This window comes from Xyrauchen texanus, chromosome 13 (assembly GCF_025860055.1).
Source record: "Xyrauchen texanus isolate HMW12.3.18 chromosome 13, RBS_HiC_50CHRs, whole genome shotgun sequence".
In the NCBI taxonomy this organism is placed as follows: domain Eukaryota; kingdom Metazoa; phylum Chordata; class Actinopteri; order Cypriniformes; family Catostomidae; genus Xyrauchen; species Xyrauchen texanus.
In genome coordinates, this window is record NC_068288.1 from 26104613 (window position 1) to 26225623 (window position 121011).

Sequence of the window (121011 nt, forward strand, 5' to 3'; positions counted from 1 at the left end):
AGAATAAAGAAAGTCATACACATGGGATGGATATGAGGGTGAGTAAATGATGAGAGAATTTAAATTTTTGGGTGAACAATCCCTTTAAGATCAAATGACAGCATTTGAGGCATGATGTTGATTTACCAAAATAATAAATTTTTGAACTTGTCCCTCCTTTCTTAAAAAAGCTGGGTTACAGTGAGCCACTTTCAATGGTAGTGAACTACTCACTGTTTTAAAAGTGTAGACACAAGACATCAACGAGATGTGTGTTAACACGATTTTAGTGTAATCAAATCGCTTGCAAAGCTTTTCTGTGTAACTTTTTTACCATGATGATGTAAATCCATTAACCATCCTGTAAAAACGGCGATGTAAACAAATTTCCAGCTCAAGTAATATGCATTATTTTTACAGGATGGTTAAAATTGATGTAAGAGCTTTTATAAAATTCTAAGTATCCCACATTCACTTCCATTGAAAGTGTCTCTCTAAATCTTGATTTCTGCATTGAAAAGAAAAAAAAAAGATGTGGGAATCAACATTATGCCAGAAATGCTGTCGATTGAGCTTAACTTTTATTGAACCGGGAATATTCCTTTAATTGTAATTTTGCAGGTGCTTTAATAAACAGTTACATTTGGGCTATAATCACAGCTCCATAACAACTGGATTACCACCACCCCACTGGTAATCCATTATAACAAAACAGGTGTGGTTATGTTACACAGAACAAGATGATAAGTCACCTAGCTCTGTTGTATTGATTGGGGTCTTGGAGACTTATCTGAAGAGGAGGCGGAGAGAGTGATTGTGCTTTACACAGAACATAATCAGTCCCTCAGTGGCGTTAGAGTCCTCTCCAAACATACAGATAAACAGAGACCACTAAGAGCAGGGCAGTACTCACTAAAGTGCTACATCCAATCTTAAAGCCAAATCTGATACGTAAATGCTTGCTGTCTGTCCAGGCCATTTTTCATTTCTATTCTTGACCACATTTGCAATTGCTATCTTGTACGTTCCCTTTGGGGAATAATGATGTGCTGTTATGTCCAATGTGTTCTCTGTCTTGTCTCAGCTGCATAAGATAAATACATCTCCTTTTTTCCCCCTATAGTGTGTGTCGGTTTTTAATCTTGTTCACCTGCTCTACATTTTTATCTGCGCAGATGAAATAGGAAAGGATGACTTTGTCAAAGAGAGCCGTGCCGAGCATTGACTGAGCACGGCAAGCCAAGAGCACCACGATGGATAAATCTGTCCATTAGGAGAATTTAAATAACTTTTACAGTTTTATCAGGGTCTATCTGTTAGGCAGGAGATTTATGGTCAGCCTATGAGGGTGTCCGTGCTTCTGATCTGTTCTGTCTCGAGATTAAATCTGGATCAGCCCAAGGAGAGACCTGCTTGACTGCCACAACCCACAATTGGAGATGATCTTATCTCTTTAAAAATTGCCTGGAGTCGACGGTAGGGATGAGTGAGAGCTATTTCTCTCTCTCTCTCTCTCCTTTTCTGTGTCACTTATATCGGCGATGATTACATGGGGAAGTCATATGTATTGCATTTTGCTTTACCCTCCCTAAACATGTCACGTAAACTCCATGTAATCACAACTGATTCCCTTCACTGATAAAACTCACATAAACCCTCTCCTATCAGCTATGTGCCATCTGAGGCACAGGTCGGTCTAACGAGGAATTAAATATTTTTTTTCATGCTACCGCCCCTACTTTAATTGATTGATGCTTAAAGTTTAGCTAATAAAAGTCTAGCAGGTGATCAAAGGCAATCCTGGGCTTGCCCTCAGAGGAGAATGGCTTGGATTGAAAGTGACAGCTTGCATTTTCAGCTTGAGCCGGTTCTGCATCTCGGGGGCTGGATGTGTGGGTCTGCCTCTTCAGACCAAGAGCCAGTCTGAAACACACATGTTGTGTGAATCAGGGAATCAATAGAACACTTAATGAACAATTAGGGGAACAGCTGTAGATCTGTCAAAGACCCATCTGCAAATAGAGGAGTGAGGAGCAGAGAGAGATAGAGAGAGAGAAAGAGAGAGAGAGAGAGAGAGAGAGAGAGAGGCAGAGGGATTCTTTGGTGTGGATTGGGGTCCTCAACACTATGAATATTGTATATGCTTGCACTGCTAACTCAAACACAAGCACATATTGTTAATAAAACAAACTTATATTAAATTAAAATGCATTCATGAATAAAAGTATTATACTGTATGAACCAGTATCTGAACAAATTCATGCAGTCTTACACAATCAAAATTCATTTTCTTTCCTCTATTTGCCTCACACTAAGTGGTTTTGCTGTAAAAAAAAAAAAAAAAAACAATTAAGAAATGGAAAGGCTTTCATCTGATCTCTCATCAAATTAACAAAATCATACATTTGCCTTAACAAAGAGGTGCATTTTTATCTCATTAAAAATGTTTACCCCATAACAAAATGTGCTTTTGCACTTTTGAAAAATGTATTTAAAATAATGCACACTCTGTGAAGACTCCAGTCATACTAGCAGCCAAAGGGGCTGTTCACACAGAACAGTATTTATGCAAGATAAGCTTGACACAGTGCCACAAATAGAGTGCAATGCAGGTGTCTTGAGATGTGGTTTAACAGTTGAAGTTCTTTTTAACTCAACACATTGTCAAACAATTTTGGCATTCCTGCATGAGATGCTAAAAAACAACCCTGTGAGATGCAACACAACAGTCAAAGACATGTGTCTAGCACATATTTATGTAGGAAAACAATTGAAAAACAGCACAGACAGATGCAAAAATGTGTTTGGTGTGAACAACACCTTATAAAAAAGTTGTATTGTACACAGGGGCGAAAAATTTCATCAAAATGTTGGGGGGGGACAATAAACAACAATTCTCAAGAGCAATTTTTGAAGGGGACACCAAGTTTTTTTTTATTGTTGCCCCGTTTGCATTTGTATTATTTTATTTCTTAAACAATTATTTTAAGAATATATCATTATATTATTTACAAAACACATATTTTAATGATATTTTGGGGGGCAACCCTCAGATAGGGGGTTAGATCACTTCAGCCTTCGCTTGCCTCCTAAAACATTATGGATTACTGGTCTATAACTGACAGATATATGCTTAACTAAGCACAAGTATCAGTAGCTGCGGAGAAGCAGATTATAATTGACCTTGGACACCCTTGGTCGTGCTTTATTAAAACTTCATTTAAAAAAGACAAAACCTTGGTGAGGAAAGGAGCCAAAGCCATAATGGATTAGATGGAAATCCATTATGCATTGCACACAAGAAAAAGTAGCGAAGGAGACCTGCTTTAAAAATATATTTTTAGTACAGAAAATTAATGCCCCCACACAGGGCCACTGAATCATTTTAAATGGCCTTTTGTAGTATATAGGTATTTGTATTGAGAAGGCCAATATTTCAGCTTCACACAGACTAATGGCTCATTAATAGATAAATGTTTTTGGGCTTTTTTTTCTTTTGGTTGTGGGATGCTATTTTAGTCCCCTTTGTGAAATGTAAAGGGTATTTTGCATTCAACTGAGTGTGTCCATCCTGTATTTACATTAAATTTAAAGCAATGATGCATGTTAATAGAATTGTTTTGTAATGTTTTCTTTGTACACATATTTTAAGCAAGGTATGAGAGGCCATGGCATATAGTGAATATAGTCATGTATATAGGGTGTTGACTACAATTTGGTGCATCCACAGTTAAGTTATAATAAAAAGTTACATTGTAATAAAAAATTAATTGTTCATTAAAACAATTTTTTTCATGAAAACACATTCATTTTAAATAATGTCATATCTTTCCACTAGAAGATATTTTCACTAACTTGCAAACAATAACATGTTATTATGTGGTAGCTGCACAGTGATATACACAGTTGCTATGCAGCAAAGACAGAATGTTTCCCTAACATTATTGTATGTTTCTCTTTTACTCAAGGAAAATTCTTTTTAGGTTTTATTTTTTGTATTATCACCAATTACTAACGTTCTCAGAATGTTCTATATAATGGCTGAAATGCTGTATTGACCAATCAGTAACCAGGACTGATACATTATGATAAATATGGCACTAAATTCTTATACCTCCAACAGGTTTTCAGCCCTTTTAGCCAATGACATTTCCATGACTTTACCAGGCATTTGTGATTACTGGATACTGGAAAATTTTGAATTAGACAGATTCACAAATAAATCAATCAGACTAATCCTTTTCACATATTCATCAAAAAGAACTGACTTAAAAGAACGATTCACTTACAAATTGGACATCATTATGGCTGGCTTGTAAGCCATATTTACTCTATATAAGCGCAATATCTAACCAGAGTATGTAAGCAGAGCGGCATGATTTTGACTGGAGCGGGTTTTAAAATAATCAGTGAATCAGTGCTCCACTAATGCTCCATCATGGGCACAGCACCTGTTAACGGCCCTTTATGCAGTAATTCACCACGTGTTAAGCAGTGTCAAACACTAATGACATGAAGGAAAGGTGAAATTTCTAATATAACCAGAACGAATGTGATAAAAAAATTAATAAAAAATTCAATCTAGTGGCACTTGGAAATGTTCGACCTCCAGCGCGAAGGTTGCTTTCACTTTCTGTGTTCACACTCCCTGTTATTGAGTTAAGCTTGCTGTAAAGCTTAACTCCATGCTCTTGTCTCATCTCTTTATTCCTACATCATCTGGCATATATTGAAAATGAAAGATGGGACGGTGAAGGAGAACACGAGTTGGGAGGTGATTGCCACGATCAAAGGTTTGCTGTGAAATCCTTAAAGACGTGTCAAGAAAATACGATGATAATCCATTCACATATGGAAAGAAAATCTAAATGTCAGTAATACATACAACCCCAATTCCGAAAAAGTTGTGACCGTATGAACATTTTTAATAAAAACAAAAAGGAGTGATTTTTTATTTATATTCACCCTTTGCTCTGTTGAAGGCACCACAACTACACATAATATTATGTGAATTTTATAGTTTTTTTTTTTATTATTATTTTTTCCAACCAGATGATTGCAGCATGCTTCAAAAAAAGTTGGGACAGGGACAATTTAAGACTAATACAAATCTGACGAGTTAAAATATAAAGGTGATGTGAAACAGGAGATATTAAGCAGATGAGGTAGTCATAGTACTGTATACTGTATAAGGAGCCTCCAAAACAGCCTACCCTTTACTATGCAAAGCAGAAGCCATACATCAACACTGTCCAGAAGCACTGCCAACTATCTGGCTCAGTCTCATCTTTGATGGAAAGTAGATCAGTAGAACAGCAATGAAGACCTATTACAATTGTGTAGGCTTCCAGACGACAGGCAGCTCTGCCCCAACCTGGGCCCAGCTCTCAGCCCTAGCGTCGAGCGCCCCGCAGGAAGCGCATGCCCCCTGTCTCCCGAACCTCCTCGAGGACCCGAAGGCTCCCACATTTTCAATAATAGAGCAATTTCCTTGGGTCACCTGGCCCGCAAATGCCGTCTCTATCTGGCCTTGACACTGACCCTTCCTACAGTTCGCGTTCGGTGGCCAGGCATATCAGTACAAGGTCCTCACCTTCGGCATGTCCCTGTCCCCTGGCGTCTTGACGAAGGTCGCAGAGGCAGCCCTTGCCCCGCTAAGGGAAGTGGGCATCAGCATACTCAATTACCTTGACGACTGGCTCATCCTAGCCCACTCTTGAGAGCACCCACAGGGACCAGGTGCTCAGGCACCTCAGCTGTCTAGGCCTTCAGGTCAACTGGGAAAAGAGCAAGCTCATCCCGGTTCAGAGCATCTCTTTTCTCGGCATGGAGTTAGACTCAATCTCAATGACAGCGCGCCTCACCAACGAACGCACGCAGTTGGTGCTAAAATGCCTCACCTTATTCAAGCCAGGCATAGCGGTTCCTCTAATACAATTCCAGAGGCTCCTGGGGTATATGGCATCCTCCGCGGCGGTCGTGCCACTGGGGTTGATGCATATGAGACCGCTTCAGCACTGGCTCCAGACTCGAGTCCCGAAATGGGCATGGGGCCACGGCACGTACCGTGTGTTTATTAACCCCGCCTGCTGCCAGACTTTCAACACCTGGACAGACCTCTGTTTTCTGCAGACAGGAGTCCCCCTAGAGCAGGTGTCCTGATGTGTTCTAGTCACCACAGATGCCTCCAAACAGGGTTGGGGCGCCACGTGCAATGGGCACGCAGCCGCCGGCTCCTGGACGGGGCCCCGGCTGGGTTGGCACATCAACTGCCTAGAGTTGCTAGTTCTAATACAGATTTCTCCCACTAATACGATTCTATCAGACAGCACCGCTACGACAGAGTACACAAATCATCAAGGCGGCGTGCACTCACATCATATGTCACAACTCGCCCGCCATCTCCTCCTTTGGAGCCAGAAACGACTCAAGTAATTGCGCGCCACTTACATCCCAGGCAACCTCAATATGGCAGCGGACACGCTGTCACAACAAGGAATGCTCAGCGGAGCGTGGAGGCTCCACCCCCAGGTGGTCCAGCTGATTTGGGAGCGGTTTGGCAAAGCACAGTTAGACCTGTTCACTTCCCAAGAGACCTCCCATTTCCTGTCGCCTTGGCACATATCTGCCTGCCCGAACCTGCATCAGCAGCGCATGTAAACGGTTCAGCGCATGGCGTGATTGAATAGGGACCCCTAGTGTCTCTTTCTTCGACACAACGTCTAAGTGAGCGACAGATGGGGAACATCTACGTTACTGTTGTAACCTCCATTCCCTGATGGAGGGAACGAGACGTTGTGTCCCCCCGGCCACGACTCTGAACCGAGCCACTGTTATGGCCGAAACCTTATTCTCAGCTCCTCAGTGCAAAACCTGAATGGACAGAAGCAAGATTCCCTCCTTTTATACCCGTATGTCTGGGGGAGGGACATGCAAAATTTGTCTGCCAATTTCTCATTGGCCTTTCTCAATTTCAGAGGTAATAGAGGCCTTCAAAGAAGTCTCCTAGTGTCGCTTCATTCGACACAACGTCTCGTTCCCTCCATCAGGGAACGGAGGTTACTTCAGTAACCTGGATGATTTGATAGTCTTATCTAGTTTTGATTAAAAAAAGTGTAGAACATTTTCTTCTAGTATTGTGTATTTATTTTTCATATAATATATCTTTTGCATGGAAGGTTGTGATATTTAAAAGCATACTGAAATAACTTTACAGTGGAGAGGTAGTTAGGTGCTAATTTTGCCATGGCGTGAACACAGATCGGGGTTTCTCTAATCCAGGAGCACAGAGCGAGCAAGGAGGGGGAAATGGACAACCCAGAATGAAGCTTAAGCAGAGTGATTACAGAATACCTTGAGTCGGAGGGAACATTTTTAGATCAATTTCCATTGTTTTTCATAATAAAAAAAATTACAAAAAAAAAAAAAAAAAAAAAATATATATATATATATATATTCATTCTAAATGAAATCACAACTTTACCACATTTAGCCTCTGTGAGAAATGTTATTTACTGGTTGGAAAATGGTTTGGGTCTATATGTGAATGTTTCGGATTTAAGCATCTCAAATTTGCTGTTTACAATCTATTTCAGCAGATTCCTAAAAGAACAATATATCCTTATCTCATTACATTTTCCCTTTATTGCAGAGGTTTCATTGTGACATCACTTGGACTTTTTAGAGCAAGTTTAAGTTTATTCACTCTTGCAATTACTGTCATTCCCCTGTTAATTAAAGGGATATTTTATCTGCACCTTGTTTCTTTATGGAGTCTATGATAACAAAAAAAGTGGCATGATTTCATCTGTGCCTCTGGAAAAACACTTTCTAAATGTCCTAGCAACAGTCCTAAGTTTGACCAAAGTGTGCTGTGTAGACCTTGGATACACTGTATTGTTATGCATGTAAACAAACACTAGACCAAAAAGTGTCTGTGAGATAGATGTTTTGCCTCTCTGTGGTGGAAGGTGTCTCCTCTCATTGGAATGAATGTCTGTGTGTGCATTCGTGATCCTCTACAACCCCCAGAAAGCCTCCATCTCAACTGTGGTGCACACATAGCTGACTCGACAGGCCCAACAGCAGGCAATATCCCCTGCTTTCCAGCCTTTTGCTCTGGATAGATTTGGTTAGTAAATCATGACAGGAGGTCGGCCATGCCTGAGAGGAGAGTGGAATGAGGAAGCAAGTGTTTGCTCCATATCACCCAAGAGATTCAAGAAACAGCTGCTGTGATGTCCTGTCACCTGAAAGGCATATGAAAACAGGCACACCCATCTGTTATCCAAATGTTAACTTCGGGTGGCCCGTGCTGTCACGGTGGAGGGGGAATGGGGTTGTGACTGTCTGAAGACAAGCACGCTTTGCCTAAGGCAGTGTTTCCAACCAATGTGCTGCGGCACACTAGTGTGCCTTGAAAGATTGTCAGGTGTGCCGTGGACAACTATCAAATTACACAAAATAAATAAGTCCTTGAAAAAATTATAATTTGAGGGATCCAAACTCTTCTCCTTTCAGAGAAATTTGCCATTTTGAAACCATAATCGGTCACTTTTGTGATTGTGAAGAGCAATGATTAATGTGCAAAAGTGACTGATATTTATAAGTGTAAGAGTCTTTCACATGACTCGAGTCAGCGCTGCAGAATTCAAAAAGTGTTTTCACACACATGTTTTTGCTTCACCAATAATGTCTTTGAGAGTACTAAGCAACAAGAAATATTTAAAAACTGTCCAAATTTGTGAAGAGACATTGAATGTCTCATAATTTATTTGAATGAAATATTACCTGAGACCCCAGTTATTTAACTAATTTCAATTCACCAAAAAAACGCTTAGACCTAAACATAAACAATTCTTTTTATTTCTTTCTGCTATCAAAACGACTGCAAGCTTTTTTTCTCTCTTCATGTTTTCAATGTTTAATGTGCACATCTCCCGCTTTTTTAATCTTAAAATCGACCCTCTGTGACGCTTTCGGCAACTGTTGTCATGTGGAGGGCAATGCGGCGATTGACGCTGGCGTTGAACAGAGCATTGACGCCTCGACTCTATTCATGTGAAATGCACTTTACAATGATGAAAGAACATGATTGAAACACAAAAATATTATTATTTGTCTATTATTGTGGTCTTTTCTGATAAAAGCCATGCTCAGAAGTTTAAATAGGCTACTGTAGGAAAATGAAACCGTAGATCTGCTTTGTGTTTATAATTCTTATACTGAAGTCAGTAGATTTGTAGCCATGCAAGTTTTAATAAAGGAGAAAGCAAGGACATTATTGAAACTCACTATTACTGGATGAAAAATAATGCTCAGACTTAAGGAAGGCTATAGATCTGCTTTTTAATGCTTAAACACTATAAAGTCTCTTGGTAGATTTTGGTCATGAACGACTCAAAATAATTCAATGACTCACTCATTGCACACAAGACGCTCATTTGTCGCCACCTAATGACATTTCCAGAAGGGGGTCACTGAATGAAATCAGTTAAGCAAGCCTCACCAAAATTCTCTTTATTTTGCAGCAAATTCTGCACAATTGTACTTGAATAAACTTGAATCACTAAAATAGCTGGAATTGGTGCTTTTAGCTTATTCTTTAAAATAAATATCCCCATAAACATTTTTTGTGGACCAGTGATTGTCTTACCTTTTTCACCCCTCATGAGTTGCATTCCTGTGGGGGATAATGAGGCCGATTTCAGGGTACATGAACATTCGGAAGCAGCATGTCGATTTCCTGTGTGATCTTGTTGTAATCTGGCTAGCTTCTACCAAGTAACAGATACATTTTCACCAAAATAAAGTTTGATTGGACAAAATGCTTTTATGTACCAAAAGAAATGTGAAGCATTTTCTCCTCCTAGCTTTTGTAATTACGCATGATTATATGGTTGCATTTAGCATTTTTTCCCCCCTCTGCTGTCGGTCCCTATCGGAACAGACCAGCGAAACATTTTTGGGTTGTGACCCACCAGTTGAGTACCACTGTTTTAAGAACTCTACTTGGTCATGTACAACTGGTACTTGTTGAAGAAATACATAATTCACTTCAGATAGAAAGAAAATAGCTCTAGACAGACAGACATGCAAACACTGACACAGTTGTCTTTAAATGTGTGAGCAGATTTAACTATGCTCCTGTATTGCCAGGATGATATTTAATGTACTTGTTTGAAGATTGCCTGCATTCCACAGATCTAGAGGGAGAATAAAGAGATGAGCACCTGCAAGATACTCAAAGCTGCCACCTGAGCTCAGAGCAATACATGTTTCTCTACACAAAGGCACATATACACCTATCTGTCAGTGTACATCCCAATGGGAATGCAAACGTGTGATTCAAGAATGCTAAGTATACACAAGTGGTGATTAGAAAATGAGTTTATCCAAATGTAGCTCTGAGAATTTTTTTTTTTTTAGGAATCAATGGGCTCACATGGGACCACACTAAACACTGATACCACACTAAAGAAACTTGCACATCAGTTACTCTGAGACCAACAAAGATTAGCTCCAGTAATCTACTGCAGGTGGCATGTTATTCCCATATATGTGTCCAAGGTAATTCATCATGTGTAGCTCCCTCTGTCCTTGTTACTGCTGGATGGAACCTTTAGTGCTACAGAAAAGAAGCACAAGATGGTCACAAGCTCCACTACACCAAAATTCTTTCTTCAGAGTTGTTAGTACTCTAGTGTGGTTATGTAAAATTTGGAATTTAAATCTACATCAATAAAAAGTTTAAACAAAAACCAGGATCAATACTAGTAAAGCTTAATCAGCCAACAGATACTCATTTTGTCTTGTCCCTTGTTATTAAAAAAAGCAAAAATCAAAGTCACAGCAAGGGTTTTTAAAAAAATAGAAATTAATGGGGCCAGTCCATAAATGTTAAAATAGGCTAAAATAAAATGTTTAAAAAATATAGGACGATACAACATACATGATTATAGTATGATAAAATCTTTTACCAGGATTACAGGTTTTACCAGCATCTTGTCATTACAGCAAATTTGTAATATTGTATATAACTTTAGACAGATTAGGTTAGTTAGTAATTTTATCACACTTAAATCATGTTAACGCATATAATGTTGAAGTCTTATGACTATACTTTTATGTTTATAATCTTGCCCCATTCACTCCCATTGTAACTGTGACCATGTTTTTTGGACAAGTTGAAAGGACTTTCTGTGGTAATCATCGTTATGCCACAAATGCTGTCAATTGAGCTTAAAGGTTGAGTAAGCGATTCCTGAGAAAGACTGTTGATAATCAACAGCCAAACAAACACACCCCTCCCTTCAGTGCTCCTTCAGAAGCTCCGTCCTCAAAATTCATGCACGCGCAATAGTATTGTATGGATCGGTCCGATCCACTTTTTTATTTTCCATAAATAACAGCTAGCGGACTATGAAAAAGTGTATTGGATTAAATTTACTTACGCAACCTTTAGTTTCACTATGTCAGTCCACTCGACGGCCATCTTGAGAACGTTACCAGGCAGCTATTTTCTTTCTATACAAATGGTATACAAATATGTACAGCTCCAGTCTACTTGAATGGGAAAACACAGAAATCTCCAAAAGGGTTTGTTAAGATTACGATCAAATAACATTTCAAATCAGCAGTAAAATCTGACAACAATTGTATAATAAATTGTGCTTCTCTTGCTCAGATCAAGAAAAACGAAACACTATTTTTCAGGCTGGTACAGCTAACACGCATGCACATACTCAAGTTAACTAACAGGCAATGACTGTATCTAAAAGGTGATTGGCTTTTTTACCTGTGACTACCTTATCTACATCTACCATATTGGCCGTTTCAGTTTCTCCCCTTAATTTGAATACAAGTGGTCCATCTTGTGCTAAACAGTCTCTGGCTTAATTTGTATTGAATTCAGAACATTCCTTTAAACACAGACTTTAAAGACACTTTAAAAGACTTTGAGTAGTATGTAGTACAGTATATATAAATGCTGCTATCTGTTTCCTGATGAAATCTGCAGAAAACAAGCAGGTGCATGGCCTCATTTTGCTTAGACTTCAACAAGAGTTGGTCTTAAAATATGAAAATAATTAAATGTAGGCAAAATGGAATAAACACTGAACTGATTGTTGTAAGTCTATTGAGCTTGAATGGCTATGCCCTCTCCCTTATAGCCTGCAGCAAACCCTTATGTCATATCCTATCTTGTCAAAATGGGTATCAAAAAGAGAAACTTTATTCAATCCAAACTGCCTACAGAAACGAAGCCTCTCATAAAATTCCACTGCTTTCATCTGTGGAATTGGCTCGGCAGAGCAGATTAGATTTGAAGGAATCTGCCGGAATCAATGCCTCTATTTGCAGCAGAGTACTGAGGTCTGCTATATAGCCGCTGCTGGGATACAGCATTCTGCACCCTGGAGAGCATGACTCATTAATCAAATATTCATACAAGCAGGATCGTAAATATACGAGCAAAACACTAAGTCTCCTTAAAGTTGCCATGCCTCCCAGCACAAGTGCCCTTTCATGTTACTGACAGAAAGGCAGGCATGTTGCCTCACCCCTGATGTCCCAAACTTTCCCCTTTTTCTCTCTCCACCGTGCCTTATTTCCTAAAAACAGCCCAGCATGGATTACTGATCACAGACACAAGCTCTGGAAAACAGTATAAAACGATGGGCTTATTGTCCTCGTCTGTTTCTGTCTTCATGACATGCACTGGTAACACAGGCAGTGGATTCTTCTGCTCTGTACCACAGAAGGGTAACTTGTTCCCCCAACCAGGGGCCATAATTGCAGGCCATGACCTTATTAATATAAGAATTTGTATTTAACATGAAAATAGCACAAGCATTGCTCAAACGGAACAGATACAGAGGAATTAACCATGGCAACATTGAGTCCAATGAGGATATTTTCTTTCCTCTGGAAAATGGCGTAATTGCCAGATACAGATTTTTTTTTCCCACTTGGTTGAATGGGTTGCAGTTAGCAAGTGCAAGTAATTTTCATGAAGTTTTGCCCATTTGTTGGAGAAAATTGGTTAATAGATTCACAATAACTCAATAGCAGGTTTGCTGTTTATTAAAGAATGTAAGAATGTAGCTACACAAGAAAAAAACTTTCATGTTGGTAATTACAGTAAACTGAGTACTGCCTGTTCAACAATTAGATTTATTGTGCATTAATAATCAACAAATTATACAACTGAAATGTTCATTGTGCAAAATGGTTTTGGCAACTGGTACTAAAATACATTGTTTTATTCAAAGTTACTATAAAATCCATATTATTAAAACAGTATAATTACTAGGTCTGCATAAATAGCAGATAACAAAACTAGGTTAGTTACATACAATATGTGAACACTGTGTGCAAGAGCTAGTGTTACATTTCTGTTTAATGACACGTGCTGTGATTCCAAGGTGTTTCTAAAAACATTTTTAAGTTACTTATAACATCTGGAAATGAAAGCACAATATCTTCTTATATGTTAACAATTTTGCTGAAATAGTCCCTACAATTAAATAACGAATAAAAAAAAAAATTATAATAATAATTTAAAAAACAAATGTAATATAAATATTTATGCATTTGATTCATACTAATTCATGTCCTGCTTTTTACCATTTGTAAATAATAAAGTGATCCCTACGTAGACTTGAGGACTCAATGACTTTAATATTTCTTAAAATGCTGGCAGCAGAGAGGCCTATTTTAATCAAGCTGCCACTGCTAAATATAATTTCAACAGGTACCATGACATGTTAATTTAGGCTCTGTATGTTGTCTTAAGGGATACAGTGTTTTCTACTCCACACTGAAGGCACATTGTCCTTCCAGTCAACAAAACCCAAGTTAGTAATAATTAACCTTCATCTGATAAATCACAATATTATGTGTACCTTTTAAAAAAGGAAAATACATCTATAATTTGATTCATTATTAAAAAAATAAGTTAGATTTACCCAGAGAGAAATGATGTGATTCTAGTTGAAAACTTGTTGTTGAATTACAAAATGCATGTATAAGCACTGAAATATTTGCAGTAAATGGATCCAAACTTCCATATAGTATTGTGTGAGAGAGGCTATGAGCTGTGATCTGTGAAGGGTTATGGAGCATTCCAGTGTCTAGACTTTAAACAAAACATCTACATTAACTTTTGCTTTCAAACACATATAGACCAGCCAAATACGGGATATTACAGCTCTAAATGTGACACCAATATTGATACATAGCTTCACTCAAGTGTTCCAACTTTGTGAAGCTAGTGCATGCACCACAACAAGTCTTTTAATTTGGCCTTTTCTGAAATGACATGCATGACCAAGGTGGCACAGGGCCCTATATTTTAGGTCCACAGTGTTGTATCAAGAAAGATCCAGATTTACAATTGTAGTCCTGATTTGTGGTGTATCACTTGGGCTTGGTTTAAAGCTTTCTCTCAGAGCAGAACAAAGCCTCCAGATGTCACCCCGGCTTTCCTTGTGTCCCTGACGAACGGCCATTCTCTCTTTTCTACAGAAACGGAAAGCTCATAATCCTTCACATGTCCTTTCATAAAGGTGAATGCAGGATATTTCTCTTTCGATGAAGGCTACAATATCTGCCATACAAAAACAGTTGGATACAAACCCAACTTAAAATGTGGATTTCAAATCATAAATTAAATTATTATTTAAATAAATCACAAAACATCTCACTCATTATAAAAGAATGACAAAGGAATATACAACATTTTCCCCAAACAGTAGTCTATACAGGATGAAGTGACCAAGTATAACAAGTATAATTACACAGTTAAATGCTGCCACCTGCTGACAGAAATCTAAAACAACTGCCTTGTTACAGCTTAAGGTAAATTGAGAAATTGGCTCAGTTATAGCAAAAGAAAATATTTAACACTTAACATGTCTTCATAAATCAAAACAACAAATATGGAACACAAGTTTTATTAAAAGCAGTGCATTCATTGCAAATATGGTTTTGGATGTACAGTTGAAATCAGAAGTTTACATACACTTAGGTTGAAGTCATTAAAACTAATTTTTTAACCTAACCACTCCACAGATTTAATTTTAGCAAAAAATATTTTTGGCAAGTTGCTTAGGACATCTACTTTGTGCATGACATAATTTTCCCAACAATTGTTTCCAGACAGATTGTTTTACTTTTAATTGACTCATGATTCCAGTGGGTCAGACGTTTACATATATAGAAGTTAATTGTGCCTTTAAGCAGATTTGAACATTCCAGAAAATTAAGTCAAGCCTTTAGACAATTAGCTTCTGATAGGAGGTGCACTCAATTGGAGGTGCACCTGAGGATGTATTTTAAGGCCTACCTTCAAACTCAGTGCCTCTTTGCTTGACATCATGGGAAAATCAAAAGAAAAAATGTTTGGACCTCCACAAGTCTGGTTCATCCTTGGGAGCAATTTCCAAATGCCTGAAGGTACCACGCTCATCTGTATAAACAATATTACACAAGTATAAACACCATAGGACCACGCGGCCATCATACTGCTCAGGAAGGAGACACATTTCGTCTCATAAAGATCAGCGTAGTTTGGTGCAAAAAGTGCAAATCAAACCCAGAACAACAGCAACAAACTTTGTGAAGATGCTGGAGGAAACAGGTAGACAAGTATCTATATCCACAGTAAAATAAGTCCTATATCGACATAACCTGAAAGGCTGCTTAGCAAGGAAGAAGCCACTGCTCCAAAACAGTCATTAAAAGCCAGACTACAGTTTTCAAGTGCACATGGGGGCAAATATCTTACTTTTTAGAGAAATGTCCTCTGGTCTAATGAAACAAATCCTGAACTGTTTGGCTATAATGACCATTGTTATGTTTGGAGGAAAAAGGGTGAGGCTTGCAAGATGAAGAACACCATCCCAACCGTGAAGCATGGGGGTGGCAGGATCATGTTGTGGGGGTGCTTTGCTGCAGGAGGGACTTGTGCACTTCATAAAATAGATGGCATCATGAGGAAAGAAAATGATGTGGATATTTTGAAGCAAAATCTCAAGACATCAACCAAGAAGTTAAAGCTCGATTGCAATTCATGGGTTTTCCATATGAACAATAACCCCAAGGATATCTCCAAAGTTGTGGCAAAATGTCTTAAGGACAACAAAGTCAAGGTATTGGAGTGGCCATCACAAAGCTCTGACCTCAATCCGCTAGAAAATATGGGCAGAACTGAAAAAGATTGTGAGAGCAAGGAGGCCTACAAACCTGACACAGATACACCAGTTCAGTCTGGAGGAATGGGCCAAAATTCCAGCCACATATTGTGAGAATCTTGTGGAAGGCTACCCAAAATGTTTGACCCAAGTTAAACAATTTGAAGGCAAAGCTACCAAATACTAAAAGTGTATGTAAACTTCTGACCCGCTGGGAATGCGATGAAAGGAATAAAAACTGAAATAAATCATTCTCTCAACTATTATTCTGACATTTCACATTTTTAAAATAAAGTAGTAATGCTAACTGACCCAAGACAGGTAATGTTTTCTATGGTTAAATGTCAGAAATGTATTTAGCTAAGGTGTATGTAAACTTCTGACTTCAACTGTATTTACCTACCTTTGACAGTTCGTTGCTAATTCTTTCATAGTGTTCGACGTTTTTTGAGTAGAATCCAATTGTACAGCTTGGGTCCATTTTATTGAAAGCCATTTTCTTCGGTGATGGGCAATGATAAGACTTTAACCAAGCAAAATGATCAAACATTTCCATTAAAATGGAATCAAAAGAAGCCATTTGTAATCCATGTACACAACTAAAGCATTACAAATGTCCATTCTTAATATCTATTTACAGTGTAATAAGTGTGTAATACAGATCAGAGCAGTTCTGTTCAAAATGAGTACTTTGTATTCGTGCCAAAAAATCCAATTTTAAAGGCTTCAATTTTTGACATATGGTTTTAGACAAATATTTGATTCTGCCTGAGATCTGAATGGCTTAGACAACTGAGAAAAAAGTATGGCACAATATTTCTGTCTTTTGTCAGGCCCCTTCTTAGAGCTCACAAAAATAAGCGTAAAAATAAGTTATGATGCTGAAATGTAAAATTGTTGGAGCTATATAAAATATGTTGGCGCTCATACAAAGTACAGAACAACGAGCAACTCTCTAGTGTTCAGTAATTGAGTGCAGAGGACTACTTTCATATTCATACCCTTAAGTACAGAAACTATTAAATTTACATCACTGTGCGGGAGTCAGCTTTTTGTAATTCCACATTACCTGCAGAGGGAAATCGCTTGTGCTGACATCCACAAAAGACTGACAGTAATGAGGGTCCATGTAAATCAAGCTGTCATCTGCAAGGACAAAACAAAAGACAAGTTATTCAAAAAAACACAGTGATTATTTTAATGCATATCCTTGCCCTATTTCTATGCAGAGCAGCTCAAAGTCACCCACCTCAGTTGGGCTTCTAACAATCAAACTCAAGTATTTTTTTCTTAGTCCTTCTTAAACTTGGATGGATTAAACTCAGTAAAATCAAATCCAGTTGTACAAGCACATTTGTTATGCCACAAAGGGAGCTGTCATTTAATTTTGGTGTGGAGAAATTACTTTTATAAACATGCAATTATATGACATAATTTGCATATGATAAATGCATGCAGCAGGCTGAGCCGGCAAGGAGAATGTATTGCTTGTCATTTAGACATCATCGTGGAGTGTATTTCAAATTGCTAAAATGTAAATAGGTAAATATTGACTACCAATATGTACAACTGAAGGTTTCCACTGGCTGCTGAAGGTGATGGAGAGTGGGGCCACTGGATAGCTCTGAAATCAATGCAAGTTGTTTATGGAAATGTAGAATGCCTGCTACTTGGGATATCCTTGCATGATGAATGGTGTAGCATTTTTATGGGTTTGGGAAAAATAAAATAAGATTCCCTGATGGTGCTGGCCTTCTATGTGTATGCATTGATTTACTTTGTCTATTTTTTAACCATCACAGAGTATTTAAAAGACTTCTGAATAAAAGACTAACCTTGAAATCCGACAAAATAGTAGGCCTGTTTAGGCTTTCCACCAATGATGCCGATACAGTACTCTACGTTTAATATGCTCTGGGAGAAAGAGAGCAGTTAAGATCACTGTTTTAGGTCAACCGCCACATCTTTAACAAATATTTCTCTCTTTGTCATCATATGGTCTGTTTTCGACAGAAAAAATAGAAAATATACATTAAGATAAAAAAACACATTTTTTTTTTTTTTTATATTTAACAAAATGAGGATTTTGTGTTTTTAGAGCAGTTCTAGACAAAAAATAAAAAAGTCTCACCTTGACAAAACTGAAGTATTCTAGGTTGATTTTCTCTCCACCCAGTCTCACGGGAATAAGGATGATGACAGCCCTACTATCAGGAGCAACTCCAGTATTGAGTCCATGAGGATCACTGTGGCTGTCCATCTGGCCTGAATGGCTATCAATAACATCATCACTGTACACTGCAGACAATCAATAACAGAGGTCAAAACCGGGTCATTTGTCTCTCTCACTGTCAAGTGATACAAAAAGAGTTCACACTAACTGTGATCTTTTAACTCCAACTATAAAATGATTCAGCTACAATTATTATAAGTTATCTTACGTAAAATTCAATTTTGTTTGTTGGTTTGGTATTGAAGAAAAAGAAAAGAAAAAAAAAATCTCACTCTAAAAAAACTAATCCAAGAACTTTAAAAGAGATATTAATGGGTATTGACCCTTAAACCTTTTTTTGTGTCCAGATCTATTAAGTTGTAAAAACATGCAATTCACACAAAACAATTACTTGAATACACCTATACTATTATGAACAGGTTTTCAATTTCTGAGTTCAAAGTCATTTTAATAGTTATCATGGGCCTTAAAGTAAACAAATAAATGAAACGTTACAACCATCCGGAGACATTAAAAAAAAAGTATTAATTCGTAAGAAAAAAATGTTCAACCAGCATTTTGGAATTATCTTCTATTACTAAAGTATTTCTAAAAAAAACATGTTGTTGTAATGTGACAAGAAAACCATAAAACAAAGAAGACCCAATTAGATCCTCATGAATGTGTGTGAAGTTTTTGATATTTTTGTTAATATACAGACTTGGTCAGGATCAAATGTAGTAACCCTAAGGAAACCTCTTGATATTAGTGACTTGATATTTGTAAAACTATTTTTACCTAGCAAAATATGCTTCAAAACAGTTTTTGAAATAAGTTGTGTACAGTCAAATGTATTAAAGTTGCAAAGAAAGTAATTTTAAATGAAGAGTTCACCTAAAAATTAAAATTCTCTCATAATTTACTAATTCTCATGCCATCACATATATGTATGACTTTCTTTTGCAGAACACAAACAAAGATTTTTTAGAAGATTATTTCAGGTCTATACAATGCATGTGAATGGTGGCCAGAACTCTGAAGGTCCAAATATCACATAAAGCCATGATAAAAGTTTAATCAATGTTTTTTGAAGCGATCCAATCAGCTATAAATCTTGACCGCAGTCTCCTTGGAGATTGTGATTTAAAGCTCGTAATTGAAGCAATGGCAAGATGTACAGTGAAAAGGAGTAACATTTTGGACTGTTCTCACCCTAAACTGATTGTAATGCTTCAGAGACATTGATTAAAATTAATTAAGACATTGATTAAGAGTCAAATGGATTACTTTTATGTTGGCTTTATGTGATATCTGGACCTTCTGAGTTCTGGCCACCATTCACTTGCATTGTGAGGAACCCAAGAGCTGAGATATTCTTCTAAAAACCTTTCTTTCTTCTACAGAATACAAATAAAGACATACACATCTGGGATGGCATTAGGGTGAGAAAATGATGAGATAATTTTCTTTTTTGGGTGAACTATCCCTTTAATACTTTGTACTTGACACCAGTAGACATTTTTTATATATATATATATATATATATATATATATAAAATTGTTTTGCAGAAAATACTATAAACATTTTTAACCAATATGAACACAATATTAAATTTCTATGAACTCAATACATGTTTCTCATTTTTTTGAACTGAGACAACCTCATTTGTCAACAAAAATCTTTTCCTCCAAACAACTTTCAACAGTAAACATTACTTAAATAATCTCATTCTTAGCAAACAAATATCATGCCTTTTTCAGGTAGGAGTCAGCCTTCTCAGCTCCTCCATGAGCAGGGCAGAGAGGCTGGGTGACCTGTGCTCTTTCTCCCTGAACAGAGGCCTCTAATGTAGCCACCAGTTTCCGTGCTGCACTGTTGGTCCATGTCTCTGTATCCAGGGGCTCCAAGGTCAGTGCCTCTGCCCAGGTCCAGTCTGGTGACAAAGAATTTTAAAGATTTATGACCATATACGGTACAGTACTGTGCAAAAGTCTTAAGCTCATAAGATGTTTCACAAAAGCATTTGTCTTAAGATGGCTATTTATATCTTCAGCTTTAGTGTGTCAATAGGAAATATAAATGTTAGACACACAAACATTACTTTTGCAAATAGAAATGATTAGAATAGAAGAACAGAGAGCCCTGCAACAAATGTCATGGCCCTCACAGAGCCCCCCACTGAACATTGTGTCAGTCTGAGATTACATAAAGAGACAGAAGCAAATGAGACAGCCTAAATAGATGAATTGTGGTGAATTTTCCAAAAAACTTGGAACATCCTATCTGCCAACAACCAAGAAAAACTGTGTCCAGATGTACTTAGGAGAATTGGTGCTGTTTTAAAGGAAAAGGTGTTCACACCAAATATTGATTTAGCTTTTTTTTTTATGTTTACTGGACTTTGTATGATATTAAGTGAAAACATTCAAACAATTTATTTTTGAAGACATCCTTCCTCACTATGCAACAGTAATATAAATATATATACATTTTATATATCTATAAAATTAACAATCCATGGTTTATTTGATCAGAGACGATCCGACAGATTTAAAATGACATGTAATTCAAGAAAAAGCTGCAACCTTGTCTCATAGAATCAACACTACTTTATATACATTTTTGCTAACCGACTTTTATGTGCCATTTTTCGCTGCAGTTTCCTGGTCAAATGAACACTAGAGGCATAACAACAACTGTGCATTTTATTAATTGTCACACAAATCACAAGTACAATTGCTGGTTATGTCTTTATAAAAACTTTTTTTTTACCACTATACTATACCACTATGCTATGTTATATCAGAACACTTTTACTTTAACGCATGATTAGAAAAACCCATACATTTTAAAACTTGTATCACAGACCCACCTACATATACACACATATTCCTACACTATTAGATTGCTTGTTAGCTCACTTGATTGAGCATTGGATTTTGGACTCAACGACCATGGATTGCGTCCAGCCAAAGACGCACAAAAGTAAAAGTGGCATATAAGTGATACGAAGTGACACGGTTACTTCAGTAAATGTGTGTTTTTTTATTAATTTCACATTTGCATTTTAAAACAACATCAGTTAAGATTAGGGGTAGTTAAGGTTAAGGATGTCAGTTTTGTAAAACTAATTTATCTTTCAGACAATATTGGTTAGGTTTAGGGTAGAGCCCGACCAATATGGGATTCAGAACTGCCTTAATTCTACGTGGCATTGATTCAACAAGGTGCTGAAAGCATTCTTTAGAAATGTTGGCCCATATTGATAGGATAGCATCTTGCAGTTGATGGAGATTTGTGGGATGCACATCCAGGGCACGAAGCTCCCGTTCCACCACATCCCAAAGATGCTCTATTGGGTTGAGATCTGGTGACTGTGGGGGCCATTTTAGTACAGTGAACTCATTGTCATGTTCAAGAAACCAATTTGAAATGATTCGAGCTTTGTGACATGGTGCATTATCCTGCTGGAAGTAGCCATCAGAGGATGGGTACATGGTGGCCATAAAGGGATGGACATGGTCAGAAACAATGCTCAGGTAGGCCGTGGCATTTAAACGATGCCCAATTGGCACTAAGGGGCCTAAAGTGTACCAAGAAAACATCCCCCACACCATTACACCACCACCACGCATGATGGATCCATGTTCTCCTTCTGTTTACGCCAAATTCTGACTCTACCATCTGAATGTCTCAACAGAAATCGAGACTCATCAGACCAGGCAACATTTTTCCAGTCTTCAACTGTCCAATTTTGGTGAGCTCTTGCAAATTGTAGCCTCTTTTTCCTATTTGTAGTGGAGATGAGTGGTACCCGGTGGGGTCTTCTGCTGTTGTAGCCCATCCGCCTCAAGGTTGTGCGTGTTGTGGCTTCACAAATGCTTTGCTGCATACCTCAGTTGTAACGAGTGGTTATTTCAGGCAAAGTTGCTCTTCTATCAGCTTGAATCAGCCGGCCCATTCTCCTCTGACCTCTAGCATCAACAAGGCATTTTCGCCCACAGGACTGCCGCATACTGGATGTTTTTCCCTTATCACACCATTCTTTGTAAACCCTAGAAATGGTTGTGCGTGAAAATCCCAGTAACTGAGCAGATTGTGAAATACTCAGACCGGCCCGTCTGGCACCAACAACCATGCCACGCTCAAAATTGCTTAAATCACCTTTCTTTCCCATTCTGACATTCAGTTTGGAGTTCAGGAGTTTGTCTTGACCAGGACACACCACTAAATGCATTGAAGCAACTGCCATGTGATTGGTTGATTAGATAATTGAACTAATGAGAAATTGAACAGGTGTTCCTAATAATCCTTTAGATGAGTGTATTTCATATATGTTGAAATTTGACACAGGGCGACGTATCCTGAAAATGGCACAGTTCGATCGGTTTCATGCTGAAGAACTGTTTAAAAATAAGTTTTTTCTATCTCTCGTAAATGTAAATGAGTGTAAATGCCAACACCATAATGTATGTTGAAATGTATGTCATGAAAAACATGAGCTCATTGATGTCATTAAATGAATATTTTTTATTCCATCAGCTACTCCTGGTCGGAGTCTGCCTTAAATATTTGGTTTATAAGAAGGGTTACATCCTACCTAAGTTTAATGGTGCAATGCTAAAAATTTTACAAGTGCGTAAATTGTGACTTAGTGCCCATTTGCGCCACAACTAGGCTAAGTTGTAACATATGTATAGCTGGTGCAACCAGCCCCAGTATGTTTAGTATCAGTAAAATACTGACTATTTTAATACTGCCAGTCAATTATTGGCAGATTGTAAAACAAGAAGCATTTACACCTGCCGAGACAAGAGTAAAACAGCGGCAGCGGTGTTACACCATATTCTGCTATACAAGTTCAGTGGAAACTTTCAACGGTGGAAAACCAGACTTTTAAATATTACATTTTATAAATGTAATGACTGGAATTGTTCAGTTGAAGGGGGTACCAAACTGTGAATCCTTAACAAAACAGTTTGGTGAATACATGTTTACAAATCAGGGCTGGATTGGTAATCTGGCATACTATTAAACCTCCATCTAAAATTCACATTAAAAACCTCATCTGATTACAACCTCATTTTGCTCGGTTTTGTGTCCCCGCTGGACATTTCACTTGGAAATTGGAAAGCAATTAAATTTCATGAGACCAGGCTGAACACAATCATTCAAAATGCACTGCAGCTTTGTGTTTGGATAAGCAAAGTTATCACATTTGTAAATGGGGCACTACTGTTACTTGATGAATTTATGGTTTTACTACCAGTAACAGCCATTTAGCTTCAAAAGTTATGAAGGGTTAGGAAATTTTCTGATAATGTTAAGATATTTTTTAAATCTTGTCAGTTGGCAATAATTTAACCGATCACACTTCAAATGTTCAAAAAACATGTTTGAGGTTAGTTTGTGCACAATATCTTTGTGCTTTAAAGGACTAACGCATATGCATATTTCTTGAGAGGTCTGTATAGTTTTGCTTATATAGTTTAAAATCAGCTTTAATTATGCACACACCAATTAGTTAAAATCTTAATTTGTTAATGAGCTCAAACATTACAGTATATTCAGTGCACTAAGAAATACTGGAACAGATGTATTTTAGAAGACCTGAAAGTTTGCCCTAAATTTCTCTGAGCTACTTCCCAGACGTATTTAAAATGGACTTTTAATGAAGCAGTGGGGCTAGTGCTCTACGAACGAAAGTTCAATTACAATATTCAATGAAGTACGTATTTCACTTTTACAACATTTTATCCTCGCAAACAGGGTGGGTGTCTGAAATGGTGGGGGCAGGAGTGCCGAGGGTCATAAAGGTGCTGGCCTGGCTGTGGGGTCCTTAGGTAATGACTTTGGAAAGTGTCAAGGCCTGTTATTGGCCAATAAGTATGTTTTATTAGCCATTTGCCTCTTTATAGACAGATATTTCTATAATGACATTTCATTATAGACATGGGCACTGGATGACGCTTCAATGTTGTTTTTGAATGATGGTATTAAATTGGCAAATGCCAGGGTCCATTCACCTTACTGCAAAAAACTGCCCTCAGTCAATCATGAGAACTCATTCTTTAGAAAGTGACAACCTATGATACTGAAATAGCCAACCTCTGCAATGGAAAAATTAAAACAGGATTATACTTTCAGTCTCTCAATGTCTTCATGGATTACCGGCCCACATGACTCCACATGCCGAAGTGTCCTTGGGCAAGAAACTGATCCCCAAGTTGCTCCCAATGGCAGGCTAGTGCCTTGCATGGCAGCTCTGCCATCGTTGGTGTGTGTGTGTGTGTGTGTGTGGGAATGGGTGAATGAGTCACAATGTAAAGCACTTTGAAAACCGCTAAGGTTAAAAAAAGGGCTATATAAGTGCAGACCATTTACCATTCATGTGCACAGCCAAAAAAATCATTCATCCCCTTCAGTTCCAAAACTGTGGCACAATACATTTAAGAAACAAACACCTCCTAATTTCCAATAACCCTGGTATATACCTCCTAATTACCAATAACCCTGGTTATTCATAACATTCTATAAATCTCCAACATGTTTTTTCATTTGATTTGACCTATTATAAATTACCCCCGCAATCTACACAGAAAAGGTGAAAAAAGTGGGTCAAAATTCAATCAATCTCACCTCTACCCAAGATGTGAAGCAAGAGACCCTGGGCTAATATCATCTGCCCTGCCCGAAGTGTACAACCCCACCCACAGTCTGAAGTGAGGGTGGAGCCAGGAAGGGCGGGAAATTCTTCTCGATAGGTCAGCCACACTCGTGAGGTGAAATCCCTTCGAAATCCATCAACGTTGCCCATGACAACATTGTCGTCTAATGCATCAGCAGTACAACTCTCCGTAGGGCTTTCGTCATCTGAGAACAACAGTTAAGAATATTGGTGTATGAGAACTTAAAACAGCAATGTTCATTTTAAAACAGCCTAAAGAAATGTAGTAAATGAAAACAGGTTATGCCATCAGAGCAAATTTTGTGTGTAAAATGACTCTCTTACCCACAGCCTTGAAATGGTAGCATTTCCCTAACAAGAAAACAGGAGAATTACGGCTGAATGCAGTTTTTGTTTTAAGAGCCCAACCTATAAGGATTAAACAAACATTCACGTTTATTGATGTGCAAGCATAACTGAACAAATTAAAGACAGGAATTTAGTGAGAAAAAAATTATAGAGATTTGCAGTGTTAAAGACTTATCAGATGAAAGAAAAACTAACATCCTAACAGTGACACACATGCGAGATATGTCATTACATACTGTATTTCACATTGTGCCATGCTGACATGAACTTGGACTTCAGCTTCTCCACCTCGTCAGTCCCTTTAGTATCCATTCCATCAGCCACGGAGCAGAACCCATCTCAGCACAAATGCTGGAGTTTCTCCGAAGTGTTTTTAATATGACCAAAACAAGTTATATTCTCCTGGAAAGATGACATTAAAAGGAATATTCCGGGGTCAATACAGGTTAAGGTCAGTCTACAGCATTTTTGGCATAATGTTTATAAACTCAAAAAATTATTTTGACTCGTCCGTACTTTTCTTTGAAAAATACAAAATCGAGGTTACAGTGTGGCACTTACAATGGAAGTGAAAGGAGCCAATTATTGGAGGTTTAAAAAGGCAGAAATTTGAAACCAATAATTTTATCAAAGCACATTAATTCATCTGTTAAAACTAGGGCTGTCAATCGCTTAAAAATTTTAATCGAATGAATTACATGGTGTCCCGATTAATTAATCACGATTTATCGCATATACAAATATTTGCTGAGAAAGCCCCTCATAAAACAATAATTCAATATATAATGATTATACATATTTATATAATATATAATTATACATAGTTATCTTTAAATATTAATTTTAATTATCTATCTATCTATCTATATATATATATATATATATATAAAAAATATTCAGATAATTAAAATGCATTACATTCTTGTGGCAGAAGAGTTAATCATTGATAAGGACAAACAAAAAGCGGCTTTAGAATACAATGTATTGTTTACTACCATATTATTGAACATGAGTCAATCATTGGCATACAGTTCACAGCAATCCATTTCACAAGTGAATTTGTCAATCAGTTGGAGATTTATTATGAGTGCTTGTTTAAGAGCCCGTCAATCTACACCTGTGACAGACATTTTTTTTTTAATGCTTACAAAACTTTTAGAGCCAAGAGGTATATTAAAACAAACAACAACAAAAAGGAAAATAAATAAACAGTTTAAAAAATATATCATATTGTTTACATATTTCAATACACTTTACAGCTTTCTTGTTACTCAAATTGGAAATTGTTCATAGGTATTTCTGAACCTCTGAATTAAAAATGTAATCTAATGGTTTATATCCACCATACTTACATTTATGAATACTAAACTTTGCCAACAAAAGCAGAACATTAATCAAATAATATTCCTTATGAAGAGACATGTCATAGCAAAAACAAAACAAAAAAAAAAAGAATAAAACATTTTCAAAACAAAGTTGAAAGCTAGGAATAATATGATCTCTAACAATCTTGCAGAAATCAGACCAAAAACATGTCGATTAGGGACACAACTAAAATAAATGAAAAAAAAAAATTCCGCCTGCAGACAACAAAATGTACAGAATATATCGACATGACAATTAAATCTCTCTACAAGAAAATAATTTGTGCGGTAGTACTTATAAATAAGTTTGAAGGAAATTTCTTTGATTTTATTCGTGATTAAATATTTATGGGTAACTTCCAAATCTCATAGCGTCTCGGGTGTGTTGCATCATAATCATAAAATGTTTAGGTCACTGTGTCAAGGTAAATATAGTTTAATACTCAGATCTCTTAATTCACATTGAAGGAGCGCCAAGTGTTTTAAACTCAAGAATGTAACACAACTTTCTGTTGTTGCTGCTGAAGGTTGTTTTCTTCACCGTATAAACTGTGTGTTGCTCATACAGCTGAAATTTCACTTACTGCCCTCTGGAGTAAACAGGTGGTACTACAAGCTTGCATTTCTCAGGACTTTTCCTAATTATGGTTTACGTTAATTTTTTTAAGCGTTATTTTTTGTAAAATGTATCGCACTGAATGAACACATTAAATAGACAACCCTAGTTAAATCTCATGTATTATTTGAGCTTTAAAGTTGTTAAAATAATCATTTTACAGTCGTTTTATGGTTTAGGGTTTGTTTGTTTGTCATGGCAACAAAGTTGCAAAATCAGCAACAAATTTTCACATAAAAGGTATTTTAAAAGTGATTTTATCATACTAAAATCAGGTTAATACGCATATTGTTTATGTCTTTGTAACAAGGTGGGCTTAGCCTGGCCATGAGGGTGCACAGCCAGAGTGAGATAGAGGGGGCAGCAGACCCTGGTTCCAGAGAGAGACACAGGGTCATGCTGCATGTGTGTTTGTAAGTTTATGTTTTATGTTGTTTTAAGTTCATTTATATTATTAAACCGTTTTGTTGACTTTTCATCCAGTTCCTGCCTCCTCCTTGCCCGTCCTTTAACTGTTACGGTCTTGTAGCTATAATTTTGAAACAGTGAGTATTTTAACGTTTATGGAAAAGTCGAAGTCAGTTTGGTGGTCATCTGTTTTATGCCACAAATGCTGTTGATCGAGCTTAACTTGAATTGAACCCGGAATATTCCTTTAATTTGCTCACTCGCTTATTTTATTATTATCTTAAATCATTCGCGTTTTTAAGTGATAGATTAAACGTTTAAATAAAATGATATCTGCATTGGTCAGAATACAGTTACATTAGCACAAACATAAATACAGCTCAGTTTGTTGTTGGCTGACTAGCATGCTAATTAATCAGTAAACTTGATCACACTTCTAAACGTTACCTATAATAAACGGAAATGAAAACAAGCGGGAAATTCTTAGTAAAATAAACAAAACAAAACACATATGTAGTTTAAAACGTACCTGCTCACATATCTTATGTTGACAAACTAGCAGTTCACTTCTGTTTACATTTTGAGGAAGTGGCGATATCTTGCAGTCTCGCGGTATTTCAGAAATGTCCTGCTGGGCGGATTATGAGACGCATGTCTTGTTGAGATTTCGACTTTAGACAGATAACTTTTACTATTATGATACCATTGTGTCCCTAGTGGATTTTCTAGTAAAAATTGTTTTGGTCAATTAAAGACCGATTTAACGAAATAATAAATACAACGAAAATAGCATTTTGAATTTTTTAAGTATTATATTATTTTCTTTACATTTATAGGCAATCTTTTGTTTTTTTTAATAGTCACATTATTATTCATAAGCAGAAGCGTTAGGTGCCGCCACCCACTATCACATAACCATGATGTGATTTTAAGTAATGGAAATGCCAATGCCTCCAGATCCCATATGGTTTATGAAAGTGGAAACGGATGCATTTCACACTTGTGGCTACACTGATAATTTCCTGTAAAAGAGCCCTCTATTGTGCACACAGGATATGAATCACGTTGGGAAGACTCCAACCCACAATCCCAACTCCAAAAGACTGTAAAGTACTGTCTGAGTTCCCATAAAACGTTTGTGTTTCTAAAAATCACAATAACTGTAACAAAATAGAGAGAAATAACACTTTAAGCATATCAGCTTTTCACTATTTTAATAATAATGGCTGAAAATTAGCAGCAGTTGTTATGTGGATGAGCGACATTAGAGGCGTAGAAGATAATATGCGTTTATTTTTCAAGTTTTACGGTACGTTCTTCTTTCATGTGCGGTTGGGTCGTTTGTTTTTGCCGTACCCATATTCCGACACGTCCCGCCCCTTTCCTGCTCACCTGTTATGGTTACTACAGCTTTATGAACGACTTCTCAACCGTCCAATCACAGACGTCTTCTCTTGCCCATTATTTTCTCCTGCCGCAGGGGGCGGGACATGTCGGAATACGGGTGCGGACGGAACATCGCTGCTGGAGCGCTGGAGTTCTTCGAGCACAGAGCGGCCGCAGTCATGGCTGAGCGCCGCGCCTTTGCCCAGAAAATCAGCAGGTAAGAAAATCTTACACATTTAAAACCAAAACTTCATTTCGCTGATACATTTGTTCACCACGAGCCGTGCACTCATTCACTGTCTGCTGCCTGATGCAGTTGGCGAGTGTGCCAGTCCTTCCCAAATAAGGCCTAGGCGTTGAGTTAGCTGGAGCAGACGTTTAGGTATACGCTCTGTCTCAATACCTAGTGAGCTGCCTACCTAAACAGCATACTTGAGCGTCAAATGTGCTTTCAAAATGCTTCCGAGGTAGGTATCTCACTAGGTTTTGAGCTCCATCCTTTGGGATGCCGGAGCGACCCACCCTAAGCTGCAAAACAGCATTATGATGCCTTTGTGCCTCTGTGCATTAAAATTAGTCTTTGTCGTTGGATTAATAAGTAATAGATGCGACATTTGTTTAGTTAATGTGGAGATTTAATGATGCAGACGCATTGAATTGGGGGATTAATTAAAATGTAGTGTTTGGGGTTTGTGAGACTGGGGATTGACATACTGACACATCGGCATGATCATGAGATGTTGTGCGGTCAAGTCGCAGAGCGTGTATATAAATATATGCGTAATGCACTCTGGCTTTGGGTTTGAAGTACAAACATTATGATTGAGACTCAAGTGTCAAGATCCTTCTTGCATGCATTTATTGTTGCGTTTTGCAGCGATTATTGTGTCAGTTTTTTTTCTACCATTTCTGACTGAGATCCCAAGTTGTGTTAAATAGAATGCATGAATAAAACACAATCACTAATTTCTTTATCACATTTGATTTACTCTAATTTTGCCTAGTGGTCCATACTATGGTAAATAGAGCCATGTGTTATAATTGACTCATAATTGACTAGTTACTGTAAGTCTCATAAATAGAAAACAAAGTATCTTTTTTTAAATGGAGATTTTTTTTTTAGGATGTGAAGTCATCCTAAAAGATCTCATATGGATCTAAAAAAGGAAATGACCTTTTAGGCTCCCCTGTGGTTGGCATGCTCTTGGCATTTCCCAGATGCTTAAGAAGAATGCCTTTGCCCTGTTGTTTTGTCAGTAATGTTTAACAGGATGATTACATCAGTAAATTAGAGATTTAGTGGCACCTGCTGCAATGATTCTCTCGCTATTTGGTACAAAACCAAATAGAAAAATGTGCTGATTGAGATGTGCTCAAGGAAATAGCAAGCTGTTTTGTTTTATGCATAGAGGTTCAAGACAGTAGAGCTGATAACACAGGACTTGATACAGAGTGCCACATACAAGTCAATTTCAAAGGGTTGTGCATAAAGTTAATTTCTGTTTTCACAGTCAAAGCACAACTGAAAGCTGTATTGAATATGCAACTAAAATTTCCCCCTCCTTTTTTTCATATCATATTTGAAAGTTCTTGTAAGTCACAGAAATTGTTTCTCACAGCTCTGTTTACTTAACTGAACATCAGTGAGAGACATTTTCAGAGGAGATGTGAAGAATGCATTGAAAGTCGTGGTGGTTACTAGTGCCTTGGCAAACAACACGTCTGTAGTCTAATCGTCTGCTAGCTCTTCAGGAATGTCCAGCATAAATAAAGGTTTCTCCAGAATCAGCAAGGGCACTATGGGTGTGTTGTTGTTTCAATATACATAATCCTACAATGATTAGAGGAGTATTCTGATTTTAGTTTTTTCCACAGCATTTTTCACCGAACGTCCATGTTGCCCCTTTGTGTTGTCCAAATCAGCACATTCTGATAATGCTGTAAATTAATGTTTTGGTGAGCTTTCCTAGCCTGACTGCACAACAGGGTTCTCGAGTTTGTTTTTGTCAACTTATTTGACTATTCCTGCTAGACATAGACTAAGTGCAAGTCCTAACACCTTATGAAATGTTTTTTATTTTTTATCCAAATTCTGTCTTATTAAAAAAAAGTTTTTTGCCAAATTTATGTTTTTTCATTAAATTTTTTTATGAACTTCAAATTAAGTGATTCTAAAATACTGATCCTCATAGCACAGTCCTAAACAAAACAGTGTTGTCATGTCAAATAAAGTGCAGTACAAAAGATAAATAAAACAGTTATTATATAGTGCAGATCCCTCTTGTTCCGCCAAAACAGCGCTAGAGGTCGACCGATATGGGTTTTTTCAGGCCGATGCCGATCTTTTGAAATCCAGGCCGGCCGATTAATGCTGCCGATTTATTTTGGCCGATATGTGCTGGTTTTTAACCTCTTATTTGAACCTTTTATTTGGAAGATAAAATGTAACACAAATAATTACTTAAGATAGACAAAATTTCTCAACAAATGCATTTATTGAACACTTGACCAATCTGCACTTGTACACTTAAATTAAAAATGTATAATGAAAAAACATATTGTATGAATAATGTATAACAAATATATTAAACAAAGCAGGTGTTACGAACTGCTCCGAGACACGAAGGTTGAGATCCAAATGCAGCTTTAATTAAGGGGCAATCCAGACTACAATCCAATATTAAGAGCATCCAAGAGAAGCACAGGCATAACTAGGGATGGGTATCCTTAAGGTTTTAATGGTATTACTACTCTTACTGATACTGCTTATTGATCCGGTACTTTAACGGTATTCTTAACGGTGTATATATATATATATATGACAATTACACAAAGATAAACGTTATATAGGCACAGTGATTTAATTTCAGGAAGGTCTACTAAAATTACTGTTCAGGTGTGGTCTAAAAAGAAATCTAATAAAGTAATCAATTGTAAAATAACACTGCATAGTTTATCATAGATAGATTAATGCTTATTAATGCAGAAGTTATTCATTCAAGAGCTGTAAGTAATTTTCTCTTTGCCTTTTGTTGTTTGATTCACAGTAATGGCTCAATCGTCAGCATGTTTATTAGACTGCTTCCCCTTTAAGACCAAGTCTAATAGGCTCCTGATGCACCCTATTTCCATAACTACGTCCATTTAAGACATAAACTGTGTTTAAGTGAATCTCCAAGCCGGTCGTTTTGACATATTTTTGTGTATAGTTGATCGTTTAGACGCGCACCTGAAACCCAAAGTAGCTTGTCTCGTTGCGGTGCGTTTCGGAGCACGTGCCGCCTTAGGAACGGTATCTCTTGCGCTCTTTTTTTATTATTAAACGCGTCCCGCAATTAAGCAACAGTAGCTAGACTGCATTTTACAACAATCACCGATCGTGCTGATTCTGACGTTAAGTTTGAGTTTTAGGGAGAAATGTCAGTGCACCGCTGTGAATGGAAGGAAGTTGTGCTAGACAGAATGCGGCTTATGTATAAATATTCATTTTATAATCTTTGGAAGGCGAAATCTAAAATAAAATCAGACTAATATCACAGATCTAAAGTGTAAACAGGCTATGTTTGAATGTTTAGTTCTGTCACTCATTAAGCAGGGCTCGTGTTGTGCTTGCTGAGGCACCGCGTGAGAGATCTCTCTCGCTCTCTCTCTCTCTCTCTCTCTCTCTCTCTCTCTCTCTCTCTCTCTCTCTCTGACTGCGAATAGCTAAATTGCATCACAGACAAATGGTTTCATATTATTATACATCGAAATGGCTGGCGAGATAAAATAACTTTCTCTTTACAGCAATAATAAATGTATTTTCTTAATTTCTCCAGTACCGACAGCAGAACTGATAACCTCCGAGCTTACCAAAGCCAGTCCTTCAATAGCCTATAGTGCGTTGGTATCTTTTTTATTACATATTTCTCTGCATTGAGTGACAACCCTCTCAAATATAAGACACAAAAACAGAACAAATAAAAGTCTCAGATTCACTGTCTGTAATTGCAAAATTCTTGCTTACTTATTGTGACATGATAGCAACCCTTCTGCTGTCATAATGCAACTTCAACTACGCTATCAATATCCAAAGTAGCGTTTGTCGCATTTTCTTGAAGTTGGCAGTAACATATCAAAAGTTTTTAATTAAATATAAACAAGTGTAATCCTTACTGTTTTCTCCAAGGAACTTAGCTCCTTCCTTAGGCACTGGATGAGGTCTGCTCACTCTGCTGGAAAATGACTCTAGGGGCAGCGTGCGTCGAACACGTGTTCCACAACAACACTAGGCTGCCCACAGATGTGCCTTCCTAATAATCGGCTTGATATACTTGGATATTGGCCGATTATGTTAAAAAATGCAAAAAATCGGTTAATTAGTCGACCTCTAAACAGCGCCAACCTGCATCTCAGAATAGCATTCTGAGCATAGGTTAAATTGGTCCGTTACAGTCCAGAACGGCGTTCCGTCACCTTCGATTCCAAAAAGTAAGAAAAAAATGCTTGTTTGTCAATCCATCCCATTTATTTTATTCTCCAATGGGGCTTTGTTTGATCCCCTTGATACATTCCGTTTCTATTTAGCAAGTGTACATGTTCAAAAGTATTATTTCCCTTACGACTTCAGTCCACTTGAAATTGCGTTTACTAACGCATATGGGAGTGCCTTCATGCACAACCTATTTGAAACCTTTCTACAATAACGGCAATATTCTTATATTGGCTATGGTGTTTGAGCCCCGCCTGTTTTGGCGCGAAACTGACCACTCGTTTCTGCGCAAACTGACCACTATAAAACAGGTGCACAGACACCATTTCCTCAGAATTTCTTCCTTCAAGACAGCGATTACCTCTTGTCTCGAAGCCCTCTACCTTCGCCTTCGATACACAGCAGTCAGCGGACAGAATCCTCACGGCAGCGAGAAGACTCTCCGCTCCCCTGCAGTGCTCTGGCGAACATCACTCCACCTCGCTGCTGTGAGCGGACCTCAGCATCCTGATTCTCTGCAGCACGTCGGCAGGTGTAGAGTATCCTTTTAAAGTAAAATTGTACTTGTGTGGTATAAATATAAGTTATATAAATCTATATTTCTATTTATATATCTAGAAGAGCCACTTATGTGTTCGGGTCTTTTTCAAGATGTCGTTCCGTAAGTGTTCCTTGTGCGAGAGACACATCCCACTGTCAGACAAGCATGAGAGCTGCATTTTCTGTCTAGGTCGCACCCACACAGAGTCAGCTCTCATGGAGACAGACTGTCCTCACTGTGAGGACTTGAATCTCAAGTTGCTTCGCTCATGAATCGACCTTGTTCTGAGGGACAATTCAGCCTCTTGCGCCCTCCCACCCGCTTCTTCTCGGTTCACACGAGGGGGCATGGCAGGGCCGCGAGGTCGAGCAGGATGAACTTGAGGCCCCACGAGCCCCTCAATCTCCACGAAGCACGTATATCCCCATATGCTATGTGCAAGATGAGCTCCGGCCCTCTGAAAGGAGCTTGTAGCCTCGTCTCATTTGGTGGATCTGATGCTGGGGATGATGACGATGTCATGTCTCTCGCCGCATAAGGCAAATGGTCAGTGGATGAAGATGCCGCCAGCAAGGGCGAGGAACGTGCACGCGCCACGGACAGGGAGATGCTCCGTGTCCTTACAAGGGCAGTCAAAGAGCTTCACCCTGACTGGTATTCCCCTGAACAGTCTCGCCTTGATGAATGGTTCCAGCAGTTCGGACGGCGTCAAACGGCAGCATCCTGCAGAATTCTTCCCCAAATTCATAACGAACTATTCAAGTTCTGGCACACGATCTTAAATGGCGTGCTCGCACAGTGACGCCATCCTCTTTATATGTGGATAATGGGAAAGAGAACGGTTATGTCCAGTTACCCTCTGTGGAGGAGGCAGTAGGGGCAAACCTCTGCCCAGCGAGTAACATGTACATCCTTCCAAACCGTGTCGGCAAATGTCCTCATTGGCAGGAAAAGCTTACTCAGCAGCAGAACAAGCTGTATCAGCACTGCACACAATGGCGGTACTCCAGGGCAGAAATGAGTGATAAGGAAATAGCCACTCTTTTGGATGCTCTAATGTCTCAAGCCGGCCTTTTGGCGGCTTTATGAATAAGTTTGCTGAGCGACAATTGGCTGTTACTGCCGCAAACAGAGGCTTTTGTTATGCCAGCACAGTTTTACTGCTTCAGCCATTTTACAGTGTCCAGCTCTGTTCAAACTGGGGAGAACATTTCCACTGAAACTTGTCTCAGAAAGCATTGGGATTTGTGGCGGCGGCATCCATCATTCCATTAGGTCTCTTGCACATGAGACCTCTTCAGTGCTGGCTGAAGTGGCGTGTGCTGCGACGTGCTTAGCGCCAATGATGCATGAGCATCACTATATCCAGCCGCTGTTCAGCACCACTGACATCTCCACCTGCATTTTACCAGCGAGGTGTCGCAATGGGCCAAGTGTCACGTAGTGCCTAAAGCCATCGGCTGTATTTCTAGCCTTAAAGGCTTTTCAGGCAGAAATATCAAACTGTCATGTCCTGGTTCGCTCAGACAACATGACAGTTGTGGCATATATAAACCGCCAAGGCGGAATTCAGGAGATTTCACCCTCAAACTATATTGAGGATTTTGGAAATATCTGGCAAAGCAGAAATCAATCTATTTGCCTCAGTGGAGAATACCCACTGTCCCCTCTGGTACTCGAAGTCCCAAGTTGTCAGGCAGAAAGTGGTGACCACTAATGCTTCCAACACATGTTGGGGGGGGCAGTGTGCAATGGACGCCCAACTTTTGGCACCTGGACAGGTGCGAGGAGGGCGTGGCACATCAGCGCTGTAATTCTAGGCTTAAAGGCTTTTCAAGTGAGCTGTCATGTCCTGGTTTGCTCTGTCAACATGACAGTTGTGGTATATATAAACAGCCAAGGCGGAATTCATTCACCACCACTGTTGAGAATGACAAGTCACCCCCTCCTATGAAGCTAGCATCATCTCTCCCTGGGAGTGACATGTCCCAGGCTGCCTGAATTACGGTGCGAGTCTACTGTCACTTTAAGGGGTGATACCGGGCAAATGAAGACTCCTCAATAGAATAGAATCCTCAAACTGTACTGAAGATTTGGGAAATATTCGGCAAAGCAGAAATCAATCTATTTGCCTCAGTGGAGACTTCGAATATCAGAGGGTACAGTGGGCATTACCCTCTGATATTCGAAGTCCCAAGCCCCGCTGGGAAGGGATGCAATGGCACACAAATGGCTGGTGAAAAACAAATATTCTTTTCCTCCGGTATGCCTGATCCACTCTGCCATATACAAAATCTCAGAGGACAAGGAAACAGTTCTATTAGTTTCACCGAAATGGCCAACCAGCTATGTTTTCCGGAAATTATGGAGATGCTGTACAGCTCACCATGGAGGGATCTCCTCTCTTCGGCGCAAGGAACAATCTGGCATCCCCAGCTGTGGAACCTGCATGTGTCGCCCCTGAATGGTGCGCACTACACGCACCAGAACTGACATGTTCAGTCATGAAAACCATTTTACAAACCAGAGGACCGTCCACTAGACGCCTCTACGCACTAAAATCGAAGGTTTTCACTGATTGGTGTCTCTCACACAGCAAGGACCCAGTAAACTGCCCCATATATGAAATTTTTATATTTCTTCAAAAGCGATTAGACGCAGGACTCACCCAGTCAACGCTCAAAGTGTATGTGTCAACTATATCTGCGTATCACGCACATGAAACTGGCACCTCTGTAGGCAAGTATGATTGAGTCATAAAGTTACTTAAAGGAGCAAGACGATTAAACCCACCTCGGCAGGCTACAGTACCGACTTGGGACTTAACTTTAGTCCTAAAAGCTCTCGCAGGGCCCCCTTCGAGCCTATTGACTCTGTTGATTTGCGTATGCTCTCTATTTAGACTGCACTACTGCTGGCTCTGGCCTCAGAAAAATAGGTTGAGACCTACATGCATTATCAGCCAACAATTCATGTCTGGAGCCACTGTCAAACCCAGGAAAGACTATGTACCCAAGGTCCTGACCACACCCTTCAAAGCGCAGGTGGTTCACTTTCAGGCCTTCTTCCCTCCTCCATTTAATTCAGATGAGGAACAATCATTGCATTTGTTATGCCCTTTGTGGGCGCTACATACATATGTTGAGCATACTTGCCGGTTCAGACTGTCTGATCAGCTCTTTATATGCTATGGAGGATGCACAAAAGGAATGTCCATCTTGAAGCAAAGACTAGACTTGCCCAATTGGTGTTAAAGCACACTCAACTATAGGCATGCCTCCTCTTGGGCATGGATGAATGGTGTGTAAGAAGACAAGACATATGTTTTGCATCCGGATGGTCCTCTCAAAACACGTTCACAAGGTTTTACAACCTAGACGTAATGTCTTTTTCTTCACAAGTCCTCTCTGTTTAGAGCATTTGCTATTCATTAGCTATATACACTCACCTAAAGGATTACTAGGAACACCTTACTAATACTGTGTTTGACCCCCTTTCGCCTTCAGAACTGCCTTAATTCTACGTGACATTGATTCAACAAGGTGCTGAAAGCATTCTTTAGAAATGTTGGCCCATATTGATAGGATAGCATCTTGCAGTTGATGGAGATTTGTGGGATGCACATCCAGGGCACGAAGCTCCCGTTCCACCACATCCCAAAGATGCTCTATTGGGTTGAGATCTGGTGACTGTGGGGGCCATTTTAGTACAGTGAACTCATTGTCATGTTCAAGAAACCAATTTGAAATGATTCGAGCTTTGTGACATGGTGCATTATCCTGCTGGAAGTAGCCATCAGAGGATGGGTACATGGTGGCCATAAAGGGATGGACATGGTCAGAAACAATGCTCAGGTAGGCCATGGCATTTAAACAATGCCCAATTGGCACTAAGGGGCCTAAAGTGTGCCAAGAAAACATCCCCCACACCATTACACCACCACCACCAGCCTGCACAGTGGTAACAAGGCATGATGGATCCATGTTCTCATTCTGTTTACGCCAAATTCTGACTCTACCATCTGAATGTCTCAACAGAAATCGAGACTCATCAGACCAGGCAACATTTTTCCAGTCTTCAACTGTCCAATTTTGGTGAGCTCTTGCAAATTGTAGCCTCTTTTTCCTATTTGTAGTGGAGATGAGTGGTACCCGGTGGGGTCTTCTGCTGTTGTAACCCATCCGCCTCAAGGTTGTGCGTGTTGTGGCTTCACAAATGCTTTGCTGCATACCTCGGTTGTAACGAGTGTTTATTTCAGGCAAAGTTGCTCTTCTATCAGCTTGAATCAGCCGGCCCATTCTCCTCTGACCTCTAGCATCAACAAGGCATTTTCACCCACAGGACTGCCGCATACTGGATGTTTTTCCCTTTTCACACCATTCTTTGTAAACCCTAGACATGGTTGTGCGTGAAAATCCCAGTAACTGAGCAGATTGTGAAATACTCAGACCGGCCCTTCTAGCACCAACAACCATGCCATGCTCAAAATTGCTTAAATCACCTTTCTTATCCATTCTGACATTCAGTTTGGAGTTCAGGAGATTGTCTTGACCAGGACCACACCCCTAAATGCATTGAAGCAACTGCCATGTGATTGGTTGATTAGATAATTGCATTAATGAGAAATTGAACAGGTGTTCCTAATAATCCTTTAGGTGAGTGTGTGTGTGTGTGTGTGTGTGATATATATATATATATATATATATATATATATATATATATATATATATATATATATATATATATACACACACACTTATGCCCCGTTTTTAAGTATGGGCTCCGCATCATTTACACAACCGCCTGCATTCATGTGGCAGCAGTGCAGTGCATAAAATCATCAGATATGGGTCAGGAGCTTCAGTTAATGTTCACATCAACAATCAGAATGCAAAAATGTGATCTCAGTGATTTTGTCCGTGGCATGATTGTTGGTGCCAGATGGGCTGTTTTGAGTATTTCTGTAACTGCTGATCACCTGGGATTTTCACACACAACAGTCTCTAGAATTTACTCTGAATGGTGCAACAAAAAAACATCCAGTGAGGGGTAGTTCTGTGGATGGAATTGCTTTGTTGATGAGAGAGGTCAACAGAGAATGGTCAGACTGGTCCCAACTGACAAAGTCTACGGTAATTCAGATAACTGCTCTGTACAATTGTGGCGAGAGGAATAGCATCTCAGAATGCTATTCTGAGATGTGGTTTGTGCTGTTTTGGCAGCTTGAAGGGGAGTTACACAATATTAGGCAGGTGGTTTTTATGTTGTGGCTTATTGGTTTAATTTAAGCCAGTTTTATAAGATGATTCCCAACCTAGGGCAAGAAGGTAACTTGTCCCAGCTGTCATCTGATTTTTATAAAATTTATAAAATACATGTGGTATCATACTACTAAACCAAAATTTCCATGTAATTCTGTATTTTTACAATTAAGTTAAATAATTACATATTTGATAATGATAGACAAATCATCAAAACATTATACATATTTAGACATCACACAGGGGATCGACATCACACGATTTTAGGGTTCCCCCACCTCCGATATCCCAATTTAACCCCTGATTCTGAGATGCTATTCTTCTTATCACAATTGTACAGAGCAGTTATCTGAGTTAACATAGACATTGTCAGTTCAAACCAGTCTGGCCATTCTCTGTTGACCTCTCTCATCAACAAGGCATTTTTGGATGTTTTTAGTTTTTGACACCATTCAGAGTAAATTCTAGAGACTGTTGTGCATGCAAATCCCAGGAGATCAGCAGTTACATACTCAAACAACCTGTCTTGCACCAACAAACATCCATGTGATTATCTAATCAGCCTAACATGTGGCAGCAGTGCAGTGCATAAAATCATGCAGATATGGGTCAGGAGCTTCAGTTAATGTTCACATCAACCATCAGAATGGGGGACAACGTTTATCTCAGTGATTTGGACAATGGAATGTTTGTTGGTGCCAGATGGATATATATATATATATATATATATATATATATATATATATACAGGTGACCAAAAGTTTGGAATAATGTACAGATTTAGCTGTTTCAGAAGGAAATTGGTACTTTAACCAAAGTGGCATTCAAAATCTGTACATTATTTAAAATGTTTGCCTGCCAGAGTGTGTGTATATATATATATATATATATATATATATATATATATATAGACACACACACACATTTTCTGTATGCATAGAATACCTGGAAGACTAACTAAATTTGCCAAAATATTATACAGCAGAGCGCACATTGTAGGATACTGTATGCCACAATACGCTCAACTTGACCCTCCATTAAAAAATGCAGAAAAGCTTAAAGGTGATTACAAGGGTGACCAGTCACAACTTCTTAAATATATACTCTCTTATAAATTACATAGGTTAAATGATGTAAATTTTTACCTAAAATCTTGATGTTGAATGACAAATGTTAATGGACATAAGTACTAGGCAGTATGCTGGTATTCCATTCTGAACATATCCTTTCTTTTGTGCTTTGCTTAATGTGAGATAACTGGCAGGCCATGAATACTTGTCTGGGCTGCCTATCCATTACACTGTCTGTGCTCTCAGACACATAAATGTGGCTTTTCCACTGCACAGTACAACTCGACTCAACTTGACTCTGCTCGCTTTTTGGGGGTTTTCCACTGTGGATAGTACCTGGTACCTGATACTTTTTTTAGTACCACCTCGGTCGCGGTTCCAAGGGAGCCGAGCCGATTCTAAATGTGACGTAAAAATCCTGCAGATCAATGATTGTTCAGGGAGAATCGTCACTACCAGCATCACTGGATTTCTGACATGCGATATCAACCCGCTAGATTTAAAGTTAGCAACAGCGATAACAGTATAATTTGTTCACGCGACTTCGAATTGTGAAAAAAGAAATGGCTGTGAGCAAAACCATGCCGTGGTCAATAAACGAGGTGCAGACGGTCCACTCGTTAGCGATGCACGAAACGATAACGTGTCTCTCAGGAAGTGTATCAGCTGTTGATCGCGCACGGCTACCACTGGACCTACCAACAGTGTAGGGAAAGGTAAAAAAATCTTAAAAGTGACTTCAGAACCATCAAGGAAATGTGGAAGTGGTTCGACAAAATGGACGCTATCTAAACCGGTGAGCAATGGGAGGGAGAGTGCCATGGACTGGTGTTGATTCACAATGGATGATGGTACATTTTGTTACGTTAACTCTATACTCTGCTTGAAAGCTTCACTTTATTTAGTTGACCAGATACTGGAAGCTTGCTTCTAAAACAACCAGGCCAATTTAACTGTTACACTCGTGTAAAATCACCATGCAACAACTGCTTTATGCAGCACAATGAGCTAGTAGATGACAGCTAGCGGTCGTGTTATTGTTTTGGTCAGTTTGTGTCGTGTTTATGATGATGTCATGTAAGTATAGGTGGCGCAACTATAATGATAAGCATATAATCCCACCCACGTTGAGGTGGCACTAAACTGCAATGGAAATGCACGCTCAGAAAAGTAAAGCGAGTAGAGTCTCACACAGACATCAGTACACTCATGCTTGACTCTCTTGCTATTCTCCAGGACTGTAGCAGCTGAGGTCAGGAAGCAGATTGCTGGTCAGTATGGAGGTTCCCCTCAGCTTCTCAAAAACCTCAGTGTGGGTGGACATGCAACTAGCAACTCTGTAAGTACTACAGTGTAAAGAGAATATACTTTTTCTCTATTATATCTGAGTGAAATGTAAATAATAGTTACAAACAAGCAATATGCAAAATTCAATATGTGCCACTATCCCTTCAGGTGACGCTTTCTTGGGAAGAATTTTCTTGCTGGTTATGCAACCTTTTTCACATTCTCTCTTGGATATCTCCCTACAGATTCCCTTGACAGAGGCAGTAGAGCCGGTAGATTTTGAAGAGTATTTGATCACACATCCACCCATTATTGAGTCAGGACCTTTGAGAGATCTGATTGAGTTTCCTCCAGATGACATTGAAGTGATTTACACTCCAAGAGAGTGCCGAACCCTTGGCCAGGCTGTACCCGAGGAGGGGTAAGTGTGTGTTCAGTATGGATTGGTTTTTAAGACTTGATTCTTCTTAAATAAAAACAATGGTTACAACAAAAGGTATTAATTAACATAATGGAGTAATTGCAAGCATTGGTTGTTTTCATTGACTGCCCTTTCTGTTTCTTAGTTGAAATCATAAAAAATACAAATCGGTGCATTTATCCTTAGCTTTATGTAATTGATATTTTCCTCTCAAGGACAATTTATTTAGATTACTACACTAGACCTTATCTTCTCACATGTAGAGGGATAGTAATTGTTTGCTAAACAAGATTTGAAGTGAAAGTTGTAAAGCAACTTGCTGTCCACTGCATTTGGGATTTTGTGTCTGAAAGTTTTTTGTTTTTGCCTTTGTTCTTATAGTTGGTTATGAATTTTTCACGATTGTTTTTCTTCTGGTCTAAATATCTATGCAACTCCCCACAGCTATCATTACTTTCTTGTCATACATTCTTTTGGTATGCAGGCATACCGATTTAGGATATTTAACTTGTTCCTCCTCTTTAATTATTTTATAGTGACAGTGACTTGCACGTCAGAGACTGCATACGATCTTACACTGAGGACTGGGCCGTTTTTAACCGCAAGTATGACATTCAAAAAGTTTAACATGCTTCAAGGAACATTTCCTCCTTATCTCTGTTTGCTCTTTTCATTCAGAATCTATTTAAGGCTTTACATTTTTCTAAGTGGTCAAGTTCCTAATTTGCTTTTTAACCTTTTACTTTATGCATTTCAGGTTTTATTATAACTAGGAGATTCAGTTAGATATAAAATACTGTAGCTGTTCACTTATTGATTGTGGGTGTGTGTGTGTGTGTGTGTGTGTGTGTGTGTGTGTGTGTGTGGGGGGCATGCAACGAGAACTACACATTAACTGGTAGCTGAAAGCATAATCAAATTACCCAAAATATTTAATAAATGAACACGAAAAGGGCAGAGAATATGTAAAACTTTGTGAAATTCAGTTTTGCATACCGCAGTGTTCTGCGGGTGACATTTCTGTCTACAGAAATCCAATTTAACTCACTTGCTACTTTTACACATTCATTTTGACTGGGGCTTTTAACTACAGGGCATGTAGGCCATAATTGAAGTATTTTGTATGCACAGGTACCATAAGTTGGGCACTGCATTTAACCCCAATACTTTGGATAAGCAGAAGGAGAGGCAGAGAGGTTTACCAAAGCAGGTTTTTGAGTCTGATGAGTTGCCAGATCACAGCAACTATCAGGACGATCAGGTAAATCTTAGGATTTTATGCTAAGCCTAGTAGAATTATTGCACAATCCCTCTGTATGCCTCAGAGTTTCTTTCTGAATATAACTGAGGACTGTATTACGTTCCGCAGGATGATCTAAAGCGAAGGTCCATGTCAATAGATGACACTCCACGTGGCAGCTGGGCCTGTAGTATATTTGACTTGAAGAACTCTCAGCCTGATGCTCTGCTGCCTCACCTTCTGGATCGAGTACCCAACGAGGAGATCGATCGACACAATGAGGACCTTCGCAAGTCAAACCGCCATCGAGAACTCTTTGCACTGCATCCTGCTCTGGATGAGGTAGAGTATGACTTTTCCTTTTATCAGTTTATGTATTTTATACATTTTTCAATAGCTAATACTTAATTGTGAGTTGGGATGTGAGGGTAACAAATTTTCATATCACGATAATTGCTGAAGCATTTATCGCGGTATACGGTATTATCACGGTATTGTGTTGAATTGCAAAACAGGTTGAAAGATAAATAACCTTAATTGTTGCTCTTAATTACAAGATTTAGTTACTTGTTTTGTACTTTTTAAATTAAAAGAAAGTAACATGTGTGGTGGTGGCATAGTGGTTAAAGCACAGGGCTGTTAATCAGAAGGTCACAGGTTCTAACCACACGGCCACCACCATTGTGTCCTTGAGCAAGGCACTTAACTCCTGGTTGCTCCGGGGGGGATTGTCCCTGTAATAATTGCACTGTAAGTCGCTTTGGATAAAAGCATCTGCCAAATGCATAAATGTAATTGTAAATGTAACATTGCACAGATCAAACCATATATGATTCAGAGAGACATGGTGGCTTTCAGAATGAGTCCAATGCTTCTATTTCGTATTTACCTAATTTATTATGGTTTATTTTCATTGCAACTGAACAAGTAACAACAATGGTAACATTTTGAGGGAAAAGTTTAATTGAAAAATAAACATGAATTTTAGAGTGTTTGGAATGTTGATTGTTTGATGGAAATGCCACAGTGCGCTCAGAAAAATCTAAATAATTTGGTTAATAGATTATCCAGATATTTTCACGGTATTTTGAAGTGCTCACGATAACAATATTGTGCATGTTAAATATTATGGTATACCTTATTATTGAATATCGCCAAATGTCTAATTGTGAGCAATGAGTATTGTGGTTCAGTCAAGTCCAGACTATTCAAGATGCCTGTAATCTTTTCACTTAATTATTTTCCAAATGTAGGAAGAGCCAATTGAGCGCCACTGTGTGCCTGATGTTCCTAAAGAGCATTTTGGCCAGAGGCTTCTTGTCAAGTGTTTGTCCTTGAAGTAAGTGGGGAAACTTTTTTGTGTACTGAAATGAAATGGTAATTGCTGCAATATTGCTGACTTGCTTCTGTCTCCTTTTTAAGGTTTGAGATAGAAATTGAGCCAATATTTGCAAGTTTGGCCTTGTATGATATCAAGGAAAAGAAAAAGGTAAGCTTGTGTGCTGTGGGAGGTTGAAAAGTTGTGTAGAAATCTAGCACAGCGCCAAATCAACCCAAAATAGTAGTTTACTTCTATAGTGAAAATGTTCTTTATAGCCTAAAGTGAGGTCTGAGTGCATGTACGTTTTCAAGTATTACTTCTCACGTTATCTGTGGCCCATATTACAGGTGGATTATGTTTTATTGAATTAAAATAGGTGTAGTATCTATAGTTGTTACTGAAAATGACAACAGAGCTATAATGCATGAAGGCATCAGAAAATGTTTTTATAGTGATTCTTTTTAATGGTTGTAATTTTAAAATTAGCTGAAATAGTATTTTTATTCTGTTATCCCACTGATTTCCAAAGCCAAAAGAAGCAAATATTTGAGTTGTTAAAGTTACATTTTACTCTCCTCGTCAAATAACATTGCCTTGACCGATCTCAACACTAGAGGGTAGTAGTCACCTATTCGGTTGCTAGACATGCCTCTCCACTATTAGATAGATAGATAGATGCACTTTGTTGTCATTCTATCAAAATACAACATTACCTATCATACCTTTCATTTTCTTGTCTTCATCCTCAGATATCAGAGAACTTTTACTTTGACTTGAACTCAGAGCAAATAAAAGCCATGCTGCGGCCACACATCCCGTCAGCTGCTATTTCTACCCTGGCCCGCTCCGCCGTATTCTCCATCACCTACCCCTCCCAAGATGTCTTCCTCGTCATCAAGGCTGGTTTCCCTATTTAACATATTTCTTATAACTTCTTATAACCTCCTGTTTAAGACGATGTCAATGTTATTTTGGTAGATGAACGTTTGATGATTACTGCAATTGCTTTAATTGTTTATTAATTGGTTGATTACAGTGTTGCTTTTTGAGTAGTGTTTCCTGAAAGTGTGCTGTAGCAGTTCATAATTAATGCTCATCTGGACTGTGTTTGCTTGCAGCTTGAGAAGGTGCTACAGCAAGGAGATATTGGAGAGTGTGCAGAGCCTTACATGGTCTTTAAAGAGTCTGATGCTGCCAAAGTAAGACCTGTTATCAACTCAAAACCATCTTGGTTGACCGAGATGGTTTTTACCTTTATTAGAGAGCTGGGCGACAGATGACAGATATATATTTTGTATGTGTATATATACTATATTAGAGAGCTGGGCGACAGATGACAGATATATATTTTGTATGTGTATATATACTATATTAGAGAGCTGGGCAACAGATGACCAATATATATTTTGTATGTGTATATATGCTGTCTGTCTGTCTGTCATATACACTGACAAGGCTGGAACTGACACAAGGTGGAATGATGACTTCTGTTAAAGGAATATTCTGGGTTCAATACAAGTTAAACTCAATCAACAGCATTTATGACATAATGTTTATAACCACAAAAAATTATTTGAACTTGTCCCTACTTTAAAAACTAAAATCTGGGTTACACTGAGGCACTTTCAATATAAAAGAATAGGGCTAATCCATAAACGTTAAAATACTCACTGTTTCAAAAGTATAGGGACAAGATGAAATCAATATGCGTGTTAACATTATTTAGGTGAGATAAAATCTCTTTTTCAGTGTAAAATTATATCCAATCCGTTGCCATATCAACAGTTTGCAGTAAACGCTGTAATCCTGCAAAAACACATTTTTTTTTTATAGCTTAACAGCTCAAGTAATACACAAGTTTTAACAGAAAAAAATAAATAAATGTAAGTGCTTTTATAAAATTATAAGCTTTACATTTCTGCCTTTTAAACACTCCCAATATATTGGCCCCATTCACTTCCATTGTCTCACTGTAATCTCGACAATTCCTTTTCAAAAGACAAATGGGGACAAGTTTAAATAATTTTTTGTAATAATCAACATTATACCACTAATGACTGAACTTAACTTGTATTGAACCTGGTATAGTCCTTTAATTGGCCAATCGGGCACAGCTATGAGCTCTGTCAGTTGGCCAAAAATTGTCTGAATAATCAGGCTTGCCGATATGGGAGTCTGTAAATACACTTGACATTCAGATTTATTATAGCTTGTAAAAAAAGTTTTTTTAAAAAATGTCACCACTTTGTCCAACTTTCTGTCTGTATTATTATAAACAACATGAGTTATATATTTTTTTCTAATACTTGTATCCTGGTTCTCATAGAATAAGGAGAAGCTTGAGAAGTTGCGCAGTCAGTCAGAACAATTCTGCCAGCGACTGGGGCGCTACCGGATGCCCTTTGCCTGGACGGCCATACACCTCATGAATATAGTGAACAGTGCAGGCAGTCTGGAGAGAGACACAGAGCTTGAGATGGGGCTGTCAGGTGAGTTATTTATACTCCTATGAGTGCAGTTGTAAATGGACACAGATGAACAAGTTTTCCTTATATTAAAATTTGCATGCATATCTTCATACCATAGCAGACCATCTGATCTAATAGTATCAAAGCATTGAAGTGTATAACTTCTGTCTCTGTACCATGATGTAGAGCGCAAAGGCTCGTGGTCAGAGCGGAGAAACTCAAGTATGGGGGGGCGCCGCTCTCTGGAGAGGACCACCAGTGGAGATGAGTCATGCAGTCTGACCAGTTTCAGACCTGCCACCCTGACAGTCACCAACTTCTTCAAACAGGTCACACAGTTATTTTTTTAAAAAGCAGACCACTATCGATTCAAATATTGATCTTATTCATAGAATGTTGACTGTCCTCCAGTTACCTGTCATTACATAATGCAGACCACCAAAGCTAACACATTCCCTGTTTTTAACAGCTTGATATCTTCTTATTTTGCATAGCCTTTGAGTTTAGTATCTGAAGAGAAATTAACTTGTTTATTTTGTATTAGGAGGGAGATCGGCTCAGCGATGAAGACCTCTACAAGTTCTTAGCTGACATGCGCCGTCCATCCTCTGTGCTGCGTAGACTGAGGCCCATCACAGGTAGACAGCTTATGACATATTTAGCAGTAGTTTAAGACTGTAGTAATTATTTATGTCCAGACTTTCTTGTGGATTAAGTAATTTATCCTTTTTTTGCTTTGCTTAAGGTTTATTAATAACTAATTTTCTTTATGATCTTAGCCCAGTTGAAGATCGACATCTCTCCAGCCCCTGAGAACCCTCACTATTGCCTGACCCCCGAGCTGCTCCAAGTTAAGCCTTATCCAGACAGCCGAGTGCGGCCAACAAAAGAGATCCTGGAGTTCCCCGCAAGGGACGTCTATGTGCCCAACACCACATACAGGTATGACCTCTGTTCTAAGTCTAGGTGAACATGGGAAAAAAAAAAAAAGATATGCAAAAAAGATATACAATAATACAATAAGTTAACTTAAGCTAACTAACCAACCAAAGTTGAAGTTCAGCTAAATGTTTTGTTGTCTCTCACATTAAAATTGTTTAAGTAAAATTAAAACTGGTCTGCCTCTATAGCAAAGTATTTAAATATATGAATATTTTACTATGTACCTGTTATTATTGGCCAGTCTTAAAATGCTACGCTCAGTTTTATACAATATGTAACATGGGTCCCTGCTCATATCTCTTCACCAAGGGTTCCTTGGTCTGAAAAATGTTGATGACCCCTTGTCTAGATCGTACACACCAACACAGGCCTTGTTTTTTTAAATATTTGAAAGAGGTCTAACTTATTTATTGCTAAAGAGCCAGACCATTTTCTTTGCAAGCATTCATCCTCACTGTATGAACAGACACTTGACCCCCCTTTTTAAGGGTTCTATTTTAGACAAGGTCAGCCAGACAAAGATGCTTATCATCTGTATACTGTATTTTGACATAACCTGTCATTCAGAAGACATGTTTGTTCTCTCTCTGCCAACATTGTTATCTTCCAGTGGACACATGCTCTGCATAGTCAGCCTTGATTTGGTTGATGCTGACTGGACAATTTAGGGAATGCCCCTATTCTGACATAGTTTACTGCCAGCAACATTTTTATACTATATTTGTTACACTTTTCAGGTCTGTTGTACAGGGAGGTCAAACAAGATTTCAATTATGAAGAGATAGTTTTCCTTGCAGATTAAGCTTCATCCTACTGCTAAACAAATATGATCTAAATTATTTTTAATAAACCTTTCAGTTATGCTCTGCTTTTGAGGGTAGTCTTAAACTGTAAAACTGTCTAGAAACTGGTTTAGTTTAGAATTGCGAATTCAAGCAGTGAAATAGTTATTCTCTGTTATTGAAATTTGGTTTCATTACACAACATTGCCATAAATTATTTTAGTCACTTATTACACTCATGGGAGACTTCAAGAAAATTGGCTGTTATTTCTGTCTAAATGTTTCGCTATAAAAATTATATACCAGACTATTACTTAGGAACATTTTGTAAACAAAACATATACAGTACAGCTGAGTATGTCTTAAGCATAACCAGGAGTCAATATGGCTCAGTAACAAAAATATACATGCAGAAGATCAAGCTTTAACCACCATAATAGCACATTTCTTGGTAACACTTTATAATAACTTCAATTAATATCATTAGAAAATATTTTATATTGCTTAAAGATGCCCTCAGTCATTTTTTTTTATGTTATGCTGTGGCATCATGCAAAAGCAAACATTTTTCCATAGTAGAAATGTCTTATTTGCAATCATCCATGATTTATTTATTTTGTGAGTTAATGTGTCCAATAGCGGAGGTTTTATTAGGCTACTGATTTAACTTGGATTACACAATTTTAAACATATTTTTCAAAAGTAAATTTTTTAAAACTTTTTTTAATCTTAACATATTTATTGAGTGCAGCATTTTAACAGATCATTAGTTCATTTGCATTTAAATATCAAGAAACTTGTAATGAAATTATTTATATTTATTCATATTTTCACATTTGTATGTAATGTACATAAACTACTGTTACTGCTGTTAAGAATTTTATGTTGGTTCAAGACTTATTGAAAGTTAGTCTATTATAAAGTGTTACCCATTGCTTTTCTAGTGTTGCACATTTTTGAACATTGCTTAAATACAATCTTTAAGTTAAAATACACTAAAAGTTAAACAAGACATTGCGAATCTCTGTAGCTGAATGAAATCTAGTTCTATAATAGTGTATATATAGTCTACAAACTTGTTAAATCTAGTACACTCTTAATAATATCATTCACCAGATATTCCATAGGTCTGTTCAGCTTTCTATTTGAATATGTTCAGTTTCATGATTTTTTTAAAACCAATTATTTTTCCTCAACAAGGTACAAGGCTGTAATCCAATGATCTATAATGATCCTGAACTAACACATGTATGTTGCAATACCCCTTTGACTTGCTTTCTACCCTCTACTAAAGTCAATGACTTGTTGCAGTTGCATCATTCTGTGGTGGAAAATCAGCCGTTTTGGACTGTCTATAAAGAAGGGGGAAAGCTTTGTTGGCTAGTGTCTTCTTCCATTGTGACCCCTCTGATTGATCTGGAATTGCCCAATGGAGAAGAAGGTCAAGGATTATTGAATCTGTGCTGATGGCCTGATGGTGATCTTTGTGGATTTGGGGGTATAGGAGCTTCCTTTGGCTGGCCTCCAGTAGATCTCTTTCCTGCGTTGTGGCCGAGCTTTTGATCTTATCCAGGCATATCTCCCATTTAAGTTGGTGTCCCCACATGCATTAAACCACCAACCACCTGAAAACAATAAATATATGATGGATACTAGGATATTTTAGACTGCCATTTAATCACATTATGTGCCTCGAGAGTTCAAGCCAAACTGTTTGACTAAACAGTTTCACATTTAATTTTTAGTTTGACCATTTGATACCTGTGTAGTTGCGGGCGCAGTTGGACTCATCAAGATTATCGTTGTCTCTGTCCTTGGTTGAGAACTTTATGCCTGTGTGGTTGCCCATGGCATCAGGCAGATTTCCAGATAAAGGTGTAAGATGAAGGGTGTAATCAGATGCAGGGCCCTCCAGGGTGAACATGTAATCTTTAAATCTCTTTTCATCTTTCAAGTCTTGCAGTTCGATGTGTAAAATGTATTCTCCTTGATGAGCAATGGAATGGATCTTCTCCAAGCCAAGCCAGAACTCGTCTGTTACACAATGACATTTCATCAGTTGATAGCTAATGTTTGATACCTTTTCTTGTCATGACACAGTACAAAATAATACTTTTCTCCTCCAACATTCATGTCCTGGTTGCGTAACAACCGTAAATTTCCACTTATTGATGCTCTACACATTAGTCAGTGTAGATGCCAAATTTAACTTGTTGCTAATGAAAATTGGGCCTTAAAGAATAGAAGTTTTCCAGAATTTTATGTCACCAAAACATTTTTTATTTGCCATTTTTTTTCTTATTTTCAGTGTTTTCTTGGCTGAGCCATCGGCACCAAGGTATAACATATTAAAACCTATTGTAAAGTATACATCTAACCCTCACAGGTTCATTTTCATTAGTGAAAGATTAAATATGCTGTCCACCTTGAATAAGATCTTTTGAATTTTATTCAAAAATGTTTGTCAATCAGGTTTTCATCATGCAGACGTTTGATTACATCAGCACCTGTACCCAACATCGGTTGGATGTGCACACTTTTCTATTAAATTTCCAGTTTGGTTAACAAACCTACATGTTTTTAATTGACCTTGAAGAATGACTGAAATCCAGTCAGACAAGAGACCTGAAATCAAAATCAGATAATAGTTTGAAGCATTTGTAGCCTCTGGCAACTGTTTGTAATGCCGTCGGACTGCTTTTGTTGGCACTAATTCAAGTGTACAGAATAGTTTCCTTTCATAATTATTTCCAGCTATAGACTTCAGAAGCACAAAGTCACAAATGGAACTTTTTCGGAAGCAACTAAACAAATGGAAGCAAAATGGATAAATGGAAGCAAAGTTTTTGATTCACTTTTAAAGATCTGTGTAAACTTAGACTTGAAATATGCCATAGATATTAAAGACTTTTAAGTCTTTAAGTAGACATTACACATTACATAAAGAGGTGTTCTTACTTTCCAGTTTGCCAAATCCATGTTCATATCTTTCCCACAACTGGTCAAAATCAACAGAACCATCCTCCCTCCTCTGGATGACTGTGGCTGCTCCATCTTCAAAATAAAGAGTGTTGTTAATCTCTGAAAGGGAGTCTTTTATTCAATAAGAATGGCTCTGGTGAAATAGGGACACCCTTCCTAGTCAATAAACCAAACCAAATAGTTGGGGTTACTTGTGCCTTTTTGTTGTAGCTATCACTGTTTTGTAGGTGAAATCACTAGGTAGAGTGGTAAATCAAGTAGATTTACATTATTTGTTTCTTACCAGAACTTATCTCGCAGTACACATTGAAAGGTTCGGATTGATTGGGTTTAATTGAGTAAACTCCACTATTCCTCTGGCCTCTTTTGAAAACATCACTGCAATCCATTGGAAAGTCTGTGCAAGAAAACACAGAGCTGATGATTTTGGAATTTTTAAAGCAACAATTTAGACATTGCTATTTGCTTTCCTTCTCTTCTTACCAGAGTCCATAGTTCCATTGGTTGAGTTTATGGTCAAGTACCCAAAAGGGTCAGGTGTCTCAGGACTTAAATCCAAAGTTTTTTCAGCTGTCTCTTGAAAAGTGTCGTCATTCAGCTGCAATAAATTAATATTAATTTACAATCAATACAAAGACAAAATGGTTATACTGATAATTAGAACTTTAATGAAACTGCATCCCTAATTTGAAAGTTAATATTTTGAAGCAAGGCATGGATTACCTTATCCTCAAGGCTTTTAATTTTGATCTTCTGGTAGTTGAGCTGTTCATGTTGCTCTTTCACAGATTTAAGCAGGTCTATGATGGTCTTTTCTTGTGTTTCAATCACATCCTACAACAGAGTATTTGCAGTACATAAATCACTGGATGCAGCTTGAATTGACTTATAGCTCAAATGTTCCAATATCATGATTTTGGAAGAAGGTGGTACAAACTAGCCTAAAATGATGAATCCATTCTGTGAAAGAACTCACTCACCTTCAAGGCAGAGATCTCCTGAAGTTGCTCTAGGGGCATCATGCTCTGAGACAAGCCCTTAAGCTTCTCCTCCAGTCCACCAACCTTGCTATGCAGCTGACTTCGCTCCTGCAGAATGTTGTTGATTTTGGAGTTTATCTCCAGTGACAAGTTCCTGATCTCCTCGTTGTTGGTCTTCAAAAATGTGGTTGTCTTCTTCAACTTCTCCTCTTCCTCTTTAATCTCACTAGTGACTACCGAGAGCTGGTAGAAGGAGCGGTCAAAGATGTTGAGCTTCTGGAAGATGTCATTAATCTGACCCTTGGTCTTGTGCACAAACTCCCGGAGACTCTGTCCGAGCTGGAGCAGTCCGTTAGCCAACAGTCGTACATCATCTAACATGGCAAAGTGGGATTTAGCCTCGATTGGTGTCAGGGTAGTTAAAATGTGTGCCTCTGTAGGCACTTTCCTGGGATTAGGGACTGCACTTGTCATGGACAAGGCAAGCAATAAAAACAGAATGACAAACTTCATTTTAGCCGGTTTGGTGGCGTTGTGACAGATTTTCTCACTGCGTCTGCTTTGTTCCCAATGCCTGCAGGCTCTTGCTTCCTTTTCTCTCTACTCCCTTCTCATCTCCTACTGTGAAAGCAATGCTAAAGGCAGCAAAAATTCCCCAAATATATACAGCTGCACTGAGAGGGGAGGGAGCATTTGGTGATTATTAAACTGATTGTGCTAGAGCTTGAGTGTCCTCCCACCAGTCTATGGAAACTTTACTCAGTGCAAACAGTTTACAGTATCGCACACACACACACACATGAACTGCCCCCCCACTCCTTGGTTACAACTGATATGCGAAGATGAACGATGCTACAGGGAGGTGGATGAATCATCCCACCGATCGATCATGTCATCAACACGGCCACTTGGTGCACTGCTGGATGGGAATTAATAATAATAGAATGGAATTTATGGTTTTGCATTTGAATCAGCGAAGCATCAATCTAGGTGTCACTGAGAGAGTCTGCGTGCACCAGCAGAATTGTCACTTGAGCTCAGGACTGCTCGTTTGAGGCAGTAATAGAAATGAGCAATGACTGAAGTTGGTGGAGTTTGGGCCATTGCACTGATATGTAAAATCGTATTATTTACTGCTTCATATTAATCTTCCTCACTGCATGGACTACAGAGTAGCTTATCTGGAAAAATAACCCTGCTTCAACTGAAAACCTCAAGATTTCCATATGATTTTCAACTCTGTTCATTCTGTTACACATAGCACCATTCCCTAACTAAGAAAAACCTACCTACCTTAAACATAAACCTAAACAATAATGTCTTAGAAAGCATGTGATATGATAGAGCATTAAATCTTTTCTATTAAACCTTATTTTTCTAGTTTTAAATAAAACTGTCCGTTAACCGATAGTGTCATGAAATCAAATGTGAGTTGAACAAAACAGACATTCTTACCATGAAACCTACACCTAAACTTTACTGAGAAAAGAACCCATAATAGGTGAAGCAACCACACCATTTCGTGGCACTTGAAAGACCCTTTTATCTCATGCATCGACTCGTGATTTGCTGGTCCCGAACCCAGGGCTTCCGTGTTCAAAGACCAACACTATATCAGTTGTGCCACTGTGCAACCAAGTCGCAGTAGAGTAAGTTTGTAAACATAGTTGGCTATGTAATGTAACATTAAAATGTGTCATCTTTGATCTGTGTTTTAATAAAAGTGTTTTGGTGTCATAAGATAATATTGTGTGGGGAACAGAGCGAAAAGTAAGTTTTTATGAAGTGTTAATCTGCCTTTTTTCTCATGATTTGATTGAAGATGAATAATACTTGTTGTTGCGCCTCTAGTGTTTATTTTACCAGAAAACTGTAGCGATACGTCGACTGAGGCACGTAAAAGTCATTCGCAAAAACGTAGCTGTAGTAACATGATTCTATGAGACCAGGTTGGAACATTTCTTCCCGAAAGTAGGACCTTTTTTGTCCTAACCAGGCGAGCAAGCAGTGAGCGACTTTTAACAATATTTGACATTTTGAAAGTTGCTTGGTTTCTATTTCTGTGGCATTACATTGTGGCCGCAGTGTAATTCCATTGCTCCAAAATCCCAATCCAAATAGCTGTAGATTTAACAACACATATGCTATGATTGGCTGTGAATGTGATGCGTTGCCCCAAATTTTTGCCTTTATTGTGGACAGACAAATTGCTTATTGCTGGAAACATCCGTGCCTGTTTACTGTTTAGTATTTATTGATGCTTTGATATCTCAGATGTTTTTAGCCAATCCTGAGTTCACGTGTTTTACTGTGTTCAGATGTACGGAAAGTTTATCAGTTCATGTTTGTGCAGTGATGAAATCTTCAAACTTAGCAACTCTTAATGGGCATGTGTCAAAGCACAGCTACCGTAGGCAGAAAATGTATCTGTCAAATATTCAGTCACTATAATTGTGGAAAAATGTTGGCCATTCAAAAGATTTACTGGGATGGTATATTGTAAAAGAAAGGCTACAAATAATTTTTCATACCAACATTTTACAATCAAAGATCTTTGGGCAGCATTTAAGTATTTTCAAAATCTTTGTAGAATTTTAAGAACATATTAATATTGTTATAGTTTTTGTATAGTATACTACTTGATACCAATATAACACGTAATTGCTAGTTGTTTTGTGACTGTTGAATGTTGCATTTTGAAACAAATATCTTAACATTAAAAAACTAATATGACTGAAATGGCAGATTTCTTAGATTTTCTTGTTATACTTAATAAACCAGCTGTTTAAATACAATAAGTAAACAATTTATTTATTCAAATGGCTGTTTGAAACTATCTGGGGAAGTCATTCACTCAGCTTTTAAAAATTAGGGTGAAAAACAACTTGATAGAATTAGCATTTGCTTGCCAGCTCACTTTTTTTTATGTCTGCTATGCTTTTGCAGTTATTTATGTGTTGCATACATTAGCACTCTGTCAGTGTTGCATTTGTGACCATATATTGTAATTTACCCATCACATGCCCATGCTAACCACTCCTGTTAAAACAGATGCGGACAGTTTGGCCTCAGTCCATGGTTGTGGACACAGTAAACATGGTCAGATTCCCTTTTTGTATCCAGAGGCCATTCAGGGTGTAGGAGTTTGGGGAGGTGGTCGATAGAAATATCCTCTCCAATGTCCATTCTTTCACCCTGCAATACATGGAAAATGATTAACCTGCGTTAATCTGTTAATCTGCTAAATGTGCTGAACCAGATAGAACTAAATGTACGAATTTTTTGGGGGGCTGGAATTGCACCACATATTTTGTTTAATTAATCTCTTGTTTGCATTCAAATGCAACATGTATGGAAATGTAAACTATTTAGTTAAACGTTTGGAATACTGATAGAATCATTGTAATGGAGACAATTTGAATTCTCTCATGAAGATTGTTGATGCTTGAGTACATCGTCAAAGCAGTTCTTCAATTTGTTGCCCCCCCTCCCCTTCTTCTTGAACAAAAGATCAAAGTATAAAAGTACTAAAGTGATTTGATCACCACATCATAGAAGATGCAGTATTGAGAGTGCATGAGATATGCATGCTCCTTGGATAGTCTGTGTGACCTTTGCGGTCTATGAAGGCTCCCGTAGGGGAGATTACACGTCACTGCAGTATTTCTTTCCATTCCTTCAACCTCATAGTGGAAACGGCTGTGCAACAAAAATCTGAAATTTAAAATCAATGGGGATTCATTTTAATCTTCAAAACGTTGTCCCTGACTTTTTATTTTAAGGCTTTTTAACATGTGAACAGAGATTTGCGTTTAAGTTCTGTTTTCTTGTGCAATTTATATAATTTAATTTATGCTTGCAAGTTGCATGCTTAAAGTACCAAAACTACCATCATAATACCACATTGTTTTGGACATTGAACCATGGTTATCCCATATTTATTTTGGACCACATATCATGTTAATGCCACAGTATTCTTGGAATACCTTGGAGTTCCATGCAAGCACCATGGGAAATAAATGTAAAAATCATTCAGTTAATTAATGTAAAAATTAATTCACCATGTATTACGTTCTGTTACCATCAAGGTACCATGGCGCAGCCACAATACTTTTTTTAAGGACAGTTAAGAGTTCTATTGTATATTTTAGAGGTCTACTGTGGATTTTGCTGAAACCGATAACTTAAGGACCCAGCACACACAAGCTCTTTTTCGTTCTTTGTTCAGAGATAAAGAGAAGTTCGAAACAGCTGAGCAACGACATACTATTTACAAACATTCAGATACCGGCCACACCCCTGGGGGAGGTGTTTAGAGGAATATTTGAATATGAAGACACTCAAGACTACATGTAAAACATGAACTAATATGACATTAAAATGTGAGAATTCACATGAGATCAGTTTAAGAAGCTGTTTTAACTACTTGTGATGAGGTGGAGGGCGTGGCTGGCCCGTAAGGGTGCACGGCTGTCAGTGAATCAGATGATTATCATGAGAACGAGATAAAGGGGGGCCGGAGACGCCAGTTCGAGAGAGAGAGAGAGAGAGATGCATGCAGCCATTGTGAACACGGCCATAGAGTTGCGAGCTCGGGGCTGGTGAATTGGAGCGCTTCCTGATGGATGGGTAAAATAATCTCTGTTTTGACTCTGTTCTTCTCAGTGAATTTGTCCTAAGTGCGAGCTGAATCGTTTGTCAGGTTAAAGACATTTTATAAATAAAATTTATCAAAACACTAACATTACATGAATGCACTTAAAAGTACCAAAAATGACAAAGCCAATACCATGTTTATTGGACATGTTCCTTTGAGTTGCCTACCGTATAAATATCACAATATATTATAAAAATACCAAGGTTTTACCATATTGTACCCTCACTGTACCATGATATTGCCACAGCAGGCTTTTGAGAAAGCTAAGTTTGATAAACTTCATCTTGTGCTGTGTCCAAATGTGAAAAGGTGTCATTAATTAATTAATGCTACACAATATTCAGTATGTAGGCTACTAAAAGAACATTTTCAAATGATGCTCCTAAAATAATGTGTGACCCATGTGGCTACCTTCCCTAGCAACCAGGCCAATTTGGTTGCTTGGGAGACCTGGATTGAGTCACTCAGCACGCCCTGGATTTGAACTTGCGACTCCGGGGGTGGTAGTCATCGTCTTTACTCGCTGAGCTACTCAGGCCCCCCGACATTGTTTTTATCAATGTCTTGCTAGATTCAGTTTATACCCATTTGTGATGTATTTAATTATAAATTAATTTGTAATGTTTTTTGTGTACAAATCAATACATATATTTTTAGCACGTGACTGGGGGGTGAATGGAGGGTCTTGCCTAGGGTGCCAAATGGGGTAGGACCGGCACTGTTGAGGGTTGAATCAGTGCCTTGGGCACTGACATGGCAAAATATACTGTAAACAAATTCAGGAAGTTCTCTTTACTGAAGTTATAGTAAAATAGTCCAAATGTTGGTCTGTTGTCAAAAAGCAGTTATTTGTTTTCAGTCTATAGATTAAAACTTGGTTTTTATACAGGATGTAAATCAGTCTTTCAGCCATACCTTTTGCGTTCTGCTCCATATTTAAATTTTTTATTTCCATTGCTCCAGTTTTGTTACATTTTAATAAAAAAAGTGTTTAATGTTTCATGTGTAAACATGATATTCCTTTCTCTTATCTACCTGTATATGTAGGAACCTCCTGTATGTGAACCCACAGAGCCTGAATTTTGCCAATCGTCAAGGCTCTGCACGCAACATTACAGTGAAAGTACAGTTCATGAATGGAGAAGATCCCAGCAATGCAATGCCTGTAAGTTAGTATGCAATAACGCACAACAATTTACTGATGCACAACAAAAGTTGCGTAGGATAGGGCTCTCTTGAAGGGCTGTCTGAATAGCCTTCCTGGCTACATGACATAAAATACCTACAGTTCTTCTCTCCTTGGTCTTGTAGGTTATCTACGGTAAATCCAGCTGTGCAGAGTATTCCAAAGAGGCGTACACTACTTTAGTCTATCATAATCGGTGAGTTCATGTCTAGATCTCATTGGCATCGTAAATCTGTGCTTACATGAGAGTATTTACATCAAAGAAACATCAGCTCATGGAGTGACAGGGTTGCAGTAGCTCTCGTTGACTTTTGAGTTGAAGCTTTTTGTTTCTTTTGCACAGGAAATGGATTGATGACCTTTTTATTTAAGGTGCTTACAAGTAAATTCCTCAGTTTTGTTTTTTCAGATCACCAGATTTCCACGATGAAGTTAAAATCAAGCTACCGGCCTCGCTGACCGACCACCATCACATCCTCTTCACTTTCTATCATGTCAGTTGTCAACAGAAACAGAACACTCCACTGGAGACGCCTGTTGGATACACGGTACATGCAGTTTTAGGACTCGCCTCACGCTAATAGAGAATACATTCAGTATTCATGATCACCCCTTTATTGACACTTTGTCTATTTTTCTCTCAGTGGATTCCTATGCTGCAGAGTGGACGCTTGAGGACGGGTAATTTCTGCCTACCAGTGTCTCTGGAGAAACCTCCTCAGTCCTACTCTGTTCTCTCACCTGATGTAAGGCCATTTCTCTCATGTCCATTGGTAAAGATGAATTGGTTTGATAACATGATTGACCAGAGTAATGGTTTTGTTTAGTATTTATATACTGCATAGTGTTAACTGTATTGCTTGCATTTGCTTCAATGTCACAATGAACTGTTTCTGTAAGAAATTATACTGAAAGCTGCCTCATTGTTGATGCATTCATGTTTGTCTAGGTTCCTCTTCCTGGCATGAAATGGGTGGATAACCACAGAGGGGTTTTCAATGTTGAAGTTGTGGCTGTATCCACCATCCACACACAGGTAATTGGTGGTTAACCAATTTTTAAAGTTCACCCCCACCACCTCACCAACAAAGGCATAAATGTTTTTTTTTTGTGTGTTTTTTTTCTATCCTCAGGACCAATATTTAGATAAGTTCTTTGCTCTGGTGCATGCTCTGGATGAGCACATGTTCCCAGTGAGGATAGGAGACATGCGCATTATGGAGAATAATCTGGAGGCTGAGTTGAAATCCAGTATTGCAGCTTTGAATTCCTCTCAGCTGGAGCCTGTTGTGCGCTTCCTCCACTTACTGCTGGACAAACTGGTGCTGCTGATGGTGCGGCCACCTGTTATAGCTGGCCAGATAGGTATAAGCCCTCCCACCTTTTAACGCATACAAATCTTTAGATGTGGGAAATTATCATGATCAGTCATAAGAAAAAATCTGTGCACAGTATCAAGAAAGAAAATATGTGAGGTGAGTAAATTATGAAAAGTACAAGTTTTTTTAGTTTTGGTTGAACTGTCCCTTTAACATTAAACAAAAATAGTATATAGCATTATTGTTTACCTTAAACATTTTAGTATATTATTCATTTGTCTTTTTTATTTCATTCAGAATCGCATCAATCAATAGGTAGTGTGCGGAGTCTTGCTGTTTCTTAATTATGTTGTTTTTGATTTGATCTCTACTGTAGTGAATCTTGGCCAGGCCTCTTTTGAAGTGATGGCATCCATAGTGAACCGGCTACATAAGTACTTGGACACCAGTCAGGATATGCATGGTCGAAACAGCCTCCTTTCCTCGTATATACACTATGTCTTCCGCCTGCCCAACATGGATCCTAACTCTCCCTCTCCAGGTCAGGTTTAAGTTATTTATTCTTTCTTGATTTTGTCCAGAAGTGAAAATATTATATTGATCTTGAATTTCGTGTCCTTCTGAGTATTGTTAGTTAGAAAACTAGTGTCAGAAATCTAATGCTGTGAATGTCTGTTCTATTTTGTCGTGTTCTGCATAATAGGCCCAGGAGCATTGGGTGGCTCGGTGCATTATGCCACCATGGCCCGTTCTGCAGTTAGACCCGCAAGCCTCAATCTCAACCGCTCTCGTAGCCTTAGCAATAGTAACCCAGACATCTCTGGCACTCCAACCTCCCCAGATGATGAAGTACGCTCCATCATCGGCAGTAAGGTAGGCAGACACTTATCAGTAGCAATCTATGGTACATTGTCTATTAAATTAAATAAAGTAACAGTTGGTTATAGGTTATGTTTAACTGTACCATTAGAGGCTGTTGTATTTTGCTGTAAATACTTGGAACACAGCGTCATACATAAATATCCAAATACATTTTATTAGTGCTGTTGTTGAGGCATGCTTCGATTACCTCCACTGGATGTAAAACTTTGCGTTCATTATTATTTTTAAAGAGGTCATTGACCTTCTTCACTCAATTGCTGACTGAGCATGTCCCAATATTACAGTTCAACCTATATCTCACCTGCAATGCAAACTTTAGCTGGGACATTTTACACAGCCCGTTACACCATCTCGCAAAAAAACCTAAATGAAATGCAGCAAAATGGATGCGTGTTTGAGATTGGAGACCAAAATCCATCGAACTTCTACATTTGTGCAGTAAAAAGGATGACACTAAATGTATTAATTTTCTGTCTTCTGGTCAGTAGAGTTAGTATTTGAATAATTAACTGATGATGAAATTGGTTTATACTCTATAATTAAAAGTTATGTGAAATATACACAATACAATTCAAAAGTATGGACAACTATGCATTTTTTACTGCTTTCCACATCTTAAAATATTAGTCAAGTAATTGAAACTATGAAATGACACAAATGAACGTGTGAACTATGCAGTGACCAACTCATCCATTAAAAAAGCTAACTTTTAATTCATAATTTTAGTTTAGGAAACAAATATATACATAAGCACAATTTATATTTGTCTACAAAATTAATTGAAAGCATTTAAGCATAAGCCTTTAAGATCAAAAAGTGTTTAAGAATCCTGTACATTTAAATTAAAGTGAACTTTTTGTTAAGCCAGATTCACTACTTCAGTGCCTTGGTAAGTTCTGGTTTGTGTTTTGTTAAACCTCATCAGAATGAGCATACGAATTTAAGAAAATGTACCTGCAGATATCCTTCTATGCTAGGGAACCATTAAAGGGATAGTTCACCCAAAAATGTCAATTCTGTCATTGTTTACACACCCACATATTGTTCCAAATCCATATGACTTTATTACTTCCAATGCACACAAAATTTGAAAATAAGTGGTTAAATCTAGCAACTCTTGTTACATGGAGAAAGATTATTAAAAAAAAATATTTAAATAAATGTTCACGTGTGAACTATGTAGTGACATAATTTAACAAAAGTTGCTGGATTTATCCACTTAATTTGTACGTTGCTCTATCCATGCTTCTTGTTTGTGGGTAAAGCTGCCCCATTCTCCTTACCTAATCTGACACACAAGAAGATACAGTATTTGGCATAATGAAAGATTTTGTGTTCCAAATAAAAAAGAATGTCATACATGTTTGGAACAAATTGAATAAAAGATGTCAGAATTTGTATTTTAGGGTGAACTAGCCCTTTCATTTGACAAATCCCCCAAGCATGGAGTTAACAAAATTTTCATGTGGTATAAGAAACAAATATGCTGTTGAATATTCTCATGGAAATGTATGAAGAAACATACATGTTGCAGTGGAAATCATGTTATATTGTAATTCATAAATGACAATGTTTTTCATATATTGAAAAGTTATAAATATGAGGTCAGTCTCCCCAGCAAAGCAAATATGTAACTGTGTGCTGACGTTCTTTCACCTGTTTCAGTGAATGAAATCCACCTGATTTCCCAATCATGTTTTCTGTGCAGTCAAACTAAGCCTTTTTTACAGCTTTATCTGACACCCAATAAATGTGAAGGTATTAGTGAATACTCCAACCTGTTGCTTTTCAAAAATGAGAAATTAATATAAACTAACTTGCTCCCTTTTTCCATTTGTTTCATTGATCTGTAACCTTCTGACCTTTCACTGTTCCCTTGCTTGCTTGCTTGCTCCTGTCTGTGACCCTTTTGATGCCACCCTTGGCTCGCAGGGCTTAGATCGCTCCAACTCTTGGGTGCATACCATGGGGTGCAAAAGCACCCCCTGGGGGACCAGCCCTGGCTCAACAGCTGATGCTAAGCAGGTCATTCCGAATATCACAACCCCCTTAATTTAATACAAAGCAAAATCCCCCCCTTTACTCTCCCAATACCACTAAAACCACAATGTGCATTAGTTCCATTGCTCACATCTCTTCTCAAGCACCTGCTACCTGAATTAGCATATTCTTAGTTAAAATACCAGTAGATTCTCAACCACTTCCTATTTTTGTTCAGTCCCGTCCTGCATCGAATCTCTTCATCTCCCCTATTTGCCATTTTCACACAAGCTTTGCATGGGTATAATTAACCAATTTCCACTCTCACTTACTTTCAATTTCATTTTGGCATGTCATACTGTTTGCTGCATGTCCATGTATGTGTGTGTATGACTGGTTTGTTTGTCTTGTGGAACTTTTTTTTTCAGTAAAACTTTACAAAGATTCAATTTGTTAACATAACAACATTCTTTAATGTGAACTAACAATAAACAATGCTTTTACAGCATTTATTAGTCATTATTAATGTTAATTTCAACATATATATTAATACATTTTTAAAATCAAAAGATGTAATACCAGTAGTTAACATTAGTCAATGTAATATGAACTAACAATAAACAATTGTATTTTTATGAATGAACATTAACTAATATTAATAAATGCTCTAAAAAATCTATATATTGTTCAGTGATCATTCATTATAACATATGCATTAACTAATGTTAATGAATGGAACCTTATTGTAAAGTGTCACAGTTTTATTTTTGTTTTTATTTTTTTTTTGTTTTTTACAAACGGTACCTGGTTACGGCTACCATTTTTCTCTTCTCATTACTCAGTGCCTGTAAGAGTCAAATTCATTTAAACATACATGCTTAAGTGCTATTATTATTATTTTTTATTATTATTTTAAGCAGCAGCTCACCAAAACATAATTTTCTTTGAATCACCTCTGTCTCATTATTAAGTAGACTGTGTACAGCTACTATCTCTCTGTAGAAAAATATTGAGAAAAGTAGTCAAGAAATTTGAAATAATATAAACAAATATATCAGAATCAGAAAAAAGTTTGTCTGACAGTTCAAAATTTGAATTGAAAGATTTTATTCACAAGTAATTGTAATTGTACAATTTTATCTCAAGTTTGTACTGTATTATCTTTTATGTGTGTGTTTGTGAGTATATGTGTGTGTAGATTTGTGTAGTGAATGCAACACATACTCCTGTCCTCCACTAATCTATTGTCACCCTTCCATTCATTCCCACCCATAGGCCATGGAGCGCAGTGGCAAACGCATGTCATCGCACACTGAGAGCGCCAGTTTCTTACAAACATTAACAGGACGCTTGCCGACCAAAAAGGTAGAGACCTGTAAGGCAGGAGTCAACCCCCTCCTCGCCTCACCTGCGCCTGTCTGCCTTTGAATGACTGTTTGTTGTTTTTTTTGTTGTGGTAGTCGTGTTCTTGTGGATGCTGGGTACATGTACTTCTCTATGCTGTGAATGCCTCCTGAAGTAGTATGGAGCACCATGTTGGTCTTGCCCCAGTAGCAGGGACTTGTACTTTTTATCTGTGTTCGATCTTTAGAATAATGAACCCTCTTGCAGCAACACAATGGACCTTATGTCAAAGAACCGTTTCATATCCCATAGTAGAGCTAAGACAAAATGAACCATAGGAAATGTACCTATTAAACGGTGAATGGTTCTCTGATGGTTCCTTCCTGTTCTCAGCTCTTTCATGAGGAGCTTGCCCTGCAGTGGGTGGTTAGCAGTGGCAGCGTGAGGGAGGGAGCTCTGCAACAGGCCTGGTTCTTCTTTGAACTCATGGTAAGAACTGCTTCTTTTATGATAAAAAGCGTAGTGTTTGCTTTTGAGGTTTGTTAGAAGAGCAAGATGTTCTATCAGTTTGTTTCTGTCTTCTTTCAGGTTAAAAGCATCATCCATCACTTATACTTTACTGAACGATTGGAGTCTCCCAGGAAGAACCGCTTCCCAGAACGCTTCATGGATGACATCACCGCTCTGGTTAGCACCATTGCAGGTGACATCGTCTCACGTTTCCAGAAGGTGAGGAAAATCACGAATGCACAAATGAGTGCATTGACCTGTTACGTTCTGCTGTATTTATTTATTTGCTCTCCGATTTTTTTTATGGAAGAGCCTACACCCTTATGGATCTCTTTTCACATTTCGTGGCTTGTAATGGGGAATTAAACTACAGCTGTGTACACTTATATAGTAGTGAATGGAAGACTACAGCAAATGTTATTTCCAACAGCCCACTATTTATTTCCAAAAACCCACTACAGTGGGTATTTCCAACAGTGCCCACCCACTTTTTCAGCTGTCTGGGTTTCCGGAAGTATTTTTCCCAATTCATTTTTGCATAGGAATTTTATAAAATCCTCCATAAAAGAATTGTAAGCCATGAACCAAACCAACCAGCTCTGTGGTGAATCAGAACACGGCAAAATTTGTTTTGAGGCAAAAAAGTATTTGAAAAGACAAGATTGTGTACAAACTACAATCCCGTGAAGCATTGTGAATTATATAATTGAATAAAAAATTATGGATTTAAATGAAACCGTTATACTGGATAGTTTGGATAGAAAATTCTCTCATCATCTACTCACCCTCATGTCATCCAAGATGTGTATGATTTTATTTCTTCTGCAGAACACAAACGGATATTTTTAGAAGAATATTTCAGCTCTGTAGGTCCATTCAATTCAAGTGAATGGTGCCAGACCTTTGAAGCTTATAAAGGCAGATAAAGGCAAGATTAAAATAATCCTTAAGACTCCAGTGGGTAAATCAATGTCATCATTTTGTATCCGATCAATTTTGGGTGAGAACAGACCAAAATGTAACTCCTTTTTCACTATAAATCTTGACAGCAATTTCCTTGGCAATCATGATTTGTGTAATTGAGCTTGAAATCATGATCGTACCTAGAGACTGCAATGGCAAGATATACAGTGAAAAAGTTTTATTTTGGTTTGTTCTCACCCAAAACCTACTGGATCATTTCAGAAGACATTGATTAAACCACTGTCAAATGGATTACTTTAATGTTGCCTTAGAAGAAAGGAAGTCATATACATCTGGGATGGCATGAGGGTGACTAAATGATGGGTGATCCATGGGTAATTTAGTCCATGGGAATTCCGCTATAAGCTGAAATAACGCAGACTGATGGCTTCAACAGAAGCATATAACATCGATCAACAACCTTGAAAGGTCTTATCTTTAAAGGTTTATAAGTTATTGTTGGAAATCTACTTGTCTATGGAAAAAATATATGGGATTTTTACTGCCAGAACCAGACTGTTATGCTGTGTTATGGCTGTCAGAAGAGAGAAAAATGCCAAAGTTACTGTCACTCTCTCAGCAGCTATATTTGAAACCCCATCAAAGCAATGTTGACCAATTTCTTATATATATATATATATATATAAAACTAGGGCTGCACGATTATAGCACAAGTCAAATTTGTCGATTATTGCCCTTGATATTGTAATCGTGATTATTAATGTCGATTAAAATATAAAATTACTGTGACGTCACAAAGCAACTGTTTGCTTCTTCAGAGTTGCAGATTTCGATGGTGGATATGAGCTGCGGTCCAGTTTCGTTTCAGCATTATATTGTATTGTATTTTTTATTGTAATAATGTTTGTTAAGGTAAGGCATATCAAAATTATTTTAAATGGATATCTACGGTATAGAATAAATTAAATTATTGCTAAATTGCTGCTTAAATTATTAGTCCACGTACAGTAAATAATATGGCATATTCAAATTTATTAACAGCTGATTTAAATTGACCAAGTTATTGCATTCAGTAAGCCCTTAGGTGGCTAAACAGTGGACCATTCATCCCATTAGATCTTCAGTGGTGATCTTGTTCATGTAAGATCATCGTTAGATAATTTTTTGCCTCAGTGGTTGCACTTTGGAAATTAAAAATGGTAATTTGCTATTGGAGTTTGTGCAATTTGTGAAAATGTTAAATCTACCAATAACAGCTGCGTAGCAAATGGGTCTTATTAGAACAGACGCGATAAAAATAACTGTGATTCCTGAAATATGGTATTCATGCCATATTCTTTATGTTGGCTACACCTCCAAAACACACTTAGAACAGTTAAGCTGAATTACTTTATTGCTATTTTGTACAAATCAAATTCACATTCGCCTACTTATTAACATGACAAAATTAAACTGTTATTACATTTTTAAGAAATTGTGCACAGAAATCGAGCAACGCGACATACTCTCCCATTACAATGACTGCTGTCACTCACTGCCGGTTTACACTGTTTGAGAACTGTATTTCGACGCAAGCTCAGTGATGCTCCGCACAATGTTCTGCACTCTCGCGAATGCTCATTAAAAACAAAACTCAACTGTCTCATCGGCATAATAAATCAGTTATTTACACCACATCTGTGCCTTGATTAGAACGGGATCGTTTTAGCTTTGTCGTGTTGCTCATTTGCAGTGTAGTTAACATCTACGTTCAAAGCGAGCGGTCCCATATGCAATGAATCCAAAATAATTACAAAGTGCTTTTCATTCTTGTTCTTCAGCTTCTTTTCAAGTGTCAAGTGATGTTTCTTCAGTATTAATTTTCGTGTGCCATGCAAACAGAGCTAAAACATCAAGCAAGCATCTGGGGATTCAGATGGTTTAAAACTTGCGCATTAGTATCAGTTGTCATTACAGATAGGTTGGAGGACTACTCTAAGCGGCTCTGATTGGCCATTGCTTTTTCATTGCTCAACGGACATGTTAGTTATTGGTTAGAATATGGTTGGAATATAAACCATTGATGCAAACGGAACAGACTTAAATTGAACGCTGTTCAAGATTACATGATCGTGGCAGCCATAATCGCGATTAATTTTTCGATTAATTGTGCAGCCCTAACACACACACACTGGCGGCCAAAGGGTTGGAATAATGTACAGATTTTGCTCTTATGGACAGAAATTGGTACTTTTATTCACCAAAGTGGCATTCAACTGATCACAATGTATAGTCAGGACATTAAGAATGTGAAAAATTACTATTACAATTTGAAAAAAAATAAAAAATCTGAATTACAAATATTCTCATAAAAGAATCCTCCACGTGCAGTAATGACAGCTTTGCAGATCCTTGGCACTCTAGCTGTCAGTTTGTCCAGATACTCAGGTGACACTTCTCATGCACCTTACAGTCTAGCTGATCCCACAAAAGCTCAATGGGGATCCATAACACTTTTTTCCAATTATCTGTTGCCCAAAGTCTGTTTGTTTGCCCACTCTAACATTTTCTTTTTGTTTTCTGTTTCAAAAGTGGCTTTTTCTTTGCAATTCTTCCCATAAGGTCTGCACGAGTCTTCTCTTTACTGTTGTACATGAAGCTGGTGTTGAGCAGGTAGAATTCAGTTAAGCTGTCAGCTGAGGACATGTGAGGCATCTATTTCTCAAACTAGAGACTCTGATGTACTTATCCTCTTGTTTAGTTGTTCATCTGGCTTTCCACATCTATTTCTGTCCTCGTTATAGCCAGTTGTCCTTTGTCTTTTAAAACTGTAGTGTACACCTTTATATGAAATCTTCCTCAAAATTATTGACTGATGAGTTTCTAGAGAAAGCTGTTTCTTTTTTTTTCTTCCATTTTTGACCTAATATTGACCCCAAGACTTGCCAGTCTATTGCATACTGTGGCAACTCAAAAACAAACACAAAGACAATTTTAAGCTTCATTTATCAAACCAAATAGCTTTCAACTGTGTTTGATATAATGGCAAGTGATTTTCCAGTACCAAATTAGCAAGTTAGCATGATTACTCAAGGATAAGATGTTGGAGTGATGGTTGCTGGAAATTTACATTTACATTTATGCATTTGGCAGACGCTTTTATCCAAAGCGACTTACAGTGCACTTATTACAGGGACAATCCCCCCGGAGCAACCTGGAGTTATGTGCCTTGCTCAAGGACACAATGGTGGTGGTCTTGGGGTTCGAACCAGCGACCTTCTGATTAACAGCCCTGTGCTTTAGCCACTACGCCACCACCACTCAATATACCACTCTGTAATGTCTTTAAAGTACCAATTTCCTTCCGAAACAGTAAAATATGTACATTATTCCAAACTTTTGGCCCCCAGTGTATATATGTATTAATAAATAAATAAATGTGTATATATATTAATGGATAAATATATTTATGTTTAATAAACATATGTATTTATTAAATCAAGGGTAATATAATGAAGAATGATGTTATAAATTTACACTGATAAAAAACAATTGTTAAATAAAAAATATGTTTACTAGATTTATCAGCTGAAACACATCATCTCAGTCTGTAAAAATTCTATTCCATTGATGAAAATATTTGGAAAGTATGTGTGTGCTGTAAATGGTGTTGTATTAGCATATTTGTCTGATCAATATCCTTTCAGGATCTTGAATTGGTGGAAAGGCTCAACACAAGCTTAGGCTTTTTTCTCAATGACCTCCTGTCAGTCATGGATAGAGGCTTTGTCTTCACTCTAATCAAAACTTACTGGAAACAGGTATCATCAATTCAGCTTTAAACAAATAAATGACAAATCACCCCAAAAGCATGGTCGGATGCACACGTTTCATTTTCTATTCCTCCTATGTACAGGTGTCTACCAAGCTCTATGCACTACAGAACCCCACTCTAGAGTCTCTGAGGCTGGACTTTCTGAGGATCATCTGCAGCCATGAACACTATGTCACTCTAAACCTGCCCTTTAGTCTGCTTACACCCCCAGCCTCCCCATCTCCTTCCGTCTCCTCTGCCACATCTCAGGTATGAACTCAAACTGAGACACGTAAGCTGTGATTATCTCAAATTTTGTCTATGAAAATGTTGTCATAATTGAATCACTTCCATGTCATTCCGAACCCAAATTAATTTCTTTAATGAGATGTTTTAACAAATATTGTAAACTGTGGATAGTTCCATACTGGAAAGCTTTAAAACATCTCCTTTTGTGTTCTACATGAAAAAGAAAGTCATACAGGTTTAGAATAACATGGGGGTGAGAAAATAATGATGTAGCCAAAAATGAAATTCTGTCATGATTTAAATTAAATGTACTCAAGTCTTCCTTACATTTGTTTGACTTTGTTTTTCAATGTCTCCCACCAGAGTTCGAGTTTCTCTACCAATGTGCAGGACCAAAAGATAGCCAACATGTTTGAGCTGTCTGTGCCCTTCAGAGAGCAGCATTACCTCGCTGGTCTCATTCTGACAGAGCTGGCTGTTATTTTGGACCCTGAGGCTGATGGGCCAGTACCCTGGTGTGTGTCATGGCTAGTCTTCATTTTATTTCTTCATCTTGCTAGTAGCTATTAGATTTACTACTACTTTTTAAATATTTTATCTTAATACATTTACTTCTGTAAACTTTTTTGTCTTGTTGGACTTAAATATGTGATTTTACACAATTGGCAAACCTGGTAATATCAGGTAATTTTACATTTGTGAAAAAATATATATTGTGTGTTGCTTGTGTAGAATAGTCGCTTGCTCAAAAGTCATGGTGATTTGCAAGCAATTTATTCATTTGAGTCAATAAATATGTGAAAATTGTTTACAAATCGGTCTGAGCCATTCATTAGTGAATTGGTCTGAAACAAAATGATTTTTAAAAATCTGTATCCAGTAATCACAAACGACAGAAACTGTCATAAAGGGTGGTTTTGGGTTGGGTTTCTGGTTAACCAAGTTATTGAAATTTTATGACATTTCATATTTAACTTGATGTTTTGTCTTACGACTCATCTGAGAGATTTGAAAGGAATAGTTCACCCAAAACTGAAAAATCTCATAATTTACTCACCCTCATGCCATCTCAGATGTATACGACTTTCTTTGTTCTGCTGAATGCAAACAAAGGTTTTTAGAAGAATATCTCAGCTCTGTGTGTCCATTCAATGCAAGTGAATGGTGGCCAGAACTTTGAAGCTCAAAAAAGGACATAAAGGGAGCATAAAAGTAATCCATATGACTCCAATGTTTTAAACCATGTCTTCTGAAGTGATGTGATAAATGTGGGTGAGAAACAGATCAATATTTAAGTTCTTTTTTCCTCTAAATTCTCCTTCCTTTCCAGTAGATGGAATGTGAATGGCCAAAAACACAAGAAGAATTATGCAAGGGAAAGAGGAAATCTGTAGTGAAAAATGACTTAAATATTGATCTGTTTCTCACCCATACCTATCATCTCACTTCTGAAGACATGGATTTAACCACTGGAGTCTTATGAATTACTTTTATGCTGCCTTTATATGCTTTTTGAGCTTCAAAGATTTGGATCCTGTTAACTTGCGTTGTATGCACCTACAGAGCTGAGATATTCTTCTAAAATCTTAATTTGTGTTCAGAAGAATAAAGAAATTAATACACATCTGGGATGCCTTGAAGGTGAGTAAATGATGACTGAATTTTCATTTTTGGGTGAACTATCCCTTTAATACTCTTAAACTCCATTTCACTTATAATGCACTAAATGTGTAATTGCTATAGGATGTTTGGTCTCCATAAGAAGGTCATCAGCGTGGTCCATAATCTGCTCTCCAGTCATGACTCTGATCCGCGCTATGCTGACCCTGAGGTCAAAGCCAGGGTTGCCCTACTCTACCTGCCACTCATAGGCATTGTCATGGAAACCCTTCCCCAACTTCATGATTTCACTGGTATGGTTTCCCTTTCGGGGGAATTTGATACTCCGTATGCAGAGCTGAGTAAAAACAAAATTTCATCCATTTGTTTTTCAGTTTTGTATTTGACCCATCTTTTACAAACACAGAATCACATAATCAGTGGGGTCGACCTGGTAGTGAGGAGCAGGAAGCTGAGGGCAACAGTATGATCAGCCAGACTGTTGCTATGGCGATAGCAGGTACCTCTGTTCCACAGATGTCACGGCCTAGTAGTTTTATGCTCAATCCACAGGTAATGTGACACAAGTCTTTTCATCAAATGTATATCTCTTCAACATTCAAGGCTTATACCCCTTTTTGCTAATTTTTTTATCTTTTTACTTCATAGGTTAATTTTGTTGTGTTCATAAATTGTGATTACATGTCATTGCAACCAAGTTTTAGACCAAAGCTTATAATGTAACAATAAAATATGCAACCTGGCATTTAAAAAAATAAAATAAATCTAACGTTGATTTGATATCACACTTAAAATATGCTAAATCTATTTCTATCCCCTCTAGCTATCTATCTGTTTTTTATCTTTTTTGTACTTAATTTTCCATTAATCCATTCACTTATTTTGTTCTCCAGGCCACTCGTCAGCATGGTTCATTCTCAGCTGAGTCCAGTCGCAGTCTCCTTATCTGTCTGCTGTGGGTGCTGAAGAATGCGGATGAGATGGTGCTTCAGAAGTGGTTCACAGACCTGTCTGTTTCCCAGCTCAACCGTCTGCTGGACCTGCTCTACCTCTGTGTCTCCTGCTTTGAATACAAGGTATGAATAGGCATCATCTGTGGAAGACTTTACCTTAAGGTTCATTTACATGGGTTTTAAAGCATTTTTTTTATCTCTACCAATACACAGTGCACCCAAAGTATTTGGACACTTTTGGACATGCTTGAAAAGGTCTGAATGGAATTGCATAGGATCAGGGACTCCTAAACCTTTTTTTTATCAGCTGGAGCCCTTTGACCTAACTGAATTATTTGAAGTATCCCCTGATATTTTAAGTATTGATAACCTTTCGAAATATAGTTAATTTTACAACTTTGCACTTTGTATTATTCCTATTATTGTTGTATTTTAATGAATCTTTATTACAGTTATTGTTCTTTTCTTATAATATTTACACATTTTATTTCATTTTATACATAGTTTAATTTCTACCTCTATTAGAGATTGCACTACAGTCACAGACCATTTGAATTGTAAATGTAAACATTTATTTTAGTAATTTTTTTTTTTTCCCAGATTAGTTTTTTTTGTAATGCATGCCTTTCCATTTGTATTTTATTTCTTGAAATGATATAGCTGAAATTGACCTTTTCAGTAATTTAAAATGCCATAATTGAAGTAACAAAGCCAGGGCTGTAGCAACCGTTATAACCTGGGGTGGAGGTCGTCCCACTTACGTCTAGAAATATGTTTAGGAAATAAAACAATTTTTTTTAGGAACTTATACATTAGTCTATATTTCAAGTTTTGACTGCCAAGCGAGGAGATAGTAAGCGACCGCCAAAATGACACCTTTAAGACCCATCAAGCCTCCGTCAACCAGTCTGTTTGGCAGTGAACAGAACCAACACACAAGCGGTTAACAGTACAGGCCAAGGAGGAACAGAAATCACCTACTGTTCAATCAACAGCATTTGTGGCATAATATTGATTACCCCAAACATTAATTTCGACTCGTCGCTCCTATTCTTAAAAAAAAAAAGGGAAAATCTAGGATACAGTGTGGCACTTACAATGGAAATGAATGGGTACAATGAAAGTGAATGTGGCCAAATTTTGGAGGGTTTAAACACAGAAATGGGATGCTTTTTATATATGTAAAATGACAGACAACATTCTGGAATTATCCATCAATGTATTTAAAATCTGATAAATGCCTAAAATATTTTCCTACACAAAATCTACACTCTTTCACGGACCGCGTGGAGTTTCCTCACAAACCCCCCCGTTTGGGAAACCCTGCATTAGATATTGGATATGTGGCATTTGCAAACAGATGCTTTTAACCAACTGGTCCCGAGGTGATTTTAGAGCTGGGCGATAAAACAATATCGATATATATCATGATAAAGAAAATCCACGATAAGCTTTTGAGGAATTTTCTATATTTATTGCGTGTCGCTAAAACACAAGCAGTTCGGCTTTCTCAGGCTGTGTTTCCACTGGGGCAGACGAAATCCGCTCAAAGGCGCTCACAGCGCTAGGAGAGAGCTTGCTTCGCACCGCTGCCAATCCTACGATCCACCTTGCGAGCATGACGCTCTGCTTTCAAACGCTCTCAGCTTCGCTCACAACGCGTCAGTGGTAACGTAGGGTCAGACTGGATGAACTTGCTAACTCTAGCTGCCTTGCTAACAATTAGGTTATGTCGGACACCGGATTTATTCCATCCACCGCAATACTTCATGACAACGGTTGCGCCCGCTCATCGTCTCTAGTGAAGAGCACGACAGAACAACAGTGATGTGGACAACAGCTCTGATCTTTCTGTGCTGTAATCTTGAATATTGTTCTCTAGCACCAAACATGCATCATTTCTGCCCTGTCCCTCTCCGCACGCGTTACCTCTTTTTCCTGCATGTGTGTAGACATGAAGTGCTGCATGAGTTAACGTGGTTTCAAAGCACCTTTTAGACCATAAAGTTTTTCACTTCTAAATGTATCTTTATTAATAAGCATGTTACGAGCCTTTAATAATAAACAAATCGATTTCTGTTCTAATTTTGTGAGAATTAATTAGATGTCTGGAATGGATAAGGAAAGACTAAAATTACAAGTTGGTTGACTAGTCTCTCACTTTAATGAAAATATACAAATGTTTTTTAAATAAAAAAAAAATCATTTAAATAAAACATATTTCATTTTAATGTAAAAATATTCCAACAAATACTGGACTGCTGTCACTATGCTTCAGCACAAACAGATGATCTTTTAAAGTCCCCATGAATTAAAAATTGACCATACTTGCTTTGTTTGCCTAAATTGATCGCTTTGTGGTGAACAATTCATCCATGCAAGTCAATCCACACAAAAAAAATTTTGGGCTTCGTAATCTTTAATCAAAATCTGAAAATTACCCGACCCTCTGCATTGGAGGACCTTGCCTGATGACGTAGGTTTGACGGTTTAGGTGTCTCCTTAACATCCGTAACCACGCCCCTCCAACTGACAGTAGACAGGCTGCCTGTGTGTTTGCGAGCATTGACAGCATGTGAAAGGAGAGATGGCGAGAAGGTGCATTTTTGGTTGTGACACTCACGGAAAACTTTTTACCATTCGAAGCCTCCGCATGTAACGGCTCAAACATGTAAGGTCTGATTCCCCCCATGACGAAATGATCCTCCGTGTGTTCCTGTTCTTCTTCATCTTCCTCCTCCTCCTGTTGCAGGAAGGGGACTGCTGGCGGTGTTTCAGGCGGCGAGTAATCCTCAACAACCTATTGTAAACTTGCGTTAAGATCTGCCTCCATTTCTGAATGAAACACCTACTTTTTTAAATCCAATCAGGTGCTAGTTGGAAAAAAAAGCCACGCCCACTATTTTGCCTCATTTAGTATTCCATTTCTCTCGGAAATACGTCACAACACTGGAGAAAAGTCGTTTGCAACTTCCGGGTTCACGGGGATTTTAACATTCATTTTCAATTAATAAATGGTAAAATTGGTAACATTGGTAAAAGATCCCGCAGACACCACTGCTTTGACTGTCTCTGAACCCCCTGTGCAGTTTTGTAGAGACTATTTTGACTGTTTAGAATTAATTTTTTCTTCTTTTCTTCCGTCAACTTTGAAATAAAAAAAGAAAGTGCAATGTGCAAATGTATATCGTGATAAATATCAATATCGAACAATATGAAGAAGTTTATCGTGATAACAATTTTGGCCATATCGCCCAGCCCTAGGTGATTTTTCTGTGGATGTATGAAATTCCCCTCAAGTATATACAGATGTACTAGCAGAGTAATCACAGGTGTAGTTCATCACCTTAAAAGTTGGCATATTCCAAAAATTTGGACAAGCAACTAAGGGTCCAAAAATGTTTTGTCTTAAATTTGAAAAGTATTCATACAAACAAACTTCTATATGAGGAATAATTTGCTTGAAACGTATATGTGCTAATGTTTCTTTAAAATGAGTGTCATTTTGTTTGATATTTTGTTAAATATTGCAAAGACATTCATTTAAGTGTGGCTGTACTTTGTGTCCAAATACTTTTGGGGCCATTGCATCTGTTGTCTCTCCTTATTCTATTTATCTTTCTATTCAGCTCTGAAGATTCTTATTGCTTCGCCTACTGAATGTTAAAAGTAATCTGTGTTTGTGTGTTTCTGTCCATCCATCATATACAAAAAGGCCCATTTTTTGTTCATGCAGGGGAAGAAGGCATTTGAACGAATGAACAGTCTAACCTTTAAGAAATCTAAAGACATGAAGGCAAAGCTGGAAGAAGCCATCCTGGGCAGTATTGGAGCCAGACAGGAGATGGTGCGACGGAGCAGGGGACAGCTTGGTTAGTGAAAATGCTGGTTTATTTGGACACTGTTCTGTTGGAAATACAGGGTAAAGGCTGAATGACCTTTTGATATATATCCTGACTGATGTATATTTTATTACCTTGCCCCATCAGAGAGAAGTCCATCAGGCAGTGCTTTTGGGAGTCAGGAGAATCTGCGCTGGAGGAAGGACATGACCCATTGGCGTCAGACCAGCGAAAAGATGGACAAGTATGGTTTATTTATTTATTTTCTTTGTGTGAATGTGTTCCTGAGCTAAAATCAAACTTGGATTACATTACATTACAGTACATTAGCATTAGGTAACTTATGGCACTTTACCACTGCAAGTTACGGTTCGACTCGACTCTGCTCGCTTTACTTTTCTGAGTTTGCTTTTCCACTGCAGTTTAGTGCTGCCTCAACGTGTGTGGGATTATAGGCTGACCATCATAGTTGTGCCACCTCTACTGCCGTGACATCATCTTAAACGTGACACAAAATTACTGACCATAAACAATAACACGACCGCTAGCTGTTAGCTACTAGCTCATTGTACTGCATAAAGCAGTTGTTGTATGGTGATTTTACACATTTACATTTATGCATTTGGCAGACGCTTTTATCCAAAGTGACTTACAGTGCACTTATTACAGGGACAATCCCCCCGGAGCAACCAGGAGTTAAGTGACTTGCTCAAGGACACAATGGTGGTGGATGTGGGGGTCAAACCAGCGACCTTCTGTTTAACAGTTATGTGCTTTAGCCCACTACGCCACCACCACTCCATACACAAGTGTAACAGTTAATTGGCCTGGTTGTTTTCAAGCAGAATATTGAGTTAACGTAACAAAATGTACCATCCTCCATCGTGGATTCCAACAACGGTGTGGCCGAGTCCTGGGCTATTGCCATAGATTGCGTCCATTTGGTCGAACCTCTTCCACTTTCTTCTGTTTGGACCACTCCGGCTGTTGTGGTCCTTGATGGTTCTGTAGTCACTTAAATTTTGTTTAACTTTTTCCTATACTGTTGGTAGGTCTAGTGGTAGCCGTGTGCGGCCACCAGCCGAGACACTTCCTGAAATACTTTTTCGTTTCGCATCATTTCATTCGCCGCGAACGAGAGGAACGTCTGCACCTCGTTTATTGACCACGGCGTGGTTTTGTACACAGCTATTTCTTTTTACAATTCCAAAGTTGTGTGAACAAATGTTATCGCCGTTTATAACTTTAAAACTAGCGGGTTGATGTCCCGTGTTGCAAATCCAGTGACGCTGGTAGTGATGATTCTCTCATAATCAGTGATCTGCAGGGATTTGACGGCACATTTAGTATCGGCTCGGCTCGCTTAGAACCTCGATAACCAGGTACTATCCACATTGGAAAACCCCCAAAAAGCGAGCAGAGTCGAGTCCAGCTGTACTGTGCATTGGAAAAGCCCCATTAGCTGATAAAGTACAAACATTATAATCTGCTCATCACATCAGTAGTAGGATTTTTTTTTTTTTTTATCAGTTTAAAGACCCCATGAAAATAAATTACAGTTTATATGGCACCCTTAAAGGGGTCATGAGTCATGACATACTTTTTTTGTATTTTATTATCTTTCCTGAGGTCCACTTGTAATGTCAGTAAAGTTGTCATAATAACATAATTTAATAATATGTAATATTTTTCCACCCTGTCTCTTCCCCTCTGTCTGAAAACTTGGTTTAACCTTTTCGCACGTGAGTTTCATCTGTACTGATGGATCTTCCAGTGCGAGTTCTTTAATGTGTGTGGTGGTAATAATAATAATAATAATAAAAAAAACATTTCCTTACACTTCTTAGCAGATTCACTGGAGGACAAATTATATCACAGCAGGTACACTGACAGTCAGATTATATATTATATATACACACATGTAATGTGGTGTTTAGATGTTTATCATGATTTATTATGATAAATAAGATGTGATAGCCCTTCTACGTTCCCGGGGAGAAGGCTCTAGAAGACTGACTAGTTTATATATTCTATGTTTAATGTCAGAAAACAAGGCCACAGCGCTGCATCAAAACAGTGTGCTCCAACAGTAACAGTTTATACTTTTATGTTTTGTAAAGGATATTGTGAAGCTGAAAAAACTATGTGAGCAACTGATGCATTATGACAACCTCTTCAGTCCCTCTTTTTCTTGTACACAGCAGCACGAATGCAGATCACACCAGTTTGATCATACGTGTCTGAGCCCAGCCAATTGTAATTACACCGGTTTGATCATATGTGCGAAAGGGTTAAAGCTATCTTGCCCTTTAAGACTTCAATGAAAATGCAGTCCCTCAAATACAGCTATATTTGAAAATCAAACGGAAGAAAATGAACAAGCTTCACATTGTAATTTATAAAACTACATTTCAGGGTTAACACAACGTACACCCAACACATTTCATCTGAATGTATCAAAATGTTCACTCAAGCACAGCAACTATCAAACAGTCGTGACATTTAAATCATCCGGTGCTAGTTCTAAAGTGATGTTTCTGAACTAGCAATGTAGGCTTGGACTGTATAAAAGCAAGATGTTGAATCAGTTGCAGAAGAAACTAGTTCCACTCACAAGAGCATTTTATGGACGAAAACCAGTAAATGTCTTGAGATAATACCCTGATCGATGTCTTAAGGTGTGGTAACGGCGATATAAGCAGAATAATTGTCTCCGGCTCATTAAATTATTGAAAACGAATGCACACCCTAGGAGGTAATGTGGTCAACATGTACAGCAGAATGACCGTTATACCTCTGGTGTGCATTATTTCTCTATAATAATTCCGTCGTTAATTATACCTTACGTATTTGATCCTTGTGATGTCACAAGTTCCACAAAGTCCAAGTGGCCCGTTTCTAGAGCCTGGTTTAAATAGATGCTATTTTTGTATTAAGGAGGAAGTTTTCAGTTCTGAAACTTATATTATGTATTTATAGCACAATGACCTCTTATATGTCAAAAGATCAAGTCAAATTTGATTCCTCATGTCATGACCCCTTTAAAGTTTTGAAAAATTTGAAAGTTACAGTTTTCTCTTGTGGGAACAAAATTGTTGCATCTTGCATTCATCAAATCTTTGTCCAAAATAAAGCTCTCTAGAATGAGAATTGTATAGTTCACGGCTGTGACACAAAATAAAGGCAATTTATGACAAAAAAAAAAAATAAGTACAAGCCCTTCCATATTTTTCATAAATACTTCAATACAGGAAAGGAAACCATAAAACCTCGCTCATCAAGCGATTTCATTGGGTCTTTATTATTATTGTAGCTGCTTTATTATTTTAAATCAGAACATACATTTATATCATTTGTCTCCTTTCTTCGTATTAATTTAGTAATTGTCAGTCTTGCTCATTAATTTAATTCCTCTTGTATTATGTATGTGTGTGTGTGTATATATTAAGATATAATTAATATGTAATTGAGATTATTCCTAGAATTCTTCCCACAAAACTAATTTGTTCCCCATTACATTAATAATAATCTGACCCCTATGTCCCCTTGATATTGAAGCAACCATTAACCATTTGACCTCAAATAACCCCTTGTTCTTTTATGTACTGTGTGTTTAGGGGCCAGAGATCAGTCAGGTACTGTATAGCTGAAGTGTGTGTTTCTGTAAATGACTCTTGCTTCAATCCCCCACTGCTGCTCTCTCCTGCTCTCTTCTAGTGGTACTTGCATTGGTCTGGATGCAGTTACTGACCAGAACTTGATTCTGCCCCCAGACCTATGTGTGTGTGTGTGTGTGTGTGTGTGTGTGTGTGTGTGTGTCGTGTGTCGTTCGTTCGTTCGTTCATTTGGGGCATTGTAGTATGATGCTGCTTGGATGATGTAATTCTGCTTTGATCAGTGTGTTTATAACAAATGTAACATGTGCCTTTAACCAGCCTCTCATTTCCAAGAGTTAGCTGTTTTACTAATGCCTAGTGGACACTACACGACTCAAGTTTGTCTCCTTTGATGTTTTGAGTTACTGACTGGTCTGCGACGAGAAGTCTTAGATCTTACGATGAATGGTCTTATTGTGTGCTCACTCCTGGGACACTCTGAGACTAGTCCCTGATGCTTCTACATTTAGTCCCTATGAGTGAGAGACCATTATGAGCAAGAGAAGGGAAAGTTATTAGGAAGCAGTAGACAAAAAATTATTATAAAATACAATTTCACCTACATCTCCCTATCCGCTGTCTTTATTATTTTCAGCTGTTTTTTTGTTTTGTTTTTTTCTTTGCAAATTTGAGAAAATAAGCACAAAACGGGCAGAAGCAGTTCTTTCATGTTTGGTAAAAAAGGAGATCAAGGTATTGGGTAGCAAGCCACAAAAATGATTATAAAATAAAATAAAACATCACCCACTTCTCCTACCACCCGCTATTTTTGTTATATTCAGTTTTGCAAATGGTGCCAAAAAGTACAAAAATGGGCAAGAGATGCTGTTTCATATTTGTTGACATGTTATCTAGAATTATCTGCTGAGTTTTTGATGCATTTTGGACGATGCATTTGAAACAGGACAGCTATAACAGCCGGTATTTCACCGGTTACGTGCGTATTTAAAGGAATATAAGCGCACGAGTGGTAAATGTTAAAAAGTGAATACATGCACAATAGGGACATGGATATGAGCAGCATGCACACAAGAAGTTCAGTTATAGGTACTGCACTAAAATAACTTTGTGCTTTATTATCATTCAGTAATACACAGACGTAATAATTGATGTATGTCCTCATGAAATCAGAGACTCTCTCCTCGAAATCCAAACACAAGTGGTCAAAAGAGACGACCAGGTCTAACGGTGGTGTTTCTCGCTTGTACACTTCTGATTGGATCACCCGAAAAGCATCTTAATACAAGTGTACACTTGGCCTCAGTCGGGGATGAATGGTCGTTTGGTTGAGACACTGCAGTTCTGTATTGTGTGCACCAGCACGACTGAGTAACAGAGCACTGACTGCAAGTCGTGTAGTGTACGCTTGGCTGAAACAATCCCAGCCCATTTGGGCTCTACCCATGAAGTGAGCATTTTTAAAATGTAAAGTAGTTTACCTAATATTGACTGGGTAATATTTACAGTTATATTTTAACTTGAGCTAGGAGATTTAAAATGTAGGTTTTACATACTAATGAGCTATGAGAGGTTTAAAATTAATTTGTCATATCGGTTCCTCTCTCTGATTGCATTTCCAAGCACTAATCTAATAATTATTTAATTCAAAGATTTAACATGGTGGCAGTTGTCTTTTTTGTGAGCAGTGGTTCTCAAACTTTAGGGGCTGTTCAGAACAAATGCATTTTTAAAAGTTGTTTTAAAATTGACACGGTGTCTAAAAAATTTGCAAATTATAATTTTTTTTATAATAGTGAGAAGTGGCCCAACAGTCAAAGACATCTGTCTAGCGCAGTGGTTCTCAAAAGGGAGGCACAGAAGACTGAAATGAGACAAATCTCATTTGCTTCAAAAAATATTGCTCATATACTCACTTTACGGATTACAAATACGCCACAGAGCGGCAGTTTTCTAGTGTTGTGTGCGAGGCTGAGCAGATTTATTCTGCTCTAATGGAAAAATTACCGTTATTTGGTGTCAGGTGCGCTCTCTACACTAAGTTTAAAGACATTTTCATGAGTGTGAAGAGGTGAATTAAGACTTACATTTCAGTCTGTTCCTCTAATACTACTGTATGGCTTCAGAAGAACTGAAATTTAGAGCACGAGTGTGATGTGGATGACTTTTATGGTGGTTTTATGTGCTTTTGGAGCTTGACAATCGCAATCATGACCCTTAATTTTTGTGTTTCACAGATTAAAATGTTTGGGTAAACTAATATTAACATGGCTCCCGAAGCATTATCACTTATTCTGTATTAAAAAAAAAATTATGTTTTAAATGAATACAGGCATTATTAAAATGTTGTATGCTGGGCAGTGGTGGCTCAGTGGTTGAGGCTCAGGGTTACTGACCAGAAGGTCAGGGGTTCAAGCCCCAGCACCACCAAGATGCCACTGTTGGGCCCTTGAGCAAGGCACTTAACTCCAGGTTGCTCCGGGGGGGATTGTCCCTGTAATAAGTGCACTGTAAGTCGCTTTGGATAAAAGCGTCTGCCAAATGCATAAATGTAAATGTAAATGTATGCATTTATATATACCACAGTTAGTTCCGGTCCTCGAATCTGATTGGACGAGAGACGTTCCATGAGCACTGATGGTGTGACAACATCAGCATTCTTTCGCTTCACTGTGTGTGTATCACTCAGCATTCATGCTGTTCTAAACTAAAGTGTATCTGTTAGAACTTACTGGCTTTATTTTAGCCAGCATGTGGTGGCAAAATATTTTTTTGTGTGTGTAATATGAGCCAGTTGGTGACGTAAAGTGAATCCATTAGTCATTGTTTACATAGAACTGCCCTTGATCGCTGTATTACTAATACATTACCAAAGCTAGGAAATGGCTTTAAAAGGACAACTTCAGGATTAAGGCTCATCACTGCTGAGAGACACAACAGACTGGTATATTACAGAACTCAGGTGCTTACCTTTTATCAGAGTTTCCACATTGGATACATACTGTTTAAAATGGCGGGAAACATCGCCGTTTCTATAGTGAATGACTCTTGTGCACCGGCTACCGCAAAATAGAGAGGATTACCCCCGCTTGGGCGTCTATTTTCCACTGAAAAAGCCGTGATACTGCCGTGATACTATTTCTGAATTGAACATTTAGAATTACTAACGGAGGCTTGGACGCTTCATTTGTTTTGAATGAGCAATGGTTGATTCGTCGCGTAAGAAAGTAGTTCCATGCACAAAAGTCATGACCAAACAAATTGAGCACCACTGGTCTAGTGTGTTTATATAGTGCAACTGAAAGATTGCTTGCGGCCGAATCACAGCAGTGCTGATTTAGGTCCATATCGCACTTGCTCGTGAGATATTGCTTAACACAGGTATACAGAAAATAACAGAACAATGTTGTCCTAGTGACAAAAGGTTAATTCAGAGAATTTTTTTCTAAAAAAGTGCAACTTTTCATTATTCAATAAAAAAGTGAAAACAAAATGAACACATTTCAGTGTATTTTTTTTCTTTTCTTTTTTCTTGGTGTGACAAGCTGAAAAGTTAATCTTTTAAAATAATGTATTAGTAAAAAAAACTAGAAACATGTTGCTTGATCATTTTTCATTCAGATTATGAGGTGAGTCACTGGTCTAGTGTGTATATAGTGCAACTGAAAATCAGTGCAGAAAAACTTAGAAATGCATTTAGTTTGAATGGCCCCTTACTCCATTGAATATTGGTAGGCCACTCTGTCACACTTTCCTTCTAGAACTTGTTAAAAATGACAAGACTAATTGCTTGTCAACAATTTTTTATTTTTTTTTGTTACATTGCCCACGATAAAAAATATATATAATCCAAAATTCAGAAGAAAATGAAAATGCAATTGGTCGAGTTCATTGGATTTGAACAATTTGAAAATTGTTATTAAAATATTTAAGATGGATTTTTAGAATTATATTATTTTAAGAAAGTGTTTATTAGTATGAATTTGACAGCACTTTTTTCTTAATTATTTTTTCTTAAAATATTCTCAATCAATGTTAGATATTATAACATCTTTAAAACGTGGTTGTATAAAACCATTTAGTTTAACAAAAAATATTGGCTCTATAGAAGTAGTTTTCTTTTCTCATTTATACAGAATATATTCAGGCAGATGTAACAATCTGTCGAATCAGCTATGTCGCAATACTTGAAATTATTTAGATTAATTTCTTGTAATTGCCAAGGTTCTGTTGTATAATTGTTTTATTAGGTGCTCCATTTAGACATGATATTCCTATCCATTTTACTCCAACTTTATGCTTAGTGATTAAAGCATTTTCTTGCTGTTTTCATGCATTTTCAGTTTATGTGCTAACCAGCAGTTTAATGAGGGCTTTGTGGGTTGTGGCTCTACCAGTTGAGAACCACTGGTCTTAATCCACATATACAGAATTATTTTCCTGGTTTTAATTGTTTGATTTTGTTGAATAACAGTCCTGTTTGCTTCCAATACATTCTATGATTACTTGGGTCCCTTTTTCAAAGGCCCAAGTGCATTGTAGGATTTACACTGACTGGCAGTGTGGGTGCTTTCGTTTCTTCATCACTTTCTCAGACAAATCCCCATGCAATAGCCCACCCATAGAGGTGGAATTCAGGTTACTATGGGCCCTGTCAGTAGTCTTTTAAAACACCACTTTAGCACCTGGAGCCTCTGTGTGTATGAACTAATTTTCAAAATAACAATATAAAGCATTTTATTTTTAACCTCTGAGAACTAAATTGAATAAATTATATAGGTATAAAAAGAAACACTTAAGATTAATGTAATTGCTAATACAGATTAAATTTTATAATGTAGCATTTCATTTGTAGCATTTATAATAATAATGTTTGAATCAGGCCTTTAAATTCCTCCATATTGTTACAGTGTAAAAAATGGTAAGTATTTGGATGAATAGAAAGTGTTTTGTAGATCACACAAAATATGTCCGTACTCAACCTCCTGGAGCAGATTTGTATATTTGTTTACTCATACAGTATTATGCCATGTTTCCAAAAATTATATTGCTACACACCACCCTGTGTGCTTTTTACAATAATCAGCCACAGTGAGGTCTGTAACAGGTTGATAGTTCTCGCCTTCCCTCTACTTCTTTGATATATATATATATATATATATATATATATACAGTGAGGAAAATAAGTATTTGAACACCCTGCTATTTTGCAAGTTCTCCCACTTAGAAATCATGGAGGGTCTGAAATTGTCATCGAGGTGCATGTCCACTGTGAGAGACATAATCTAAAAAAAAAATCCAGAAATCACAATGTATGATTTTTAACTATTTATTTGTATGATACAGCTGCAAATAAGTATTTGAACACCTGAGAAAATCAATGTTAATATTTGATACAGTAGCCTTTGTTTGCAATTACAGAGGTCAAACGTTTCCTGTAGTTTTTCACCAGGTTTGCACACACTGCAGGAGGGATTTTGGCCCACTCCTCCACACAGATCTTCTCTAGATCAGTCAGGTTTCTGGGCTGTCGCTGAGAAACACGGAGTTTGAGCTCCCTCCAAAGATTCTCTATTGGGTTTAGGTCTGGAGACTGGCTAGGCCACGCCAGAACCTTGATATGCTTCTTACAGAGCCACTCCTTGGTTATCCTGGCTGTGTGCTTCGGGTCATTGTCATGTTGGAAGACCCAGCCTCGACCCATCTTCAATGCTCTAACTGAGGGAAGGAGGTTGTTCCCCAAAATCTCGCAATACATGGCCCCGGTCATCCTCTCCTTAATACAGTGCAGTCAGCCCTGTACCATGTGCAGAAAAACACCCCCAAAGCATGATGCTACCACCCCCATGCTTCACAGTAGGGATGGTGTTCTTGGGATGGTACTCATCATTCTTCTTCCTCCAAACATGGTTAGTGGAATTATGACCAAAAAGTTCTATTTTGGTCTCATCTGACCACATGACTTTCTCCCATGACTCCTCTGGATCATCCAAATGGTCATTGGCAAACTTAAGACGGGCCTTGACATGTGCTGGTTTAAGCAGGGGAACCTTCCGTGCCATGCATGATTTCAAACCATGACGCCTTAGTGTATTACCAACAGTAACCTTGGAAACGGTGGTCCCAGCTCATTTCAGGTCATTGACCAGCTCCTCCCGTGTAGTTCTGGGCTGATTTCTCACCTTTCTTAGGATCATTGAGACCCCACGAGGTGAGATCTTGCATGGAGCCCCAGTCCGAGGGAGATTGACAGTCATGTTTAGCTTCTTCCATTTTCTAATGATTGCTCCAACAGTGGACCTTTTTTCACCAAGCTGCTTGGCAATTTCCCCATAGCCCTTTCCAGCCTTGTGGAGGTGTACAATTTTGTCTCTAGTGTCTTTGGACAGCTCTTTGGTCTTGGCCATGTTAGTAGTTGGATTCTTACTGATTGTATGGGGTGGACAGGTGTCTTTATGCAGCTAATGACCTCAAACAGGTGCATCTAATTTAGGATAATAAATGGAGTGGAGGTGGACATTTTAAAGGCAGACTAAAAGGTCTTTGAGGGTCAGAATTCTAGCTGATAGACAGGTGTTCAAATACTTATTTGCAGCTGTATCATACAAATAAATAGTTAAAAAATCATACATTGTGATTGCTGGATTTTTTTTTTTAGATTATGTCTCTCACAGTGGACATGCACCTACGATGACAATTTCAGACCCCTCCATGATTTCTAAGTGGGAGAACTTGCAAAATAGCAGGGTGTTCAAATACTTATTTTCCTCACTGTATATGGTTATGATTTCATTACTTTGAGTTACTTAGACGCAATGTTTTGTTTTGTGCAATCTTTTGAATGAATCATGGACTGTACAGGTTTAAGGGACCCCTAATGACTCGGGGGTTCTTTAAAGTCTTTGTTCTCTATCCAGAGGACAGTCTTCCAACTCTGTATACACTGACTTGAATACTTGTGTGGCGATTGCTGTGGCATCCCAATGCTGCTGTGCCCGTTGTGTTGCACCATTCTTACTGTGAATTACCACATTGTTTGCTAGGACCAGGGCTGAGCTCGAGCATGAAGCAATAATTGATGGCAATCTGGCAACTGAAGCTAATCTCATCATATTGGACACGCTAGAAATAATAGTTCAGGTAATTATCTTCACTTTTACAGTCGGTATTCTAAAATTGGATGCTATTTATTATAACTAAATTGGTCCATATGTACACCATTTAGACCGTTTCAGTGACTGAGTCCAAAGAAAGCATTCTGGGAGGCGTTCTAAAGGTCCTGCTACACAGTATGGCATGTAACCAAAGTGCCCTTTATTTGCAACATTGCTTTGCTACACAGAGAGCTCTTGTATCCAAGGTGAGTAATTCAGGACAAAGACAAGTCTTTTGTGTTGGGAACAGTTTACCTCCTGCTAATATATGCAATACATTTTAGCAATGCATTTCTTTTAAAGCTGAAGTGTGTACATTTTTAATTACTTAAATAGTTTCTCCTCTCCAAGCTAAAAAGGCAAAGACAAGTATGAGTTAGCCATTTGTAGGTTGATTTCTCTAAAAGTGTAAACATTGCTCTATTTGTTCGAGTATCTCGACCAGCACGACACCGCAACATTGGCTTAACCAATGGTGTGAGTTTGTGGCTGAACTATCTGTTTTTCTGACCAGTGGCAGATGAGAGGAGTGTAACAATCTTTATTTTTGCCATTCTGTTTGGTGATGCTGGAGAAGCATAAATGACACATTTCAGTGTTGAAGAATGCTTGTTAATGCAGTAGTTATAGCTAAAGATAGTAACTAATCCATAAAATGTTTACACTAAACCAGGATAAATGCTGTTGTTAAAAGCTATGGTATATTAAAACATAATAATGAATTTTTAGTGGTACATTTGACTGATAATCTTGATTTAGTAATGCTAAGTGTATGGAAAAATTGTCAGATAGCTGCTACGTAAATATTTTCCTTAATTTAAAGACAGTCTGCAACAGTTTGATCTTGTAGAGCTCCATCTTTTTAAAGTTGCATTATAGTAATGTGTTTATTTCAAGTGAGTAAAATGCCTGGAATTACCTTATTGTTGTTACTTTGGATATTGTACATTAATTGGTGTTATATTGTAATGGAATGTGACCTCTTGTTGCATAGTGTTTATCTCTGGTGTGTGTTTAAGTTTCCAGAACTTCTGTTTGAAGAAGAGACAGAGCAGTGTGCTGACCTGTGCCTACGTCTCCTGAGAAATTGTAGCAGTAGCATAAGCACCATCAGAGCCCATGCCAGCGCCTCTCTCTACCTCCTTATGAGACAGAACTTCGAGATTGGAAATGTGAGAAACACATACACAAACATGTCGTCATTTACACTGCATATCATATATATGCATATTATTATATTCATTGTTTGCTCTTTTTTAGACCGTATTTAATATGTGAGGGGCTTTATCTTGTGTGCGTTCGTTCTCTCTTCTTCAGAACTTTGCTCGAGTGAAAATGCAGGTGACAATGTCACTTTCATCCCTGGTGGGTACATCCCAGAACTTCAATGAGGAGTTTCTGCGCCGCTCCCTCAAGACTATCCTTACTTATGCTGAAGAAGACCTGGAGCTCAGAGAAACCACCTTTCCTGACCAGGTGAGATTTATATATGTACTTCTTGTTTAAAGGTGCAAACATAAAAGAAGTGTTCAAACATAAAAGAAGAAACCAACAATAAACAAGAAAACCAAACAATAAACACAATTTATTAACTACAAACAACAACGGAGTCCAAGTCAACAGTGTAAACCATTTCAAGGACTATTTGTCAGTTTTAAGAAGTGACATTCCCGTGAACATTTCCTGCTGGTTGTCAAGCTCTTTCAAAACAATAGTGGGAGGCTCTTTATTCATAGTGACTTTAATATGATAAACATTTCTAACGTGAACATAATTGACATAAAATGCCATTATTAAAATTTGGATCTCGTTCTTCAGTGACTGAATGCTCCATGTATGCCTGGAACTAACGGAAATTAAAGTGTTTAGATCTCAAAAAAAATGGACGCATGAACGGCAGTGAAGTGAGACGGCTGGATACTTGTGCTATAATAACAACTGTCGCACTGATCTAATCTCAGGTAGAATGACATTTTTGCCAACTATTGCAGTTTGAATAGTAGAGCTCTAAATGTTACTATAGATTGCTCCCATTCTAATGATTGAAGCTGTGCAAGTCATTTACTATTACATTTAGTCAGGTAGCACAGTGGTTCTCAACCTTTATGACTCCAACTCCCCCCACTGTCCAAGACAATAGGCCCCCTCGCACGAAACTAGATGTGTCTGATTAAAATAATTAATCATGGATACGTTTTTATTCTAGATGTTTCAGAAAGAGTCTGTTTATAATTTGTAGGCATACATCTTAAATAATTTTTTAGCATTTTAATTAAGTTGTATTACTTAAATTTATTCCAAGACCCCTTTGGAAATGAGGTTCCTTAGTAGGCCCTCTGGTTGAAAACCACTGATTTACTAGACACTTTTAAAATCCTTGCCTTGTCCGCAGGTCACACAGACAGCTTCATTGATTATAATAGGAGCGATCCAATATTCACGATCTCTCTGCTGAGGAAATAATTGTGATCATATAAACTACGATACGATATTATCGCCTCTCTTTCTCGTAGATAAGCACAGTATCAACAACACATCTGGATAACTCCAGGTAAACATTTCTATTTGAGAAAACATCTTAACTTGGAGCCTTATTTAAAGGGTCCGATATTGATACCCATAAATTCTAATTCCTTTGTTATTGTATCCTTGAAATGGTCTATCGTCCAGATTAATGGCATGGTATTGATAAACAGGAGTGTGATCCACAGGCAGTCCAAACAGAATGAGTGCAAGTGAAAAAATAAAATGTCTAAACAAGAGGTCCCGCAAATACCTCCAGCTCTCACGGCGCTAATCGCGGATAAATGGTGTGACATCAAATGGTAAGTGCGAGCACAAGGTGGCATACAGTGGTGTGTATTTTGAGACAGATAAAAACAACTAAAAGTAACAAAACATAAACAGACATATTCGGTGTAAAGCGGCAGCACTTAGTAAACAAACTTCAGTATCCAGGGCGACAAGTGTCAGTGTAGAGTCTAAAACCATAGGTACTACTTGGACCGATGGAATGAGTAAGACCCAGCTAAAATCTTACTAAGTGCACCTTCTAATCTCATTTAGGGTCTATCACTAGATCCTGGACATGGGGCACTAATTATGGCTTTGTATTTCAGGTTCAAGACCTGGTGTTTAACCTGCACATGATTCTGTCAGACACAGTGAAAATGAAGGAACATCAAGAAGATCCAGAAATGCTGATTGATCTGATGTACAGGTAATGATGCTTGCATTGCAGTTCCTGAATTGTCTTAAAGTGTAATTTCATTATTGAAAGAATGGAGTGGTGTAGACCAAGGTTATCTCCTGATTAAAATAACTATAATTGACTTGATAAATAACTTTGTTGGTAAATGTCTTTATATTTTGAATTAAAACAAGTACATTGTCATACAACTTTCATCAGTTATACCATTACTGTGCCTAAACATGCGGGAAATCATAATTTACTCCTGTGTTTATATTTAAATTTATTATTAAATCTTCTTTCTATTTTGTAGGATTGCTAAGGGCTATCAAACATCCCCAGACCTACGTCTGACCTGGCTGCAGAATATGGCTGGGAAACATTCAGATAGGAATAACCATGCAGAGGCAGCCCAGTGCTTAGTACACAGCGCCGCTCTAGTGGCTGAGTACCTCAGCATGCTGGAGGACCGCAAGTACCTGCCTGTGGGCTGTGTCACTTTTCAGGTTCCTGCCGCTCTCTATCTTACACAGAAACAGAGACATTTATTTTTAAATAATATTGTATTAAATAATTCCTTATCACACCACAGAATATTTCCTCAAATGTGCTGGAGGAATCAGCAGTATCAGATGATGTGGTGTCCCCAGATGAGGAGGGTATCTGCTCGGGGAAGTACTTCACTGAAGCTGGCTTGGTTGGGTTGCTGGAACAGGCTGCAGCCTCCTTTTCTATGGTGAGTCATGTACTATCTGTTCACATTTTGCTTGCTGATAGCTGCTGTAGTGCACTTAGAATAACCCAAATCTGTTCTACTGCATGAATGTTTGATAGACCAAAATACAGTCCAAACCGATTCATCTGCAAATTTCTGGATTTCGTGAGATTATTGCCATTTATATGATAAGCAAACGTCTTCCAAGTTTAAGTTTTCCTGGCAAACATTTAATATTTTTCAGTAAATCTTGTGTTAGATAACTATTCAATTTCAGCAATTTCATATAATAATAATAATAAAAACAATTATATTATTAAATTGTATTATATTTCATTGTATTGACCATCAGCCAACCTGCTCTCTAAATACTGTTAATCAGCATTGCCACTTTTTTTAAACTAATTCATCGCACAGTTTTTTTTGTGGTTAATGGTGATTAATTGTGATTTAAATTATGGTACATGATACATTACAACAAACATTAAAAAAATCATCATAAATAGATATACTTTATACTTTATCTCAAAGAATTTAAAATAAATGTGTTAGTCAACACTTATTTTAGTTATTTAAACATGTACGTTTTTATGGATAGTTAATTAGACACATTTTTACAGATATAGGTCTTTGATACAATGTGTATATGTATACATGCCATAAAATCAGTGCACAAGTTGTAATTAAAAGTTTGGTAAAATCCTCTGGTGTTTTACAATGGATTATATTTCAATAATAGGATCAAATGGGCAGATTAAATTAATATTGCCAATGCATTATTAGACACTATACATACAGATATAAAATATATTGAAGTTTAATTAGCTGACATTTAAAATCTTAAAACTATTATTTTACAACTAGAGACACCTTTCTCCCATCTCCCATTAAGTTTCAGGAAGTAAAAAAACAAACAAAAAATGGATACTGCATTAATTGTGTAAATTAATTTTTTTAACATTAAAAAAGTAATAATTAATTGCAGAAATGAACACGTTAATTTTCCCAGCCCTACAAAAAACATATAGACTGATTTAAAAGAGTTTAGCACATAATGCTCTCTATCATTATTTGTTTCTAGGCTGGTATGTATGAAGCAGTGAACGAGGTGTACAAAGTACTCATCCCTATTCATGAGGCCAACAGGGATGCCAAGAAGCTGGCCACTATTCATGGTAAACTTCAGGAAGCCTTTGGCAAAATTGTGCACCAGGTAAATGCTTAGAATAAAAGTTTCCACTATTTTGAATCGTAAAATTCATGCCCAGTTTAGTCTCTTTTTGAGTAGATCGAGCATGCTAACCAACTGTTGCAGTATAAGACAACAGGACTTTGTATTATTGCACTAAAACCGGTAGTACAATGCAACAACCTGCCAACTTGTATGAGGATGGACACGTCTCACAAACTTGGCAACATTCTACTTGTGTATACACACAGACAGTCACGTGACTACACAAATGCACATTTATGAAGGTTGTGCTGTTCGCCAAAGTTTTAGTCAACAAAATTAAAGGAATATTCTGGGTTCAATACACGTTAAGCTCAATCAACAGTATTTGTGGCATAATATTGATTACCACAAAAATTATTTTCTTTAAAATAGCAAAAACGTTTGGTTACGTATGTAACCTCCGTTCCCCGAGGGAGGGAACGACACGTTGTGTCTTTCCTCCGCCATGTCACTGAACCGAGCCACTATTGTGGCCGGACCATTTCCGGCTCCTCAGAAAAATCCTGAATGAACTCCCGTATTTGCGCCGCTTAAATACCCGTATGTCCGGGGGCGGGACATGCAAATACTGGCTGCCAACTCTCATTGGCCTTTTTTCATAGATCAGAGGTGGATATCGGCGCTCAAGAGAGACCCCTAGTGTCGCTTCTCCGACACAACGTGTCGTTCCCTCCCTCGGGGAACGGAGGTTACATACGTAACCAAACGTTCCCCTTCTGTCAGTCTCTCCACGTTGTGTCGGAGAAGCGACACTAGGGGACCCATTCCAATCTTGCCATGTGCTGAACCGTGTACGTGAACTGCCGATACAGAGGCGGGCAGGGATTCATCCAGTGCCACGCATCGTCTGTACCCGGCTGCACGTACCCTTCCCCAATGCCCCATACGAACATCGGGATCCTTCTAGTTACCCTGGGAGGGGAACAAGGCGATGTTTGCCAACATGGGAATGGGCCAGCCTGGCTGGGCCTCTTTTCTCTCTATGTTTCTCGCATAGAGCAATCACGGCCGGGGCCCTTACACGCATATAGGGAAGGGGGTCTTACCAGACCCTGCGGAGACCACACCTGCCCTTTTTCTTGGGGAGGAAAAGTGGTAGACACGTCACACGGCAGTCTTAGGGCTCGTGTGGAAAGTATGGTGCGGTGGTAGATCCCAGCCTCGAAGGGGAGTTGCTACAGCACGGCGACCGGGGCAGCTGTAACTGCCTAAGGGAGACACAGGGGTCCGCTTGTAAGGGGGACAGAACCGTGGAAATGCGCACAGGGGGCGTCCGCGCAGGAGGCCTTCTATTTTACCTGTGGAGCACCTATACCAGTACAGGGTAGCCATCAGGATACCCGCAGTGGCTTGGGTCGGCGAGTTCCTCCACTGAACCGCGGACCCGGAGGGCTGGGGAGGAATCGACCAGGGTCCCGACTCGGAGTGGGGCACCCTGGGAAGAAGGCGCACTACTTTACCTTGACGTCAGGAAAAGGGCGCTGGGCGCAAGCGATCCACCCGGCCGGTCGGTCTACGTGTTACCGAGTTCTACGGGCTCGGACCTGAGAAAACACGAGATGCAACCGACTCAACGCGGAGGTTGTAAAACCTCGCGAAGGTGTTGGGTGTTGCCCAACCCGCGGCTCTACAGATGTCTGCTAGGGAGGTGCCCTTGGCCAGTGCCCACGAGGACGCAACACCCCTTGTTGAGTGAGCTCGGACCCGTAAGGGTAGGGGCACGGCCTGGGTGTGATAAGCCAGTGTGATGGCGTCGACAACCCAGTGGGCGAGCCTCTGTTTGGAGACGGCATTCCCTTTCTGCCGTCCCCCAAAGCAGACAAAGAGCTGCTCAGAGCGTCTGGTGCTCTGTGTGCGGTCCAGGTAAATGCACAGGGTGCGCACTGGACACAGCAACGAAAGGGCTGGGTCTGCCTCCTCCCGGGGCAGCGCTTGCAGGTTCACTACCTGATCTCGGAAAGGTGTGGTAGGAACCTTGGGCACATAGCCCGGTCGCGGTCTTAGGATCACAGACGTGTCTGCCGGACCGAACTCCAGGCAAGTGTCGCTGACAGAAAACGCTTGCAGGTCCCCGACCCTCTTAATGGAGGCGAGCGCGATCAGCAGGGCCGTCTTAAGAGAGAGGGCCCTGAGTCCAACTGATTCGAGCGGCTCGAAGGGAGGTCTCGGGAGTCCTGCCAAGACTACCGAGAGATCCCAGGAGGGAACTAGGCCTGGCCGGGAGGGATTCAACCTCCGGGCGCCTCTCAGGAACCTGAGGATCAGTTCGTGCTTACCCAAAGACTTGCCGTCTACAGGATCGTGGTGGGCGGCGATAGCGGCAACATACACCTTGAGGGTGGACGGGGACAGCCTCCTGTCCAGCCTCTCCTGTAGGAACAGAAGCACTGACCTAATCACGCATCTCTGCGGGTCTTCGGCTCGGGAAGAACACCAATCTGCGAACAAGCGCCACTTTAGGGCGTAAAGGTGCCTGGTAGAGGGGGCTCTGGCTTGGTTGATGGTATTCACAACGGTCGCCGGTAAGCCGGCTAGCTCTTCCGCGTCCCGTCCAGGGACCAGACGTGGAGGTTCCAGAGGTCTGGGCGCGGGTGCCAGAGCGTGCCCCATCCCTGAGAGAGGAGGTCCTTTCTCAGGGGAATTCGCCAGGGAGGAGCTGTCGCGAGGAGCCTGAGTTCCGAGAACCAAGTCCGAGTGGGCCAGTAGGGGGCCACCAACGTGACTTGCTCCTCGTCCTCCCTGACCTTGCACAGCACCGGTGCAAGAAGGCTCACTGGGGGAAATGCGTACTTGCGCAGCCCCGAGGGCCAGCTGTGTGCCAGCGCGTCTGTCCCGAGGGGAGCCTCTGTTAGGGCGTACCAGAGCGGGCAGTGGGAGGTTTCCTGGGCGGCGAACAGGTCTACCTGGGCCTTGCCAAACCGTTCCCAAATCAGCTGGACCGACTGGGGGTGAAGCCTCCACTCCCCGCCGGGCAGGCGTTGTCATGATAGCACGTCCGCTACGACGTTGAGCTTGCCGGGGATGTGAGTGGCACGCAGCGACTTGAGTCACTGCTGGCTCCATAGGAGGAGACGGCGGGCGAGTTGTGACGTGTGGCGGGAGCGTACGCCGCCTTGCCGATTTATGTACGCCACCACCGTGGTGCTGTCCGATCTCACGAGGACATGTTTGTCCCGAACTAACGGGAGGAACTTCCTGAGAGCAAGAAGGACGGTCAGCAACTCCAGGCAATTGATGTGCCAACGCAGCAGAGCCCCTTTCCAATGGCCCGCTACTGCATGCCCGCTGTACATGGCACCCCGCCCGGACCGGGAGGCATCGGTTGTGACCAGAACGCGTCGGGACACCTGCTGCAGGGGCACTCCTGCCCGTAAAAAGCAGAGGTCTGTCCAGGGTCGGAGTGTTTTGAGGCAGGCGCGGGTGATCCTTACCCGATGCATGCCGTGGTGCCATGCTTGTCTCGGGACTCGAGTCTGGAGCCAGTGCTGGAGTGGTCTCATATGCATCAACCCCAGCGGCGCGACCGCCGCGGAGGATGCCGTATGCCCCAGGAGCCTCTGGAAAAGTTTTAGAGGGACCACTGTGCCTGGCTTGAGGGAAGCGAGGCAGTCCAGCACCGACTGAGCACGCTCGCTCGTGAGACGTGCTGTCATTGAGACTGAGTCTAACTCCAACCCGAGAAAAGAGATGCTCTGAACCGGAGTGAGCTTGCTCTTTTCCCAGTTGACCTGAAGCCCCAAACGGCTGAGGTGCCGGAGCACCTGGTCTCTGTGGATGCCGGCTACTTGTAGCGGGGCAAGGTTCGCCTCTGCGACCTTCATGAAGACACGAGGGGACAGAGACAGGCCGAAGGGGAGGACTTTGTACTGAAACGCCTGGCCGTCGAACGCGAACCGTAAGAAGGGTCGGTGTCGTGGCAGAATTGAGACGTGGAAGTACGCGTCCTTCAGGTCTACCGCTGCGAACCAATCTAGATGCTGAACGCCAGCCAGAATATTTCTCTGCGTGAGCATTTTGAACGGGAGTTTTAACAAGGCCCGATTGAAAACTCGCCGGTCCAGGATTGGTCGTAAGCCGCCGCCTTTCTTGGGTACAATGAAGTAAGGGCTGTAGAAACCCTTCCTCATTTCGGTTGGAGGGACGGGCTCTACCGCGCCCTTGGCTAAGAGGGGTGGGAGCCGGGCAAACTGAATTGCGTAACCGAGTCGAATGGTCCGGTGCAGCCAGCGTGATGCATTGGGGAGCGAAAGCCACGCTTCCCAGCTCTGCGCTAGGGGCACCAAAGGGACGAGTATTTTGGACGTACCCGGCGGGGCCTCGCAGCGGGGCGGAACAGGTAATGCAGCGTCGGGCGGCTTCGTTGCGGCCCGAGGCTGAGGTGCTGAGAATAGACTCAAAGCACTTACCTTGCTCCGCGCACCCGGCAGGGGGCGGGTTCGTGACTGAGGAGGAGGTCTGATGCTGGCGTCCTCTGGACTCGTCTGAACCGGCCGGCCGGGGGACAGTCGTGGGCAGGCGGAAGGCGGATCGCCGCGTCTTGTGTACCGGGACTGTCGTATTCTGAAAGCAGATTGCCGTGAGAACGGCATTTGTGGGCCAGGTGACCCAGAGGCAAAGGAAATAGCTCTGTTAATGAGAATGTGGGTACCACAGCCCCCGTCAGGGGGTGTGGAAACATGAAAAAACAAAGGATTCTCTTCCCGGCCCTCCACCGGGGGACGGAGCGGTCTTACCACCTCCGGAGCTAACATCTTCGGCTCTGGGTCGGCTGTCTCAGGAACGCTTGGGAGCCTTCCGGGTCCTGGAGGGGTTCGTGAGACAGGGGGCGTGCGCCGCCTGCGGGGTGCTCGACGCTGGGGCTGAGAGCTGGGCCCGGGTTGAGGTGGAGCAGGAGCTGGTTTCTTCGCAGGGGGACGCCCTCGGCGGGCAGACGGGGCAGGGCCCGTAGCGGCAGGTCTGCGGCAGGGCATCATGTAAGAGATGGCCTCCGTCTGCTTCTCCACCGCAGAGAACTGTTGGGCGAAGTTCTCGACGGTGTCGCCGAAAAGGCCAATCTGGGAGGCAGGTGCGTCCAGGAAGCGGTTCTTATCAGCCTCACGCATCTCGACCAGATTGAGCCAAAGATGGCGTTCCTGGACCACTAGGGTGGCCATCGCCTGTCCGAGTGCCTGCGCTGTGGCCTTCGTCGCTCTCAAGGCGAGGTCGGTCGCTGAGCGCAGTTCCTGCAGCACATCAGGATCAGGTCCACCCCCGTGCATGTTGAGTGCTTTGGCCTGGTGGACTTGCAGGAGGGCCATCGCATGCAGGGCGGAGGCAGCGCGTCCAGCCGCACTGTAGGCCTTCGCGTTGAGCGAGGATGTTGTCCTACAGGGCTTGGATGGGAGTACGGGGCGGCCCTGCCAGGCGGTAGGGCTACGGGGGCATAGATGGTACGCAACTGCCCTATCGACCTGGGGAATCGCCCCGTATCCGTGGCGCACTCCGCCGTCGAGGGTGGTGAGAGTGGAGCGGGTGGCACCTAGACGAGCGGAGAGCGGGGCTCTCCACGTAGACGTCAGCTCATCATGCACCTCCGGGAAGAAAGGAACCGGGGGGATGCGAGGCCGCAAACAGCGTGCCGCCCCCAGGAACCAATCATCCAACCGTGAAGGCTGTGGGGAGGATGGAGGGTTCCAATCCAACCCCACGCTCATGGCGGCCCGGGCAAGCATGTCGGACATCTGAGCGTCGGCCTCAGCCTGGGCCTGCTGGCCCGAAGGCGGCAGTCCAGGGGAGTCCTCGGCATCAGATGCCGCACTCTCCGATGCAGCGGCGAGCTCATCTGCTTCGGACTCGGGAGGATAGACAGCCAGGCCGTGAGGCGAGCTGCTATCGCCGCGAGCGTAGACGGAAACCATCGAGCGTGTTGGGGAACGGGAGGTTCGCGGGGGTTACCCGGCGAAACTGCACCCGCTGCCGCCTCCAAATCGCCCCCAGCGCAACCGCACCGTCCTCAATCCCGTGGGAAGAAGGAGCAATGCGGGGTGCAGCTGGGGTGGCTTGCTTTCTGTTGAAAGCAAGCCGCGACCGCAACGTGGTCATGGTCATGTTCTCGCAGTGAGAACATGAACCATCCACAAACACCGCCTCGGTGTGATCGCGGCCCAAACACACGAGACAGCGCCTGTGGCCGTCTGAAGCGGAAAGCACTCTACCGCATCCAGGAACGACACAGGGGCGGAAAGGCGCTCAAGAGAGACCCCTAGTGTCGCTTCTCCGACACAACGTGGAGAGAGCGACAGAAGGGGAATTAAGGTTACAGTAGCCTAGTTTCCATCCAGCTTTCACACTTTTTTTTTACTTTGTAAGAAATCTGCCCTTAAGCCCTTTCCATACAGAAATGTGTGTTTATCGCTAATTCGACTCCCAGATGTCCCTAATTTTTTTCCTTTGAAGTTTTGGTAAAATGGGGAGAGTATTGAGACAATTCATTGAAATTAGCCAGCTTACTGTCATTTTAATTTCACAAATAAAAGCAATCAGAAGAGTCAAAATGGAACAGTTGCCCTTTTGATAGGACTTTAATATTGGTACTGATGTTGCGCCTATTGCAGGTTGCTACCGGTTCCAACCCAAAAGCAAATCGTCATGGCCCTGTTCAAGCTGGCAACCTGCACATATGTAGTGGGGAAACTTTCGGTCTTCGTATAAGGACCATCCATCAATGTGTATATGCTGTGTGCACAACTATTAAAGAAACATTGATGCAGTGTATTATCAGGGTTTACATATTAGTGTTGTCAAAAATACCGGTACTCCGGTACCAAGTCGGTACTGAAACAAAAACATTTTTACGATACCAGAATTTCTGAAGGTATCAGGGTCTACGTACCCATGCAGAGTCGGGAACTTTTGAATGCTCACAACAAGCAAAAGATGGCGACAAGCAAAGCTGCTGCGGAGTCTCAACTGAATCTTGTTGAAAAGAAAAGTGGAAAGCAAAAACCTATTTGTAAACGGTGCTTTTGCAATTTTCTGACAAAAGGAGGAAACACATCAAACTTAATAAAGCACCTGAAAGACAGACACCCGGATTAATTCAAGCAACCAAAGCAGGTTCGTTTAAAAGCATATTATCATTTGCATTAGGGCTGAAACTATTAGTCGACATTATCGGCAACGTCGAAAATAAAAAAATTCGGAGAAAATTTTTTGTTGTCAAATAGTCGTTTGATCTCATTTAACGTAAAATTAAATCATATTAAACTGTAATGAAGTGTGAGAGCAGCACTGCAGTTCACGCCTGACGGAGGAGAGAAAGAATTACGCAGATCACAGTCCAGATGCCCTCTAAACTTTCATAGCTTCATTTTATGTAGATCGCAATGTATTAGGGAATTATAAAATAAAAAAAAAGTAAATTCAGAAGCAGTCTCGTTTTGTAATAAGCGGATCCGGAGCTCTTTAAAGGAAACATCCCGGCGTTACAAATGTAGTTATTTTAATGTGTTATAGCTTTATTAAAGTTCAAATAATACAGAAGCAGGTCATGTTAATAACTTTAAACTCAGAAACTGCCTGTGTGGTCGGTGCCTCTTCAATGAGTTGCTCGAATGTCCCGATCTCAGGGGGAGAGATTGAAACTGCACCCGGCTGAGAGAGACTCTGCCTCTGGGACGCTCATCCCTCGAGCGCGCACACTTAATGCAGTTAGATTAGAACGCGATTGCTCGCTACTTATTTAATCATAATATATGTCACTGTGCATATCTTATCGGGAAGAAATTTGGCAATATGCAGCTTTATTAATACGAGAGCACTTTGCACATTAGTTTGGAAATAGTTTTTTATTCATTCTTTTGTATGCTTGTTTATTTAGTTTTTTTTTTTAGTACTTGGTAAAAACTTAAAGTAAAAGTTACAAAAGTTGAAGCAAATCTTATATAAGTGTTCAAAAATACTTTAAGCATACATTGTACAGTTTTTTTATAATTCAAAAATAATATATTTAAATTAAAGTGTTGCTCAATTGCATATTTCTGTTCTTAGTTCTGCTGCTAATATTTGTTAACTTTGTTAACAAAAGTGTTGTTTAGTAACCTGTTTTTGCTTTGGTACCGAAAATTGTATCGAGTACCGTTACATTTCAATGGTATTGGTACTGACTACTGAAATTTTGGTACCTTGACAACACTATTACATATGATACATTCCTGATATTCAATACACTATTTTGAACAATCATCTAATTAAAAGCATTGCCATCGCAACTGCATTATGTCCTGCATATTTCTCCAGCAACATTTAACGACCAAATGAACTCTGTTATCATCTCAAATTAATTTAAGTGTGATAATGCAATTTACATTTTCTGAAGAAGCTCAGCAAAAAACTCTTGAAAAAAGTGTAGAACATTCTGAGAATGTCATTCAGCCGACTTAGTCTACAGTACCGGGTAAGGCTAATTTGAATTTGTGTAAAGAAAAGGCATATATAATTCTAAAATATATATATATTTTTTTCGTTTGTTAATTATTTTTTTAATTTAATGCTTTTTCGTTTGGTAATTTATTTAATTGCATTTTTTCAAAAGTAAGATAAACAATAATTTACTAGAATGTAAGTGTTCCAAAAAAGCACACTTATGTTTTTCTCCTATTATTGTGTATCTATTTTTAATTTAAAACATCTTTTGCACAGAAATATGTTTTTTGTATTGTGTGCTAATTCCATGACTGCTGTCTATTATTTTGAATGGTGTGTAAAAGTAACTTTGGTGTGTAAAAATAAACGTATGTCTTCCATGATTAAATTAATCGCAAACAGTGGCCATTCATTTGTTCTCTGTGCACTTGTCGATGTGCATAAAACAAGATATTTGTGTTGGCACTCCTGAAAGTGTCATGTTTGCAGCATCAGATCTATATTCCGTTAAGTTCAATCCATAATCACGTACAATAAATTTGCTTTCAGGGATGTATACCTTGTCGTCATGATTAACACAGGCTAACGATTCAGGCAAATTCTGTTATGTGACACTATATTTTTGCGTTAATGCCAGTTTTCTCCACAAAAAGTGTCTCCAAACCAGTTTTTCGTGACTTTTGAAGTATCGACATAGTTTATGCGCTAGAGTTAAACAGAAAAATATTACGTCGAAATTTTGCGTTTCCATTAGCTTTATTTTGATGCGCTAAAACTTTTTTTTGCAAAAAATCCTTGGATGGAAACGTGTTTAATGAGACACTCACAATATAAGTGAATGTGGCCAATTTTTGGAGGGTTTAAAGGCAGAAATGTGAAGCTTATAATTTTATAAAAGCACTTACATGAATTCTTCTGTTAAAACGTATGCATTATTTGAGCTGCAAAGTTGTTTAAATGGTCGTTTTAGGGTTTGTTGACATTACATCATCATGGCAACGAAGTTGTAAAATTGGAAATAACATTTACACAGAAAAGGTTGGTTAGTGATGTTATCACACTAAAATCATGGTTACATGTATAATGTTTATGTCTTGTGAATATACTATTGAACCGTGAGTATTTTAACATAAAAAAATGGCCTCCAATCACTTCCATAGTAAGTGCCTTACCCAGATTTGTGCTTTTTTTAAATTTTTTAAAGAAACAAGGGGGCAAGTCAAAATAGATTTTTGTGGTAATCAATATTATGCCACAAATACTGTTGATTGAGCTTAACTTGTATTTAACCTGGAATATTCCTTTAAGAAACAAGTAATACATTCCTAAGTGATTCTACATTCTAACAAGAGATTTGTTTGCTCTTTTTGTAAGATGGTATGTCTTGGACATTATAATCAGAGATATGAACCAACCCCTATCCTTAAGTATTAAACTTTAGTGTGGAATTAGTCTTGCACTGTTTGTGTTATGGACACGAGTTATTCCTCAAATTATGCAACTTGTTGAGGGGGAGGTTTACTGTTAATTTTCTAACCAATCAGAAATTATATTTTCACCTAGTAGGCGAAATAAACAGATGAAAATTGTTTATTGAATTAGGGATCCAAGCCATATATAGGGACCAGGATATCATAGTGACTTGTGACATTTCGACTCTTTTGACTTCGTAATTAACCACCTATAACACCCTAACAACCACATAAGCAACATGCTAAAAAACATTTACAACATCTTAGCAACACCTTAGCATTGTAGCGGTGCCTTTTCCTCAAACAAGCATCACTTATATCGTATTTAACAGAAAATGTTAAAATCGACTTCTTTAAATTATTGCATGCAGTAGTTAAAACCAGTATGTAATGATGAATAGTCTGCATGGGGGAAGAATAGAGTGCAACAGTCGAGTTTCTGGAAGTAAAAATCCCATTTATTTTCTCCATAAACCATGTGATTTGTAACAATAACTTATAAACCTTTAAAGACCTACTATGAGCTCTGATGTTGTTAAGCGATGGTATATGCGTTTGTTGAAGCCATGTGACTGCATTATTTCGATGTAAAAATCAAAAATCTTGGTTACAACTGGAATTCCAGGTCAAAAACCACACTACCCATGATCCTGAAGAAAGATCCACCAATCAGAGAGCTGCTGCAAAACCGCTCTGCAGCTATCCCCCACTCCACTGAAGCAATACGAATGATGTAATCGAGTCAATCTGAATATTTGTAACATTCTTAAAATACAGTATATTGTTTCTATACTTATCAACAACTTTAAATCCGTAGTTTTATATTTTTTCATTGTTTTTATTAGATCATCTACTTTTATGCTATGTATCTTTTTGTCTGCTTTTCAAATACATTTTTGCTTCAAAGTAAACGTTTTAATATTGTGATTCAGCTCAGAGCTTTTTGGTGTTATTCATGTCATAACTCTTTAATGACAATTTTTTTATTATTATTATTATTCCTATGGACAAAATGAATGGGGAAAGTACTTCGGGAACCAAGACGGCAGAAAAAGTAGGCAGGCACTGTTTCGCTCTAATAAATATGAGTTATGTGAAACAAGTGTTGGTGTTTCCCATAGTGTTTTGTAGTTAGTGAGTAAGAGGGCTTTTGAGTGGGGTGACTGTAACCTGCGTATGCTGATTTGTGCTGTTATCTCTCTGTCATACAGAGCACAGGCTGGGAGGTAGGTGCTGAATTTCATGGTTAATGCTTGGCCCATACGTGCAAGTTGTGGGCATTTATTATGACTCTCTGTGCTGTGAATTTGACCCATTAACCTTTTTTGGACATTTTCTTTTCTTCGTCCACCCCTTCATCTCTCGTTTCCATGGGATTGCTGTCAGTGATGTGTGGACAGCAGTGCCCCTCCTTTTCTGCTCATATTCCTCTCTCCCTTCTTTCTTGAGGAGAAGCGATGTTAACATCGTCAGTTTTGCAGGCCATGCATGGGAGCCAGTTTGTGACACTAATGACAGATTTATTCATGAATGTGTCATTTCACTCCATCTGTCTCTCTTACTCCATATATTTCTTTCTTTCATCAGCACTGGCATCAACGTCTACTTATCATGTCTCAAAAAGCACAGGGTTCGATTTTGCGAGACATGTTGATAGCCATAACTAAATAAAAATTTTAATTAGGAAAACCATGAACTAGGGCCAGAATGTTGCCAATGGAGAGTAATATGCTAGCATAAATCTTGGTATCTTAGTAAATAATGCATTTTTACATCTATAGGGGCATTTCATGGTGGTTTTTAATTCGAAAACATCTTGGTATTTGCTCCGTCTTTCAGTGTACTTTCTTTCATAGAGACCTATTGTTTCATTTAAAACTAAATCGAACCCTGACTTCTCATTTTCACCAGTGGCTCAAAAGCACAGTGTGATTAACGTAAGACATGGAGCTAACCATAACAAAAATTTGACAAATGAAGAAAACCCTGAATTAGGACAAGAATATGCTGGCATAAATCTTATTTTAGTAATTTTTTATTTTATTTTTCCCTATTAAAGGGGTATGTCATGGTGGTTTTAGTTCAAAATATTGCTGCAAGTGGCATCTTTAGCATACTTTCTCTTGTAATTGAGCTATTGCTTCATTTAAAACTAAATCGACCCCTGAGTTCTCATTTGCACCAGTGTTTGTGTAAACTAGAATTAATCTCGCTTTCACATGGAATATTGCATGGCACAGACTCAACAAAACCTTTGTATTTGACACACTTATTTTAGCATTATACCAGTCTTTTAACTATCCATTAATAAAGAAGTAAACACTTCCCTGCTTGCGTCTTCCTCATTGCATGTTTATTGTCGGGTGTTAGTATTTGTGTGTGTGTTTGTATGCGTGTGTGTGTTTCTTTGTAAAGTATTTATTTGTGTTTTTTGTTAGTGTTGCTGTTTGTTTTGTGTGTGTGTTTTGTTAGTCTTTCGAAGAGGTTCCGGATTAAAATATGTTCTGTTCTCTCCTTTTTTATTTCCCTGGTTGCTGACCCCTCCTCTTCCCACTTTAATTATTGTGTCTTGTGGTAAGTTAATAGTTTTAGGGTTTAAATCTGTAGCTTTATGACTGAAAAAAATAAATAAAAATGATTACAATGAATCAGAGAGGGGCTGAGCCATCTCAGATGACTGATAACTGATGATTTTATTTATTTACGACTATTTTTAATAGTTTTGTTAAAACAAATTGACAACTTAAAGGGATAGTGCACTCAAAATGATAATTCACTCATCCTCATGTTGTTTCAAACCTGTGTTTATGTTCCACTGATGAAAAGGTGATGCGGGTTTGGAGCAACACAAGGTTGAGTAAATGATGACGAATTGCATTGATGTGGTGAAACTAACCCCAAAAAACAACAAATTGTCATGGAATCTGGAGAATGATAGCTAAATTTTGATCACATTCCACGATAATGGAAGACAGGTTTTTAGCGCTGTCAGAGAATTGGCTCCATAGTTGGTCTGCTTTTGCTCAGCCCTCACCTGCATACGATTGACACTTCACTTTCTGTCTGAAGAGCACTCAGAAATGTTCCTGGCCCTGTACATATAACACCCACCACTTTTTATACTTGCTGTCCTTCAAAGGCCTTCTCAGTACCTACTAATGCAATGACATTCATGCAATGAACTTTCAACAAACTAAATAGTCTCGTTGGCTCCGCTCTCTGTCTCTCTCTTCTTGTGAATACAATTGTTCACATACTGTTCAATCATTATCTATGGTTATGCTCTGGTTATGTCCATCTTTGCTAATACATTTCTCTGAGAAATATCCCACCCTGTTCAAAACTGCCTCTTGCTCCACCATTCTCAAGCTTGGCTCAAATTATCATGTTTTCTGTTTTGAGATGCTTACTTCTTGACCATAACTTTCTTTAAATAAAAATAACATAATAATACAATTATTTGTAAGGTTTGTGTATTTATTTGTTTACATTTTGCTATAAGTTAAGATTCTCAAACAGTGTGAACATACAAAGTCAAATGGTAACCAAAGGATCAAAGTGAAATGTGATTATATGTTGGCACATATAAATTAAAAGGTATTGTGGAAATAGAGTAATAGTTGGCTAACAGTAATGCATACACAGACATTACCCATACTAAGAGTGGAATTAGAGCAGTCCATTGAGTCTTTATTTGGTTCTGTTGGGATGTTGCATAAAATATCCTCAAATATGTGTAGAAGTTGAAGTTTAAACTATACAGATGATGCTGTAAGGATACTGTATGTGTGTATTACATCTGTTTTCATGTATTTCTCTGCTTAACTCACTATTGCATCACTATGCTCTGTGTTGAATGCCAGCTATTCATGTAAACATGTATCAGACAATGTTTACATTACTGTTGCCACTTGATAACTTGCTTCCAAGAGAAAATGTTGTGTTTGCCTCGTTGCAGTTTACTTTTTCTTAAGGGTAAACCTTTTTTTATTTTATTTTTTTTATTCAAATCTATGGCATATTGTATGTCAACATTGAGCGTCAACAGGATTAGTTTATCCTAAAGTGGTAGCTTTAGTTGATGGCAGACTTGTAATTGATTAACACATTTGTTTCTTTCAGAATGGAAAGCGAATGTTTGGCACCTATTTCAGAGTTGGATTTTATGGTTCTAAGTTTGGTGACTTGGATGAGCAGGAGTATGTGTACAAAGAGCCAGCTATCACCAAACTGGCAGAAATCTCACATCGGCTTGAGGTACAACACATCGTATACGTTGTAATTGTGTGTGCATGGGTGTGTGTGTTTACCTTTTGTGTGTTTAATGGACAAATTTAAGAAACCAAACATGCATATTCTCTATAATAATAATTCTCTATAATAATTCTGTTGAAATTTCACAGAGTTTCTATGGTGAAAGATTTGGTGAGGATCAAGTGGAAGTCATTAAAGACTCAAATCCAGTCGACAAGTGTAAATTGGACCCAAATAAGGTTTGTTTATCAAAAGGGCCCTAAACTTCTGTGACCTTAAAGTCATTGTGCTCAATTTTAGTAACAGTATTCATTGTCTTGAAATGACACAATACAATACTTAACACAGAATGGCATTGTCTCTGATACAGGCCTTTATTCAGATTACATATGTTGAACCATACTTTGACACTTATGAAATGAAGGACCGCATCACATATTTTGATAAGAACTACAACCTGCGGCGCTTTGTCTACTGCACTCCATTCACACTCGATGGAAGAGCTCACGGTGACCTGCACGAACAGTTTAAACGGAAGACTATCCTCACTAACTCCCATGCCTTCCCCTACATCAAGACCCGCATCAACATCATCCACAAAGAGGAGGTAGCCCAACCATCTATACATTTGTGAAAGTTTATGTGTATTCCTCCTTGATCGTAATTATTTGGCAAGAGTTAAATTGTGTACGTAGTTAATTTAGCAACACTCAAGACTTGTTTCAACACTGACTGTTTAGATCATCTCCACACCCATTGAAGTAGCCATTGAGGATATGCAGAAGAAGACTCAGGAGTTGGCCTTTGCCACTCACCAGGACCCATCTGATGCCAAAATGCTGCAAATGGTTTTGCAGGGTTCTGTTGGCACTACTGTTAACCAGGTGACTAGTTTGGCATTTTTACTTTTTGTAATACATACAGTGGTGGCCAAAAATATTGGCACCCTTGGTAAATGTGAGCAAAGAAGGCTGTGAAAATATACAATAACTAATATAACTACAATATCTAACTTTTAATTGAAGTAAAACAAATGATGAGGGGAAATATCTCATTATTAAATAAATATTTTTCTCCAAAACACGTTGGCCACAATTATTGGCACCCCTAGAAATTCTTATGAGTAAAATATATCTGAAGTATATTCCCATTCATATTTAAAAAAAATTGTGAACCTGGGTGACTAGGAACATGAAATTGTTCAGCCTGACTTCCAGTTTCACAGGGGTACAAACATGAGGTAACACACAGGTCAAATTCCCTTAGTCATCCATCACAATGGGTAAGACTAAAGAATATAGTTCTGATGTGCGGCAAAAGGTTGTTGAGTGTAAGATTGTAAGTGGCTATAACAAAAAAGCTAAAGCATTGAAAATGCATATTTCCACTATCAGGGCAATAATGAAGTTCCATTCAACTGGAGACCTTAAGAATCTGCCTGGAAAAGAATGTGTGTTTATATTGTCAAAGAATATCCAAGGATCACAGCTGAATTGCAGAAATTAGTTGGGTCTTGGGATCAGAAAGTCTAAAAAAAAATATATATATATCAGACATCACCTACATCACCACAAGTTGTTTGGGAGGGTTTCAAGAAAAAATGCCTCTGCTCTCATCCAACAACAAACTCAAGCATCTTCAGTTTGTCAGACACTACTGGTACTTCAAATGCGACGAGTTCTATAGTCAGATGAAAAAGAAATTTGATTTTTGGCAGCAAACACCAGAGATGGGTTTGGCGCACACAGAGATGAAGTACCACCCAATGCCCATGGTTAAATGTGGTCCTGGATCATTAATGTTGTGGTGCTGTTTTTCTGCCAGAGGTCCTGGACATCTCGTTTGGATACATGGCATCAAGGAATCTATTAAATACCTTCTGATAAAAAAATCAATACCTGGCTGCCTCTGCCAGAAAGCTTACAATGGGCCCTGGTTGGATCTCCCAGCTGGACAATATCCAAAACAAACATCAAAATCAACACAAAAATGGTTCACTGACCACAAAATCAAGGTTCTGCCATGGCCATCCCAGTCCCCTGACCTGAACCCCATACAAAATGTGTGGGGTGAACTGAACAGGAGAGTCAACCAACATGGACCTCTGAAATTGTATGGAGGAATGGTCTCCGATCCTTTGCCATGTGTTCTCCAACCACATTGGCATCATAAGAGAAGACTCAGAGCTGTTATCTTGGCAAAGGGAGGTTGCAAAAAGTACTGAATAAAAGGGTGCCAATAGTTATGGCCAATGCATTTTGGAAAACAATATTTATTTAATAATTAGATATTTCCCCTGTTTCAATTGTTTTACTTCAACTAAAGGCTATATTTTTTTTATTTTTTTTTAAAACAAATTTTAATGTAAGATCAAAAGGGATAAAGAATGCCATTTTTTTTTCCACAGCATTCTTTACTCATATTTATCAAGGGTGCCAATATTTTTGGCCACAACTGTATGTAAAGCCATAAGCTGGGTTTACTAGTTGCAAATTTAATTTATGTGAATAATCAGAATATTGCAAAAACAATTTGTGAATAAAGCAGCGTTTCCGTCCCATGTGGTCAAGAGAACAAAACATCATCACTTCCGGGTATTTCCGCACAAAATAGGACTGCAAATAGAAGTTGTAGTCACTGCGGAAGCCACTGTGACTATTTCATTAAATGTAATAAATTCTTTGCTGTTATGTTATGTCTGGGAGCGACAGCATGTCAGACAGTTCTGGGAGGTATAAGTGGCTAAGCATTCGAAGTATAGGTCTCTGTGGGTGTTTTTTAACCGGGACGGGCATTTTTAACTATCCAGTGAAAGTAGGGAATCTCAAGGTAGTAATCGGTGGCCATTTCCAAACCAGGATGGACGTTACTTAACCATCCAATGAAAGTAGGGAATCTCAGTGTAGTTGAAAAACAACTATCCTTGTTTGAAAACGCCCACTGATTGGAAAACGCCCATTTTATTTTTCTGCAGACACAAATCTCAATCATTTTGATGACATGCTTTGACTCTGATATTTCAGAATGACCAGCGCAACATTTGAGATGCTAATATGCAAAGATTTAGGTCCACTGGTTAGTCCATTTATGAGCAAATTATTCAGTCTCATGACTTGAGGCAAAGTCTTTTTTTTTTGCATATCTAAGAATTTATTCAGTTAACATACACTCACCTAAAGGATTATTAGGAACACCTGTTCAATTTCTCATTAATGCAATTATCTAATCAACCAATCACATGGCAGTTGCTTCAATGCATTTAGAGGTGTGGTCCTGGTCAAGACAATCTCCTGAACTCCAAACTGAATGTCAGAATGGGAAAGAAAGGTGATTTAAGCAATTTTGAGCGTGGCATGGTTGTTGGTGCCAGACGGGCCGGTCTGAGTATTTCACAATCTGCTCAGTTACTGGGATTTTTACGCACAACCATTTCTAGGGTTTACAAAGAATGGTGTGAAAAGGAAAAACATCCAGTATGCGGCAGTCCTGTGGGCTGAAAATGCCTTGTTGATGCTAGAGGTCAGAGGAGAATGGGCCGGCTGATTCAAGCTGATAGAAGAGCAACTTTGCCTGAAATAAACACTCGTTACAACCGAGGTATGCAGCAAAGCATTTGTGAAGCCACAACACGCACAACCTTGAGGCGGATGGGCTACAACAGCAGACGACCCCACCGGGTACCACTCATCTCCACTACAAATAGGAAAAAGAGGCTACAATTTGCAAGAGCTCACCAAAATTGGACAGTTGAAGACTGGAAAAATGTTGCCTGGTCTGATGAGTCTCGATTTCTGTTGAGACATTCAGATGGTAGAGTCAGAATTTGGCGTAAACAGAATGACAACATGGATCCGTCATGCCTTGTTACCACTGTGCAGGCTGGTGGTGGTGGTGTAATGGTGCGGGGGATGTTTTCTTGGCACACTTTAGGCCCCTTAGTGCCAATTGGGCATTGTTTAAATGCCACGGCCTACCTGAGCATTGTTTCTGACCATATCCATCCCTTTATGGCCACCATGTACCCATCCTCTGATGGCTACTTCCAGCAGGATAATGCACCATGTCACAAAGCTCGAATCATTTCAAATTGGTTTCTTGAACATGACAATGAGTTCACTGTACTAAAATGGCCCCCACAGTCACCAGATCTCAACCCAATAGAGCATCTTTGGGATGTGGTGGAACGGGAGCTTCGTGCCCTGGATGTCCATCCCACAAATCTCCATCAACTGCAAGATGCTATCCTGTCAATATGGGCCAACATTTCTAAAGAATGCTTTCAGCACCTTGTTGAAACAATGCCACATAGAATTAAGGCAGTTCTGAAGGCGAAAGGGGGTCAAACACAGTATTAGTATGGTGTTCCTAATAATCCTTTAGGTCAGTGTATTTCTGTCATAGCTCATGCATATGTCTTCTAACGGAATAAAGTATTATCCACCTCAAGTGAATGTATGCATTTTTTTTTGCATTTTGAAAATTATATACGCATCTTGGTGTTTCCATTCCTAAAATTTGCATAACAATACGTGGATGGAAACCGAGCTATTATAATTATCTTCTAGATCTAGAGTATCTGTTTGTTTAGTTATTTAGTAGTTGTTTATGGCATAAATGACAATTTGAGTGTTATTACAAACCCATGATTACCAAATATCAATGGAAACAGCCAGATGGATGAGTCAGTGGTCCAGAGAATACTGCTTAAATGTTCCTTATCAATGCATGTACTGTCTCTCCAGGGCCCTCTTGAGGTCGCACAGGTGTTTCTGTCTGAGATCCCAAGTGATCCTAAACTGTACCGGCACCATAATAAACTACGATTGTGCTTCAAAGACTTCACCAAAAGGTTAGATTCCAGATGCTGTGACACTACATTCACATGGACTTCAATAATCCAACTGTTGGCCCCATTGACACAACACAGTATTCAGTAAATAGGAAACATATATTTATCATGTTCAGTCATTAAGCCGAATATACTTAAATCCATGTAGTATATAAACGAGTAACCATCCTAATACTACTATCCAACTATTGTTCTAATAATAGAAAGCTTATTGCAGTTCCTGTGAACAGCCAGTGTTAAACATTGCTCTGACTTGATAATAAGATGGGTATTTAATTTTTTTTAATTATCTTGATACAAATTTATAACATGTTTTAGCTTAAGCTATAATAATTATGGCCATCTAACCATGTAACCTTCCATCATTTCCACAGATGTGAAGATGCCCTTCGTAAAAATAAGAGTCTGATTGGACCAGACCAGAAAGAGTATCAAAGGGAGCTGGAGAGGAACTACCACAGGCTGAAAGAAGCTCTGCAGCCTCTAATTAACAGGAAGATCCCACAGCTCTACAAACCTGTTTTACAGGTCAACTCACACAGGTACGACAGCAATAATGGTGTCAAAAGCTATCAAAAATGCACTGCAGTATTATGCTCAGTGTAACTTTACTGGGATAAAAGGGCAATTTAGCTGTAGACTCAGCACATGAAGTTTCAATGTACCCTAAGTGATACTGATCATATAAAAATTCAAATGTAGATGTAATCGAAACACATTTGAGATTTAATGTGATCTTCATTTGATGATGCTTAAAATACTTTTGATCTATGCCTTGACGGTGGATGTGTGAAGATATTGTAGCGTATCTTCCATCCTACAGTTGTCACTGTGTAGTTTTTATTAAATTAGCTTCCTGCAGAAAATGTTAGGAACCATAGTAGTAATTGTTAATTAATATGTAATGTACCAAGCCAGAGGGTTGTCTCTGTTCACAGCAAATTTATTTGATATAAAATATGACATTTTCAACTGAATCATAAGTCAAATAATCAGAATGGAATGATGACACTTGAGAAGCTTATGAGATATGAGAAGTGGGTGTTATTGAAGATACTGAAATGTCTTATTTTCCCCTTCAACAAGCAGCAAAAGGACAGCTTGACAAGGTAGCCAAGTTGTTGGATAGGCTTTCTTATCAAATTTTTGTTTGCCCCCCGCCCGAACATATTTCCTGTCTTTATTGCTAATTTTTTCTTTTTTTCTTTCAGAGACTCTTTTAGCAGAATGAGCCTTCGCAAGCTAGAAGTGTGAGGACCAAGAATAAAACGAAGACAAATGCAATTTTATTTATTTGTATATATATCTCAATCCTCCTCGCAGTATCAGTGTTTCTGCCATGAAGTATGTAGAAGTTTGGTGCATCATTCCAATTTTGTATTGGTTTATAAAATGGCCTGTTACATAATCATGAGAACTGACTGTAAGCAAATAATGTGTCAAATCTGTATTCAATTTCCTGTGTGCACTTAAATAATTTTTTTTGTACTTCAGTGCATTTTTTTTAAGTCATGGTACAACTTTAAAAAGTTTTTTTTATCCAAACAGATAGCGATTTTTTTTTTTTTTTTTTTTTCAGCAAAATGTAGTTATGTACTTTTGTGTTTACTTCAAATATTTTACTAAATAAATGCTCATTCTGGTTTGCAGTGTGGTGAAAAAGAAATTGTGCACCAAAATACTTTTTTATATGCTGGTGGTTTAATGTGGTAAATAAGAATCTACGAATCCAAAGAGCGAGAAAAAGATATAAAAATATTTACAAACATATCCCTCCCTCCTGCACTATACAATGCCATTTAGTAATAGAATTGCAAGAATGTTTTATTTATTGCTTATACTGTTTGCAGTTGACATATAGCAATAAGTTGACTGCTTGAGATCTAATTGTAATGGCAGAAAGCCAGGCCTGCTCACAACATGGGAAATAGACTGAGTTTAGGAATGAGGTATGGTTGATAGAAAAATAGGCTGCTTTATCCCTGTGGTAATATATAGGCAATTAATATAATCTGTATTTTGGGGGTGACCACCTTTTAAACTAAATGTAATTATATTTGTAAAAATAGACAAATAATATTTATTCACTGCAGAAGAAAACATAACATGTTGTTTGTGCCTCTTTGTAACAAAAATTAAGTGACTACCATCAATCTATTTGGGTTTGCAATCTATAATGAATCTCCATAAAAGGGACGTCAAAATGTGAATTCACACTGTGAGATGAAACCAAAACACGTAAAAATATATGCTTTAAAAGAAAGCATCCGAAACGGAATAGGAAGTACAGAAAAAATTTTTGGTCACATGCACTACAGTAAGTGCCAAGGTGCGTTTGCATGAGGGTCACTGAAAAGCCAACAACATGGAAAAATCAAAGTACAAAAATAGTAATACACATAAAAATCATACTTGTATGAACAATGGCAACAAATGTCATGGCCTTAACAGTTTCACGTAGGCTTTTCACTGACTGACACTTGTTACACAAGCTTATGTAACTGTAACACATCCTGACTTTCTTTTCTAAACCTGCAAACATTTATTATGCATTCCTTAACAGTAAAACTTCAGAACTGAGTGGACCAGTGTAATACCACAGTTTCTGTCGATATCCAAAGGCCTGTTTTTACTGAGGGACTCTCTTGTAGAAAAGCAGGTAGGGTGTAGAGGTGGAGCACGTCTCTGGGGAACAGGATCGCAGGAAGTCCTCTTCTTCAAAGAGTCTCACTTCCGAGTCATCAAAGAGCATCCACTTTCCCTCAAAGTCCAAAAGGTTCTGCAGAGCCAAGTCAGCACATACCTGGGTCCCATCACCCATAGCATCACCACTCTCTTCTTCTGTCTCTTTCTTCACTCTAATGTTTTGAAGCAGAGAACCAGAGACGTGGCTTGCAATGCTGGTAGCCTTCTCAGGATTGGTCTGCTTGCTGTTGCCTAGCTCATAATTGGTGATGCTCCTTTGTCCTCCTAAAAGCCCTATGCCCTCAGAGCACCTCTTACCTCCTGTTTTGCTTTTTACGCTGGCCCTTTTGGGCACATTTTGCCCCCAGCCACTCAAGCTGAAAGACACCTCCCCATCATCATAATCTGTTTGATGTACCTCCTCTTTCTTCTGTTTCATGTCCTCCTCTCTGTCTTGCTCTTCATTCTGAGACTGAGGCTTGAGATCAATGTGATGGAGATCCATCATACGGATGTAAGTGGTGTAATGCCCACTGCTGATGGTTACTCCACTGTGCATGACCACAGCGAAGAGCTCATAGTGATGGCTTTGGTCTGGAACATCAGGCTGGGTACACCACTCATGCAGGGAAAGTCTAAGAGGGGTTTGCAGTGGTGTGTTCACCTTGGAAAGGCCAGCATATGGGTCCATCCTGTTAAGAGTGAAGAATGAAAATTCTGTTGGACCAGATGCTCAATGTATTTTAATAACTCAATATAAATATTTTTAAAAGATTGAGTCAAGCTAATTAAGGGTCTCATCAATTTGGTACTGGTTAAGTCAGCATGCCAGAGAATTTGACAAAATCTGTCAAGTGCATGTCTAGGTCACATTTCATCCCAAAATTAAGAAAATATAATTTTTCATAAATGAAGAATATTTTAGAACCATTTAATTAATAGTAACACACTTATGTCACTTTTACATATGCTGAACAATTTGGAAATTTGTTTTTTCTATAATAGCTCAGTAGTGCAAGTTATAATTAAGTAATTACTGAAATGTATCATTGTTATTTAAAGGTGCACTCAGTAACGTTTTGCTACTAAAGAAATTAATTGCAATTTTGAAACATGTATAAAATCATGACTAGTCATATCAGTAACCTTATAAAAGCAGTTTTATTTTAAATGGGGCAGGGGCTCCCTCATGGGTGCTGCCATTTTAGAATCACATGACCATCTGAATACTAAATCTCTGTAGCACTCTCATTGTTGGACACTTTCACTCTCGGATGAAATTAATCATGGCTGATTGTGAATAGTGAATTTCTACAATGGCATTTGTAACTGAAAACTATTGATTTTGAATAATGCTTCAACCACACCACTAGGTGACACGTCAAAGAGTTACTTAGTACACCTTTTAAAAATATTACATAAATAAAACTCATCGGATCTGCATGAATAATAAATGTCCCTTTTTTTTTAAATGGAAAATTTCACAGAAAGGGGTGCAGTTTGCATCCCTGTATTTTCATTAAATTCAGCTATTTGTTTGCCCTTCTCTGTTTTGAAATGTATGAATTAAGCACCAAACTCAATAAAGAACATACTCCGAACCATTGGCAGCAAAGCATTTCAGGTGGATTGTGACAACCTCTGGTGTTTTGTCAAAAAGAAGACTTCTCTCTGCTTCTGTGTAGTGATGACAGGTCTCGCAGAAATATTTATCTTCACCCACTATCCGCTCCACAGATGCAAACTGAGAAATGGCCCACTTTAGAGTTTTTAGCTCAGGCTTGGGATCTGGAGAAACTGAAGGAGAGCATCTAGTTAAACAGAGGTGAGAACAGCTGTGGACAACTGAGATAATCTATTTTACTTGAATAATCTGTTTGTCCAAATGAATCGACTCACTTTCTGAGCTGGAGTCAGAGCAGCTGGTGTCGTCCTCTTGCACAGGCACACTGATGTCTTGAAAGTCCTCCCTCCTCTCTGTGTAACACTCACATTCCAGGCAGCGTGTCCGCAGCACCAGCTGACCTTGGAACATCCACTTCAGCACATCCAGGCCTGATCGCTCTGATTAGAGAATTTCTATAAGCACTTTTTGTGATAACGGCTTACAGCTGATTATAACTCAAGTCAGTTGCATAATTACAGGAAGCTCCACAAAACGTACTCTTGAAAAGCCATGCCATGACAAACTATAGAGATGTTCTTGAGTTTTCAGTTTAAACTTTTTTCTTGTAAATGTTCTAAATTAAAGCAGTTTCACATTCATGTTAGAAATGTATTATAGTTTTATTCTTTCATTCACAGACTCCAGCTAGGACATAACATCACATGGTTTTGACTGATATTTACCTTCATTCTTTGCCTGACTCCATTTAACACCTTGAGCTGTGCTTTCATTTTCAGGCATGTTCTTTTCCTGTTTCTCTTTGGTACTACAGACTGATTTATCCTTGGCATCTCCTCTCCCTCCAATATGCGAACTAATTCGTCCCATGCTGCGGAACTTGGAGAAGATGCTAGGCTGCTTCCCTGATGGCTTCAACCAGCCCAGCTTCCCTCTCCTCATCCTCTTACCCACCTCTTTAGGGGGACTGTCATTCTCCTCCTCTGTGGTGCTTCCTCTCTCCTTCTCCCGTTCTTCTGCTCCATCATTCTGGTCAGTAACAGAACTCTCTGTGGTTATGTCACTGGAAGACCTTCTCTTTGAGCGGGTCAAAGGCACGTTTTCCTCATTTTTCTTGGATTTGCTCTGAGATTTCGGCTTCTTCTTTGCGTTGCCTGCTTCCGTTTCGCTCTTTCTTTTTCCACTCAGTTGACCGTCAGAGCTTCCATCCTCCTCAAGGGAGGATTCACCTGTTCCATTGCTCATTGTGGTGTCATTTTGGATGCCATTTTGCTCTTTTTTGATAGTGTCACAGGCCTCCTGTATGTTTGCAAGAATGCACTGCAGTACCTCCTGTGCATCATGCTGCAGGTAGCCCTCATACATAGGATTGAGCTGCCTACAGAGAGAAATAGAGCAGGTATATGTTGACTTTGTCTTTAATTACTTGAGGCTAATGCTGCTTCTATTAAATCAAGTGTTTTTGTTTGGTGCTTTAGGCTATCGAATAATCACGTGTTCAGATATATCTGTATATAATATAATTAATCTTAAATAAATTTTGCAGATATTTATGATAATATTTTGACATATTTTCTTTAACTGTTGTTGACACTAGTCTGCAGGATTACCTGAGTGTGTTAAGCAGTCTGCGTGGTGGCGTGGCAAGCTCTCCATCATTGTATTTTTCTGGGTTAAGCAAGAAGCTGGATTGAAGCTGCTCCACAGAGTTGATCAGAGTGTGGAAACTGCCCAACAGCTCCATATGAGCAGGTAGGGTGTCCTCACTACTGTCCTCCTGACAACACTAAAACATACCAATTTTAATGCAAACAGCTAATGACAGCGATATCACTGAAAAACTATTCTGCACATTTTAAATTACAATTATTTTTAAATTAGACTTTCATCTAAATGAAACATAGAATTGTGATTTATTGGTATGTTGTATTTACAGGTAGGGATGCGCCGAAAATTTTCGGCCGAAAATGGCACTTTCGGTTTTCGGCCGAAAGAGAAAAAAGGCCGAAAATATGAGCCGAAAATATATACCTCCTAGCCCCGCCCCTCAGTGCTCAGATTTCAATCTGGATCGATCTAGCCCTTATCACAGCGCTACCAAACAAAGGCCGATCATGTCAGCGGTGTGGAAATTCTTCAACGTTTCTGATAAGGACATCAAATTTGCGATCTGCAGTGTTTATTCAGCAGAACTTTCAAGATATTTATACAGAATACAGCAAGAGATTCTACAGGAAAATGTCACAACTAGCGCAGCTACACCACAACTTGAGACGTATTTATCTGAACTACGCCAGAAGCGGCAATCCCCTTGACTACGGTCGCATAAACAAAGACCGCTTTCCTTTGCTTGCACGGATTGTGCACAGGTATTTATCTGCCCAAGCACCAGCACAGAGAGTGAGAAACTGTTCAGTGCAGCATCTCATGTTCTTGATGAGCTTTCTGACAGGAGAGACTGTCAGAAAGTTTAGCAACTTTTGTTCTTGAAGAGAAACCTGTCACTTGTAGTTAAATAGAAAGCGGTCCAATATGATGTGTATAGCAATTACATTACACTTGTTCTTCACTTGAGGATACATCTGTCGTTTACAGATGAGGTTGGATTTAGTTCAATTACTGCTGTTTTGCACAATCATTTTCACTTAAAGTGTAGATACGTTTACATAAACAGAATAGAGCACTGATCTATATATATATATATAATTATATATTATAATTTTATATAGATCAGTGGAATAGAGGCCCTCTGCCATTCTGCCTGTTGTTTTAATTAAAATTACTGTTGCATATTTAAACTTTTTGAAAGATGTTAGCTAAGTTCATTACTTGACTCTTGTTTTGCATATAATAGTTTTCTAAAACTTTACATTATTTGGATAATTGTTAATAAAATCTGTAAAATTTGATTTTTACAGAACTGAAAGAAGAATAATATTTAATATAGTTTTAATATATTTTTTGTCCAATTTTGTTGTGCTACTTTCAATAAAAGTGTGATTTATTTTATTGGTTTGTAGTTTTTCAATTCAGATTAATTAAATTCATGAAATTAATGAAAAAGTATAAAATTAATACAATTATACACAACATTTTTTTATTTTTTAAATAGGTAAAAATTTCGGTTTCGGTTTTCGGCCAAGTGCATCCTGGATTTTCGGTTTCGGCCCAGAATTTTCATTTCGGTGCATCCCTATTTACAGGCAATGCAAAGGAATATTTCACTTAAGACAAACCTCGTTTTTAGCACCCTCTTCTTGCTGTTTGTCTTTCAGTTTAGCCAAGTTACACAAAGATTTGATGGCCTCTTTAAAACCAGGGCAGTAATATAAGACCTGAAATTTGTAAGGCAAAAACTTTCATTTAAGGAGACCCAACCCACTTTGAGAATATGCCAATGAACAGAATGTCTTGAATAATACATGAATGGTAGGTATGATGATGACAAGGCACATACCTGAAGGATGCTGTTCAGATAGCAGGTGTTCCCCAAATTATTAAGCCCAACGAAAGGGACCAGGCTCTCTTGCTTCTCGCAGGAAAGAGGAGATGAAGGGCATGGTATAGGCACAACCTGGTCATGACTTGGAGGGGGAAACAATAAGGAAACTAGATTATTATTAAACCTTCTTCAAAATCATTTGTATTTGATCATTCAATAACAACAGGCATACTTTGTAGTTTCTTCTGGTTCGGCTGCACCGTTCTCCTCTGCAGGGATCTCTGAGAAGTCCAGGGCTCGTTTGGTGTCCTTCTTCTGGAAGAACTTAAGAGACAGTTTGCTTTTCTTCACAGGACTGCCTGCTGCAGCCACCACTGCACATTCACTCTGCAGCCCGGGCATTTTAACCATTCACTGAGCAAAAAGAAAGACATCAGCGAATGACAAGAAGAAACATGCACACTTAGAACGAGCTGAAGAAACTATGATTTAAACGCGCGAAAAGATCAGCCACGACGCGAGTGAGAGCCTGGAGCTCAGATGCGCCTTAGAAAGTACTAATAAAATGTTCTGCTACAGCTATAAGCCTTTCAGGTGCATTTAATCGGTGGATGTTAAATAGTCACATCATATTGTATCAACACTTGCGGTTTGATCAGTGTTAGTTCAAATGAATAGAGATGCGTATATAGCAGTGAGGCTAACTGACTTAGCCGCCCAACCCACACAACCCTGCACGCGGCGGCTCGTTTCTGAAAGAGTATTTCAGAGTTACGTTCAAAATAAATAAATAAATAAAGCCTTACCTTCTGAGTCTAATTATGCATGCGTTACATTTTCGCTTTCAGCAGGAACTATACAGAGTAAGCAATTTCGTATTAAATGTTAACAATTTGTCAAGCTCGTCTGTTGTGGAACTTGGCGCTTTTCTTCCCTAAATGAGGCGCCTCTGCTACTGCCTGAATAAAATTTGATTTGGGCGAATATATTATTAGAGATTAATGAACAAAAAGAAAACACATTTTCTGAACGCTTTATTTAATACGTATTTATTTATATTAAAAATTTGCTCCTCGAATCCGATAATAAAAAGTAATTCGTTTTACAGGCATTTCAGGCTATCCATTGTGTTAACGGTCACGCATTTTGAACCGATTAGATTTGAAACAGGTACTACTGTATTATTATAGGGAAACCTAATAATTTAGTTGGTTCATTTCATTCAATGATAGCGCAGTATTAAAAACGGGATTTTGTTTGTTTTACTTTTAAAAACGTGCGTGAACGATACTGTATATTTAATGAACAATTTAGAATACATAAATATTTTAACAACATAATACATGTAATTTTTTTCTTTTCTACAGTTTATTTTTCTTTAAAAAAAAATGACAGAATGTACACTCTTCCATCGATCGCCAGCAGATGGACATCAAGAGCAAGACGTGAGCAAACTGAGACGATTTCAATTAACTTCTTGTATTCTAGGGGATGCCACTTTTCCATCAACAGCAATTTAGATGTATCTGTTAAATGTATCTGTAAGATATGTAAGATGCTCTAACTGGGTCACCATACTGGGCTTTTCACAGTGTATAGTCCTAAATTGAGACAAATTATTATTTTGAATAAAGAAAACATATTTAATGTAGTCTGTTAATTAACGAGTTCATAAAAACTGCCTGCATAATAATTAAGAATGAGACTGTACAGGATTGTACAGCTGTGACCAAGGATGGATTACCGACCGGGCCAATGGGGCTAGTGCCCTGGGGCCCTTGACTGCCCGGAGGGGCCCAGGGCTTTAATGTTGTGCAATCTAGTTTGGTGATCCCACCACTCGAAAACCCTTTTGGGCATGAACAACGAACACCCTACCCCATGCCACGCTCAACAACTTTTGGGCATGAACAATGAACACCCTCCTTTGCAAGTCATACTCTGTCCCTGTATGTGACATGTGATTTCACCTGCCCATTGGCACATTATCCTAGATAGAGGCCTCTTAATCTGCAGATGTGCTAGAAAGACTCATATTAGCTATATGAAAAAAATAAGAGGTAAAAATAACCCCAAACACTAAACCACTTAATCTTAAAGTAGCAGCAAGGTTAAAAGTGTACTAAATATATATATACAATACAATGTACGA

General features: G+C 38.8%; 4 protein-coding genes across 11 annotated transcripts; 1 reads left to right on the forward strand and 3 right to left on the reverse strand.

Annotated features, from left to right (window-relative positions):
• Positions 1–13055: 13055 nt before the first annotated feature.
• Positions 13056–28408, reverse strand: atg4c (autophagy related 4C, cysteine peptidase). Its single transcript, XM_052140529.1, is given in 11 exon segments — positions 13056–14590; positions 16579–16698; positions 17245–17321; positions 18011–18089; positions 18307–18473; positions 18557–18575; positions 20140–20321; positions 25028–25261; positions 25401–25484; positions 25661–25826; positions 28342–28408. Coding segments are annotated over 10 exon segments (1200 nt in total). The 5' UTR covers positions 25737–25826; positions 28342–28408; the 3' UTR covers positions 13056–14428.
• Positions 28409–29323: 915 nt separating this feature from the next.
• dock7 (dedicator of cytokinesis 7) lies at positions 29324–112468 on the forward strand. Of its 8 annotated transcripts, none has more exons than XM_052140268.1 (50): positions 29324–29415; positions 41778–41880; positions 42074–42249; positions 42786–42854; positions 43381–43510; positions 43619–43831; positions 44743–44828; positions 44912–44978; positions 45560–45709; positions 45929–46009; positions 47137–47299; positions 47465–47607; positions 47823–47916; positions 48058–48220; positions 58669–58786; positions 58933–59003; positions 59217–59355; positions 59452–59553; positions 59757–59843; positions 59941–60172; positions 60503–60667; positions 60830–60999; positions 62941–63033; positions 64264–64353; positions 64726–64821; positions 64921–65061; positions 69453–69566; positions 69662–69829; positions 70172–70323; positions 71552–71721; positions 71835–71980; positions 72322–72504; positions 76097–76253; positions 76371–76467; positions 86881–86977; positions 87063–87197; positions 88011–88163; positions 88309–88467; positions 90111–90211; positions 90495–90687; positions 90774–90917; positions 91978–92109; positions 103217–103231; positions 106137–106262; positions 106409–106498; positions 106630–106866; positions 107000–107143; positions 111002–111108; positions 111483–111650; positions 112320–112468. In XM_052140268.1, exons 1-50 carry the CDS (start codon positions 29378–29380, stop codon positions 112360–112362), a joined length of 6411 nt encoding a protein of 2136 aa, XP_051996228.1. In that variant the 5' UTR covers positions 29324–29377; the 3' UTR covers positions 112363–112468. The 8 variants fall into 8 exon arrangements, with proteins under 8 accessions (XP_051996228.1, XP_051996230.1, XP_051996229.1 ...); XM_052140270.1 differs by having other exon boundaries at positions 76118–76253; XM_052140269.1 differs by lacking the exon at positions 103217–103231 and having other exon boundaries at positions 106128–106262.
• Positions 48731–53606, reverse strand: angptl3 (angiopoietin-like 3). The gene is made up of 7 exons (XM_052140280.1): positions 52965–53606; positions 52708–52818; positions 52468–52582; positions 52268–52381; positions 51961–52056; positions 50764–51036; positions 48731–50627 (listed from the first exon to the last, which is right to left on the reverse strand). Exons 1-7 carry the CDS (start codon positions 53475–53477, stop codon positions 50452–50454), a joined length of 1398 nt encoding a protein of 465 aa, XP_051996240.1. The 5' UTR covers positions 53478–53606; the 3' UTR covers positions 48731–50451.
• Positions 112469–113725: 1257 nt separating the features above from the next.
• usp1 (ubiquitin specific peptidase 1) lies at positions 113726–119809 on the reverse strand. Its single transcript, XM_052140279.1, has 9 exons — positions 119666–119809; positions 119092–119273; positions 118875–119001; positions 118654–118752; positions 117028–117203; positions 116143–116795; positions 115693–115857; positions 115389–115590; positions 113726–114485 (listed from the first exon to the last, which is right to left on the reverse strand). Exons 2-9 carry the CDS (start codon positions 119268–119270, stop codon positions 113738–113740), a joined length of 2349 nt encoding a protein of 782 aa, XP_051996239.1. The 5' UTR covers positions 119271–119273; positions 119666–119809; the 3' UTR covers positions 113726–113737.
• Positions 119810–121011: the final 1202 nt, after the last annotated feature.

Coding starts and splice junctions, on each gene's coding strand:
- dock7 (XM_052140268.1), top strand. CDS start 29,378: ATGGCTGAGCGCCGCGCCTTTGCCCAGAAAATCAGCAG. Junction 59,554..59,756: donor ACTCTGTTCTCTCACCTGAT/GTAAGGCCATTT, acceptor ATGTTTGTCTAG/GTTCCTCTTCCTGGCATGAA. Junction 90,212..90,494: donor CTGATTGATCTGATGTACAG/GTAATGATGCTT, acceptor TCTATTTTGTAG/GATTGCTAAGGGCTATCAAA.
- angptl3 (XM_052140280.1), bottom strand. CDS start 53,477: ATGAAGTTTGTCATTCTGTTTTTATTGCTTGCCTTGTCCATGACAAGT. Junction 52,583..52,707: donor TTAAAAGCCTTGAGGATAAG/GTAATCCATGCC, acceptor AATTTATTGCAG/CTGAATGACGACACTTTTCA. Junction 51,037..51,960: donor TGGATTTGGCAAACTGGAAA/GTAAGAACACCT, acceptor ATTGTGTAACAG/ACGAGTTCTGGCTTGGCTTG.
- usp1 (XM_052140279.1), bottom strand. CDS start 119,270: ATGGTTAAAATGCCCGGGCTGCAGAGTGAATGTGCAGTGGTGGCTGCA. Junction 118,753..118,874: donor ATCTGAACAGCATCCTTCAG/GTATGTGCCTTG, acceptor TACAAATTTCAG/GTCTTATATTACTGCCCTGG. Junction 116,796..117,027: donor AGACTGCTTAACACACTCAG/GTAATCCTGCAG, acceptor TTCTCTCTGTAG/GCAGCTCAATCCTATGTATG.